The sequence below is a fragment of the Mustelus asterias genome, chromosome 3, assembly GCF_964213995.1.
Source record: "Mustelus asterias chromosome 3, sMusAst1.hap1.1, whole genome shotgun sequence".
NCBI classification, from domain to species: Eukaryota; Metazoa; Chordata; class Chondrichthyes; order Carcharhiniformes; family Triakidae; genus Mustelus; species Mustelus asterias.
In genome coordinates, this window is record NC_135803.1 from 148,528,113 (window position 1) to 148,650,008 (window position 121,896).

Sequence of the window (121,896 nt, forward strand, 5' to 3'; positions counted from 1 at the left end):
CTTTTCTTTGGTAACAGGGATGATAGTTGTCTTCCTGAAGTAGATAGGGACGTCAGATTGATATAAAGAGTTGTTGCACATTCCACATTACCCTCAGAGGGGTTTGCCATTTCAAAGGGCATTTAAGAGTCAACCACATTGCTGTGAGCCTGGATTCCTATCTAGGTGATTCATTTATCTGAAGGACATCAGTGAAGTAGCTGGGTTAATGACAATCAAACAGTTTATTTGATTATCATTATACTAAATGCCAGAGCGTGTTCCCCCAGATTTGTTTATTCACAGAATTGATACATTTCCCAGGTGGATTCGTCTCTGGACCGATCAGTCCACACTTTTGGATTACCAGTCCAGCAAGGTAACCGCTATCCTGCCCTTATCTTATTACTTTGCCCATTTTTATTTTATTAGGTGACCTAACTCAAGCCCTAAATTGGTCTATCAGAGAGCCCAAAACGTGTGGGCAATTATGAGAAAGGGGGCCGAACATTCACAAGAAAATTCCCTTGAAACTACCCCCAATTTGGAAGCAGTGTCTGCGATATCCTCTGCACTGATTTCTGGCGGGATGTTTAAGTCAACTTATAAAACTGGCTACGCAAACAATCGCTGTGACAATTTCCCTTGACGTACCTTTGCCACTAAAACAATCAGTATATGTTAGAGTATACCGTACATTTGGTGTACATCAGGACCGTGGGGCTTTCTTTGTGATTGAATACATTTGCCCCCGGAACAGTCACAGTCTGAGGCACCGGGGTTAAGGGAAGGTCGCTGCCCAGGAAGATGGCTGGCTGTGACAAGAGATTTTATGGGTTTTCCGCCAAGCTTCTCAATGGCGAGACCCTCAACTTCTCCAGGCTTAAGGGGAAGGTGGTGCTGATCGTGAACGTCGCGTCTCTCTGAAACGCGACCAGCAGGGATTACCACCACCTCAACGAGCTCCAGAAAGGCTTTGGCAATCAGGGGTTCACGGTGATTGGCTTTCCCTGCAACCAGTTTGGTTACCAAGTGAGTGTGCCGTTTCTCTTTCATGTCTTTTTACCGGGATATTCCGCACTCTTCCCATATTAACTGAATTACGTTGTCTTGAAACCTCAAACTACTTTTTTTCTTTTTTAAAAAGCGAATAACTTAAAAAGTTATTAATTTGGCTATCGCAACACTTGTGAGTTTAATTTCCTGGTGTATCTAAATCATTAGATACATTTGTTTTGCATTTCAGCAATCTAATTTGGTATTTTCTCTAGTTTGGCTGTTGTCTCATTTCCAAGAGTTTATCTTCATTCCTTTCGTCATGTTTAACTCTACATAAATACTGGGTCTTGTTTGGGCATCGTTACATTTATCGTTGTATATTTGTTTTGAAGTTCAGACCAGATTTCTCATTTTAATCCCAAGTGCGTAATGGCATCTAGTTCCCTCGCTGCTGTTCACACAGGCCTTGGACGACACGGTGGCACAGTGGGTAGCACTGCTGCCTCACAGCGCCAGGGACCGGGTTTGATTCCGGTCTTGGATCACTGTGTGGAGTCTGCACGTTCTCCCCATATCTGCATGGGTTTCCTCGGGGTGCTCCAGTTTCCTCCCACGCTCCAAAAGATATGCTGGTTAGGTGCGTCGTCCATGCTAAATTCTCCCTCAGTGTACCCAAACAGGCCGAAGTGTGGCGAATAGAGGATTTTCACAGTAACTTCATTGCAGTGTTAATGTAAGCCTACTTGTGACTAATAAAAAAAGACTTAATCTGTTGCCAATGTTTTGCAAGGAGTCGATCAAGATCCTCGGAACGATTTGTTTGTTTACATTGCTTTGTTGCGTGTCTCAGAAGCTGCTCTGTACAATTAGTTACATTAGTGACTTGCAAATTATCTAACTCGGGGAGAGTGATGGTAGTGTCACATTCTCAGAATGGTTATTGGTTTCTAGAGCTCCAGATTTGTGAGTTTTAGGGGTTTGCTGGGCTTTCGACAAACTTCCAAGTTCTCGGAGGCACAGTTGTCCACCAACAAACCATTATTCCAAAAGGATAGGAATTATCCGGTGAAAATGATGCAACAGAACTTGCCAAAAATGGAAATGTAGCTGTTTGTCAAAATGTTGCAGATCAGGAACATAGGGACATAGGAGTAGGCCATTCAGCCCATATAGCCTGTTCTGCCTTTCAATTAGAATGGTACTGGTTGATCACCTACCTCAACGCCACTTTCCTGCACTATCCCTTAATGTCATTAGTCTCCAGAAATCAATTGATTTCTGTTTTGATCATGCTCAGTGATTGAGTTTCCCCTTGGGATAGTGAGTTCCAATATTCACCACCCTCCGAGTGAAGAAATTCTTTCCCACCTCAGTCTTAAATGGCCTATCCCTTACTCTGAGACTATATCTCCTGATTCCAGACTCATCAACCAGGTGAACCGTCCGTCCTATCTACATCTTCTTTGTGGCACCCTGTAAGAATTTTGTGAGTTTCAATGAGATCACTTCTCATTCTTGGAAACTCTAGAGAATATAGGCCAGTTTCCTCAATCCCTCCTCCGTAAGACCAGCCACACAACTTGCCAACTGTTTAAAGAAATAGATGAATGAGGCTGATGTGCCAAATAATTTTGTTTTTGACATTGTTTTACCAATGGTTTTATAGGAGAACAATGAAAATGGTGAGATTCTCAATGCTTTGAAGTATGTCCGTCCAGGCAATGGCTTTGAGCCGAATTTCTTCATGACTGAAAAGACCCTGGTGAATGGTGCAAATGCGAATCCACTCTTCACTTTCCTGAAAGAGAGATTACCTGAACCTCACGACGAACCACACATCTTAATAGGTGATCCCAAGTTCATCGTTTGGAGTCCAGTCCTTCGGAATGATATCTCCTGGAACTTTGAGAAATTTCTCATTGGGGCAGATGGAGAGCCATACAAGCGCTACAGTAAACGTTTCATCACCACTGACATTTCAGAAGACATCAGAACTCTTCAGCAAAAGGTCCAATAGTAATGAACTTTAAAACTGTAAAGAAAATTATCTATACATTGTTGAATTGTGGTGGTATGTTAATATAAGGCATTTTGCTGCAATGATTATACAGGTTTAGTCCAGAGTGTGTACCTGTAAAGTGCAGAATCATAATGCTAGACAATTCTCATACATGGGCAGAATTTTGAAGAGTTGGCCAGGTACACAATCCCACCAAACAGGACAGCTCCACTTCCATTTAATGTCCTGTATAATCTAATTGGCCAACAGCTCTGTAGACCTAGCAGTGGCCAGTACTGGGTCTACAAGCAATCCCCAGATTCTCAGAACCTGAATCCATGACCAAGTAAGTGTGAGAACTCTCATGGCGGGGAAGAGAGGTGAGGTCTTGATGAAGAGTTTGGGGTGGGGAGAGGGGAGAAAAGCATTGATGGGAGGCAGATCCTTAGGGGAGGCGCAGCATAATGGTATTGTCACTGGATTAGTAATCTATAGAGCCAGGGTAATGCTCTGGGGACCCGGATTTGAATCAGCAGTTGGTGAAATTTGAATTCAGTTAAAATCTGGAATGATAACCAGGAAATCATTGTCGATTTTTGTAAAAACCTATTTGGTTCACTAATGCCCTTCAGGGATGGAAATTTGCCATCCTTACCTGGTCTGTTCTACATGTGAATTCAGGTACAGAGCAGTGTGGTTGATTCTTAAATTAGCCAGCAAGCCACTGGCCCATCCAGCGACACCTGATGTGGAAAAGCAGCCCTTGGGGGGAGTTGCCCTACTTCTGTCCCCCCACAGTCACCTTAAACACATTCATCATTGCACACCCCCAAACCCTGAACATCCCATCAGCCTCAGAATTGAGGCCAGATGGGAAGAGGCTCTTGGCTACTTAAGGGCCTCAATAATGGTAAAGGAGGTGGGCCAGTCCAGGCCCCACCCACAAACCTGCCAGTTATGGGCTGTAAAATTCTGCTTATTAGATCCTCTGGATTGTTTCTTGTGCTAATCTAATAGGTCTGTTCCTTATTTTAGAAATGCACTGCTGGCAAACGGAAAAGACGCAGATGTTCTCCATTTGACTAAAAGGTCCCTTGCTGATCCTGATGAGCCAATTTTGCTGTTGGACATTTTACTAAATGATGGTGCTTTTTGAAAGGTTAACCGAAGAGCACTTGATGCATCTTGTAAAAAGCTAACATTACAACAACACAACAGAAAGGACGCTCTTTAAATAAACCTGCTTTGATTTTAAAAACTATCGCTGATTCTTATTTACTTATTCAAAGTTAAGCTGTATATAACTTGCAGAAGGTTTTTCTTGTGTTTGTTTAAGGTCTTCGTATCTCAATTGAACATGTGCGCTTTCAGACTGTGCTGAGGAAATAATGTCATAAGATCCTACATATTTAACCAACACTGTTTATTCCATAAAACTATTCATTCAGCATATGCAACTGTTTTACATGTTTGCAGTATTACATGACCTTTTATTTATTGTACATTTAATACAGTTTTTTAAATATAGGGGAGTATCTATTGTCATACTGAGCTTGGATTACTTATGTTGAAAATTACACCTTCTTGCTTACCTCATGGAGCTGGATAACATACTAAGTTTAAAAGTAAGGAACTTCTGAATGATTTGAGACAGTCCCTAGTTTTCCTTCCAGAATCATGTACATCATCAATGTACGTTGACAATGACCTTCTGTTTATAAGACAAAAGATCAAAGTTCTCACTTCATAAAGGGACTGGAACCAAGTGTATGTATTCTTTTTCATCCTGAATGCCAAACACAGAATGGAATTGCGACTGTCCTTAGGTTTTTTTGATTTGCTGTTTCCAAACAGAGCATTAGTCAAGGACAGAATGATAATTGTTTTTAATTCCTCACTCTAGCATTGACCAGGCCAGTTGTCTAAAAAAATAATTTTAAAAAAGTAATTGCTTCTGCAATTTACTTGGCATTTTCAGTTGATGTTTGTACTCCTGTAAAAGGCTGAGAAAGAATTTCAGCTGGAAGACAATTTTAAATAGTCTGTCCTTTTAACTTTCAGACCCGACAGATACAGTATCAGGGTATGCTTAGCATTTGGTGTTCCTTTCAACCAGTCACTTTATATATTTATATCTAACGATCTATAACTTTTTCAACAAGTTATAATCCTCCTCCATGTCCAAGACAATATTAATCAGGTTGTCATCATCTGAGACTCTGTATTTCCCAATGTGTGGTTCTTTCTTTATTGGGCTATAGGGTGGATCCGCAAAGAATAGGGCCAGAGTGTCCTCTGCAGATATTGACCCGGCAGATTGAGAGGGAGATAGACAAGATTCGCTTAAAGGTTCCAGCTTTCCTGCCAAAGCTTCAAGCGTTCGAATACTGGTGCTTTCTTAAAATATAAGGTGTTAGTTAAATATGGTGGAGCAATTGTAAAACAAGTCATCAAAGCTGTCTATTTAAACATCTGTACACCAATAAATATTTTGAAGATGGTGCAAAACTATATGTTGTACCTGAAAACAGTCTTTTCATTAAAACATGTCCTTCCAAAGGTAAAGTAAAAATCCAAAGTTTTTATTGTTTGATTTATTAATACAGGTTAGTATGGATAAGACAATTGGATGTAAGCTCAAGTGATTATTAGAAACTTAGGGAAGGCTGGAAGTAGAGTTTTAATGGAACAGAGGTAGGGTGGATGTATTGTTCCAAGACTAAACTTTGAAGCTTTAAAAATTAAACATTAAGTTAATTTATTCCGATTCAGTTTACAGGACTTGGTCTAATAAACAAATAGAAACATGGCGGGTCACCTTAGTCCATGCAACACACATCCTGTTTCATGTGAAAAATCCAGGATGCTTCTCATGTCCTGGACAACCTCTTGTTGAGGAAGCGTCATTCACTTCGTTGAGGAGCTTAAGTGAAGAGTTTCAGAGCTTGAGCAGCAGCAGCTGGGGTCATTGCAGTGATTCCACAAGGCTGAGAACTATGGACAGCATGTTTTTGGATGTCGTCACCTTGCTGCTTCAGGCTATGCAAGCAGAGAGAGAATGAGTGACTGCCAGGCAATGTGGAGCAAGGCATATAGGAGTCCCAAGAATGCATCTCGCTCTCCAAATTGTATTCATGGTGAGAGTGATGATTCATCTGGGGAATGCAGCCAGTGTCAAGTCCATAGCACCACAGGTATCTCAGGTATCTCAATTAATTGTACAGGAGCAACAGGAAGGTTGGGAAATGGATAGAATTAGGAAATTCTATTGCTAGAGAAAAAAGTGTTTCTACTGCTACAAATGTGAATGAAGGATACTTCCCTGCTACCAGATTAAGCAGCTGCATAGCACTCTGAGAGAGGAGGGTAAACAGTTAATGGTTGTGGTCCATCATGGTACCAACAACATAGGTAGAAAGATGGGTGATGTCCTGCAGAGGCAAAATTTTGGGAACTATGGAAGGAGACTAGAAAGCATTCTATGGATTCTATGGACTAGAAAACAGGACCTGAAAGGTAGTAATCTCCAGATTACCCCCAGTGTTACACAGCAGTGATCACAGAATTAGGTGGGATAGAAGATGATTGCATAGCTGGGGAAATGGTGCAGGAGTTAGAGCTTTAGATTCCTGGGACATTGGAACCACTTCTTGGGAGGTGGAGCCAATATAAATCATACAGATTGTACTTCAACAGAGCTGGGAACAATGTTCTTGCAGATTGGTTGCTAGTACTGTGGAGGCTTTAAACTAACTTGTCAGGAGGGATGAAAAACAGGATGTAACATTAGAAAGACAAAACAAGGTGTGCAAAAGATTAAGAGAGACAGATAGTGCCAGAGTAAAAAACAGTGTTATTAGGTGGGATTAATAAAAAGAGGGAATGCACTAAAGCCTAAATTAGGTTTACAGTGCATATGTAAATGCACAGTGTGGCTAATTAAGGTAGGTTGGGCTGCAAGTGTAGATAACCACATGGGAATATGATGTTGTCGTTAACATCAGAGATTTGGCACCAAAATAGGGCAGGACTCAGTTCTAAATAATCATGAATACCAAATGCTCAGGCAAGATGGGGGAGGAATGAAAGGAGGAGAGGGTGGCGGTACTGATTAAGTAGAATATTTCAATATTGGAGAGAACAAATATCTTGGAAAGGTCATGGACAGAGTCTGTTCTGTGAGAGTTCACAAACTATAAAAGTGCTATACGCTACTGGGTGTATTCTATGGGCCACCAATTAGTGGGAAAGATAGAGGAACAAATTTGCAGGGACATTACAGAGAGGTGCATAAAATATAGAGTAGTGATAATGGGGGTGCCTCCAAATATCTTACACAAACTAGGATAATAATAGTATAAATACCACAAAGGAGTAAAAGATTTTGAAGTGTATTTCAGCAGAATTTTCTTGATTGGTATGTTTTTAGCCCAGTGAGGAAGAAGGCATGGTTAGATCTGATTGTGGGGAATAAAGCAGATCAGGTGTCATTAGGGGAATATTCAGGGCACAGTGGCCATAATATTTAGATTTAGGTTAGCTTTGGAAAAGGGCAAGGAACAATCCTAAGTAAAAACACTTGAGGGAAGCCAATTTCAGTGGTATGCGAACAGGCCAAGCCCAGGTAATCTGGAATCAAAGATTGACATTCAAAACTGTAGTGGAACAAAAGGAAATGGTTAGGGCACAGTCGAGGTACATTCTAAAGGGGAAAAGGTCAGGCAAGCAAAGCCAGAGCCCCCTGGCTGACGAAAGTTTGACAAAGCAGAACGAAAAGTTGGATATGACAGATACAAGAGCAAGATTTAGCAGGTACATAATTTTGTCACCAGTGAGGAAGTTCCAACATTGGGATGCAAAGTGGTTGGCATGCCTGCATGAATGGAAGATGAAAGGGAATTTCATTGGGGCCATCCAGTTAATGACTGGAATGTGTGGGACCCCGCCAATAATGTGGAGTGGTTGGGGGAAGTTCCAAGTCCTGAGAAGTAGGCACTATATTTAAAGGGGAGGCAGTAGTCTATTGTAGCAAAAGCAGAGGAGGCTAAAAGGGAGGCCAGACAAGGGTGGTGATAGTGCAATGTCAAATGTTAGAACATTGGCAGTCTCCAAGTTCAGTGATGTATCTCTGGAGGTTCTCATCCAAGTGACAAGGGCATGAAGGGAGGTCCTCTTTTTTACATGATGGTTGAAGGAGGCCAGACCAAATGGGCAGGGCTGGAGGTCACAGAGGAGGTTAGCATAAATGTGATTCCATTGTTGAAAGTGAATCAATGACCTGATGTGGTGTGGCAAAGTGAGTGGAAATCATAACACTATACTGGCAGCCTTGAATGTTCAAAAGGTGCATCTGGAATTTGAGAAGACCGTGCCCATCCAGGTATTGGTAATGGCCAGGCAACAACATTCACTGTCAGATGAATAGCAACTCTCAGTGGAAAACCCTAGTCTCTCAGAGATTTCCACTACATGACCGATACTGGATGACCGAATGCAGCAGGCAACCTTATGGTACAGTGATGGACATTGAGGCTGCCATCAACATGGATGAGTGGCAAGGCCAGGAGGGATAAGTGATAATATGAATTTCTATGATTGCAGAAGAGAGCACACAGCACCAGAGAAAGGCAACAAATTGGAAGAGGTGTGCCATTTCTCACTGTACTGATTCTGACAGAAGCAGAGATATTGGAAGCAGACAGCTAGGAAGCAGGGCAGGTCTGGCCCCAAAATAGTGAGTAACCTAATGGAAGAGGCCATTAAACCTTCTGGTGAGCAATAACTATTGCACCTATGCCCATCACTGAACACAGGAAGTTCCAGTTGAAGGTTGAAGGGCAATCAGAAGGTTGGAATGACTGTGCCCTCACATTGCTCCTCTCTCTCACAGGTCAATTAGAAGATAATGCAGCAGCTATGCTGGTGAAAGCGTTTGGCACCGTAGAGGAGGAGGAAACATCTGAGGAGGCAGCATTACATCATCCGAGTGCACTCTCCTTCAGTGGAGATATTCTCATGTTGATGAGTATTGGAGCAGGCTCAGGAATGGAGGCAACATCTGGTTAGCACAGAACAGACATGCCTGAACAGCTGATAGAGGCAGTAACAGTTGTAGCCACTCCCACTCACAGGACTGTGGAAGGACACAGCTTTAGGCTTGCCTCTGGATTCATGATGTGTGATGTGTCTGCATCTCTGCAAATAAAAATGTTCAAACATATCTTTAAGGACTGCTGCTTTGATTACCCAAGGATTTAAAGAAACTAATTGCAGCATGATTACAAATGAATATTACAAAGAGGTCTCTAAACAGACAATAGCTTCCTACTTGCAGAGGCATGAGATGAAGATGCATATATAGGAACTTTTACAAACAGGGTGGCTGGCAAGCTTGTAATATAGGATGTGATGCTTATCATATTGGATCTGTAAGTGCACATTTTATATAAGATGGGCAGAGGTAATTCTTTTTTTAGGCCTGGTTTAGCTTTTTTCCTGTAGTTACTTTTCCAAACAAAGTGCAATTCTCTAAACATGGTATTAGTCACAAAAATTCAATATAACCCATTCTCAAGTTTGTATGTGTGTACTACAAAACATGGAAGTCAGACATTTTACTTTGCATCACTTCAAATATGGTAATATGGATGGTCAATACACTTTCCCAGTCTCATCAAAGGAGCGTAAAAAATTTGTGAAGTCTGCACAAGGCACCCCAGGTTCACAATCATGGTTTACATTGTCAAAATGTATTAACTGTTTGGGACTGTTGCAATGTACTCTCACCAATTTTTTCTCCTCTTAAGCTTTGAAATGGGATTCTTCTTGATAGATTTGTATTAAATGCTTTGGTTTGATATTTTAACAGCTGCTAACCCATTTATTAATGCCTCAATTAAATAGTGTAAGGACTTTCATAGGAACAGTTTTTGTACACCAATATTTAAATAATCTAATTTCAATGCATGTTACTTAAATAATGGAGCAGTTCTGCAATAAACAAACATTACCTATAACTTCCAGAAGATTCTTTGTCAGCTCTTCACATGAATTGCTTGGAGAACTATTTTCCTGTGCTTCTAGACAGGCGTAATTGCCAGTTTCTTGTGAAGGACTTTTGAAAAAAGGGAAATGCATTTTTTTTTAATTTGAAAGAAATTATAAGTAAAATAATAATTTTAGTTTCTCAAATCTGGTTTTTGCCCTGCCCACATGTCCAAGACTGCACTAATTAACATCTCAAAAAGCAGACTGAATTTTCCCAGCTCTTTGGAGACAGGCTGTGAGGTGGACAGCAAGATAGCAGTGCGAAGGCTTTAGGAGGAGGCCTGATGTCTTCCTTCTATCATAGCATATTACCAATGGTGGGAATATTAGTGGCATTGCTGCTACTGGACTGTCATTTAAGTGTTCAATTAAGAACCACTTCCCATCACCATAGGGATATAGCCTGCATTGGGAGGGCCCACTGCCTATATGGAAAGATTTCCAGGTAAACGTCCTGCAGGCTCCTAGGTGGTATCCAGGGGCAGGGGCGTACCTTCCTCGATTAATACTCCTTGATCCATGGGTTGGCTGCCCCCATGTCTGAGTTGTCACTGTTGCAATAAGTATCCCAAGCTCAGGGATACTTGTCTGGCTCTGGTTTGGACAGATAGTTGGTTTATTAAAAAATGATCATAGCAGAAGTGTTGAATTGTGATGACATTACAGATAAAACAAGTAATCATAACATAGTTATACATGCTGCACCAAAGACTGCTGCATAAAATAAAGGTGCACGGTGTTACGGGTAATGTATTAGCATGGATAGAGGATTGGTTAACCAACAGAAAGCAAAGAGTGGGGGTAAATGAGTGTTTTTATGGTTGGCGATCAGTGAATAGTGGTGTACCTCAGGGATCAGTGTTGGGACCGCAAATTGTATATGATTTACATAGATGATTTGGAGTTGGGGACCAAGTGTGGTGTGTCAAAATTCGCAGATGACATTAAGATGAGTGGCAGAACAAAGTGTGCAGAGGACATTGAAAGTCTGCGAAGGGATATAGATAGTCTAAGTGAGTGGGCGAGGGTCTGGCAGATGGAGTACAATGTTGGTAAATGTGAGGTCATCCATTTTGGTAGGAATAACAGCAAAATGGACTGTTATTTAAATGGTAAAAAATTGCAGCATGCTGCTGTGCAGAGGGACCTGGGTGTCCTTGTGCAAGATTCACAAGGAGCTGGTTTGCAGGTGCAGCAGGTAATTAAGAAGGCAAATGGAATTTTGTCCTTCATTGCTAGAGGGATGGAGTTTAAAAACAGCGAGGTTATGTTGCAGCTGTATAAGGTGCTGGTGAGGCCACACCTGGAGTACTGTGTACAGTTTTGGTCTCCTTACTTGAGAAAGGATATACTGGCACTGGAGGGGATGCAGAGGAGATTCACACAGGTTGATTCCGGAGTTGAGAGGATTGGCTTATGAGGAGAGACTGAGTAGACGAGGGCTATACTCATTGGAATTCAGAAGAATGAGGGGCGATCTTATAGAAACATATAAGATTATGAAGGGAATAGATAAGATAGAAGCAGGGAAGTTGTTTCCACTGGTGGGTGAAACTAGAACTAGGGGGCATGGCCTCAAAATAAGGGGGAGCTGATTTAGGACTGAGTTGAGGAGGAACTTCTTCACACAAAGGGTTGTGAATCTGTGGAATTCCCTGCCCAGTGAAACAGTTGAGGCTACCTCATTGAATGTTTTTAAGGCAAGGATAGATACATTTTTGAACAGTAAAGAAATTAAGGGTTATGGTGAGCGGGCGGGTAAGTGGAGCTGAGTCCACGAAAAGATCAGCCATGATCTTATTGAATGGCGGAGCAGGCTCGAGGGGCCAGATGGCCTACTCCTCCTCATAGTTCTTGTGTTCTTATGTTCTTATTAAAATAAGAATAAAGTATAAAATAATAAAAGGGTTTCACAGTTATGATCATTTCAGCATAAAATAATTATAATGCATTGCAAAATGGAAGTCTCCTTAATTTACAGAATAAAAGTTAAAGGTCTACTGCATTCTGCATTTTGTTTTAAAGTCCATTGCACATATGTTTCCATTCTCAGGAAACTTTACAGGTCTTTGAGGCATGGAGGTGCTCTCATTCTTGTTCTATAGGCTTAACAGTGGCCATCACTAGCTGCACTGCTGCCAAGGCTGCTGAGTTGCCAATCCTCTGGTTGGGCAGCAGGTCCAAGGGAGAGGAGGGATCATCATCCTCAATTTGATGATGACTCTGACAGAGTGCTGCTCACAGGGTCCTATCACTTATTAGAGTAGGGTCAGCACTGTTTTCAGCCTGGCAGTAGGACTTATTCAGAAAGGGGCATGTGGGCACCAGATTATGCCTGAGTGAGGAGTTGGAAATTTGGTTCAGGTGGGAATTTGGTGCACAGGGGGAAAGATGCACTCCCTTTTCTACTTTTCTTTCAACCTCCAGTGATTGGTGAGTTTCCTTCCTTGTCTCCAAGGCAGGTAAGTGGAACTTTCTATTACTTGTGTAAATTATTAACTAATTGACTATTAAATAAACGAGGTTGGACAGAAATGTCAGGGCTGCTGGTGTGCTGTGATTGCAGCATGTGGAAATCTGTGACATGCACTATAATCCCAGACAACCATATCTGCAGAAGTGTCTACAGCTTAGGCAACTTTGGCTCTGAATTACTGAGCTGGAGTCTGAGTTCTGGACATTGCGGGGCATCAGGGAAAGGGAGAGTTACCTAGACACTTTGTTCCAGAAGGCTTAAGTTAAGCAGAACTTTAGAGGTGGTCGGGACAGAAGGATATGACTCTGAGTCAGGCAGGTAAGGAGAACCAGCATTTAGTGATGCAGGAGACTTAGCCCCATACTTTGTCCAACAGGTATGAGGTGCTTGATACCTGTGTGGATGAAGAGAAGGACTGCAAGGTGAATGAACGGACTGACCATGACATCATGGGGAAGGATGCCATTCAGGTTGGGGGCGCAAAGAGAAATGTGATAGTGATAGGAAACAGTACAGTCATGGGGATAGGTATTATTCACTGCAGCCAAGAGCGTGAGTCCAGATGGTGCCAGGGTCCGGGATATCTGTTCAAGACTGGAGAGGAACTTGCAGTGGGAGGGGAAGAATACAGTGGTTGTGATCCATGTAGATACCAATGACATAGATAAGACTAGAAAAGAGGTCCTGCAAAGAGAATATGAGGATCTAGGCACTCAATTAAAAAGCAGAACTTCAAGGGTAATAATCTCAGGATTATTACCTTGAACTATGTGCAAATTGGCATAGGATAAATAAAATTAGAAAGATGAATGTGTGCCTTAAAGATTTGTGTGGGATAAACTGGTTTTGATTCATGGGGCATTGGTACCAACATTGGGGAAAGTGGGAGCTGGACCATTTGGACAGACTACACTTGAAACATGCTGGGGCCAGTGTCCTAGTGAAATGGAGAGGGCTTTAAACTAACTAAAAAGGGGGAGAGGGGATGATATATTGTAGGGGATGATTGAGTAAATTAAAAAGAAATGACAAGACCAAGGCAGCAATAAAGGTAATGATAATCAGAATGTTAGTAGGGAGGGACAGTAATCTTAAGAATGTGCCAGCAGATAGGGCCAGAGTTTGCAAACACAGAAAAAAAAAGGCTCTCTATCTGAATGCCTGCAGCATTAGCAATAAAACAGATGAATTGACAGCTCAAATACAAAACCATATGTATGATCTGATAGCCATTACAGAGACATGACTACAAGGAAACAAAAGCTGAGACCTGGGTATGTGATATTCAGGAAAGACAGGAAGGTGGGAAAGGTGGTGGGGTTGCTCTGTTAAAGGGTACTGCAGTGAGAGATTATCTTGGTTCCAAAGATCAACATGTAGAATCAATTTGGGTGTAACTAAGAAACAGCAAGGGGCATAAAGTATTGGTGGGAGTTGTTTATAGGCCACTGAAAAGCAGTGGTAATGTAAATCATAGTATAAATCAGGAAATTAGAGGTGTGTATAATGACAGTACTGTAATGCAATAATCATGGTGATTTCAATCTACTGATAGACTGGGTAAATGAAAATTAATACTAAAGTTCTGGAGGATGTGGAGGATGCATGCAATATGGTTTTCTAGAGCAGTACATCGAGGGACCAATTATGGAACTATTTTAGATCTACTGGTGTGCAGCGGAAAAGGGTTAACTAATAATTTTGTTGTAAAGGAGTCTTTAGGAAAAACTGACCATAATATGATAGAATTTTGCATGAAGTTTGAAAGGAAAGTATGAAGGTATGAGAAACAAATTGGCTATAGTATATTGGGAAACTATGTAAAAAGGTATGACAATAGGCAGGCATTGTTTAACATTTAAATAATTAATACATAATCAACAACATTAATATATCCTTTAGACTCAAAAACCCAGTAAGGAGTGTTCCAACCATGGCTAATGGAAGAAATCAATGAGTGCATTAGATCAAAGGAAGTGATATGTAAAGTTACCAAAAATTGCAAGCCTAAGAGTTGAGAGCATTTTAAAATTCTGCAAAGGAGAACCAAGAAAAAAATTAAGAAAGAGAAAGTAGGATATAAAAATAAACTAGTGAGAAACATGAAAACAGAGTGTAAAAGCTTCTATAGGTATGTCAAAAGGAAAAGATTAGAAAAAAAAAGGTGGGTCCATTACAGGTGGAGTCAGGAGAATTTATAATTGGAAGTAAGGAAGTGAAAGACAAACAGAGCTCTGACGAAGAGTCATCCACACTTGAAATGTTAGCTCTGTTCTTTCTCCACAGATGCTGTCAGACCTTCAGAGATTTTCTAGCATTTTCTGTTTTTGTTGTAAATATATAGAGCCTTGATGAGACTGCACCTTGATTAGTGTGTGCAGTTTTGGTCTCCTTACCAAAGTCTCATTTGCCATAGAGGAAGTGCAACAAAGGTTCTCGAAATTAATTCCTGGAATGACGGACTTTTGCTGTAAGGATTAATTGGATGATGCCTTTATTCCCTGGAGTTTAGAAAAATGAGAGGTGATCTCATTCAAATGTACAAAGTTCTTACAGAGCTGATCAGGGTAGATGCAGGAAGGGCGTTTTACTTGACAGGGTGTTCTGGAATCAAGGGACACAGACTCAGAAAAAAGGGCAGGCCAATTTGAATTGAAATAAAGAGGAATTTCTTACTCAGGGGTAGTGAATCTTCAGATTTGTCTGCCCCAGGGAATGTTCAAGACTGAGAGTGACGGATTTCTACATATTAAAAACATCAAGGAACATGGGATAGTACAGGACAATTCTGTTGAAGTAGAAGAACAGCCATTATTTCATTAAATGATCGAGCAGGCTGAAGTAGCTAAATGGCTTACTCCTGCTCCGATTTCTTATGTTCCTAAATTCAGAACTGAAAAAATACAGTCCAACATCTTGTGTGATAAAGATCTCTGCATGACTTTTCTTTATCCACTTGAAACTCTGCTGCCTTTCACACCATTGGCCAGTCCATCATCTTTGACTGCTCTCCTCAGTCTACCACCAAGACACTGCTCTTTTTTAGTTACATCCTTATTTAACATGGGTTCTACATTATTGCCAATAACTTTGCCTCCCTTTCTAGCAGTGACCACTGCTGCACTCTAGAGTTCTTTCCTCTCTCTTTACTATCCACAAGCTATCCTTCAGAGATACCATTTGGAAATATGGATGCAGCTTTTTCATGTAAGCTGATGACTCCAAGTTCTACTTTGCTTTCTCCTCCAAAGACCTAAAAGTTATTGCCATACTTCCAAACTGTCTGCCGATATCAGAACTTGCATGATCCAAAACCTTTTCTTGCTGAATGTCAACATAATCAACATCATCCTATTTGTCATTTGACACCACATCTGTGCTTCTTGTCCTTGACTCAATCAACCTATCTATTTACCATTTCAACCTTTTACTTTCACAAGGTGTGGAACCTTGGTTTTGTGCTTGATGCCATACTCGCCTCCCTTCAATCATTTGTTACTTTATGAAGGGTGATTTATTCTATCTCCATGAGATTGCCCACATCTTCTTCTTCCATTGCTGAAAACCTAGTTCACACCTCCATCACTTCAAGGTTTGTTTTACTAGCTCACTTCCCATTTCAATTTTTTGAGAAGCTGAACAACTACATAGCATTACACCCTGTGTTCTTATAGACAGAAAAGTCCAACAGAATCTCTGTACTTTCAAAGCTCTATAAGAGTCCTCATGTCTCAGCATGTTAATTTCAAAATTACTTGTTTCCAATCTCTTCATGGCACCACCCCATCTAACTCTTACAATCTCCTCTTGGTCCTTTATACAGGACTTTTAATTTCTTGTCTCTTTAGTCTATCCTGGGCAACCACATATTTACTACAAACGTACCTACTAGAACTCTTTACCCTAGTTCCTTCCACATTGTTGTCCTCCTTGTTTTCAAAAACCTTGTAGTAGTACCTTCCATTTCCTATCCCAGCCACTCTTTTGCTGCCCTTTCCCCATTTTATTCCTTTCTTCTGTATCGTAAAGTGCTTTGAGACATCTTCCTGCATCTGAGGACTATTAAAAGGGAAGATGTATAATCAATGTTGGAAACTTACACAATTCCAAGCTTAGCTATTCAGTACCTTATGTATTCCTGTGTAAAGTTATCTGTGTTTTCAGAACCATTCTCAAAGGGGCCATCAGGCACTGGAACATTAGCATTTACAACAAAGCTTTCCGCATTTCCAAAAACAAACCGCTTTACTTTAAATGAAATATTATTGCAATCCATCAAGGCAAGTTCTGCAGGCACACAGTAATATGGTCCTCTCTCAGAGAAAACTTGCAGAACTGGCTGTGTGAGATGTGGCGAATTGAAAGATGGATACATTCTAGCAATTGGATGGTTAATGAATGCACCAGTGTTTGGTTGCAGTAACCTTCCTGACTCAAGCCACTCGGGGTCTGAAGAGAACACAGGAGATACAATGTTGTCCTCCAGAGCTCGGTCCAGAGCTGCTGCTAGGTCTTCCCTGCACTGTTTCAGTTTCTCAGACATTTTATTTCACTGCATGGAAAAGCATAACACAAAATCTAGTTTACTACTTAGCATTAGAAACACATACAAGAGTAATGTGAAGCTACAGGGAAATAGTAACAAAATTTATATGATTAGTAATATTTTAACTGGTGTAAAGAAAAACTATCAAATTGAATGTTCTATAAGAACTGTTGTAATTTCTGATACTTTCACAACTTCACTGTGTCGCATAAACTTAAATTGTTCTGCATTAGAGTTGTGGTTTTCAAATCAAAAGGATCACAGATAACAAAAACCAATAATAATCTCTAAAACTGAAACAGTGATTCTCATGAGTCACAATTACATTTACCTCCTCTCTTGTTATTCCTTTTCCCCATAGAAACACTGTCTCTTCCACAAAATACAGAAGGAATAGGAATAATATAACATGGTCACAACTATAAGTTATCTTTGTTATAGCACACATATTTGAAGTGATAAGAAATATGAATGAGGAGCCAAAATGTTCATGGAGCTAGCAAGCATGGTGCTTTATACTGTCCTTGAACACAAGTATAATACAGTACTGCGTTTGCTTTACAATGCTGAATCAACTTTGATAGTAGTAGTATAATAAATTGAACAAATCTGCTCCCTCTTGAGAGTTCAATACTGATTTAAAAGGACAATTACTATGAGCATCTCTCCGGCAGGGCTGACAAAATGACAATGTAAGAATTATAACCAGAAGCAAAAAGGCCCTAAAAATTCACAGGATCATTTACATTAGTCCTGGGTCACAGAAGAGCAATTCCATCCACTGATTGCTTGCAGTGCTGATCCTGCCAGAGAGCATAAGGTCAGCTAGTTTAAATACCCATTGGCATTCCAGTAGTGCAGCTCCTGTGTAACATTTAAGCACTCTGCTAGGATGCGTAAAATTTGCTTGGCATGCCTTTAAGATAGCTAGAAATGATTAAATTGTCTGGGGTGCAGCCATAAATATCCAAAATATTAAAAGATTGAAGAAACAGTCAGGTATATACCATAGATAGCTCACTTAAGATTTTATTGCACTTTTAAATGAGACACTGGAAGAGACTTCCAAAGATGCAAATAGGGCATGCAAAAGCAAGAGTGACTCAGTATCACCACCACTGATCTATCTGTCTGAGTCCTTATGAACATACCTGCTAGAATGTGTCCGAGAGAACTAACAAGAGGAAAAACCTACATGACCTTGTTCTCACTAATCTACCTGTCGCACATTTATCTGTCCAAGACAGTATCAATAGGAGTGACCACTGCACTGCCCTTGTGGAAGCTAAGTCTTATTTTCACATTGATGATGCTCTCCATCATTTTGTGTGGCACTACCAATGTACTAAATGGAATAGATTTTGACAGATCTAGCAATTCAAAACTGGGTATCCATGAGGTGCTGTGAGGCAGCAGAATAGCATACAACTACAATCTCTAACCTCATGGCCTGGTGTGTGCCCCACTCTACCATTACCAACAAGCCAGGATACCAACCTGGTTTCAATGAAGAGTGTAGAAAGGCATCCCAGGATCACAAATGGACATACCTAAAAATGAGCTGGGTACCTGATGAAGCTACAACACAGGGCTACTTGCATGCCAAAGAGCAGAAGCAGCATGCAATATATAGAGGTAAGTGATCCTACAACCAACAGATCAGAACTAAGCTCTGCAGTCCTACTACATCCTGCCATGATTGGCGATGGGCAATTAAACAGCTAACTGGAGGAGGAGGCTCCACAAATATCCCCATTTTCAATGATGGGGGAACCCAGCAAATTGGTGTAAAAGTGAAGGCTGAAGCATATGCAACCATCTTCAGTCAGAAGTGTCAAGTGGATGAGCCATCTCAAGCTCCTTTTCAGATCCCCAGCATCAAATACGCAAGTGTTCAGCCACTTTGATTCACTCCACATGATATCAAGAAACAGCAAAAGGCACTGGACACTGCAAAGGCTATGGGCCCCGACAACAGTCTGGGAATAATAATGAATACACCTTCTAGAACTAGTCAGACCCCTGGACAAGCTGTTCCAGTTCGTCTAGAACATGGGCATCTACCTGGCAATGTAGCAAATTGCCAAGGTATGTCCTGTCCATAAAAAGCAGAATTAAACCAATCTGTCCAATTATCCCATCAGTCTAGTCTCGATCATCAGCAAAGTGACAAAAGCTGTTGAAAATGCTTTCAAGCAGCACTTAGCGACAATCTGCTCATTGATGCTCGGTTTGAGTTCTACTGGGCCACTCAGCTCCTGACCTCATTACAGCCTTGGTCTGCACATTGACAAAAGAGCTGAACCCAAGGGGTCAGGTGAGAGTAACTGCCATTGACATCAAGACAGCATTGACTGAGTATGGCATCAAAGAGCCCTAGTAAAACTGGAATCAATGGGAATCAGGGGAAAGCTCTTTGGTTGAGTCAAACCGAGCACAAAGGAAGATAGTTGTGGTTGTTGGAGGTATATCATCTCAGTCCCCATCACTGTGGGTGTTCCTCAGGTTAGTGTCGGAGACCCAACCATTTTCATCAATGACCTTCCCTCCATCATAAGGTCAGAAGTGGGGGTGTTCGTTGATTGCACAATTTTCAGCACTATTTGCAACTTCTCAGATACAGTGACAGTCTGTGTCCATATGCAGCAAGACTTGGACAATGTTCAAGCTTGGGCTGATAAGTGATAAATAACATTGGCTTCATACAAATGTCAGGCTCCATCTCCATCTCCACCATCTCCAGCAAGAGAGAATCCAACCATCTCCGCTTGACTTTCAATGGCATTACTATAATTTAATCCCCTGTAGCTACAAGAGCTGGTCTGATGCTGGGAATTCTGCAGTGAATAACTCAGCTCCTGACTCACCAAAGTCTGTCCACCGTCAAGAAGGCACAAGTCAGGAGTGTGATGGAATACTCTCCACTTGCCTAGATGAGTGCAGCTCCAACAATACTCAAGAAGTGTGATACCATCCAGGACAAAGCAGGAAACTTGATTGGCACCATATTCACCGCCTGCAGAATTCACTCCCTCCACCACTGACTTACAGTGGCAGCGATGTATACAAGATGCAATAACTCACCAAGGCTCCTTGATAGTACCTAAAAAGACAAGAGCAGCAGATACATGGAGACACCACCAACTGCAACTTCCTTTCCAAGCCTGACTTGGAATTATATTGTCTTCACTGTCACTGGGTCAGAATCCTGGAATTCCCTTCTTAATAGCATAGTGGGTGTGTCTACTTCACATGGACCGCAGCAATTCAAGAAGGTGGCTTACCACCACCTTCTCAAGGGCAATTAGGGATGGGCAATAAATGATGGCCGAACCAGTAATGCCTGCATTCTGTGAAAGACAAAAAAAAACCACAATGTTACAGACCTGGTTAAATCTAAACTGTACTAATTGCAGCAAAAGATAGATTGCTGGGTGTTCTGGGGGGATGCCTTAGAAAAGAGTCTTCAGTGCCATATGAACATTTGGCAATGACACTGAATGATACCTCTCACCTCCTACTGCAGACCAGTACTGGTAAACGTTCAACAACCGATGAAGGTAAATAAAGTAACATATTGGTTGCTGTTCTTTCTTCCATTAGGACTGTGGCCAACATCACACTGCTGACATTCTGAAATTAGTTGCACACATCATCCTTTTTCCCACAGTGGAAAGGCTCATGCGCTTATTATCTTTTAATACGTGTTATCTCTCCTCACGGCAATTACTTGTACAGTATGTAGAACCTGAAAACTCCTGCCACTCCTTTAACATGATAACCAGATACATAACATATCTCTGATGTCACCTGGCTGCTATTTCTCAAATACTAGCCAAAAGCTATTGTACTTAAGAATACTACAAGAAACCTGTGCATAATACTCAAAAAAAGATGACGGACAACAAGGAGGTTCCTGGATATCAGAGGGTTCATCCCTTAGTCGGTGTAAATATGGAAATGCTGGTGCAGAAGTCTCCTCCAGCAGTGACTGATGGTGAAACCGGTGAGACAGTGTTGGGGGGCGGGGGGGGGGGGGGGGGAGGGGGGTGCTGGTATCATTTTAATAGAGCAGTAGCACAGGAGCTTCCATGCCCTTCTTTATCTCCCAAGTCCAAATGATTGATCCTTTCCTATTCTTAGCTCACTCTTGTTCTGCAGAATCATTTCAACAATGGGTAACCAAGAAGAAGAGAAAGAAGATAGTGAGGAGGAAGAAAGGGAGGGCAAAAATTTCTTCATCAATCATAACGATGAAAGTAATTATGGAATGATGATAAAGAGAATTAGAATCATGTGGATTAGGCTACAGAGGGGTACCATCTTGTTCTATGTCCCTCTGCCTGAACATCCTTGAGGTCCTTCTGAGTTCCTTGTTTTCTCATTCCCATGCACTAGCTCACATCTAATTAGATCATGTTAGTGAGGATGTGACATTGGATAATTCAGAGTATTTGAGAGCAAGAGGAGTGGGTGAAGAAGTCCTAACTTTCCAGTGGAGGTTTTTGATAAAACTATCCAGTTTCCAGATTCATAGTTCTTGTATACTCAACTGAAAACAAAATGTTCAAAGAACAACATGCCTGTATCAGTCTGCAAGAATATGTGATGACTGATAGCTGCAACTCTAGATTTCACAACCCTTGTTTGTGGCAACATCATGGAAGACTTTATTTTCTTTAGGATTCAACACAGCAATTTACAAGATCTCCTCACCTAGGAAGTGACCAGGAACCAACTAATGATGTAGCAAATTGAAAAGCCAGCACTTTAAAACATCTATATAATGGATGTTCCTGGATATCCAAGTAGAGTGCATCCACTGGTCCTGTTTTTCAGGACCTCAAAGTTGTCTTTCGAGCAAGACAGTCCACTAATCAGTGGACAGCCAGGTTCCAGCACTCAGGAGAATGCTGAATGTTGCGGACAATATGAATGAGATTGCTGTGTCTCATGGAAGTGAACTGTGCAGGCATCTTGCCTTACCAGATGCAAAGACACATAAGAATAAGGAGCCATTCAGCTCCTCAAATTGCTCCATCATTAAATAAGATCGTGACTGATCTGATAATAACCTCAAATCTGCATCCCACCTAGCCCCAATAACCTATGCCTTGCTTATCAATAAACTATTCACCTCTGTCTTAAAAATATTCAAAGACTCTGCTTCCGTAACCTTCCAATGACCTATGACCCTCCGAGAGAGAAAAAAATTGTCTCATCTCCATTTTAAGCACTGACCCCTAGTTCTAGATTTTCTCACAAAAAGAAACATCCTCTCCACATCCACTTTGTCCAGACTCCTCACGATCTTGTATGTTTCAGTCAAGTCACCTCTTACTCTTCTAAACTCCAGAGGATACAAGGCTAGCCTGTCCAACCTTTCCGCATAAGACAAATCGTCTATTCCAGGTATTAGCCTGGGAAACCTTTTCTGATGCTATTAATAATTCAAAACCAAGATGCAAAGAGAAGGATGTAAGTTGATCATCATGGGTCAGGAAGAACAAACCTTGAACAGTCAATTGTATTTACATCCTTCTTTAAATAAGGTGATCAGTACTGTACACACTATTCCAGATGTGGTTGCACGAGTATTCTGTGTAACTGAAGCATAACCTTCTTTCTTTTGTATTCAATTCCCTTGCAATATGTTATAACATTCAATTAGCTCTCCTAATTACTTGCTGTGTTAGCATACTAGCCTTTTGTGATTCAAGCACTAAGACACCCAGATCCCTCTGTATCTCAGAGCTCTGCAATCTCTCACCATTCAGATAATATGTTTCTCTTTTATTCTTCATGCCAAAATGGGCAATTTCACATTTTTCCACATTATACTCAATTTGCCAGGTCTTTTCCCAATCACTTAATCTATGCTCCTTTTTGCCTCCTTATCTCCTCTTGACAACTTACTTTCTTTCCTACATATCTTTGTATTTAAAGTGAAGGTGGATAAATAAATATTTGATAGATCAAGGAATAGAGAGCTATGGGGAAATGGCACAGAAGAGGAGCTGAGGTTGGCATAGATTAGCCATGACCATACTGAATGGTGGGGTAGGCTTGAAGGGCCTGGTAGCTTACTCCTGTTTCTATGTCTTGTGTTTTTGTGTTCTTTGTGTCTTCAGCAAATCTGGCAACCATCCCTTCATTCAAGCCACTTATATAAATTGTAAACCATTCAGGTCCAGGCACATATCCCTGTGGCAACCATTCGTTACATCTTGCCAACCTGAAAACTACCCATTTATCTCTACTCTCCTCCTCCTGTTAGTCAACCAATCTTCTTTCCAGGCCAATATATTACCCCAATATCATGAGATTTTATTTTCTGCAATAACTTTTGATGTGGCACCTTATCAAATGCCTTCTGGCAATCCAAGTAGAGTGCATCCACTGGTTGGTTCTCCGTTATCCATAGCACATGATACTTCCTCAAAGGAATCCAGTAAGTTGGTTAAAGATGATTTCCTTTTCACAAACACTTTGATTTGATTTATTATTGTCACATGTATTGATATATAGTGAAAAGTATTGTTTCTTGCATGCTCTACAGACAAAACATACCATTCAAAGAGTACATAGGGGAGAAGGAAAGGAGAGAGTGCAGAATATAGTGTTGTAGTTACAGATAGGTTGTAGAGAAAGATCAGCTTAATATATGGTAGATCCATTCAAAAGTCTGATGGCAGCAAGGAAGAAGCTGTTCTTGAGTCGGTTGGTACAAGATCTTAGACTTTTGTAACTTTTTCCTGACAGTGGAAGGTGGAAGAGAATAAGTCTGGGGTGCGTGGGGTCCTTGATTATGCTGGCTTTTTTCTGAGGCAGGGGGAAATGTAGGTGGAATCAATGGATGGGAGGTTGGTTTGCATGATGGAGTGGGCTACGTTCACAACCTTTTGTAGTTTCTTGTGGTCTTGGTCAGAGCAGAAGCCATACCAAGCTGTGATACATCCGAAAAGACTGCTTTCTATAGTGTAAAACTTGGTGAGAGTTGTAGAGGACACGTTGAATTTCCTTAGCCACCTGAGAACGCAGAAGTGTTGGTGGGTTTTCTTAACTATTGTGTCTGCTTGGAGGGACCAGGACAGGTTGTTGGTGATCTGGACACCTAGAAAATTGAAGCTCTCGATCATTTCCACTCCATCACCGTTGATGTAGACAGGGGCATGTCCTCCACTACGCTTCCTGAAGTTGATGACCATCTCCCTCGTTTTACTGACATTGAGGGAGAGATTATTGTTGGCACACCATTTCACCAGGTTCTCTATCTCTTTCCTGTACTCCGTCTCATCATTCTTTGAGATCTGACCCACTATGGTGGTGTCATCAGCAAACTTGAAAATGGAGTTGGAGCAGAATTTGGCTACAGAGTTGTAAGTATACAACCAGTTATAACTTTGACGTGAAATAAAACAAAGCTGCCCAGTAGATGTTCCAGCGTAGGAGCCAACAATGCCTCCTTTGCAGGAGCAAGCTGATATCCTCGTCCCGTGAACCTTTTTGAACCAGGAGTAGGAAATCACCTCTCATGACACTGGCCCTCAGACTGTACCTAAGAGAAGCACTATAACAGGAGAAAACAAGACACGTTTTGACATCCAGGTTAAATGAACCATGATGAAGGAGTAGAACAGTTCATGTTCACTTTTGAATTCCTTTTAAGAAAAAAATGTGTACCTGTTTTGGACTCATTGACTTAAACTTGCATTGCCATTTTGGGCCAAAGGGATTGTTGTGATGTTCTTGGATGAGTACTGGGTTGAAAGAGATGTAACTTTTGTGAAAGTTGGGCGGGAAGCAGTAATGGTAATGATGAAAAGGCTAGACCTTGTTTAAACAGATGAGTCTGTTTCACTGGTAAATTGAGTTCAAGTTCTTCTTGCTGTCACTGAGGAGTCCTCTGAATTACATTTCTCTGTACATTCTGTTCCATGCTGCTCTGTTTCTGAAATAGCTAGAACTATTTTCCCCATGTTCTCAATATCCACACATTTTTGGATGGCAAAGCTATATATACCATATCTAGTGGATGTATGATTTGCTCCATCTCACATATTAATGCAGGAAAAGCACCTTTTAAGACCAGATAGTCTTCTCAAAGATGACTCTGTTAGACACATGTGACAAGTTATAATGCTCCAGAGCTGCTGTTATTGCATATTTTCAAGGGAGTATAAGCAAAGTTAGCAGGATAATGCTTTGTTATCCATAAACCATTCTCTCATTTTACTATGTTCCTTTAAGAGTTCATGGAGAACAGAATTCCTGAGGATGAATGCATCATGACAACTTTCACAAATGTGCCACTCACATGAAAGTTTCTTTGAATCTGGGCATTGATCAAATTATGCTCACTTGTTGAAGAAACGTGAAGGGGACAATGGTAGGAACGTGCAATGATATGTGGGTGCCCTATCTTACACCTTGCAATTTGGCTTATCTAATAGCACGATGAACCAAATGGTCCCACCACCTTGCTCTCATGTCAATCTGGATCGATTTCCTAACTCTCTTAAAAAGAAGGCCAATTAGAAGACTTCATGCACCATGGGTGTTATTGCAGTTGCCCTGTGGCTGCCTGAAATGAGCCACTGGCAGAGAATTTCCCCAGCAGATTCATGCCCTTCTCCTTGTTGGGGATAAATTATGTCTTCTCATGTGTCCTGCCTGTCATGAGCACCCTGCACAAGTTTCTCCTGCAACAGGGTTAAATGAATTAAGTAAAGGCTAACATGAGAATAACCCTCCAGATGACATCAGGCAGATAGAATGAGATCTAGTGGTATCATCCTGTTGATGTGAAAGAGGTTTTAAGGCTCTGCATGCAAGTAATTGCTGGTTAGTGAAATGGCAAATGCAGTGCGAAGCTTTAACTGTACAATTCAGTGAAGAATGTGCTGGCTCTCAAGGAAGAAAAGGGAGAGTGGCCAATATGTTGCCATGCATCGCATAGAATCATATAGCACATGAGGCCATAAGACATATTAATCCCACTTGCGTGATCTTTTGCCAGAGCCCAGTGGAATTTTTTTCTTTGACAGCCATATAATCCAAATCCTTTTTGAAAGAAACTGTTTCCATCACCATTTCAAGCAGCATATTCCTGATCAGAACAAATAGGCGTGTTAAAAACATTCTTCCCATTGGTTCAGCTGTTTTAAATTGGGGTAAATGAAAACTGTCTCCCATCCTAGCATCCCCACCCCACCAGCCCCCACCCCTGGTTTAATAATGCTAGGGAAACATAATTTCACTTTTTCTGTTGTTAATCTCTAATCTGCAGCTATGGAGTTGAGAATTGACAATCAATGCCAGTACCAGCTCTCTCCATGTGACACAAAATACATTTTTCTTTTATAGGTTCTTCCCATGGAGACTTGACAGTCTTTCTTTGCTGAATCCCTCGTCAGGAAGGGAGTGATAGTGGCTCCTGTTCAAATTGCATGCTTTTCTTTTCCAGTATTCTCATTCCTTCTTTGATTTGCTCGACCTTCCAGTAAAAGGCATCCTTGAAGAGTGAGTCAAAAATCACAGGAACCATCTGGTGTAGTTGCCTGATAATGAACTCAGTGACTCAAACACTTACCAGTTCATCTGTTGATCTCCCCCCAACCCATCTGTTGCTGAAATCTTGAGCCAGACTTGACATTCAAATGGCTGCTCCCTAATTTCCAAATGCAATATTAATACCAACTTGCCTTGAAAATGGCAGGGTGCTACCAATGAATAGATGAATGAGTCGACCTTGTAAATTATTACTGATTCAGCATTGGTGAAGTCACGGCCCAATTGGCCATGTGGAACTTTTTTGGGGTCGGCATATATAGGCTTTTGAGCCATCAAACCACCTTCAAACCATTCATACTTAAGAGCTGTGGTTGATTAAAACATTACCACTGACGTGGGGGGCAGCACGGTGGCACAGTGGTTCGCACCGCTGCCTCACAGCGCCAGGGAACCAGGTTCGATTCCTCCCCCCGGCTTGGGTCACTGTCTGTGCGGAGTCTGCATGTTCCCCCCGTGTCTGCGTGGGTTTCCTCCGGGTGCTCCGGTTTCCTCCCACAGTCCGAAAGACGTGCTGGTTAGGTGCATTGGCCATGCTAAATTCTCCCTCAGTGTACCCAAACAGGCGCCGGAGTGTGGCGACTAGAGGATTTTCACAGTAACTTCAGTGCAGTAAGCCTACTTGTGACTAATAAATAAATTTTAAAGAACACTTGCATTTATGTACGTAGCACCCTTTGCGACCTCAGGGCGTCTCAAAGCGCTCTACAGCCAATGAAGTACTTTCGAAGTGCAGTCACTGTTGCAATGTGGGACACAGAGCAACCAATTTGCGGACAGCAAGCTCCCAAAAAGGTGACAAGACCAAGTCATCTGCTGAGGGATGAATATTATCCAGTGAACTGGCACCAGAAGGTGTGAAATCTGGGCTTTCCGAAAAGGTGAGAAGAAATATTTAGTAGCAACACCATTTATATAAAAACAAAAATGGAGATGGGAGGGTGAGGGTGGTGATATGTTTTTTTTTGCACTGCCTCGGGTTAGGAGACCAGTTACTCACCGGCCCCTTGGCTGCTGGCGAGTTCGCTCGAGCGTTTGAAGCTCGCGGGGGGAGGGGCGGGAAGGGTAACGGTCACCGGCTCGCGGGGAGGAGGGGGAGGGGTAACGGTCACCGGCTCGCGGGGGGTGGGGGAGGGGTAACGGTCACCGGCTCGAGCGGACGGGAGAGCTATCGCCATTGGAGAGTGAAGATCCCCCCTCCCCATTGCCCAGTTTAACGGTTAAACGGGGGAGCCACATTCACATAGTGGTCCATCGGTATTGGGGAAGTAAATTGAAAGGATGGGTGAGTGCCTTTCTCATTTTTAGGGGGGGTGGGGGGAGAGAATAAATAAACTTCTTGGGAGACAGTAGGTCAAAGCCCAATACACCCCAAACAAGTCTGAAGAGATCTCCATGCTCATCTCTCTTCTCAGATGCTTCTTAAATATTTCCAACCTCTTCCCCCCCAACCTCATTCGTACAGAGAGCTGAGGAAAATATATCATAGATCTCCATGCTTGTTGGGTTGAGACATTAATTGTCTCTTCACAGGTGCTTCCTGAACATTCCCAACCCATATTCCCCCCATATTCCTATAGAGTTGAGGAAAATATATCATAGATCTCGATCTTTTTTGAGCTGAGACATTAATTCTCTCTTCACAGGTTCTTTCTGAACATTTCCAATCCTTTTTCCCCCATATATTCCAAAGAGCTGAGGAGAATATATCATAAAGGACAATGGTCATTGGGTTGAGACATTAATTCTCTCTTCACAGGTGTTTCCTGAACATTCCCAACTCTCCTTCCTCCCCCCGCCCCCCATTTTCCTAGAGTTGAGGGAGAATATATCATAAAAATCAATGGTCATTGGGTTGAGACATTAAGTCTCTCTTCACAGGTTCTTCCTGAACATTTCCAATCCCCCCCCCCCTAATATTCCTACAGAGTTGAGGAGAATAAATCATAGAAGTCAATGGTCATTGGGCTGAAATATTAATTCTCTCCTCTCAGATGCTTCTTAAATACTTCCAACACTTTCTTTTTCCATATTCCTACACGGCTGAGGAGAATATATCATAGAGGTCATTGGGCTGAAAGATAAATTCTCTCTTCTCAGATGCTTCTTGAACATTTCCAACCCTTTTTCCTCCACATATTCCTACAGAGCTGAGGGAAATATATCATAAGAGTCAATGGTCCTTGGGCTGAAACATTAATTTCTCTTCACAGGTGTTTCCTGAACATTTCCAACCCTTTTTTCCCATATTCCTTCAGAGCTGAGGAGAATATATCATAAAAGTCAGTTGTCATTGGGCTGAAACATTAATTCGTTCTTCTCAGATGTTGCCTGTATGTTCCAATACGTTCTGGGTTTTTTTACATACCAGTCTACCAGTTGCAACTGAAAATCTGTAGATTGAGAGTGATAGGGAAGTCTAAAGAGGGCTTAGTGCCTGAGGAGAGGAGAGTTAGGAGACCGCTGCAAATTGCATTTCAACACCAAAGGGACCTTGTAGCATCTATAGGAACTTAGAAGGACTATGAGAGGAAAGTTTGTAATAGCATCAATAAAATAGAGAAGAACATCAAGGCTAGCACGATGAAAGAGACACCTAATCCAAGAAAGAAAAATCAAAGAAACTGCAGTCATGAAAACCTGAAGCAAACTGGAATGATGGAACTCAGCATTTTGTGGAGACAGCTGAAGAAGTCTCACCTCCTGACATATTTATCAGTTCTCATTCACATGTGCAAACTTATCTTCTGAGAGTTTACAGAGTTTATATTTTTAGTGGAAGAGAAAATTGGTAAGTAGAGCTGCGAAATGGAGCATTAGTCAGAGTACAAGTATATTTCTATACCCTGTCCTGCAGGAGAAGAGACTTAGTATTTGTGAAATTCTTGGAGATAGCTTTAGCAATGATTTTGATTTGATTTATTATTGTCACACGTATTAGCATACAGTGAAAAGTATTGTTTCTTGCGCACTATACAGACAAAGCATACCGTACATAGAGAAGGAGAGAGTGGAGAATGTAGTGTCACAGTCAGACCTAGGGTGTAGAGAAAGATCAACTTAATGCTTGGTAGGTCCATTCAAAAGTCTGATGGCAGCAGGGAAGAAACTGTTTTTGAGTTGGTTGGTACGTGATCTCCGACTTTTGTACCTTTTTCCCAAGGGAAGAAAGTGGAAGAGAGTATGTCCGAGGTGCGTGGAGTCCTTGATTATGCTGGCTGCTTTTCCAAGGCAGCGGGAAGTGTAGACAGAGTCAATGGATGGGAGGCTGGTTTGTGTGATGGACTGGGCTTCATTCACAAGCTTTTGTAGTTTCTTGCAGTCTTGAACAGACCAGGAGCCATACAAAGCTGTGACACAACCAAAAAGAATGCTTTCTATGGCACATCTGTAGAAGTTCGTGAGAGTTGTAGCAGGCATGCCAAATTTCCTTAGTCTCCTGAGAAAGTAGAAGCATTGGTGAACTTTCTTAACTATAGTATCTGTATGGAGGGACCATGACAGGTTTTTGGTAACCTGGAAAACTTGAAGCTCTTGACCATTTCTACTTCGTCCCCATTGATGCAGACAGGGGCATGCCCTCCACTATGCTTCCTGAAGTCGATGACTATCTCCTTCATTTTTTGACACTAAGGGAGACATTATTGTCGTCTCACCAGCTCATTAGATTCTCTATCTCTTTCCTGTACTGTTTCTCATCATTGTTTGAGATCTGACCTCCAACGGTGGTGTCATCAGCAAACTTAAAAATCGAGTTGGAGGGGAATTTGGCCATATAGTCAAAGGTATCAAGAGTATAGTAAGGGGCTGAGGACACAGCCTTGTGGAACACCGGTGTTGAGGATGATCGTGGAGGAGGTGTTGTTGCCTATCTTTACTGACTACGGTCTGTGGGTTAGGAAGTTTAGGATCCAGTTGCAGAGGGAGGAGCTGAGCCCCAGGCCACGAAGTTTGGAGATGAGTCTCGTAGGAATATTGGTGTTAAAGGCTGAGCTATAGTCTATGAATAGGAGTCTGGAGGGGCTGTGGAAGTTTCATTTAAGTCAAAGAAACAGTGTGGTCAAGAAATTCATCAGAGGTGATAGCACACTGATTAACAATTTGGAGCAATGACCTTGGGAGCCCTCAACAATGACTTTGGATCACATGAAATCTCATGGCATCAGGTCAAACAGAAGTAAGGGACTCTGCTGATTACCATCTCTCACCCTCCCTCAGCTGATGAAACAGTACTCTTGGGAGAAGCATTGAAGTTAGCAAGGACTGGTGGCATCAATGTTCATCACCGAGATTGGCTCGGTAACACTAAAATTGACCAAGCTGTCTGATTGCTGAAGGACAAATCTGCCATATATATGGTGAGAGAACCAGCACAAGGAAAAGACCTTGACCTGTCCTCACCAGTCTACCTGTTGTAGATTCATCTTTCCATGACATTAATCCCTGTGGAGATGAAGTCTCTTCTCAGTTCAGACCAATCAGCTCAGCTCCAGGACATGGCTTCAGGGGTTCTGCAGGGCAGTCTCCTAAGTCCAACCATCTTCAACTTTCCACCAATGACTTACCCTTCAAGAAAAAGGTCAGAAGTGGAGATGTTCACTGATAATTGAACATTGTTCAGTACTATTCACAGCTCCTCAGATACAGAAGCAGTCTGTGTCTGTATGCAATATGGACAAAATTCAAACTCGGCTGAAACATGATAAGTATCATTTATGCCACACAAGTATCAGGCACACAAGTACCAGGCAATGAACATCTCCAATAAGAGAGAATTTAGCCATCTATCCATGGCATTCAGTGGCATTACCATTGCTGAATCCTCTACTATCAACATCATTGATCAGAGATTTAACTGGACCAGCCAGATACAAACCATGGCTACAAGAGCGTGTCAGAGGCAAGGAATTCTACTGTGCAATAACTTCCTGCTGTTATCCCATCTGGGATGCCAGCTTGTTATATTTTGACAGGCCATGAGAACGAATGATTTGATGTTGACCCGTATTGATGGCTATGATTAAACATTATTTAGCACAGGCAAAACCTGATACATTACAGTATCTAAGCAGTGGTTTTCATTGAGAGATACATTTACTTCATTTATACCCTGGTTAGAAGCAGTGATTATATGTATCCGCACCCTCTGGCTCGGCCCTGGTTTGTCCTCCGAATGTCTCTTGAGTTTCCTCTGTGTGGTACAGTGGTGAGCACTGCTGCCTCACAGCGCCAGGGACCCGGGTTCGATTCCCGGCTTGGGTCACTGTCTGTGCAGAGTCTGCACGTTCTCCCTGTGTCTGTGGGTTTCCTCCGGGTGCTTCAGTTTCTTCCCACAGTCCGAAAGACATGCAAGTTTTGCTAAATTCTCCCTCAGTGTACCCGAACAGGCGCTGGAGTGTGGCGACTAGGGGATTTTCACAGTGACTTTGTTGCAATGTTAATGTAAGCTTCCTTGTGACACTAATAAACTTCTGTTTTCTATATCTGTAGCCCATTTGTACCCCCTTCTACCTGTTTCTATAATTTAAAATCCCAGAATTTTACTAGACCAATTATTGGCTTATGTCCATCATGTTATTCTGCAATTAAGGGATGACATGTCTGCAAAACCCCCACTTGCTCAGATTCCAGCCTTGTGACCCTCTTAAGTCACTTATTTTGACTGTCCAGGATGTTATGTGGTGCAGCTGTGGCACTGCAAAGGGACTTATTTTTATACTGCAGATACTTATTCTTGATGGTTAATAGGCCTATAAAGCATTCGTTATCACACCATTTAGCTGAGATACTGATCCTCCTTTCTTTCAATAGAGTTCTGCTGAGATTATGGCTTACCATAGTTCCCATAAACAGCTAACCCTGCTCTATCTCATTTCTTGCTGGTGACTAATATCCAATTTTCACTCAACTATTCACCATTGACTGTTAACCATGCCAGTTCTCTCTCCCTCTTAGTTTGTCTATACTGGACTCTGAAATTCTTTAAAAAAAGGGTTGTGAAGTCACATAAAATGTGATTAATATTACCAGTTGCATTAGTATTGTGTACATTTACATACATGATAGCATTTTAATAACATTACAGCTAACCAAATGCTCAGGCACTTGGGTATATCACACTATGCAGTATTACAGGTACCAAACAGGCATTCAATTTGTCAGGCAGCATGAGTTCATCTTTGGAAAGCCATGCTGATCTGTAATCATGATGCAGAGCCATGGTAGAAAGCACAATAGTGTGCATACACATCTTTGATAACAAAGGGAAACCAACAACAATGATGAGGTCATTTCATGTTGAAGTGCATCACCCACCAAATGGGTAAAGGAAGAAAATGTGACATTCAAGCCCATGCCTAAAACAAAAGCTAGGTCCTTTGCATATGCAGAGGGATCTTGATTTCTGAAACTGCAGTAAATTATGTTTATGTAATTTTCCTGTGGGTTCTGTGAATTTTTCACCAAAGTTACCTGCAGAAAATCACCTTCAGTATCTTCAAGACTCCTTTTAGACACTTGATGATTCACATTATTTAATTCACCTTCACATTACTGATTATCTTGAATATTGCTGAGAAGAGAGACATGTTGCTGATTCATCTTGCGTTCATCAGAACAAATGCAAGAATGCTGAATTTCAAACAATCACGACAATTTATACTGCAGGAGAAAAGGGTGCTGATTGGTTGACAAGTTGACCTTCATAGGCGAGGGTGCTTGAGGAGTCTGTAAGTTCCTGTTGCTTTTTCCATTGCATCATTCATCTTGGTTAATTTTCCCCAGTAGCCTCTTTTCTTCCTAGCCTCTTCCCCAGCAGCCTCTTTCATTGCTGCCGCTCTGGTGCTCGGGCTGAAGGGCTGCCACTTACCTTTCCACTGCTACTCCTGTGAGCCTATTATTTGCTGCCTATACCACTGACTCACATTGGAGCAGTGTGTATCATATACAAATGCACTGGAACAGCTCACTAAGGTTTCTTCAATAGCACCTTCCAAACTTGTGGGCGGCACAGTGGTTAGCACTGCTGCCTCACAGCACCAGGGACCCAGGTTTGATTCCCGGCTTGGGTCTGCGTGGAGTTTGCATGTTCTTCCCGTGTCTGAGTGGGTTTCCTCCAGGTCCTCGGTTTCCTCCCACAATGTGAAAGACGTGCTGATTAGATGCATTGACCTGAACAGGTGCCAGAGTGTGGCGACTAGGGGAATTTCACAGTAACTTCATTGCAGTGTTAATGTAAGCCTTGTGACTAATAAATAAATTTTAAGCTTTACTTTACAAACCCACAACCTCTACCACCTAGAAGAATGAAGGCGGCATAAACAGCATGGAAAGCCACCATCTGCACGTTCCTCTCCAAGTCACACACCATCCTTATGTGGCGTTGTATCACCAGTCCTTCACCATTGTTGAGTCAAAATCCTGGAACTCCCTTTCTAACAGCTAAATTATTGAAAGGATAAACAAAGAACTTGTTGACTAGGTCAACAGTGACATCAACACTAGGGCAGAGGGTGGGCCACTATTTGTTATATAGTTTTTGTGTTCATGCTATAGTCAGGATGATGATATATTCAAATTTTTTACTCTGAATTGTGCTGCTTAGTCTACCACAGGAGTTTCAAATACCATCTGTTTCCTCAGAGAGAGATCAAAGCTACATTTGCCAGTTCCGTTTTTCAAATATTATCCATTTTCCTTTTAAACTATGATATAATCTAGCCTCCATAACCTTCCTCTTTTTTTGCTCAAAGCCATGAGTCTCTGGAACTCTCTTCCACAAAAAACAGTTGAAGCAGATTTTTTGAATATTTTTAAGGCACAGCTGGATAGATTCTTTATTAACAAGGTGGTGAAAAGTTATCAGGGGTAGACAGGAATTAAGGGTTCAAGTTACAATATCTGCCATGATCTTATTAAATGGCAGAGCAGGCTTGAGTGCCCTATTCCTGTTCCTAATTTGTATGTACATATGCCACATGTTCATATGTATATATTCTGTATTTATGCCTCCCTGTTACCAATTTACTGAAAATATAGTGGAAAACATGTATTTGATCTCCCCTGGAGAAATAAGATGGTCCTGGGAATTAGTCACAAATGGCATATTGAGTAAGACAACTCATGGGAAAAGATCATAGAAACCCTACAGTACAGAAAGAGGCCATTCGGCCCATTAAGTCTGCACCGACCACAATCCCACCTAGGCCCTACCCCCATATCCCTACAGATTTACCCAGTAATCCCTCTAACCTACGCATCTCAGGACACTAAGGGCAATTTTTAGCATGGCCAATCAACCTAACCTGCACATCTTTGGACTGTGGGAGGAAACCGGAGCACCCGGAGGAAACCCATGCAGACACAAGGAGAATGTGCAAACTCCACACAGACAGTGACCCAAGCCGGGAATTGAACCCAGGTCCCTGGAGCTGTGAAGCAGCAGTGCTAACCACTGTGCTACGGTGCTGGGGAGATCTGAGTATATTTCCAATTTGCTAAGCAGTGAAATTGTTCTAATTGAGTCATTATCAGATGGGTGAAATAAACATGCTATGGATGAATACTGTACAAAACAGTAGAAGATATGAGGACAGATCTAGTTCTGGAAATTGAACCTGTTGGCTGACAGAAATAGGAACAGTCTGGATGTGAACTGTAACTTGACTTTTGCAATCAGTTTAATTCATTGTTCAATTAAGAATTTATTGGTTAGTCTTTCAAATGTTTCAACAGAGGCAGCATTCTCCATGTTAAGTGCAATCTCTTCTAACTATAAGAAGTGACACGTCAACCTATACTTGTTTAATTATTTCCCCAATCTATAATCAAATTATCTTGATTTAGTTCCAATCTGGTCATTTAGTTCCTTTTTATTCTAATCTCTTGTCAAATTAGGATATGATCATATTTAAAACATAACCTTTCAAACAAGTTCTAGATTTAAGCTCCTTCTTTGTATGTAATCTAAGCTCATGGATCAGATGATGGTTGGAAACCAATAGATTTGTTTCTGTGGTTTAGTGAATTATATGGATATGTTTTAAGTTATTTTCTTGTAACAACTTAAAGTTACATGTATATCTGCTTCAGTTAAAGTAACAAAGTAACTTTGGGGACTGGTGGCTGGTGTCAACAAAGAATACGCAAAGGAATTTAAAATTTTGCATATCCAGAACTAATTTTAAAAATTGAGATTTATAATCAATTCTGAAAAATTAAATTACACTTGAGCCACAGATATAAAATTCACCACATTGGTAATATCTGAGATGTGAAAATACCTCTTTGCATTGCGATCACTATTGGTGAAATCGTATGACTTGTACTTTTGCTTGGTATTTTATTTTCATTTTGTGAAACATGTTTTGATGTCTTCCTCCCACCTTTGCTTCCTATTCCTGGATATGTTGATGACTTGTAAGTACCAAATTTGAATATCGCTGAAAAGAGAGACATATTGCTGAAGCTTTTTGTCCTGCACTCATCAGGACAAATGCAAGAAAGCCAAATTTCAAATGATCACAATTTATTCCACGGAAGTAAAGGGTGGTGATTGAACAACAGGTTAAGCAAGCCATTTCATGCTATTACTATTCCGTGGCAATGTGAGTGATATTTTTCTCTAACAGGATGCTACCATCAGTTCATAAATGTTCTGCCTCCCACACAATTGAGCAACCTTGTGTACAAATTTAAATGCTGTTGCAATGCCAGGCGAAGTACATAGGCTGTACATCTCAACAACTGGCTGATCAAATCAAACAGCATGTTTCTTTGGCTATAATAGGCAGAGTGCAGATTGTATTCAACCAGCCCTTGCTTGCACAACTCAAAACAAAATATTAACTGTGAGATGTAATCCTGTGATTGGGCAGCAATTGCTGAACAATCCTGAGTGCGATAATAGCTATATTAGCAACCAATTTAGGATAATCAGTTGAGTTTGTAATGTGGCTTATTACACTTGCTTGAAGTGACATACATTCATATGCAAAGACCTGTTCTCTGCGTACAAAAGGAATGTTTAAGCCTTGCACTTTTTTGAACCACCTAAGAACTTGGCAAATCTATAGTTCACTGTTGCTTTCCACATGGCAAGCCCTGACCAATCAGAGTCGACTTGCCTAATGATCAGAACTCTCTTGTCCTGTAGTATAAATTGTTGTGATCATTTGAAATTTGGCATTTTTGCATTTATTCTGATGAGTGCAAGATGAAAAGCTCCAGTGATGTGTCTCTCTTTTAAGCAACATACATTCATTATTTTCTTGACAAAGGAGCTACACTTCCCCAAGTATCAATGCACTTTACTATATCATCTAATCTGTCATTATTCATGTGCGAGTATTGACAATGAATGATGGCAAGCCATTTCTTTGTGGGAGGAAATTATAGCCAAGCTGCATTTTGTCCTCATCAGACATCAAAACAATTGCAATTCCAGCAGAGGTAACTGGATAACAACCAAGAGTGAGAATCTTGGCTAATTTTACCATGCTGAATCCTTGGGTTCTGAAACATTGAAGCCCTAACTTTAACATAACCAACCTGTTGGAACAAGGCCAGGTTGAATGTCTGTTTATATCCTGCTAAATTTTACTCTGTTGTTTTAAATAGCGAGTAAAGTCATATGAGGATATAAAATGGATGTCATATCTGATTCAACTTTATTGCTTCCAGGTGAGTTTATTTATAATTGAGGCAAGAAGGCAGATCTTGAAATGAACAAACTAAGCACAGCTTTGGAACTGCCACAAAGTTTTTTTTGTATATTTTGTTTTAGTTAAACTTGCTAGAAAAATACATTTATTTTCAAATAACAGAGGTATTCTGTGGCATTTCACATGGGGAGTTGTGTAGTCTTTAGGTGAAGTGAGGGATTAGATAGCATAGGACAATAGACGAAGAATAGTAGACATAATTCAATCAATTTTAAAGTCATGGGGAGAGTCTTTAAATTGTTTGTTGTTTACCTTTTACCTTTTCTCAAAAATGGGCGATCAGCAGTTGTGAAACTTGTATACACATTTCCTCACACAATACACATTTTCTCATTTGAATCAACTTTTAGGCAGGCCTTCAAAAGATTGCCTAATATTGTAGCAAATAGGATCTTACACTTGTTGTAAGGCCTTAATTGCAAAGTCCAAGAAGAAATGGGCAAAGCAGCATAGCACATACCAGTGCTACTTTCTCCAACCATTGAGTGGTCCATCCAGCTGTCCTTAAAGTAGCTATTGAGTTGCCGGAGCAAGGGGATTCGGTGCAATCTGGCTGTCGAGCCGGTATACCAATGCACTTTAATATATCATCTATTGAGATGGTAGATGATATATCTAATTGGGATAGTATAGCATCACTTCTGACAAAAAGAGATCATTAATCACAGCATGGCAAGTTTACTTAGGCAGATTCCATTTTAAATATCTCAATAGGTGTTTATAATGGGAAAAAAATGAAAAAAGTGTGATTTAGGGTGGCACAGTAGTTATTAGCACTGTTGTCTCACAGCACCAGGGACCCAGGTTCAATTCCCAGCTTGAGTCACTATGTGGAATTTGCACATTTTCCCCATGTCTGCATGGGTTTCCTCTGGATGCTCTGGTTTCTTCCCACAGTCCAAAAGACGCGCTGGTTAGGTGCATTAGCCATACTAAATTCTCCCTCAGTGTACTCGAATGGGCGCCGGAGTGTGACAACGAGGGGATTTTCACAGTAACTTCATTGCAGTGTTAATGTAAGCCTACTTATGACACAAATGAAAAAAAGCACAATAGGATGCATGCAGATGTAAGATTGTAAATTCCTAGAATTTTAATTCATATGTAACTTATGCTCTCCATATTTTATCTAGAACCGTGATGCTTTGTTGTTACTTTCCTTTGATCAGAGTAACACAAATTTCAGTCGAAGAATTGTTACTGATCTGATACCTTGGGCAAGTGTTTCCACTTATTCAACAGTTGACACATCTGTATATAAGTGTGGAGCTGTAGGCAACAGTGCAGAAAACTAGCAAGGAAGATGGCGAATACTGGAATGAAATTTTATGAATTGTCTGCAGAACTTCTCAATGGTGAAATCTTCAGCTTCTCCAACCTCATAGGAAAGGTGGTGTTGATTGAAAACGTTGCATCTTTATGAGGCACAACTATCAGGGATTACCACCAGATGAATGAGCTCCAGAGTCGCTATGGCCAACAGGGGCTTGTGATTCTGGGTTTTCCCTGCAACCAGTTTGGTTATCAGGTAAAACCTAATATTTTTCATTTAAAAAAATGTCTTTTTCAACAGAACATGCGACCATTTATTTTAATTGACAAAAGTTCTTTTCTGGAAAGCTTAAAATGTTGTAAATTAATTAGCGCCTTAAGTTATAGCAGCCCTAACTAATTTACTACGTTTAATAATATTTTGACATTTTCAAATTTCAGTAAGTTAATAAACTTATGATAAAATGAATCATTAAAATATCATCATAGTTTATATAGCAATTTTAATGCATACATTTTTGAGTTCTGTATTTGATTTTCAGATTTTTAGGGCAACATTTTAAGGAGCTTCTCTTCCAGTCTCCTTATTAGATTATCTTGTATTTTGGAATAACAATTATTAACCTTAGATAAATTCAGAGTTTAGTTATCATTTGAGTACAAAAAGGCAATGTAATAATATGACATCTCTGCTTATTTTAATCTCAGTGGTGTTGTGCAACTAGTTAAGCTTAAACACAAACAATGACCAGTTGGGAGTGAGTTACAATAGTGTGATGAATCCAACATTTGATACTTCGAAAGAAGTAACTTACATGTAACATCTTACCACGTCTCTCAGAAACATTTCAAAGTACTAAAAGAGTATTTAAATTTAAAAAGTAATTTGCATCCTGCAGGTCAATCAGCATCTGTGAAGAGAATAGGCTATGGGGGTTTCAGGTTAGTCCTCTTTTAGTTGTGAAAAAGGGTGGCTTGCTGTGTCCCATAAAGTGCGCCTATGCCATTTCCCAAAATAGCTGCAAATCAATAATTCAGGGACTTGATCTCTCTTTATATTGATTTTGTAGGAAAATATCTACAATGAGGAGATTCTTTATTCATTGAAATATGTCCGTCCAGGCAATGGCTTTGAACCAAATTTCTCTTTGTCGAAAAAGATTGATGTGAATGGAGAAGACGAGAATCCAGTTTTCACTTTTCTGAAGCAGAAGTTGCCTGAGGCGTATGATGATCCTGATATCTTAATGGGTGATCCCAAGTTCATAGACTGGAAGCCAGTCCGTCGGTCTGATATTGGCTGGAATTTCGAAAAATTCCTTATTGGGCCAAATGGTGAGCCATATAGGCGATACAGCAAAAACTTCCTCACCATTGAGCTTGAAGAGGACATCAAAACTCTTCTTCCAAAGGATGAATGACTTGGTGATGCTACAGATATATAAGTTAAAATTTAGTATCTTAAATGTAGAATAGTAGGTGTTATATTATAGATGGTGCTTTTTTAAAGTTTAGACAAGAGTATGTGAGGAGCTGGAAAATTTTAAGGAAATGCAGAAACCACCATATGTATGCATAATTAAATTCACTACATTATAGTGACATTCTAATAGGCTTTTGGCTCTGTTTCAAATTTCTTTTGTTGTAAATGTAAATTGCACAGAAACATGTTCTTGTCCCAAAATACATTTTCTCAGTCAGTGAGATCCCAGTTTCTCTGCTGAGTGAGTCAAAACTAGTTTTTGATGTTAGGCATTTTACTATATGATGGTACTTCTTTAAAGGTATACTGAAAAGTACTTAATGTAACCTGTAAAAGTCTAACTGGACACAGGAACTAACTTGTTATGATCTAATATAAAGGAGGCTCTTCTAATAAATGTATTTTGATGGAAAATTGTGTTTCATTCCACTTTATTATAGGAACTTAAACCATGTGTAACTGACAAGTAGTTTTTCATGAGATTTGCCACCAAATTTCATCTCTTGCATCGTATTTCTGCTATGACATAGTGCATGATGTAATCTGTCTGGTTAAAAGGTATTAAAGAAATAACTCCACAAAAATGCTCACATCTTCAGCTAACTCCTTTCTATCAGGAAAGCAATTCTCAGAATTCTCTAATATCGAGCTCATGGTTTATAATTCTGTACTATATGAATGGATCTCATGGCCTGCAAGATAAGGAACATGAGTATATTAATTTCTGTTTTAAAGCAGGACATATGCTATCATTACTTAAATTTTAAATTGCATTTTCTTGGGTCAGCTCATCATACAATATTTAATATTAATGGACTGCAGTATAGCATGAAACTGTCTGAGGACACCCAGTGGGAGTTGACATTGGTCACTATAAAATTGGAAGTGAAAGTTCATATTTAGTAATTGTTAAAAATATGGTTTGGAGTTCTTTGCTAATTAACAGATATGTTTCTTGGTGGTGAATCAGTAAAAACTAATGTTCTCCCATATTTGAGAAAAAACCCTGAGACTTCCCTATATTTTATCAGATTAGGAGATGTCTGCCCATTCTATACATAATTTATTCAAATTTATTGATGCATGTGTTGTGCTGACCACAGATGTGATGTGGCATTTCTCTGGACATGGTTTTTCAGCAGAAAATAAAAGTTGCTGAAAAGAGACATGTTACTGAAGCTTTCATCAGGAGAAATTCAAGAATGCCAAATTTCAATCACAACAATTTATACAACAGGAGAAAAGGGTTGGCAATTGTTGGGAACTCAATTCTGATGGGTTAAGGCATTGTCATTGAGAAAGCAATGTGGGAATTATAGGTTCCCCAAGTTCTCCCTGGTGATCTGGCCAATACTTTCCCCAAATATCATCCAAAACAGATTATTTGATCATTATCATGAATTGGAGTTTGCTATGTGGCCTGTGTTAAAACCATGACTACATGTCAAAAATATTTAATTAACTCTGAGACATCACTGTGGTGATGGAAGGGATGATATAAATTGTCTTTCTAACTGTATAGCTCTATCAAAGAGATGTGGATGGCTTTCTTCTGTGCTTTGTGGCAGAGTGGGTTCAATACTTGGGGTGAACTTGCTTGAACATTCAAAGCTCAGTATCATAGGCTTATTGAGCTCCAAACTTGGAAGAGCAGTCTTGCACAAGAATAATGCTAAGAGGCTGCGCGAGTCTAATCTCGCCAAAAACATGTGGGATTTTATGGTCTCGCTTGTCCCAAAACCATAAAATGCCAATCAAGGTCAATGCACCTTCCCCTGCTCTGCCCCTGGCATTCCTCTTGTGGGCTGGGTGGTAAAATTCCGGCCAGCGGCTCTCACTCAAGCATGGAACGCTAACTGATGCGAGCAAGTAGGGAAAGGCATCCCATAATGGACATTGAACAGGTGAATAAAAAGATGAAGGCTAATCTTCCCCATATGCTCATGCATCAAGTTTACACAGTCATCAGTTGGATAAGAGAGGAAACTGAAGAGATGGGTAAATTTATCATTTTTAAAACTGTTCAGAGACAGAGGTCAAAGTTCAATTTCATCGCAAGGCTAAAAAGAATGAGAACCACATCAATGCTGACTTTTAGAAGCCTCCAATGACCAATGACTTTGGTGTAGATCAGAAAGAACCAAGGTCTTGGATGCAAACACTGACAGCATATGTTACACAGCTAGTAACATCAGCTAACTTCCTGTTGCTTGTCCAGTTCAAACTGCTTCATTCTTTGGGGCATTAGGTCCCTGAATTAATTGCAGTTGATTGCAAACCATGTCAGGTATTTCCTAATGCCTCGTAGAACCTTTACCTATCACTGTTATATACTGCACTTGTTGGATAAAAGAACATGAAGTCATAGCATGTGGGGTTGAGTGAAAACAATGAAACAGGTCTATTGATTAGCTATTGACTCCACAAAGGCTTGATCTAGACTAGGCAAAAAACCCGCAAAGCAGCTGATGACGTCACAAACTATACACATGATTAGAATCTTAAAAGTGACAGCTCATCAACCCAACAGCCCTGAACATATAACATCTCCTCCCTTCTACTTGTAAGGTCCCACTACAACAGATAACCACTGTATTTTACATTGTCATCAAAACATATATACAAGGGCAGGCAACGCATCATTACACGGTAATAATAGTTAATAGGAAAGACAATTAGGTGGGTGTCTATTCTACACTGGTTGCCTGCGCACTTCAAGGATTTGGTTTCTTGACCTTAGAGGTGCTTCTGATTCTTCAGAAGATGTCTTTACCCTTGGAAGTCAAAACAGTTTCTTTTGCAGAAGGAAGACTAGTAGCAGCAAGATTCTTCAGCAATCTTGGTTTCTGCTGATTGACCTGAGGTCGCTGTCGCAGTATCTGATGGTATGGATGGACGGCGGTTCATTCAGAGGGAGTTCTGGCATACATATACTGGTACATTGATGCTAGTAGCTTTCAGCTGATCTGCATGTCACCACACTAGTTCATCGCAGTTGTATTGTATAGGAGATGGGGCCAGTTTGAGCCAATACAGCTGCAGGAACCCACTTTCGACGAGTGGTATAGCTGCATCAAAACTTGCTCTCCTTATCGAAACAAGTATCTTTTGGAATTACCTTCTCTTTAAGATTTGTGACAGCTGTTCTCCTTTCTTGGATGTCTTCTGCGGTAACAGTAGATCAAACGTAGTTCTCAGCTTCCTCTTCAGTAGTAGTAAAGCTGGGGAACTTTGAGTGGTTGCACATTGGTGTTGCGATAAGTTGCCAAGAAACTGCTTAGACAGCGATTTAATGAACCTTGGTCCTTAAAGATTTAAAGTGAATACTTCAAGAACTTGGCAAATCTTTCGGCTAATCAATTTGTTAATGGATGGTAAAGTGCTATTTTATGTGTTGCATACCAGATAATCTTCAAACTCAAGCCATGAATTATGGTCTGTTATCACATGATTTGTTCTGGTTTTCCAAATCTGGCAAAAATCACCGAGCTTTTTGATGGTTTGTCCCGCAGTTGTTGACTTCGTTAGCACAACTTCTGGCCATTTGGAATATGACAACTATAAACATATACACCTCATATGGACCTGTGAAGTCAATGTGTAGATGTTGCCAAAGCATTTTAGGCCATTCCCATGGATGCAATGGGGATAATGGCTGTGCATTCCTTACCTGTGCACATTACTTAGTCACGCTTTTTCCTAAATTTGGGCACCTAGTCCAGGCCAGCAGAAGTAGCTCCTCGCAGGTTCTTTCATTCGAACAATGCCTGGGTGCCCTTCATGTAAATGTTCCAATATTCCTGGTTGCAAGTTTGGAGGAACTACTACACACATTCCCCACTACAAACATCCACTCAACTCGAGTTTACTGGAAACATGTGGCTTTAATTCAGGATGTGTTCCCACTGTCAACCCTTTCAACACCATTTCCAGCATTTTCCCCTCACGGGATCATTTGTGGTCTATTGATGGACTTGAGCTGCAGTCACTGGGATGTTTTCAATCTGTGAAAAATGGAAGACGTTGGAATCGCTACTGGGTGGTTCTTGACCAGTAGTCAAAGGCAATCCTGGCAATGCATCAGCATTGGCATTGCTCTCGGACTGATGGTACTTTATTTTGTAAGAATGTGTGGATATTAAAGACTGTCATTGATGTCAGCTTGCAACAAGCAATGGAATGCCTTTATGTGGCCCAAAAATAGTTAAGGGATGGTGAGCCGTCAGCAATGTGCTGTGTCTTCATTGATCTATTTATTTTCCTCCTCCACATTGTAAATCCTCTCAGTAAATTTTCTTTTTTTTTCTTTTTCCTTTTTGGAGTGTCCTGTTTCATTCTTTGGACATTCTATTCTGGTGAAACTGGTTTCTCCAGGATGTTGGATTTATGTCACATTATCAGTAACCCCCACAGCTTGCCTCCTGGGCTTGTAGAATCTCACTAGCTGTTCTGTCTGGAGACAATACACATTTCTTTAACCTGTGTTTAATGTTCCCTCCACCCACATTGTCTGTACCTTTAAGACCTGGCTGGTTGTAGGATTCGCATTCTAATCAGTATTCTGCAACTTGATTTTGTCTGTTTGCACTGTTTGAGAGCACATTTCCACTCCATCTGACGAAGGAGCAGTGCTCCGAAATCTTATGGTATTTGCTACCAAATAAACCTGTTGGACTTTAACCTGGTGTTGTGAGACTTCAAACTGGTTTCTGCCAGCATGCTCCTATGTGACCAATTTTGCCACAATTTGTGCATTGGCTGTCTTTGCTTCAGCACAGCCTGTGAATGGCCTGTTTTTGCACAGTGATGACACGCCTGTTGCTGGGTATACTTTCTCTGGGAGGGAGGGTAGGGGGTGGGGAATTCTATGGATTCTCCTGCCAGCTCTGGGCCTCTGAGAAGCCTCCTTTGCAGCAAACTCCATTGTAACGGCTATCGCCAAAACTGTTTTCAGACCCAAATGTCATTTAGTTAGTAATTTCCGCTGTAAAGCCTCACCTCATTCCTCAGTCCACAAACCAGACCGTCTCTGATCATATCATCCAGAGACTCAGCAAATTCACAATACTCTGCAAGGCACTTTAGGGTCGAGTGGTGCTGTATTTTCTCCTTCTAGCTGATTTATCTTACGGAACCCAAAACAATCCACAATAATTAATGGTTTGGGTGAATAATAGTCCTCCAATATCTTGGTTAATTCTTGATACATTTTGCTACCGGCTTTCTCAGGCTGGACCAGACTCCAGAGTAAATTAAGTTTTATTGCCAATGGTTCTAAGAAAAACAGGGACTGCTATATCCGCAGGAATATTTGCTTGCTGGGACATAATACTGAAACCTTTCTGCATGGGACGTCCAATTCTCAGATTCTTCCCCAAAGAGCCCAAAGGTGCCACATTTTCCTGCCATTTTATAGGGACCTGGGTGTGCAAGTCCACAGATCTTTGAAGGTGACGTCACAGGTGGAGAAGGTGGTGAAGAAGGCATATGGCATGCTTGCCTTTATAGGACGGGGCATAGAGTATAAAAGTTGGGGTCTGATGTTGCAGATGTATAGAACGTTGGTTCGGCCGCATTTGGAATACTGCGTCCAGTTCTGGTCGCCGCACTACCAGAAGGACGTGGAGGCTTTGGAGAGAGTACAGAGGAGGTTTACCAGGATGTTGCCTGGTATGGAGGGGCTTGGTTATGAGGAGAGATTGGGGAAACTGGGGTTGTTCTCCTTGGAAAGACGGAGGATGAGGGGAGACTTAATAGAGGTGTATAAAATTATGAAAGGCATAGATAGGGTGAACGGTGGGAAGCTTTTCCCCGGGTCGGTGGTGACGTTCATGAGGGGTCATAGGTTCAAGGTGAAGGGGGGGAGGTTTAACACAGATATCAGAAGGACATATTTTACACAGAGGGTCGTGGGGGCCTGGAATGTGTTGCCGGGCAAGGTGGTGGAGGCGGACACACTGGGAACGTTTAAGACTTATCTAGACAGCTATATGAACGGAGTGGGAATGGAGGGATACAAAAGAGTGGTCTAGTTTGGACCAGGGAGCGGCGCGGGTTAATTGTTCTTTGTTTCTCGTTTCAAGGCTTCATTCTATGATCATCTTGCTGGTGCCAGTACAGAGCGAGACTGCGGATAGTTGGGAACCTGTCTCGGGGGCAGGGAATTCAGATGGTGTTCGTAAAGCAGAAGTGGAAATGAATAGGGTTGGGAAGCATTTTCTGATCAGGGCCAGTGTGATCTCCTGGACTTGTTTCGATCGCCTCAGGGGGTCGGAGAGGAATTTCCCAGATTTTTTTCCCCCATATTGGCCCTGGGGTTTTCACTCTGGGTTTTCGCCTCTCCCTGGAGATCACATGGTCTGGAATGGGGGGGTGGGGGTGAGTTAATAGGTTGTGATGAACAAAGCATCGTAGCTGTGAGGGACAGCTCGGTGGATAGGATATTAGGATGTAGATAGGCTGGAAAATTGGGCGGGGATCCTGGATTCAGGATTCAATCCTGGACCGGGGAGCGGCGCGGGCTTGGAGGGCCGAAGGGCCTGTTCCTGTGCTGTATTGTTCTTTGTTCTCTTTGTTTATACCAAGACCTGCTCAGTAAAGTTCCCTTAATCTCAACAATCTAGCTTATTCTGCAAATTGTAATGTGAGCCAATTTGTAGAAGCTTTTCTTATATTTAATACACAAAATCACTCTCCTGTTTCACTCTACCTTTGTGCCTCAATCCAACCACACCCATGGTGAGTTCTGCAGCTTGAACTTGTTGGGGTGCTGGTTTTAATTTTTGGTATGGGCTGGTTTCTCTTTTCCTGCCCAATGACCTTACTGGTCTGATGCCAGGTGCAATCAGCTATCCCAATGTCAAAAGAATTGAAGTTTCCAGTTGCTAAGTACAGCTCTGAGTTTCTCTTCCTTCTTCTAATCAAAAAGGATTTTAACCGCTCATCACCAGTCTTTTTATCCTGTCATATACTGCATTTGTTGGATAAAAGGTGAAGTGATAGAACATGGGGTTAGGTGAAAGCAACAATAGATTTATTGATCAGCTGTTGTCTCTACAGAGGCTTGATCTAGACAGAGGCTTGATCTAGACAGAGGCTTGATCTAGACAGAGGCAAAAGCCCACGAAGAAGCCGATGACGCCATAAACTATACACCTGATTAGATTCCTAAAGTGACAGCGCAACACAACAGTCCCAAATATACAACAACCACCTATGTCAGTAAACATCTACATTTCCTCAGCTTTATCAACCACTTGACCTTCATAACTTCCTGTTTTGTTTGTAGTTCACACTTTATCTGGGCATATACAGCTTTTTGTTGTTGTTGATGACTTGTTTTTCAATCATGGTTGTTGAAGTGTCTTTCTCACAGAAACAATTCAGCAACCTTCACGTACAAATCTTTGAGGTTTGCTGTTGATCCTCAGATTTTACTGGCTGCAACATACAAGCCATTTCGCTGTGCCAGATGCTGAGTTGACAGTGACAAGATTCAGTCCTGCTGTTTTAAATTTGGCAACATTTATCCTTGCAGTTTCACAGAATCATAGTGCAGAAGAGGCCCTTCGGCCCATCAAATCTGCACTGACATGTGAGAAATACCTGACCTCCCACCGAATCCCATTTACCAGCACTTGGTCCATAGCCTTGAATGGTATGATGTGCCAAGTGCCCATCCAGGAACTTTTTAAAGGATGTGAGGCAACTCACCTCTATCACCCTCCTGGGCAGTGCATTCCAGACTGTCACCACCCTCTGGGTAAATAAGTATTTCCTCACATTCCCCCTGAACCTCCTGCCCTCTACACCTGGAACGTGTGTCTTCTCGTGATTAACCCTTCAACTGTGAAAGGCTGCTCATTATCCACTCTGTCCATGACCCTCAATCTTGCGCACCTTGATCAGGTTGCCCCTCAGTCTTCTCTGCTCCAACAAAAACAACCCAAAGCCTATCCAACCTCTCTTCATAACTTAAATATTCCATCCCAGGCAGCATCCTGGTGACTCTCCTCTGCACCCCCTCCAGTGCAATCACATCCTTCCTATAATGTGGCGACCAGAACTGCACAGTACTCTTGCTGTGGCCTCACCAATGTTCTATACAACTCCAACATAACTTCCCTGCCTCGGTTGATAAAGGCAAATGTCCCATATGCTTTTTTCACCACTCTACTAACATGCCCTTCCGTCTTCAGACTTCTGTGGACAAACACGCCAAGGTCCCTTTGTTCCACAGAACTTCCTAGGATCGTGCTGTTTCAGTGAATTGCTTGTCAAATCACGCCTTCTGAAGTGTATCACCTCACACTTTTCAGGATTAAATTCCATCTGCCACTTGTCTGCCCATCCTGTCTATATCTTCTTGTAGCCCAAGACAGTCAACTTCCCTGTTAACCACCCGGCCAATCTGTGTCCATTGGGGTTTCACCTTATGGATCAAAAATAAAGGGTGCTTCTTGAGACTGAAATTTTAATTGGATGAGCCTGTGGTCCACCCAACACTAGGCTACCCCCACAGCTTGTGATCTCAACGTTTGACATCCTTTAGTCAGTTAGGTGGGGTTAGCATCAAAGTGCCTTCGTAGTTTTGCATGTGTCTGAAAGCCTCATGAAAATCTTGGTAAGGAAAGTATCCTAATGGCATTATTTCATCATTGCTGGATTTCCCTCTGCCATGTTTAACCTTTATCAAGACATAAGTGGTTAGCACTACTACCTCTCAGCACCAGGGACTTGGGTTCAATTCTGGCTTCAGGTCACTGTGTGCGCAGTTTACAGCTTTCTCCCCGTGTCTGCGTGGGTTTCCTCCGGGTGCTTCGGTTTCCTTCCACAGTCCAAAGATGTGCAGGTTAGGTTGATTGGCTATGCCAAATTGACCCTAGTGTCAGGGGATTAGCAGGGTAAATATGTGGGGTTATGGGAATAGCGCCTGTGTGGGATGGTGGTTGGTGCAGACTCAATGGGCTGAATGGCCTCCTTCCACACTATAGGATTTTGAGATTCTATAACCTAGTGTTTATTTATGACTATCGTGGAGATTTTTGGGGGTGATTGGAGGTGGGGTGGCAGTAGAAAAGGTATAATTACAAGAACCAGGACTGTCTGTTTCGATCCCTGAAGTCATGAACCAACTTTGAATGATGATATTGGTTACTTGACTTTAAAACCAGGTAGCACCAAATTTCTGATACAAACATACGAATTTGGAATAGGCCTCAAAATCTACAATTTATGTTCCATTTGAAATGTTTCAGAGGTCAAAATACTGTGAATTTAAAATAGACTTTGTTTAGCAGTGTTTTACAAGAATGCTAATACTGCAAAATAATGCAGAAAGGCCACATACATCACAGTATAACACAAGGATGCAAGTAAACTGATGTTCCTGATTCATTCACAGGCTAGGCCCACATTTATTGCCCACCCCTAATTGTCCTCGAGAAGGAGAAAAAGATGCTGGTCTTTTTATGGGGACTTCATTTCAGTGTGGAAACAATTTGGGAACAGTTCAAATGGCAGCATCTTCAGGAAAGGATTTTAGCATTGTTAGTATCTCGTCTGCTGTGACGTCAAGCAATTGTAGCTGGCAGAAAACAAGGGGCCTGGAGAATTATCTTGTATTAATTCTAATACAGCCATCTAGAAAGGTAAAAGCTCACTCAGGGAAAGATTATTATTCAGATACAAATCAAAGTATTTCATGCCCTTCCCTATGCCAGTTTATTTCAGGATAATTATAATACTCAATATAAAGTGGTGGATTTTCCAGTAACTTGAAGGTGAGTGTTCAGCAAGGAGACCAACTGTTCATTGTCCAGAGCACTGTTGTCTCAAACTTGATCTGCAGGTCCAATTGCAAATATTACACACGTTATTCACTGCTCGCGGGGTGGGGAAAAGCACTAGCTTTGCTGCATGCTCAGTTGTCCTATTGGGACCTGATTCTCTTCTCCCGAAATGTTGAGACTTATATCTGTCCAAGATTATTTTCCCCTGCTACCCCCACAGGATTAAACAGCATGATGAAGGGGTGAGGGGAAAGAGAAAGGAAGTGACAGTTCTATGTTAGATAGATATAAACCAAGAACAAAATCACAAATTTAATCTAAAATACGCTGTTTTCTACACTCACCAGGGAACTGGATAGATCTTTACATTTTATAAATACTAGTCAACATCTGTGGTTTTGCACACCAAGAGGTGTAACAGAGCAGGGTTAGCAGTGAAGGGAAGAGTGGTAAAAGAACAGATGTGTTTGTGAGGAACGGCAGCAGGACACTGCTGTTTAATTCCAGTGACTGATAGGATGAATGGAGTGAATGTTGATTTTGTTCACCTCAGGCTAAAGGGACGATCCTTTAAAACAGAGATGAGCAGGAATTTCTTCAACCAGACAGTGGCGAATCTGTGGAACTCTGCTGCAGCAGGCTGTGAAGGCCAAGTCATGGAGTGTCTTTAAGACAGAGATAGATAGGTTCTTGATTAATAAGGGGCTCAGAGGTTATGGGGAAAAGGCAGGAGAATGGGCATAAGAAAAATATCAGCCATGATTGAATGGCGGAGCAAACTCAATAGGCCGAGTGGCCTAATTCTGCTCTTATGTGTTATGATGAAATGGACAAACAGATCTGGACTGGCTGAGGGAGGGTGAAAATCAGCTGTCACATTCCAGGAGCGTTTCAGCTCCAAACCTGATGACATGGAAGTGCTTCTAAGTGAAGGAAGAGGATGGTTCTGTGTCTAGAGGTTACACTGTAACTGACATTGACAGATCAGAATAAATGTGGCTCAGCCGAGTGCACCAACGTGTACAAGAGGCCAAAGACAATGGGTGCAAAAAGTAATTACAGCATTTTCTACAGGCAAGTGCTGACATTCATAACAATTTTGCCAGAGACAATGGCCGTTAAGTGTTTTAAGTGCATTTTGAAATTGAATATTAGGACAGTAATTTTAATATATAATAAATTTGTAGGCGGAGGACAGTAGAAACTTGGTGAACTTCAGGAAAATGGAGTAATTTTTCAATATGGTGTAATAGATGTCACAAATGACTGTAAAACCAAAGTTTTCTTTCGAGGTTCTTGCTTGAAGGGGTAGCAGTTTATTACATTACTTTCCACCTGCTTCCCATTTCTTTTAAGTTGGAAACCGAAAGGAAATCATAAAATGTAAGTTATAATGGCTCTAATTCATTTTGATCAGAACCTGGCGTTTGAAAAATATGAAATTGCTTCCACTAGAGTTACACAGTGAGCCCACATGGCGGACAAGTCATAGCTCAATCAGCAGTCTTTATTTATGTAGAGATATGTATTAAAACCAGCCACTTACAAAGTGCCAGTTTGGGCAAAAAGACTAGAAGAAACTGATGCGAAATTTACATTACAATACATACCAGCAAGCTTATGCTGGTTTGGATCAGTATCTCACCTGGGAACTGGAAACCTCGGTTCCTGTGCTGCCTATAATACAATATAATATTACAAATTTTATTATCCAAGTCACAGTAGCCAAACCACAAATAAACCAGTGCTCTGCTACAAATTTATAATGCAAGATTTCCAGGTTAAGATGCAAGGTGTCATTCATGCAAAGAAATATTATACCAAGAGGAAACAATACAAGCAATACAAGTTTGTGACATAACTTAAAAATCCAAATTGGGCAGAAAATTAATCTGGGAAGGAACGGAGTGGAAACTGCAACCCTTTTCAAAACTAAACCAAACCAAAAAACCCTGATCTCAAATAGCTGATGAGAAAAAAAACCTCACTTAAAAATTTCCAAAGCAGTTTATTTTACAGTACAGTGACGTTCATTAATTGTCATCAGAAATCAGTAGATTCTGAAACAGAGCATGACTGAACAAAGGTTAAGCAACTGTTATTTTTGTTCACCCAGTCATCCAGATCTGACCAATTTTGTTTTTAAAAAAAGTTGCTGTTATCAAGAGGGCTTTTGTCCCCTACCCTGAAGGCAGCTGGTGCTGATGATAGAGAGCAGCATAGTCCAAAAACAGTTGATCTAATTTCTTGTTGGCAAATCATGCACTTTCATCTTAGTTGGTATCCATTTTGTCTTCTTCATGTTTTCTATTCTCACCATTCTCTTCAGCAGGAGTACTCAAGGAAGCAGATGAACTGTTGCAATGGCTATTTGGGTCTCTACGTTGGTAGAAAAGAACATATGCTGCTTTTGTCTAGGAAAAGTAGAAATCACAGTTAGTGTCATGTTTAGATGGTGAGGCAATCCAACATCATGAAACAATATTGCATTGGATGCTTCTTCCTCGAGGTCCCTCCCTAATCCATTTATTGACTTGACTCAAGTCATGCACAGTTATAGAGTGGGCAGCAAGGTGGCAGAAGAGGTATAATGTGGGCAAGTATTCAGTTACTCACTTTGGCAGTATGAACAGAAAAAAGCGTGAAACCTCTAAACGCTGATGTTCAAACAGACTTGGGTGTACTCAAGGTTAGCACGTAGGTACAGAACAGAACACCAGAAAATAAAAATAAAAGCACTTTCAAAAGAGAAACTTGGGAGGGGTGGAGAAAAATAAACCATCCTCTTTGCATTTTTAAAAATCCTGGACCTGTGAGTGCCGCTTTATTAGTGCTAGAAATGCGCTCACTCAATGCCAGACTTTTCCTTTGAGTGAAACATCTTTCATTCAGTTGATTGGGTGGAAGTTCAATGTTGAGAGCTATTATTTTGAACTCAGGCACTACCCTCTGAATATTAGTGCATTGCACTTCTTACATATTTTGCAAGGAACATACGCTCGGAAGCTGACCCTGTGCTTACATGTGTATGTGAGGAATGGGAAAGTAGAGGGTGGAACCTTGAGATGACCATGCTTCAATGGGAGTGGAAGCCATGCAGGCACCTGGTGAAATTGAATTATTAACAGACAGTGACCAAAGGCTGATGATGGAGGGCTGGCCGTAGAGGAGCATAGAACGGTTGTTCAAAACAAAGGCCAATTTAATGCAGTGACAATCGCCAATATATCAGTGACTTTTACTGGGGCCGTCTGGATGATGTGGTTGAGACGCAGAAGCTGGGCTGACGGGAAGCAAACAGGAAATTACGCTAGAAATATAAGATTAAAAGTAAAAAAATACGAAGACTCAAGTGTTCACCAAATGAGATCAGCAAACAGCTCGGATTTTAATTTATTCTTGCTTATTCTTAGGAGTGACACGCTTTGAAGTGAAATTGTCACTTTGCTGCAGATAGCACCATTCATGGAGCTGTTTTGCAGGACACACTGGCATCAACAGTGACAAAGTTATATTGTTTGCAATACATCAGCTCGTGATGGACAATAAATGTGACCTTGCCAACGTCACCCATGCAGCAAGAATGAGGTATTTACAGATCCTGGTCAGGAGGAGGAGGACGAGGGCTAAGGCATTGATCGGTATTCTGAATATGGGGAAATATATATCAACATACAGGAATTTAGGAAAGAAATGCCAAAAGTATATGATAACCCCATTTGCAAAACTCAAACTCTTCACATCTGCCAAATTGGTTTGTCCCCAGATTGTGGAACGGGCCATATGACTATTTTACACAAGCAAATACTCAAATTTATTAAATGAGAAATTCCCAAATGAACCATAATATTTTCTGTACTATAGTTAGTATAACTTACTACAATCTGATCTTCTGATGCTCCTGATACACTACTGTCATCAAAGTAATACCATTGTCCATCAATTTTATTTTTAGCATATGCAGTATCTGTTGGCAAAAAAGACATAGCAAGTTATACTTTTATATCCACAAAGGTGTTAATGTCCTTAAGTTTTCAGGAAATAAATGTAAAGACATGTTACTTACAATGGCCTCCGCCCATTCCTCCATAGTGGTTAGTTATTGCAACAAGGTCATAGATGCAAGGGCCAGCTTTGGGATTGTAGACAAACTCAGACATGTTCAGATCCCTACAAACCCAATAAAAGAAAAACTATTCAACAATAATGTTTCAGAGAATATCGAAAATGCAGTTACGAAGTCTCACCAAAGCATATCGCTGGACCCATGCAATTGCTACAACTATATTACATTACCAACTCCCTTTTGCAGAATAGAGATCTTGAAGCAAGCTAACTATTTACTCATTCCACAACAGCCACATTTTATTTCAGTGTGGTAAGGGATCTGGCAAAAATTAAATAGGCAGGGAAGTTAGCAAACAGGATAACAGATCAGCAGTGAGAACTTTGAAACAACATGACAATGCAAGCCAAGTCAAAACTCGTACAATCTTGAACTTTTATTTCTATGTTCCCCAAGGATTTAATGACAATTCACCCGAAAACAGAAGCTGCCACTAAAATAACATGGATATTGAGAATTAACCGAATTACCTGAAGAATTTAAATTACAAACTGGTTTTGTTTTACAAAGAACAGTACAGCACAGGAACGGGTCCTTTGGTCCTCCGGCCCTCCAAGCCTGAGCCGATCATGTTGTCCTATCTAGACCAATCGCCTGTATCCCTCTATATCCTGTCTGCTCACGTGTCTATCCAGATTAAGTCTTAAACGTCGCTAATGTATCCGCCTCAACCACCTCACTTGGCAGTGCATTCCAGGCCTCCACCACCCTGTGTAAAAAATCGTCCCCTGCACATCTCTACTGAACCTTTCCCCTCCACTTTCTACCCAGGGAAAAGCTTCCAACTGTTCACCCTATCCATGCCCCTCATAATTTTATATAATTTTATATCAGGTCACCCCTCAGCCTCCGTCTTTCCAGGGAGGACAATCCCACTTTATTCAATCTCTCCTCGTAGCTAATACCCTCCATACCAGGCAACATCCTTTCTGTACTCCCTCCAAAGCCTCCACGTCCTTCTGGTAGTGTGGCAACCAGAATTGGACACAGTATTCCAAATGTGGACACAGTATTCCAAATGTGGCCTAACCAACATTTTATATAACTAACAATTTGCCAACTTTTGTACTGATGAAGGCAAGCGTGCCATATGCTTTCTTCACCACCTTTTCCACTTTTAAGGATCTGTGGACCTGTACTCTCAGATGTGTGTGTCTATGCTCCTGATGGTCCTGCCATTTATTTTACAGCACTCCCCTGAATTGGATCTACCAAAATGCATCACTTCGCATTTGTCCGGATTAAATTCCATCTGCCATTTCTCCGCCCAATTTTCCAGCCTATCTATATCCTGCTGTACTCTCTGGCAATCTTCATCACTATCCGCAACTCCAGCAATCTGCAAACTTGCTAATCAGATCAGCTACGTTTTCTTCCAAGTCATTTATATACATTACAAACAACACTATATCCACAGTAGGAAAATTCAACCTTAATCTAGTGAAAGGAACAAATACCACTGTGACCCAATGAATCGAGAGTAGTAGATACCATGAAAATCAGGTGATTTAGAGAGAGGACACCAAAAATGAAGAGTTGTCCATTAACAAATTAATAACGTTAATTTGAGTGTTGGCACAGCGACAAATTTACAAAAGGAATGGATGAACAAGCATACCAAATAATTAAAAGGGATGAAGTGGGCAGCAGAAGATCAAGACCATAAAATAATGGGGTAGCAGACACAATGAATCAACAAATCCATAGAACAATGGGTGGACAAACAAAGGAATTAGAGGGTACTAGGGAAGTAATAAATTCAAGAGAGATGGGCTTTAACTTAAAGAAGAGTCTTTTAGCTTACGATCAGTTACTAAACTGTTAATATTATTTATTTATATAGTGTAATGAGATCATATCGTCCTGAGCAGTCCTATACTTCAAAAATGTATCACTGGCTAAGTCATTACAAAGACACATTATTATGAGGAAAGTAACCAAGGAAGTGGTGAGGGGTGCAGAAGAATAGGGAAACTGCAAAAGGTAATGGGGGCTAGTACAAGGCCTGAGGTGGTAAACCGGTAAAGTAACACCACCAGGGGGAGCAGGGTTTTGGTAGGGGATGACAGGGGAGAAGCCTGCAAAATAAGAGGAAGCCATGGGTACTTTTGTTTAAACTGAATCAAAATATACACATAGACACACATATATAAATTGGAATTAGGCCACCTAAAAAAAATCAAAGCAAGCAAACGACAACCTGTTTCAGAAGCTTTCCAAAAATAGGATACCATGGTGCCATTGACTAGTGTGCTCAACTACAGATGACATAGGAAAACAGAATGAGAAGGATGACAATTTCCAACAGTAAACATCGACACAAAGGCACAACCAAAAATCACAATGCAGTAAGGCTTGTGCGAAGGAAGGTGTTTATTATCTTAATCAATTTCCCCAGACATTTCACAAGGGGATTCAAGACAGTGTGTAACATTGTGATTAAGAGAGATTAGAGAACATTAAATAATTAGATCAGGACACTCAGAACTAATTCAGTTCCAAGTCATACATTCTGTCCTCATTTAATGTTGTATAAACATGTAAATGATCTGGATTTGAACATCAAAAACTGCGCTGATGATACAAGAGTAGAGTTCAGCTGTACAGCAACTGGAAGAGTAACTTCAGAAAGACAGGGATGCTAGCAGAATAAACAGGCAAATAATACACACAATATGGCAAAGTTTGGGTCATGCATTTTGGGAAGAATGAGATTATACACAGTGCTCAAGCATGCAAATAAACAGACCTAGGGGTTGAAATACATAAAAATATCAAAAAGGCCAACATCCTTTTGGGTTCACAAACAAGGATGGAAAATAAGTGCAAAGAGGTAATATTACACTTGCATGAGAATACTGTGTCTTGTGAATAGGGAAAGATCATTTCCATTGGTTGGTGAGCTGTTGAAACTCTCCAATATGAAAAAAGTGAAAACTCTACAACTAATTAACTCCATAATCAGCAGCTGACATGTGTGCGCGCAATTTGAATATCAAATCAGCCTTCCACACATAACCAACTATGGAATCGCACAGAGATTAGACCTCGCACCCGCCCTCTTCAACGTATATATACACAAGTGACTTCCCTCCCACATTGTACCCTGGGTCTCTGGATTAGTCGTCCACCGACAATACCACTGCACCACCGCCTCCCCCTGGCTTTTCAATCTGAAGAACATCAGGGCATTAACTCACTGAAGATCTATGTTCTCTGGAAGCCTGCTGTAGAAAATGGAGATTTCGACCAACAGTGCCAAGACTTTTGTTTCAGCCTTCACATGAAGTTGAAGGCCAGGGAAGAACTTCACATCCAGTTCTGTGGCTGATAACTCACCCACAACCCAACGCCAAAATATCTTGGTGTTACTCCTGACCGTACATTGACCCACCAGCAACACCTCCAGAACACCCGAGTTAAGATCAAGACAAGAGTGAATCTCATTTGGAAATTGGTGGGTACCACCTAGGGCAGCAGAGCCAACAAACTACTTCACGTGCCCTGGTTTATCCAACAGCAGAGTACTGTTGCTCACTGTGTCTCAGGAACCACCACACAAACGTGGTAACTATCCATCCCCAGGAAGCACCGAGAATTATTTCTAGAATGTTGAGACCAGCACAACTTGAGTGGCTTCCTATGTGACCTTGAAGGTTCAAGACCATAAGCAAACAGTGGAATTGTCTTTTTAATATCAAAACAATTGGCATAGACTATAAACTGAATGGGCTTTTTCAAAACCATAGCCTTGATTTTCTCCATTCAAAAAGAAATGGACAATGAATTTGAATAGAGGAACTGGGACTGAGAACTTGACCTTTACCATGAAGTTTATTTTTCTGATCCTTTGAACGCACAGCATTTAACCCACTCAACATGTATTCGGGTTCAATCAATAAACGTTACAAGAGGTACAAAATTAAACTGAAGACAAAAGATCCTAATTTTCGATTTTTGCCAATAGTAACTACGCAGGAATAATTTGAACAACACTTTTCAGGTGTATAGCATGTATAACATTTAAAAAAGTGCCTCATCACTTCACACAGCTAATCAGACAAAAATGAATGGTGAGCCAAAAGGAGATATTAGAAGGTGACATCAAAAATAGATTAGAATAATTTTACAGATAATTAATAAAAAAAAGATGAAATTGAAGGATTTACGTGAAAGAATTCCAGAACTTGGTGCTTTGACAGCTGAGGGCACAGATGTCAAGACAGCAGAGAATACAGAACAGGTTAGAAGTGGAGAAATTACAGGGTTGATGTGGAAAATGCAATTTTTTTCCCTTTCCACTGGTCAAATTTAATTGCATTGCAATGTGTTGCAAAATACTGATCCAGGCTAACTGGGACTATCTGTCCTTTTCAAATTAGTATTCAAGTTTCAGATAGTGTTTACTTTGCAAAACTACATCAAGAGGTTGTAAATGTAATGCAATCTGTTCTGTTCCTGCAAGACTTTTTGCAATGCCCAATGATGAACTGGTGCGTGCACAGGTCAGGAAATAGGGAACTGCATTAGTGGCCTGCTCAAGGCTAAAACAATGGCTATAAAAAACATTTTGCTGCTGCGGCGAGATCAGCTAAGTTTCAGGCAGCAGCCTTGAAGCATTTACCTTTAATGAGGTTATTCCAGTAAATAGAAGGCTCTCCAAAAATCAGTTTCTTCCTGTCAATCATTTTTAATTTAATACCATTTCATATAAATAGACCAGGAAGCAAACAGAATTGTTAAGAATAAGTGAGAACCCACAACCTGATAGTCCTGTGCATATTGTGTGGAGAACGTGGCCCAGGTTTTCGGAACAGCAATTTTAATAATTTTTGTGGTAAAAACGCAGTAATTTAAAATAAATGCTCCGATACACGATAAAAAAAGTGAATGTCTCACCTTATAGGAAATTCCACCAAAGTGTCAAGTTTATCTCTCCAATATCTATTATATGAGAAACGCTTCAGATGTACCACGAGAATCTTTGGTAGTGACCACAAGTCAAACTTCTTCGTGGCCTGCTGGTGCTTTTTACAGGTGGGACAATACCTGTGGAGACAAGTAGAGTAAGATATTAACATTTCATTTTCTGAAAGATGCATTTAATTTTAAATAGAAATGGATTACTAGACATTAAGTTTATCAATCTTTTTACCTCCTCCTGCCTATTTTGTTCCTCATTCAGTACTCAGCTCCTGGTAATGCTGCCTCCTTGCTGACTTAGTTCCATTATTGTACAAAGTAAAGATTCTGGCTGTATATGTTTATCAGGTTTCTATCTGATCCTCGGAGACACTGCATCCAAGCCCAATCCAGTACTCACCCAAAATCTTCACAAATGCCCTTCTACCAAGAATCACTGGGTAGTGATCTGGAATATGAATGCAGAGCAATTTGACCTTATTTACCCATGGAACTGCTAATTGTTCCTCTTAACACTGTCCTGATTGCAACTCAGCACTAACTAGGATACACAACGCCTGGTGCTTGGACTAGCCAATCCATTGCAAGAGCTTGCTTGTGGTTTGATTACTTCAATATGGTAAAATGTTTTCACTCCCCTACCCCCAAACTCCTCGTGCCAAACAGTAGTTTTTTTGCTACCATTAATTTCAATCCTATATTTACCGACTGAAGTGCAGACAGGCGACTGACTTCAATTTTCTCCAACCAAGGCTACATTAATTTACATCTTTGATTTACTTTTGTGAGGAAGGGTTTGTTTCAAACTAATACATAAGGATTTTTTCTTGGGAAACTATATGCCCATATATTCATTTATTTCCAGTGAGAATACATTTTGATTTTTGACAATCTCTGAAGCTGGCATGGAAAGTTGGACATTTAGAATTTCCACCCCTTGGGGAGACAAAAACAATTTCCATTGAAAATTCAATAACCTGGATAAGTAATGAAACTCGTTTGAGGTGAACAAGACCAGCTTTCAATAATTGCACACATTAATAGTTGTGGAAATGAAATCCTTTGAGTATTGACTATCTCAGGCACACTGTAGAGCATTTCTCATTGGTAGCTGTAGAGAACAAGCTTGCAAATGATGATGGAATGACTGTTGCAAGCAGGGAATCCACCAATCAATCATACTCGAAATATATGACCTGCTAACATCCAAAAGCAGTCTAGAATCTCACTGTCCTGAAACGTGTATTAGTATTTCCACAACAGATATCTCGACTGGCTTGATAAAGTTGCTGTCTATGATCAAGACATCATAGCAGGCTGTCAACAATTAATGTCTGTTTAAAATAAACACTAGAATACACCGCTAACAGCTTTCTTTCAGTTTAATCAAGCTCACCTGTTTATCAAATTAACCATCTCAAATGCCAACCAAAATCAGGTTTTGAACTTTCAACACTTTGAATAAGAAAACACTTTCCAACGAATCCTCCAATTTCAAAATTGCATTTATAAAAACTTGTTTATGAAAGTACTGTATTTACAATGTAGTCTCTATATTTCCAAAATGGTTGTGCTAAAGCTGAATACATGAAATGCTGCCAAAACATTACTTTTGAAAGTTTCCATTTGTACTATTTAAAAGTTCAGTTTCTTCTGCGTTTAACAAACAAAAACAGGATAAAAAAAACAAGTATTTAAAGACTCAGAAAACAGATGTTTAAAATTAAAACACAAGAAAACCGATTGGCACACTGGCTTTTCATCTCTGGGACCGGGAGTCCAATTGAGTCCAGTTTGATAGGATGGAAGTCTTCTTTGTCTACTGGTTGTTAAACTCCTTCCTTATATGAAGTTTCAGCAGTCTTGACCAAGTTCCTAATTGGTAACCTTGGTCGAGGACTACTGTGTGGGTAGCAAATTAAACAAAAGAAAGTCACAATGATGTAGGAGCGGGTGCTTTTCAGAGACTGGGGTTGAGACATGGTGGGTCGAAACAGAATAAACTTCTCACACAACCTATACTAGAGGACGTAGGACATTTGCTGGCGGGGATGGGAATTATACCATTCCCTTGCACCGATATCTCTAACCTTGAAGAACAGAAAAATGAAAACAGCAAAAGGCTAATAAAATCAAGTAATTAAAACTGACTTTAATTATTTAAAGGTGAAAAACAACAAACCTTCCCTAAGATGCATTCATGCAGCAAAACTCAGAATACTGTAAACTTGCATCCACATGACAGCTTGATATAAAATTATGATAGTATTGTAGACCTTGATGGTCCACAGGCTGATTGGCTAAAGTGGCTCTGCTGTAATTATATGAAATTGCCTTTCTGCCAAGCTACAAATTCTTATTCCCTCAGCTGATTACAAGCTGCACTTCAACTCAGATCTGAGCCACCCCATTATAATAGCAGCAAGATCACAGCATTCAAGTACAAAGACAGTGGGAAAACATCCGAATTTTAAAAAGTGGGGAAATCGGCTGCATTGTGCACTAACCAAAGATCATGCTCCCCCAAGGTTTCCATCGTCGTAAATAAGTCTATACACTCTCTCAGTGCAACTGAGCTTCTCTTCTTCTGAGGCTGTGACATACTTTCATGCTTTTCATATGCCTGTAAAAGTGACAAGTGGTAAATTATTCTCATTTCATTTTCCAACGATGCTATCCTTATAAAATTCTTTAGCCCAAATTTATTTCCCAGGTGACCACTAACAATATTAAAGAAATTAATCATATTAAATTATCAAAGTAAATCTTGAATGATTAACAGCAATCTAATTGATTAGATTACACCCACTTATTTTTATCTCTACTTATTTTGAAGTTGCCCCAACTACCTCTCTCAGGAATCATTCCAGCTGATAGCTGTAGATTGTCAATCTCATTATATTGCCAATTCAACCAGTAATTATCCTTCATTTCAGACTAGCCTGACCTTCACTACGTACCCATTTTTTCAAAATTAAGATCCCATGATGAAAGGCTGAGGCCCATACTAGAGGTCACCACAAATATTGACGGTCTTAGGAGAGAAGACAAAGGAATCAGTCCTTCTTTGTTCCCTAATACCTTAAACATTTAGGTCACTTACACTCTGGCTCTCAAGTTTTCATCATGTTTTGTTTTAAATTAAAGATAAAAGTTATTAGGTGATGCAAAATTTGGATTTGAAGCCTTAAAATCGCACCTTGCTGTGTGCAAATTAGCTGCCATATTTGACTACAAACCGTATCCCACCAACAAATCAATGGGTCTAAAATACTTTAGGACACCGCAAGGTGTGAAAGATATGACAGTAACTTTGTGTTAACTAGCACGCTACCAACTGGAATTTTCTACTAACTAGAGGGCGGCACGGTGGCACAGTGGTTAGCACTGCTGCCTCACAGCGCCAGGTTCAATTCCGGCTTTGGGTTACTGTCTGTGTGGAGTTTGCACGTTCTCCCCGTGTCTGTGTGGGTTTTCTCCGGGTGCTCCGGTTTCCTCCCACAATCCAAAGATGTGCAGGTTAGGTTGACTGACCATGCTAAATTGACCCTAGTGTCAAGGAGATTAGCAGGGTAGATATGTGGGGTTATGGGAATAGGGCCTGGGTGGGATTGTGGTCGTTGCAGACTCAACCATAAAGGGTGTAGATACGCAGAGGGACCTGGGTGTGCAAGTCCACAGATCCTTGAAGGTGACGTCACAGGTGGAGAAGGTGGTGAAGAAGGCATATGGCATGCTTGCCTTTATAGGACGGGGCATAGAGTATAAAAGTTGGGGTCTGATGTTGCAGATGTATAGAACATTAGTTCGGCCGCATTTGGAATACTGCGTCCAGTTCTGGTCGCCACACTCCCAGAAGGACGTGGAGGCTTTGGAGAGAGTACAGAGGAGGTTTACCAGGATGTTGCCTGGTATGGAGGGGCTTAGTTATGAGGAGAGATTGGGTAAACTGGGGTTGTTCTCCCTGGAAAGACGGAGGATGAGGGGAGACTTAATAGAGGTGTATAAAATTATGAAAGGCATAGATAGGGTGAACGGTGGGAAGCTTTTCCCCAGGTCGGTGGTGACGTTCACGAGGGGTCATAGGTTCAAGGTGAAGGGGGGGAGGTTTAACACAGATATCAGAAGGACATATTTTACACAGAGGGTGGTGGGGGCCTGGAATGCGCTGCCGGGCAAGGTGGTGGAGGCGGACACACTGGGAACGTTTAAGACTTATCTAGACAGCCATATGAACGGAGTGGGAATGGAGGGATACAAAAGAATGGTCTAGTTTGGACCAGGGAGCGGCACGGGCTTGGAGGGCCGAAGGGCCTGTTCCTGTGCTGTATTGTTCTTTGTTCAACGGGCTGAGTGGTCTCCTTCTGCACTCCAGGGATTCTATGATTCTATGAGCTAGAATTTCTGATGTTCCCCGACTACAAATTGTCACTTTACCAACTGGAAGCAATTATGAAATTATCCAGAACCCGCACCTGTATTATTTTACACTTTGTTTCAATTTACTGCTGAAGATTAATTGCATTCTGGTTCATGCCAGATGTATTGAGCTGCATCAATTGGGAAATGAAATTCTACTTTATCCAGCATTTTTGTTTAACCGGCACCCTGTGCATGCTGGACAATGATTTTACTGTGTATAAAAAAACTGGTTTGTCATTTATTTTCACAGTACCATAGGATATTTTTTAATATCACTGCATGTGGTTTTCTGTTAATCAAATATATATCCAAAATAATGTGCTTATTCATTTTAGATTACGTACAAATTGACATTTAAAGACTAATAATCTATTACCAAAAAAAATCTATAATAAAGGATGCGATACATGGACAGTTGGATAATCATGATTTGATTGGGCATAGTTAACATGAATGGGAAATAATGTTTCACAAACCTGTTGGAGGGAGGATGTTATGGATAGAATTGATAGAATTGAGGTGGTGAATACTTGGATTTTGATAAAGACCCCCACAGGAGGTTGGTTAGCAAAATTAAAGCACGTGGGATAGGATGTAATATAATGGCTTGGGTTAAGAATTGGTTAACAAGCAGAAAACAGAGTAGGAACAAACACATCATCCTCGCGTTGGCAGACTGTCATCAATACTCGGGTCTCAGCTGATAATATATCAATGATTTGGATCTGGGGACCAAATATAATATTTTCAAGTTTGCAGACGACACAAAGCTAGGTAGGAATGTGTGTTGAGGAAGATGTAAAGCGGCTTCAGGAGAATTCGGACAGACTTAGTGTGTCAGCTAGAACACGGCAGATTGAACATAATGTGGGAAAATGTGAGGCTATCCACTTTGGTAGGAGAAGCAAATGGGTGGAATATTTCTTAAATGGCAAGAGATTATTTAGAAAGTGCAGCTGTAGAACTACATCAGTCGGTTTGAGTGCAAAATATTTCTTGCTGATCGGTAAAGGAAATTAACGTTTCTTCCCTTAATTTCTTAGCTTGCAGATTTTTTACAGGGAAGCAAGCTTTTATTTCACTGCTGTTATCAGTTGGCTATTCAAAAAAACTGATTGGTAGCCTTTCCCTTCCTGTCACTGAGGAGCAGCAGCAGATTCTGATCCTGTACTGAGGGGAAAATAGGAGGAGTATGCCATTCAATATGATCATGGTTGATCATCCAGTCAATAAGTCACTGAAGGATAACATGCAGATACAGCAGGCAATTAGGTTAGTTAATGGTTTGTTGGCCTTCACAAGAGGGTTTGAGTACAGAGTAGTGATATTTTGCTTCAATTGTATAGATCTTTGGTTAGACCGCACCTGGAGTCGTGTGCGCAGTATAGATTTCCTTACCTTAGGAAGGATGTTATTGCCATAGAGGGAGTGTAATTAAGGTACACCAGACTTGTTTCTGGGATGGCGGGAGTGTCCTATGAAGAGAGATTGGGGAAACTGGGCCTGTATTCCCTAGAATTTTAAAGAATGACAGGTGATCGTATTGAAACCTACAAAATACTTAAAGGGATAGACAGGGTATCCAGATATTTCCCCTGGCTGGAGAGTCTAGAATGTAATTCCAAATTAAAAGGGGCGGGAGAGTCACTTAGGACCGATAGAAGAAACCTTTTTTCCCCCCTTAGAAGGTTGCGAATCTTTGGAATTCTCTACCTCAGGGGGCTATGGAAGCTATGTCATCGAGTGTGTTTCAAGTCGAGGTTAGCAGATTTCTAAATGCCAATGGCATAAAGGGATAGTGTGGGGAAAAAGGCACTGAAGTGGATGATCAACCATGATCATATTGAATGGCATACTCCTTCTCCTATTTTCCTCACAGTACAGGATCAGAATCTGCTGCTGCTCCTCAGTGACAGGAAGGGAAAGGCTACCAATCAGTTTTTTTGAATAGCCAACTAATAACAGCAGTGAAATAAAAGCTTTCTTCCCTGTAAAAAATCTGCAAGCTAAGAAATTAAGGGAAGAAATGTTAATTTCCTTTACCGATCAGCAAGAAATATTTTGCACTCAAACAGACTGGAGTACCACAAATGCTTCTGATGTTTTAAGGTTCACTGGATATTCCTTTGCAACTGAAAAAATTCTTTTGATTTTTGATATTGCAACAGTTGACAATAGATCTTGATAATTGCCCAACAAATGGCCTAGAGTGTTTTGGCTCATAAACATTCAGAATGTTAGATAATGTGAATTAGTAACAAGTGATTCAGTGTTTTCACTGTAAATCAAGATAAAATCAGCAGGTGGTGATGTCAAGTTATACAAGCCATGAGCTCGTTTTCAAATGTAAACACCATTAATTTTGTGACCTGCATGGCGGTGATTGCAGGCTCTATTATTCCACTGATTAATTTTGATCTAATCCACTGGTGCTCTTGCTTATTAGAATGTTTACTACAACACAATTGAAATAATTATTTGAGTTTGATGCTGCTCAATTTAGTCAGGTCACAATATTGTTCACAAAATGATTTAGAATTTTTAAGTACAAAGTACTTTCATTAAACCTTTACATAGGAATGCTTAAAGTAAAATGGGGGAGATGCATTTGCTAATGCTATACTAATACATGTGTTGATTATCACTTAAAATTGCATTGTAGGGCTACACTTATTTTAGTCACTATGTCCCTATCCTCTAAATTCTTTACCAATAGAATCCCTACAGGGCAGGAGGCGGCCATTTGGCCCATCGAGTCTGCACCGACCACAATTCCACCCAGGCCCTATCCCCATAATGTAATAGCGCTGCTTGGCTAGCTCACTCTACTCTTTCAGGAGTCTTAGTTTCTTAAAAAAGACCATCATTTACTGTATCTTCAGTTTATTTTGTCCACACAAACCTTTTCCCCTCATTTACTCTCCCCTCTTGCAGTGAGCTACATTACGTGCGATATGCTGCAATGGTGGTTAAAAAGTTAAAGAAAATCCTACCTCAGCTTCTTGATGATCATAATACATCTTTTTGATCTCAGGATCCCAGTCTATAGCAACTGTGGAATGTGCTGGAAAAAAAAATATTGCCGTATGAATTATAGAGTGAAAAAAATCAGCGAAATTAATTGAAGTATCAGGCCAGTTTGACTAGCCTAGTGTTTATACCACATTTAAAAATAAAATACTGTAAGTCACACTTATCACCTGTTTCCTGCAACTTGAATGGCAGGTTGCAATTCCTAAATGTGCAATTTAGGCCCAAAACTTTTATGTAACTAAGTATGGGCAAATTGAGTCAGAAGTTTATAAAATGGAAATTATAATCAAAATCAAATAACTCATTTTAAATGCACCAAATTTTCCCACAATCATGTTGTGCCTACATTAGCTACTTGAATTAAAGGCCAAATTTACATCCCTGATTTTTTTAAAAACACCAGAAGGGGATTGGGATTATGGGGGAGGGAGTGTGAAACAAAGGGAACTTGAATTCTTATTTCCAAGTCAGGATGGTGAGTGACTTGGAGAGGAAATTCCAGGTGGTGGTGTTACCAGGTATCAGATAGACAAAAGTAAAATGCTATTCTGGACAATTCTAGCGAATATCTTTTGATGTGGTAGGTAATGAGATTACTAAACAAGATCTATCCAATGGATGTAATTTAATTGGATTTTCAGAAGCCTCTGTCTGATATTTTAAGTCATGTCTTAACGGATTAAATTTAGGTGCATCTCCTTCGCGATATTAATGAGTTTGGGAAAGTTGTGAGGAGAAATTGTGTATGATCCGTGGGAAGAAGAGGCTTAAACAGTCTTTTTTTTGTTCCACAGATTTCATATCTTTGGTTCAGCACTGTCTTAAACTTTGAGTGGCTTACAGTTTAACTTGAGGAACGCCCCATCTTCTGTAAGAGAGCTGAAATCTGAGGTGCCATAGGCATTCACCATACTGAAGCTGAAGAGTTTCTTTTTACAGTTCTGCTTATTGCCTTTGGTGGTGCGTTTGGTGGGCCCATTTTCCATCTTCTCATTCTCATCAGCTGCAGAACCGTCAGACTGACTGTTTTCAGGTTCAGAGCTATTTTCCTCATTATCTCCCGTGACGTTTTGAAGATCCATCTCCTCCTCAGCTAAAGAATGCAAAATACAAAAATTAACAGATGGAAGTCTTAAAAGAAACAAATTCATAAAATTCAGTTGCTAACTGAAGTTTCAGCACATCGCTGTATCACTTAAAAACATTTGTCCTTTAAAGCTTTCATTCTCAATCAAATGCTTAATCAAAGAATCATTAGCTTTTAGTCTCAGAGGCAGGCAAAACTGTAACGGAAAAGTCTTTTAAAGAGATAATTCTTATGGGGGAGAAAGATATGTCAACAAAGCCAGAGTTCTCGAAGGAATGTTAAGATAAAGCAAAAAAAAGTGTGCATGACAACGGTCAGGTTTATTACAGAACCAGGCCAAATAAAGAGAGCTTGGGGGATGGTGGGGCAAATAGTGAAAAAGGTAAGTGAAAAGTATGAGAAGAAGCTGGCAGAAAATGAATCCAAAAGTCCTCTATAGGCATGTAAATAGTAAAAGAGTAGCAAGAGGAAGAGAGGGTTGATAAGGGACCAAGGGAGATTTATTTATGCAACGAGTTAAAAGGCATGGATAAGATACTAAATTTGTACTTTGCATCTGCCTTTACTGAAGAAGATGCTGCCATAATGAAACAGGAGGTAGTTAAGATGTTGGATGGGCTAAAACTTGATAAAGGAGGATTAGAAAGGCGGCAGTACACAAAGTTGAAAATCCACTGGGACCAGATAAGATGCATCTGAAGATGCTGCGGGAAACAAGGGAGGAAATTGAAGAGGCATTGGCCATAGTCTTCTAATCCTCCTTTACATTCAGGGTGATGCCAGAGAATTGCCAGTATTATACTCTTGTTCAAAAAAATAGGTGCACGAAAGAATAGGTGCATGCAATAGAGACCAGTCAGCTTAATTTTGGTTGGGAAAGCATTTAGAAACAATAGTTCAGGACAAAATCAATTGGACAAACTTGGATTAATTAAGGAATGCCAACACGGATTTGTTAAAGGCTTTTAAAAATTTTGTTTAGTTTTTAAAATGACATAACAGACAGATTTAATGGGGATTATGCAGTTTAATGGTATCCATGGACAAGAACAAGAGGTCACAGGTATAGGTTGAGAGACGGTAGATTTAAAACTGAGATGAGGAGGAACTACTTCTCGCAGAGGGTGGTGAATTTGTGGAACTCGCTGTCCCATAGCGCGGTGGAGTCTGAATCCATGAATGGTTTCAAGACGGAGATAGACATATTTCTAATTTTTAAAAAAAGGAAACAGGGATATGGGGAACAGTTGGGGAGGTGGATTTGAGACCAGGGAGAGATCATCCATGATCTGATTGAATGGCAGAGCAGGTTCAAAGGGCTGAATTTGCCTCCTCCTGCTCCGAAATCCTCAGTTCCTATGACATCCAAAAGGTATTTGCTTAAATGCAATGTAACAGGCCTTTTGACAAAGTTAAAGCCAATGGAATAAATCTGACAGTGGTAGCATGGATGCAAAGTTGGCTAAGTGATAGGAAACAGCAGAAGTGAATGGCTGTTTTGCAGATGGATGGAAGGCATACAGAACAAATTTCAAGTCAACTGGACAATGATGTGCAAGACATTATGCAAGAATGAGAACCAGGTTTTGCAACAAACCTTTGTAGAAAGTCAGACTTGCATTTATATAACTCCTTGTTTCCCAACCATCCATTTGCTGAATAAAATTTCTCACAATATAAAGTGTGAAACATTTAAGGAAAATGTTTAGGATTAAAGTATTCTGCACACTGGTAGAATGTTCTTCACCAGGGTATCTAATTTCACCTGTGCTAGGAAAGAATAGCAGGATGGGATAAGGACATGCAGGAATTACAGTTTCCCAATCAATGGATACTATCACAGGAAGAAACAGTAATCTATGAAAACAGATTTCACTATGCCAGCTCCACAAATTATATATCTGCTGATATTTCCTGCTTGTTACAAAATATATCTAGTTTAATATATAGTGCAACTGTACCTTCATCATTAATACCATTTAGCTCACTGGACAGGCCATTGTCTGTGCTCTGACTTCCAGAGCCATGACTTTCATACAATTCTTTGCACAGTTTCACATAACGGCTGAAACGAAAAATGGAATTAATGATAAGTTCACCGTATAAAAATGCTTTCATTTGATTCCCATTTAAAATCTGAATCAAAAACCAATCTCAATTTGAGCATGTTTACCTTCTGGACACTCGAGGCTTAACTTCATTGCAAATCACAGACGAGGTGCATCCACGTGAAAGCAATGTTTTATTTACTGAACGAAAACTTCCATATTTATAGCTCTCAAAATCAGTTTAACGGCGATTTAAAAGTAACAGCATAGAGCAGGCAAGCCCAAAGTCTTGGTGATAAGTCACAAGAGCACAAGAAATAGAAATAGACCATACGACCTGTGGAGCCTGCTCCACCATTCAATACGATCATGGCTCATCTTGGACCACTTTCCCACCCACTCCCATCTTAATTGATTCACTGAGACACCAAAAGTCCACCTATCCCAGTCTAGCTAACAATAGATCATCCACAACTCTCGGAGCAGAAAAGTCCAAAGGTTCACAACCCTTTGAGTGAAGAACTTTCTCATCTCTGTGCTAAATGATTGTCCTCTTATTCTGAGACTGCGTCCCAGTTTTCTAGATTACCTAGCCAGGGGAAACATCTACTCTGTCAAGCACCTTTAGAATCTTGTATATTTATTTCAATGATATTCTTAGCCAGCAAGCAGTTTTGCCAGTCTTAAACTGGATTAGTATATTAACAAATAAACAAGGGCAAAATATGTGGTCTGTTTTCTATTTCCAGATGTTAAACTTTAAAGAAGCACCAAGAGAGTTGAATGGCTACCATAACCCTCATTTGTAGTTTCTTCTTTGATTGAGGAAGGGGATTGATTTCTTTTAAAAAGAAATCCACTTGAACACTTCGCAATTTGGATCACAAAATTAATTGTAATTTTAAAAAAGTTTGATGAGACCTATGGCTTCATTGTAGTAATTAGAGACATGCGTATCCAATCGTAGTGATGCAGTAGATCATGGAAGTAAGCTAGTGACAAAGTAGCATTGCCACTAAGCTATGGGAGCCTGCCCAGTAGAGTTGCATTTGTTAATCTAATATTTGTCCCAAATTGTTCCGCCATTATCACTGACAGATCTCGAACCACCAACATGTTTCCCTAGTGTTATACAGGTAAATTCTCAGGATAAGGGGCCAATCTTTTAGGACTGAGATGAGAAGAAATTTCATCACCCAAAGGGCTGTGAATCTTTTAAAATTTTCTACCTCAGAGAATTGTGGATATTTCATTTTTGAATATACTTGAAGTTGAAGTAGGCAGATGTTTGGTCTTGCAGGGAATCAAGCAGTACGGGGAATGGGTGGGAAAGCGAAGTTTAAGCCAAAGATCAGCCACTGAATGGTAGCGTAGACTTGACAAGCCATATGGGCTATTCTTGCTCTTATTCTTATATACTTAATTTTGCTTTGTGAATGCTACATAGATGTGGACTAATGGTCACAAGCTGCACCTGTCATGGTGTCATAGGTTGAAACCCTTAAGATCAAGGACAAAGCATTGAATAAATAACAAATCATTTAGGTCACCAAATCCCTCCTTCCCTTCCTTGTGCACTCAACCCTCACTCTAACAATGCTTTATTTAGCCTGACCTTAGAATATCTGGACCTTTAGACCAGATATTAAGTGATGGCCCACTGTACATGCTTCACTAGCTCAAGTCAGCATTAAAAATTACTGAAGTAAAGAGGAACAAGGAGGTCCTGGCCTTCCTCAGCCAGTACAACCAAACAGATTATGCAGTCATTCATGTCATTGCAGTTGATAGGATCCTGCATAACAGTAGCTGCTGTTCAAAGTAATTAATTGCATGCATAGTGAGTGATCAAAATATTAAATGCATATTTCTTTCAAAATAGTCAAACATAGTCAGCTCTTCATCATTCAAACCTGGCCAAGATGTTTTCCAAGTGATATCTCTGTGGACTCAGCACTACACAAATCATTTTGATCCTCGGTATTTGATCAAGTAAATTTTCATAATGGCCTGACCCAGTTGTGATAGAAATGTTTGGAGGCTAGATGGCAAATTACACTCAATGTCTACTTAAAGAAATTTCAAGGATGTACCCAAGTTATATGAGCCCATGAAAATACCTTAGAGTTAATTATGTCCCAGTAATTTGCTTGTTAAAAATGGTAAATTTGAAATTCTCACAAATGTACACACAAGTAGAACCTTGGTTTCCGGCAACTCAATCAGTCAAATCCTGATTTTAATAAATGGGTTTATGGAAACCTTGCTGGTTTAAGGATAACACTCTGCATTTGCATTCAATTTTCTGTGAAATCTGAGAACTAGCAGTCTTACTCTTGACTAATCAAGTCCTCATTTGTGTCAGATATTTGGTTACTGTGGTGTTGTGATTACAGCCCAGTATGGAACTTGCAACGCAGAGGTGAAACAATTATAGCAATCTGCGAAACTGAGATCAGCAACTGGTGTTTTGTGGGCTAGCATCAGAAAAATGACCACGAAACGAGTTGGCTTGTTTTAAAAATAAAATGGTTCACTACAGAGAAAAGAACCTGCACCCCATCCCCCCGATCTGGTACACCAGATACACCAGTGACTGACTCTGAACAAACCATACAATCGACAGGGCTCAAACTGACGATAACAGCATTATCCACATACCTGGAACAATCTTTCAAGTAATAACTTATTTCACATTGTTTATTATGTAAATACCGTTGACTATTTCATTTTCCATGGCTGAGCGAACATGCAATTAATTGAACCCTTAAATGCCTGGACAACTTAACATTTTGGAAGGACGTGGAACTGCAATTTACCATGATAAAGAGGACAACAACAGGAACTGGAAACTTACCCATTTCTGATTCATTTGTGAATGTGTAAGACACCAGACACTTAGACAATTGTGAAGAGAGCTGTAACAATGGTCAGTTATTTTAAAAGGTGGCCATTACAAAGAGCTTTTAACAAGACAACCACAAATTTGGCAGCAAAAGTAAGACACTGCTGTTCAAGTAAGTGTGTAAAAACAAACTTTGCTGAAATAAGCACTTGAAATTCTTTTTCCTCCCAATAAGATGAAAGTGGTAAACTTACGAAATTCGTGCAAGGACTAGTTCGTACAGGTTATCCAGAGTAACATTATCCCTGGGAACAGAGATCAATAGAGGTTGACCAAATAGAATAGTGCCAGGAGGTGTACTCGAGGAACGCATCCTTTTCTCGCGGAAGTAAACTGGTAGATTGATGCATTTGGAACTGTCAGAGTCTTCCTCTCTAAGACCTGGGACCTCATAACTGTAAAACAAAGGAGTTGGTCAGCAGCTGCATAAAAATAAACTTTATGTAGAAATTTTTAAAATGTTAACTGTTCCAGAACATCATTTTGAGGCAGAATTGGCAAGATTGAGGCTTGATTCTTCCCTCACCCCCTCAATTCAGTATGTTGAGGTATTACAGCAAGAGGTTGTCTGTAGGCTACTCAAATTTGCTAATCTGCTGTGGGAGCAGACTGTCCATTCTCTCATACTTTGGGGGATGCCTTATAAACAGGAGGAGTGGGGGGAAGCATTGAACATTAGACTCTCTCCCATTGGATCCATAAAAAGGCCCTGCCCAAAAGTCTCAATTCACAATAATTTGATTTGATTTATTATTGTCACATGTATTAACAGTGAAAAGTATTGTTTCTTGCACGCTATACAGACTATCACTGGTCGCATGTCACCTAAATAATCACATCTGTGCTCAAATGACACTACTCAATTAAGGGCACTAGGTAGCAATCAGGAACAACCAACCCGTGATTATTTTGCTTCCAGCTGAAATGGCCAACTGAGCACTGATTTTTCCTCAAATTTCAAGTTCACTGATTCGCATGGCTCAATATCACATTAAATTCACTAGGTAACCTACCAATGAATTTAGCAAATATCCTTCACAAAATAATTTTAAAACAATTATGTTTTTACCAATTAAAATGAATGAACTTTCTTTTGTGACTTGAATTTTAAAGCATTTTCCACAAAGATCCAGGCCAATGTTTCCTCTAGGCTGCACGGCCCACAGCAATAAACAGGCTGTGCACAAAGAAAAATTAGAAGGAAACTGAAGTCATAGTCATGGAGTCCGAGATTTACAGCACAGAAAGAGTCCATTCAACCCATTGTGCCTGCTCCAGGATCAAACACCTGTCCGTTCTAATCCCTTTTCCAGCACTTTGTCCATGTTTGTGCATGTTATGGCATTTCAAGTGCTCTTCTAAATGCTTCTCAACTGTTGTGAGGGTTCCTGCCTCTACCACCCTTACAGGCAGAGAGGTCCAGATTACTACCACCTGCTGGGTGAAAAAACTTGTCCTTAATCCCTTCCAAATCTCCTGTTCCCTACCCTAAATCAAATCCTGGTTACTGACATTTCTATCTATATCCCACATAATTTTGTACATCTCAATGAGATCCCCCCTCAGTCTTCTCTGGTCCAAGGAAAATAACCCCAGCCTATCCTGCCTCTATTCATAGCTGAAATGATCTAGCGACATCTTGGGTGAATCTCCTCTGCATCCTTTCTAGTGTAATCACATCCTTCTTTTCATGTGATCAGAACTGTACACAGTACTCCCGCTGAGGCCTAACCAGCATTTTACACAGCTCCATCATAACCTCCCTGCTCTTATATTCTATGCCTCGGTTAATAAAGGCAAATTTCCCATTTGCCTTCCTAACCACCTGAACTACCTGTTCTGCTGCCTTCAATGATCTTTGGATATGCAGCCCAAGGTTCCTCTGGTCCTCTGTATTTCCTAGCATCTTACCGTTCATTGTGTATTCCCTTGCCTTGTTAGTCCTCCCAAAATGCATCACCTCACACTCTTCAACATTAAATTCAATATGCCACTGTCCTGCCCATCTGACCAGCCTGTCTATATCATCCTGTAGTCCAAGGCTTTCCTTCTTGCTATTTAGCACACCACCAATTTTGGTGTCATCTATGAACTTCCTGACCATATACCCACATTCATGTCTAGATCATTAATGTACATCAAAAACAGCAAGGGACCCAGCACCAAACCCAGTGGTACACCACTGGACAAAGGCTTCCAGTCACAAAAAACAACCTTTGACCATTACCTCTGCCACTAAACCAAATTGCATCCAATTTGCCAAATGGCTCTGGATCCCATGGGCTCTGACCTTCTTGATCAGTCTCCCATGTGGGATCTTATCAAAAGCCTTACTGAAGTCCAAGACTACATTAATTGCACTATCTTCATTTACAAACCTAGTCACCTCCTCAAAAAATCCAATCAAATTTGTTAAGATATGATCTCTCCCTGACAAAGCTGTGTTGACTATCCCTGATTAATCCTTGCCTTTCCAAGTGAAGATTAATTCTGTCCAATAACTTCCCTACCACCGGTGTTAGGCTCACTGGCCTGCACTTACCTGTTCTTTCCCCCCTACTTCCCTTCTTGAATAATGGCACCACATTAGCTGTCCTCCAGTCCTCTGGCATCTTTCCTGTGATGTGGAGATGCCGGCATTGGGCTGGGGTAAACACAGTAAGAAGTTTAACACCACCAGGTTAAAGTCCAACAGGTTTATTTGGTAGCAAAAGCAACACAAGCTTTCGGAGCCTTAAGCCCCTTCTTCTTCTTCTCACCTGAAGGGGCTTAAGGCTCCGAAAGCTTGTGTGGCTTTTGCTACCAAATAAACCTGTTGGACTTTAACCTGGTGTTGTTGGACTTTAACCTGGTGTTGTTAAACTTCTTACTGTATCTCTCCTGTGCCCAGAGAGGATTTGAAAATTAGCATCAGAGCCCCCGCAAAGTTCTCCCTTGCCTCACACAGCAGCTTAGGATATATCTCATCTAGGCCTGGGGGTTTATCCACTTCTAAAACAACTAAATCTGCTAACACCTCCTCCCTCTCAGTGCTAATCTGTTCAATTATATGACAGTCCCCCTCCCTTTCTATACCTACATATCCTTCTCCATAGTGAACACAAATGCAAAACACTCATTTAATACCTCATCTATGTCTTTATCTCCACACACCGGTTGCCACTAATGGACCTTACTCTTTCTCCGATTACCCTCTTGTCCTTAATATAAAAACCTTGGGATTTTCCTTTAAACACTGGCGGGCAAAATATTCATGCCCTCACTCCACTCTCCTAATTTCTTTAAGTCCCCCCCTGCACTTTCTATACTCCTCTAACGCATCCACTGTTTCGAGCCCCTGATTCTGACATAAGCCTCCCTTTTATTCCATATCAAATCCTGCGTATCCCTTGACATCGAGGGTTCTCTGGACTTGTTGGACCCACCTTTTACCTTTGCAGGAAATGTTGGCATTGTACTCTTATTACCTTTTTGAATGACTCTCACTGCACTGATGTGGATTTTCATACAAGTCGCTGCTCTCAGTCCTCTTTGGGCAGATCAAGTCTTATCCTATTAAAATCGGCCTTCCCCCAAATACAGAAACCTTATTTCTGGTCAATCTTTGTCCTTTTCCATAACTCCCTAAAATATTACTGACTTATGGTCACTATCACCAAAATGCTCCCACTGACACCTGTACTGCCTACCTGGCTTCATTCCTTAAAATTTGATCAAGTACTGGCACCTCTCTTGTAGGACTTTCTACATGCTGGCATAAAGAGCTCTCCTGGATGCACTTTCAAAAACTCTGCCCGCTCTAAGCCTTTCATACTTTGCCTATCCCAATTAATATTGGGGAAGTTGAAAACCCCTACTATTCCCTACCCTATAATTTTTATACTTTTCTAAGATTTGTCTACATATCTGCTCTTAGTCCCAGCAAAGTGAATGCCCCCTTTTTGTTTTTAGGTTCCACCCATATGGCCTCAATTGAGGAGCCTGCCAAGATATCATCACTCCTTACTGCAGTAATTGACTCCATGATCAAGACGGCAACATCACCTCCTCTTCTGCAACCACCACCAACCTGTCTCACCTGAAAATTCCATACCCCGGAATAGTGAGCTGCCAGTCCTGCCCCTCCTTCAACCATGTCTCTTTGATAGCAAACAAGCACCATTAAAAATAGAAGATTGAGAATGGAAGCAGATGGCTTTTATACTCACACAAAAATATCGTCCCTATCCATAATGTGGTTCAAGGCTTCATCTTGCCGGTAGGTTTTGTGGAACCGATGATTATAAACATCAGCTACTAGCATCTGAAAGAAATATAAAGTAATTACACATTATTTCACAGCTTCAAAACAATTGCCTTATGAAATTTCATACATCTCCACTGAGACAATGGGAATTGACGCAAGTGATGAGTCTCAAGTTTATTTTTATTCATCCGTGGGACATGGGCACCGCTGGCTGACCAGCATTTGTTACTCATCCCTAGTTGCCCTTGAGAAGGTGGTGGTAAGCTGGCTTCTTGAATTGCTGCAGTCCACATGCTGTGGGTTGACCCACAATGCCATTAGGGAGGGAATTCAGGATTTTGATCCAGCGACTGTGAAGGAACGGCGATATATTTCCACGTCTTGGAGTGCGCTGATTTTAGTACTTGGAGAATGCCGATTTTTAATATTGCAGATGTTTGGATAAATGTTAGCACGGGTGAGTAACACATTCAGTTAGTTTTGATTCCCTTTAACTGCCAACTGAGATGGATTACTTGCTGGAACATTCTTCCCCTCAAATTAATTTTCTGGTTCCAATGAAGGCAGTGAGGCAACAATCCTTGATGGGTTGCAATCCACAGCACCAGCAATACTCCTCCAATTAGTGACTTCATGCAAGAATCCAAGTGTTGAATGTCACCAACTATCTGTAGGGGCCATCACAACTATGTCCAACCCACTATTCACCCCAATGATTGCACAAGCACAATTATTTGTTAAACAAGCACAGCATTTAGTAATCATAAGTGAGAGACCCGACAGCCTCCGCCACAACCATCTGCCCACCCCAAAACACTTTTGTATAGAATAGAATTTCCAGGTCTGAGGCATTCAAGTCAGGCGATCTTGACCTATACAAGAAATCCAGATACGATCTAGAGATCTATCAAAGATGCTAAAGGGCAGTACCAGACCAAGCTAGAGTCCCAGACTAACCACATGGACTCCCATCGACTATGGCAATGTCTGCAAGACATAACAGGCTAGAAGATGAAGGCGTGCTGAATCGCTGGCACCAATGCACCCGCCCCCGATGAGCTCAACGCATTCTATGCCCGTTTTGAGCAAGAGGCCAGCGAGAACACGCCTTCCACCTGGAAGCCTCAGCTGAACTGGTATGAGGGGTCATCATCATCAGATCAGCCTTCTCGAAAGTCAGCCCACGGAAAGTGACTGGCCTGGATGGCATATCCGGCCGAGTACTCAGATCCTGCGCGGACCAGGGGTATTCGCAGACATCTTTAACCTCTCTTTACACCAATCTGAAGTCCCTTTCTGCTTCAAGATGACGATCATCATCCCTGTATCAAAGACAAGCCAGGCAGTGTACCTTAATGACAATCGCATGGTGGCCCTGACACCCATCATTATAAGAACATAAGAATTAGGAGCAGGAGTAGGCCATCTGGCCCCTCGAGCCTGCTCCGCCATTCAGTAAGATCATGGCTGATCTTTTCGTGGACTCAGCTCCATTTATCCACCCGCTCACCATAACCATTATGGTTATAGTCACCATTATGAAGTGCTATGAAAGGTTAGTCATGGCACATATCAATTCCGGCTTCCCAGACTGCCTGGATCCACGACAGGTCGCCAATCGCCACAACAGGCCCACGTCAGACGCCATCTCCCTGGCTCTACACTCAACCATGGAACACCTGGATAACAAACATACTTATGCCAGCCTCCTATTTATTGACTACAGCTCAGCCTTCAAAACCATTATTCCTATGAAACCCATCTCCAAACTCCGTGGCCTGGAGCTCGGCTCCTCCTTCTGCAACTGGATCCTAGGCTTCCTAACCCACAGACCGCAATTAGTAAGGATAGACAACACCTCCTCCACAATCATCCTCAACCCACAAGGCTGTGTCTCAGCCCCTTACTATATTCCTTATGCACCTATGACTGTGGCCAAATTTCCCTCCAACTCGATTTTCAAGTTTGCTGATGACACGGATAAGTGTGTAGTGATCCATTTTGGCAGATCCAATGGGATGGAGCAGCAGTATAAAATGAAGGGTACCATTCTTAGCAGTGTAGAGGATCAGAAGGACCTTGGGGTCCGGGTCCATAGGACTCTTAAATCGGCCTCGCAGGTGGAGGATGCGGTCAAGAAGGAGTATGGCGTACTAGCCTTCATTAATCGAGGGATTGAGTTTAGGAGTCGGGAGATAATGCTGCAGCTTTATAGGACCCTGGTTAGACCCCACTTGGAGTACTGCGCGCAGTTCTGGTCACCTCATTACAGGAAAGATGTTGAAGCCATTGAAAGGGTGCAGAGGAGATTTACAAGGATGTTGCCTGGATTGGGGGGCATGCCTTATGAGGATAGGTTGAGGGAGCTTGGTCTCTTCTCCCTGGAGAGACGAAGGATGAGAGGTGACCTGATAGAGGTTTACAAGATGTTGAGGGGTCTGGATAGGGTGGACTCTCAGAGGCTATTTCCAAGGGCTGAAATGGTTGCTACGAGAGGACACAGGTTTAAGGTGCTGGGGGGTAGGTACAGGGGGGATGTCAGGGGTAAGTTTTTCACTCAGAGGGTGGTGGGTGAGTGGAATCGGCTGACGTCGGTGGTGGTGGAGGCAAACTCGTTGGGGTCTTTTAAGAGACTTCTGGATGAGTACATGGGATTTAATGGGATTGAGGGCTATAGATAGGCCTAGAGGTGGGGATGTGATCGGCGCAACTTGTGGGCCGAAGGGCCTGTTTGTGCTGTGACTTTCTATGTTCTATGTTCTACACCATCGTAGTAAGTTGGCTCTTAAACAATGAAGAGAAGGGAGTACAGGATAGAGAATAGAGAACCTGGTCAACTGGTGCATTGACAATAATCTCTCCTTCAATGTCAGCAAAGCGAAAGAGAAAGTCATCGACTTCAGTAAGCATAGTGGAGGACATGCCCCTGTCGACATCAACGGGAATGAAGTGGAAATGGTCTTACTTCTTGAATGATGTTTAGGATTCATAAAAGATCTCAAATTTTACAGCTACCAAAAAAAGTTGTGCTGACAGGTTAAAAAAGCTTCAAATATCTTTTTATCGAGCTTTGAAAATGGGCTATTTTATATCGGCCAGTCTGATGTAACACTACACACGAAAACACATCAACACATTGAAATTGAATTGGAAATTCTTAGAAATCTAAGGATTCTGTTTTTCCTGTTTTGTTTTTTCCTATTTCTGTTTTTTCCATTCATACCTCCATGGGCCACATTTCACTTATCCAGAAAGCTTAGATGCAGGTTGGCCAAGTCAAGATTTAAGGAACCCCAGGAGTACATTTACTATTATCATTGAACAATTGACAAGAGAAGCTCGAGATTTCACCAAATGGACAGTTAAGTACTAGGGATCTGATTAAGAGCATGGAAAGCAGAACATTCCAACACAACAGATCTTGAATATTCCTAGTTCACTCTCAAACTTCAGCAAATTGAAAATATGCTGCAGTCTAACTTTTTTGACTGTTTAGTTAGAAAAGTAGATGCTAATTCCAGAAGCACGCTTGCTTAAGCTACATAAAGAAAAACAATGCCAAATCTGCAGCTTTCAACTTGTGTAGCATTATTTTCTGCAGCTTTGCATCCAAATTTACAAAGTCAAGGTTACAACAGTGGAACCCCATCCCGAAAATCTTTGAGTTCAGGATTTTGACCCAGCAACAGTGAAGGAACAGAGATATAGTTCCAACTCAGGATGGTGTGTGACTTTGTCCTTTGAGGTGGCAGCAGCCTTGAGTTTAGAAGGAAGAAACAGTTTTAATGTTTTAAGGACATTTCTTCAGTCAACTCAGTTTCTCTCTCCATGGATGCTGTAGGCTGAACATTTCTGTTTTTATTTCAGATTTGCAGCATCTACAGCACTGTGATTTTATTTTATTTCATGGATGTTGGCAATTCTCTCATCTTTAAGTCACAATTCCTTCTGCAGATGGATGCAAGTAGTGAGTGTTAACAGGTCATTTAATGCAAGTCCTCATCATCATCATCACAAAACTCAATCATGTGAGGCCGACTGAGACATAATTTCAAGGTGGCATCACTAAAAGGTAAGGTGGAACAGGAACAGAGTCCTAAATACTTTCCTGTTATTGAAATATCAGTTATAGAAGCAAAACCATCACAAACAGGAAATATCCCAAGTGTTCAGACTGCGATTCTAGCTCCAGGTCAGATCAGTCAGGTATTATGAGAACTCAGTGACAGAATGCACCAGCATGCACATAAACGCAGAAAAACACTCATTCGAAAATGAATACACAAATTCTAATGTTAAATTTCAGTCATGACTGGAATGATTTACCTTTTCTGCAGCAACTCCTGAGATTTGATAAAGGGCTGTACACAGGTCAGAGATTGCACCCATCTTTGGAACCACAATTCTATACTGTAAAATAAGGTCATTATTAATAGGTCACAGAAGAATTTGCTAAAAATAAAATCATTTATTTAGAGAGAGCAGGAAATGGCATTTTTTCAGCAACATACCTTGTCTGTGTGACCAGTAAGCATAGAAGTGGGTTGCAAATAACTTATATAAATAAGCAATAATAAATAAATAACTTGCTTAAATAAGCAGTTCCCTTACTTTGTGTTCAAAGTTTAAACAGAATTACTCCCCAACCACACGAATTGTTCAAATTAATATTGTTAGCAACTTTCAAAAATTAATAGTTCTGTTAGCGACTTTCAAAGGACCAATATTGATGACAACACTGATCCACCTGGTACATAGCGGCACTTAGAATTGGAAATTTACACCCCCCAGGGCAATGAATAAATTAAAAAAAGGAGGGGGGGGGGGCAGGGAGGAGTGAATTTGGCTTGTCATGTTTGTGCTGGAACACTGCTAAAGTAACCCAAAATTAACTCCACTGTCCAGGACTCTATTTGCCCATTTTACAAAATCTTTCATGGGATGTGGGCACCACTGGCGAGGTGAGCATTTCTTATTGCCCATTCTTAATTGCCTTTGAGAAGATAGTGGTAAAGCCACCTTCTTGAACTGCTGCAGTGCAGTGTAGGTACACTCCCAGTGCTGTTAAGAAGGGAATTACAGGATTTTGATCCAATGACAGTGAAGCAACATGATAGAGTTCCAAGTTAGTATCGAGTGTGGGGCTTGGAAGTGCTTACTTCTTCCCCTGCTTCGGATCTTTCTAATTTTCTCTTGAAAGATGCCACGGTTTCTGTTTCAAGGATTCATACGCCAATAAAAGATTTCTTCTGACCAGTTGCTTTCACAAATTTAAAATCTATCATTCCTCATCACTGAATCTTCGATTCAAGGAATTGGTCTTTCACATTCAAAACCAGTCATGATTTTTAAAACGTCCAAACTTGTCTTCGCCTTGTTTGCTTCGGTGGAAATATTCTCAGTATTTCAAAAATCTCCTCCTAACCATTATTTCTTATCCCTACTGTGATCACCATGCATTTGTTTATTGCAGAGAACCTGATCTTACCTGGGTTGGCCTAGACGAGTCTGCCCGTACAAGAAAGATTTCCATTGTGCGGTCTTTCTTCATAGGTAATGGAAGAGTTAAGTAACAGAAAGGGTCAAATGTCACAGAAATTTTTGAACATTCGGGACAAACCAGGGTGGATTTAAAAAGCCCATGGAAGATGTCCACAATGATGGAGTTGTTTCTTAACCTGTGGTTTTCCCATGCTTCTTTAGCCACTACCTACAACAAGAAACAAGATGAAGAACCCACATTATTACAGGCCTTATTACATGTTAAGGATGTCCCAAAGCACTTCACAACCAATAATTACTGATTGCTACGTCAGCAAATCAATAGCCAATTTGAACACTATGTCTCACAAACAGATGAAAGCAAATCCAGTTCTGGTGGTGATACCTTAATTGACCAGGGCAGTACAACCTCCTGCTCTTTTTCGAATAGCTATCTGAACAGCCAGGCAGTAACTCAGTTTAACCCCACAACTGAACGATTGCACTTCAGACAGCATAGCATTGTGAGAAAGTGCCAGCCTCAATAATGTACTCAATCGGGGCTTTGAATCTTTATCCTTTTGAGCCAGAGGTGAGAACACCAATCCAGTTATATTATAGATGAACATGCAAGAACATCTTTTTTGCTACAACCCAGTCAAGAGTGCTGACAACAGACCTACTCCCAGCAATTTTTGAACCAACCAGTGTAAGAGAATGGAACAAGCATTCTGTTGCTTTATTTTTTAAAATCATAGAATGATGGAGCTTTTAGTGATAGTATGCATAAGATCAAACTAGTTTGCAAATTATCACGAGATGTAAGGGGACATGTCAAATGTAACTAAACTGTTGATAAAAACATGCAAAGAAAACAGTTGGACAACAGAGGTATGAATTAGTAAAATAGATGTCACTTAGTCAAGTGATTGTATTTTCCATAAGGCTTTCATGGATTAATTTTAATAATTAAGCACAGGAGCCAAAGAAAAGAAACATCTCAGCTTGTATGGACGGATGCAATGCTGGCTGGAGTCTAAAACTCGCTCAGTAAAGAAGGTGAAAAAGAGCAAGTAGACAATGCCTGCTAAGCTGGCCAGGTGAAACGATCAGTTTAGAATTGTAAATTATTGCCTAGACATCGTCATGTTAATTTCTGCTGCATGCCAAAAGGTTTTGCTGCAACTAATTGGTGATCAAGTTTTAATCCTTGAAAATATGATATCAGGGAGTACTTCAGTGCGTATGACATTTACTGTCCAGGTATTCCTCCCACCTGCTTGAAAGATCATGTTTAATGGATCATAGTCAATATATTTCCAAACAATGATCATGAGGGGAAAATTGAATATTCATTCTACAAAAGTAATTCAACGGATGTGAAATGTTTTGGAACAGCTCAAGGACGTGAAAGGTACAAGTAACAAAATATGCTTTACTCAGAATGTTCACGATGCAAGGAGATTTGAATTATTTAAAGCAGCCATACCCACCTCATCTTCCCTACCATTGGCATCTTTAAGTTCCAAGTAGGGCTTTTTCTTCACGCGATTTAAATCTTCATGTAGACCATCTAAAAGAAATGCAAGCAGCTCTTGAGAATCCTGTTGCTGGTATCCTGAAAACTGGGGAGCAAAACACCCAACCTGCGTCTGGAGAAATAAAAAAATTCATACTTAACTGAATTATGTAGTTTTAAACTTGAACTTTATTTAAAAACGCTTATAATCAAACATTTTATAAGTAATTTCAATTATTCCAGTAAGAACTCCCTAAAGTTACAGCAAGCATTTCACCAGAAACTCTTTTGTTCCGGACAGCTCAAAAACTTAAAATATTCACAGGAAACAAGGACAAAATTGGTTAATTAATACCTAATTCCAAATCATACAACTCAACTCTGAAAATGATAAAGCAGATTTGAGAGAGGACAAAGAATGCAAAATATAGTATAAGACCCTAATTTACACTCCCGCATTTTAGTTAGTTTAGTATCATAGCAACATCTTAAAGCCCATCATTGCTTTTCTTGAGTTCTTTTGAGGTCAGATGGATGGTTAGTTTGGAGGCTCTTGTGGGAGAAACAAGATAACGCAGCATAACACTGAGGACAGACGTACTTCTTCAGAAAACACAAAATAAGATTTATGTATTTTTGGTGGTGAATTATGAGCTGCAAAAAGTATCTTGGGGCAAAGAGATAAATGAATGCTGTCTCAACTCTTATCTGGTGTTTGCTCTTGTATTACTAGAGTAATATCTCAACGACAGAATTTTCCCATCCCGTCCGCCACGGGAATTGTAGTGGGTGGGACATGGACCATGCAGAAGTATGCTGACCTTGGGTGGGATTTTCCGGCCTTTGGGCAAGTGAGGCTGGAAATACCACCCTACATTTTTTTTTAAAGCTAGAAAGTTCTGAAATGTCACCACTGGATCGAAATATTAGTGGTTCATTGGAGATTTAATCAGTTCCACCAGTGCTGAGGCTTTGAATAACTTTTGCATCTGATACTATTGCTTTGCTTGACAACAGAAGTTAAGGATGCCTTTCTTCCTCTTCTCAGTCTGCAGATTTAGTTTTTTTGCATCAGCACTTTCTTCCTTGCTGAAGGATACAGATTACATCCAACTTGTTTGTCCTGTCAATCCTGCTCTTGCTCTGACCTTCAAGCTGAAGGTGAGTTTCAAAAGGAAGACTGATGATTTGAAAATAGGGTGAATCAGAAATACACAGCAATTTCTTCTTGTAAGGTAGCTATCATTATAATGCTGCCCTTATAAACCAGATTACATTTTAAAAAGGTTTAATTCTGACATGCTGTGCTGCTTGTTTCCTTTCATTAATAGTAGCCTCTAACCTGAGATCAGATGCCTTTTCATTTAACTTCACATTTATTTTCCTGGAAGAACTGACTTCTCCCATTACAAAGCCTTTGTCAACAAGTCCATCTGACTGACAAATTATATTTCGGTTGGCACAATCATATTCCAATGGTATACGATTGAATCATGAGCATAGATTCTTTGCATTCAAAAACAAAGCATTGGTTAATTTGCTACAGCCTCCTCAATCAGAAAGTTGTGCAATAAATTTGACTATGTGAAAGAGGAAATAGAAATCCATATGCTGGGTTTAACACTCATGATGTTAAAAGTAGGAATCAAGGCAATTAAAAAGCTCTTCCAAAAGCTACTGGCCTGCATGGAATGCCTTTCTACGAGTTTGGTATGGCATGGAAACAGGTGGAAACAACACAACACAACAAGCCTGCCTTCTGTTAGATGGACAGATACACAATCAGAAGCCACTCTTATTGTGGGCAATTATAAGGCAATTGTTTTTGTTATATGGAAATTACAGTTTAGCATCTGCTGCAACGTTTTACAAATATATTGATGAATAAATTTGTTGCCGGCTTTATTTACAAAGACTCTGTTTGAATGAAATCAGATACAGCATCGCACAGACATTAAATCCAGTAAACAGATTACAGCCAGGGTGCAAATCCACTTTAAACTGTGGAAGGGCAAAATATATGGGGACAAAAACCTTGCTGACATAAAACATTGAGAGAGAAGATGGCACTTAAATTGTAGATTTTAAACTCATCCCATCTTTGAGATACTGTGCTGTCCTTAAGACTAGTGTTAAAATACAAACTACAATGATCATTAGAAGCTAAGTAAATCAAAAGAATCTAACAGGACTTACTTTGAACATCCGTGGTGCCACATAAGAGCTTCTGCCCGACCACATCTGTTTGATAAGCTCAGCATAGGCTTCAGCAATTTCTCCCCTCATTCCCAAAGGATTCTCCCGATTTAGCTCTTCTTCATACTTTCCTTGTAGGAAGTAATCAGTCAATGGACCAGTATTACTCAAACACTGAGAAAGAGATCAAAATGGAGAATGTTCTTAAACGGTGTTCAAATCTGTCCCTATGAAACTACTACCACAAGATTGTTAGAGCAAGAACACAATTTATGGTCCAACAATTCATGTATTTAAGTAGGATGAAAACATTGATAATTTGTGGAGCCTTACCTGCAATGCTGAGTTCATGAAGCATGTATTACCAAGGTTACTTAGGCCACAAAGACCTGCTTGGCTTGGCGCATGAGATTCCCTATAATAAGAACTGTTTATTGAAGATCCATACCCACTTGTTCTGAAAAAACAAACACAACATCAACTAAGTTCTTGGGAATTGGAAATAAGTTTATATCTTTTACCTACAACATACGAAATGTGTAAATTTAAGAAAATGTCTCAACCAGGCACTGACAACATTAAAAAACAAATCAAACCGTAGTCATATAAAAATGTGAGCAAAGTTGAGTGCTATTTAGGACAACCATACATATAGCACCATTACAAAATTACAGTGCACCACAATGGCAGCAAATAAAAAACGGAACAGCAACTCAAAGTGCTAAACAAGTCAACCAGTATTCCCCATCATGAGACACTTAAATTGTACAAGTTTTCACTACAAATTCAGAACAGTAAAAAGATATTGTGTCCAAGCTTTTCATCTTGCGCTCATCAGGACAATATCAGGGGAAATAACAACTTTAAACAGTATGAGGAGTGTGTGCAGATTGGTTGGCAAATGGGATTCTGATTGATGGAGGCATTGCATTGGAGAATGCACCATTAATATTGAATGACAATTAACTGAAAAGCATGATTTGAAAATGTAAAACCTGATTAGTCATGGCATTGCCCTGAGGAATGAACCAACGAATGGCTATCACTGATTTTGTTTAGCTGCATGTACATGTTCTGTCCGCAAAGAACAGGACCTTTTGTATTAATAAATGTAGCTACCAACATTAGATGCGATTCCACGATTGGACAACATTTGCTAAATAACCCGCAGTGTGCTAAACATTATGCAAGACAACCAATTTAAGATTGAATGTCGAGTTTGCAGTATGGCGTATTTGCATGTACTGGAAGCTACATATCTTAATACGCAGGGCCCTGTTCTTTGCAAACAAACAGAACATGTACACACATTATGATAAAGCCAAATTACTGCGGATGCTGGAATCTGAAACCAAAAGAAAAAACGCTGGAAAATCTCAGCAGGTCTGGCAGCATCTGTAAGGAGAGAAAAGAGCTGATGTTTCAAGTCCAGATGACCCTTTGTCACACATTATTCTTGTTTCAGCTAAACAAAATAAGTGATAGCCATTTGTTGGTTTATTCCTCAAGGCAATGCCTTGACCACAGTCAAGCTGCCTGGTTTAAATTTTCAAACAATGCTTGACAGTTAACTATCTGCCACCATTAACTGGTGAATTCTCCATGGCAATGCCTCTATCAGAGTCTACTTGCCAACCAATTAGAACTTTCTTTTCATACAGTATAAAGTTGTTGTTTTCCCTGGCATTGTTATTCTTGTGATTGTCCCGACTGCAAGATCAAAAGCTTTGACAAAATACCATTTTACAAGCAATAATCAAGTTCAGTATTAATAAATAACAATTTGACCACTGTAAAAGTTAGCTGAGCATATCTAGTTTAAGGAAATCAGTCAAAACAACAAGGCCATGCAATGGAGTTTCACAGTACTACTTTTAACAAGCTCAAAATGAATGGTACAATAAATATCTAAAAACATTAGTTGAGATTTGTTGAGACAGTGGACATACACTAAAGATTCTTTATTACAGCATGCACACAACTTTTATTTCAAAAATGTTAAAATACAAAGCCCATATCATTTTTTTTCACAACACGAGTTGGGGCAAGAAACAACAGTTTTACAAAACTAGTAAACTTCCAGGAGATGGATCAAGATTATAGTGGAATGACAGAAGGATATCTTCATTTGTCCTTACACTACAGCAGCAATTGGTTAACTGTGCTTCAGATATAAAGAGATGATGCTATAAAGAAACCAAAATCTCTCAATGTTTACATCAAGGAATTTATTAAATTTCAGGAAACTTTCATAATTGCTTTTGATGGGGAAGGAAAACAACAATTATTTCAAAATATAATAAACGTACATATTTATTTCACAACTATTTAAGATTTAACTTTACATCAGTCAACTCAGCAGACACAACAGGGGACTCAATCTAAGGTCAGACTGGATCCTTATACAGCCAAGGCCCTTATGTGAAATTGTGAATGGAAGATGAATAGGATAAACAAACAGAAAAGGAAAAAATATAGGTTTAGGTGTGAGTGAAGGAAGACTGAAATTAAAGCCACCGGTCACATTTTTTAGTTTGAATTAAAAACGGATTGCGAGTCATTTAAGGCAATGTCTTTCCACCATGCAGGCACACTCACCCCCTGGTGGAGCTGGAGCTGTTTAATATGTAGCTGGAGCTGCTGGAGTTGTTGCTCTCACCATTAGAGACTGTAGATGGGGAGGACAAGGACGAGTAGGAGTTGCAGCTAGTCGAGGATTTTGGAGAGGTAGATAAATTTCTGCTGGTGGCAGTGCTGGATCTGTCATAAAAACAAAGGCACGAACACTGATTTACAAATCATATTGCCAGATGCAAGGCAACACTGTCAAGACAATGCTTTTAAGAGCAGTCTTGCATGCCTAGCAATACAATTACTCAAAAAGCTAAGCAAGGGGGATTATAAATGTCACTCTGTCAGAAGTTAATTGATCACTACAGAATGGTAACTGGAACAGAGTTTGTATGTATATCTATCATAAGGACCCCTCATTGCCTCCGGTGATTTCAGAAAAGCAAAATGGAAGAAATAATAAACAATGGAGGGAAAGAGATAAAAAGGGACAGAATATAATGTTTGGTCATTGTGTTGTGGGGTACTGGGAGAATGCTAGAAACCTCGGTAGGTTTTCCACAGTTCTACCTTGTGACAAAGGGAAATGATGACCCATGTCCCATTACAAATACACAGATGCAATCCTGTTATTGTTCAGCTCTATCCCCTCTGGATAAAGAGTGAAACTAGGGCAATATTAACTCCTGTGAATTATAAAGCAGTGGTCCAGATGCAAGGTCCAGGACTGTCATTTGAAGCAGACAGTACCAACGCCATTGTTAAAATCCAGTTTTTAAAATTTAATACTTTTATCGTTGCACAACAACATACAAGATGAAGCTATATTTTAAGACAGAGAATTAATGTAATCAAGTTTCTTCGCTCATTCCTTTTTCTCTACCAATATTATCTCTAATCCTTCATTCCTAAAGGCATCGAGTCCTTTGAGGTATGGTTCCATGAGAGCGGGCACCATCAATTTCACAGGAGCTTTTGGGTTGTTCCTTCCATTAATATCTGAGCTGGATCTTGTTTTTATGCAATATCTATTCAAATAAGCTTCTATTACCGACCATTGGATTGAAATCAGAAGCAGGTAAAAATCAGACTGTCCCTTTGACCTGTGGACTCTGAGGCAAACTGCAACAACTTTACCACCTGGTTGAGGTCAGCTAATTCCAACACGGATTAGAAATCAAACCAGGGGCCTTTGTGATTTGTATGGCTCAACTACCCACCAGGTAAACCAGCTAAGCAATCAGGAAACCTATCAGGTCTCATCTGAAAATAAAAAGTAATCACAGCAAAATCCACTCAGTGTGTGTCCAGAGATCAATATTTCCATATTGAAATGCCAGTGAAATCTGTGTTATTCATTACAGTTTTAAAAGTGTTTTCGATGCATATGTACCACTCCCTTGGGCTATTATAACTAATTTTTAAACCCATATATACAAGCACAGCAAATGTACTTTTCATAATTACAATACACGATAGTCCAGAAAATAAACAACAGGAGGATTTAATATGCAAAGGATGGATTTCAAAGACTGACTCAGTAGAATTTTTCTCCTCTAACTGAAAGGACCAGCAAAGGTAGATTCTCCACATGCTTAATATTTGAGAAGGCAACATTTCCTTCCAACCTTAACTGCTTGGTACACATCTTTTTGACCATAAAAATCTAAATAAGGACATTGAATAGATACCGAATATATGGCAAATGTTTGGATGGTAGGAGAGTCCTGGCAACTGAAAACATTTGCTATTATTTTGCTATTTGCTATTGTGACTATTAAAACATTAATATGAAATAAAACAAAATACAGATAATTGCTCTCAAAACAGCTACACAAATCTTTTTGGCTCAATTAACCATCAGATAGTTCAAAAATGAAATCAAGTGAATGATTTCGTGCAATTCCAGGCATAAATAATCACACTCAAATGTCCATCTCATGGTAAATGACACAATCAATAGTGAAAACAGGACATTTTAACATCCACATTCCATTAAATATTGTTTTAGATCAATTAAACATTTTATTAGATTTGCCTTTCAAAATTTAATGGAGGGTTAGAGTTCTGAGTCTGATGCAGACAATATGAAAGTGCTGAAATATTTGTACTCTCAAAAACAAATTTTCACTATCCGTTTTCAGCCACTTTTCACATGTTACTAGTATCCACCATCTGCATAAAATGGCAGGAAGGTAGAAAAATGCAAATGATAATTTCGCTATTTGTTTTTATAAATACTAACACAAGAAAAAATATTCAAAATAATTTTATAAACAAACAAAATTGAAAATATAATTCTCAAGACACTTGGGCTTAAAAATTGAAGCCAATAATAAATACACAATTCCCCTGTCTTTAGATGTAGATAAAAAGTTTTTTTTAAAAAAGTTTATTAGTCACAAGTAGATGTAAATATAAACTGTCCAGTATGTGGCAGATCCACTCTTTGGCAGATCTAATGAGTTAAAGTTAAAGTTTATTTATTAGTCACAAGTAAGGCTTACATTAACACTGCAATGAAGTGCAGCGCTTGGTTCGGTCAATGCACCTAACCAACACGTCTTTAGACTGTGGGAGGAAACCCACGCAGACACAGGGAGAACGTGCAAACTCCACACAGACAGTGACCCAAGCCGGGAATCGAACCAGAGTCCCTGGCGCTGCGAGGCAGCAGTGCTAACCACTGCGCCACCGTGCATAAGAAGTGCCAATGAGATGCACTTCTGCACGTACTTGGAAATTGGTGACAGGTGGAAAGGCAACTTGTTGCAGACAAGCCACAGCAATCACAGTGTAAAAGCACCACTATTTTCTTCCCTACTTCCTCTGATAACATACCCTCTATATCCCAAGTAATCAAATTTCAGACTCCACCAACAGTAATAATTTTAATAGGAAAACACAAGGCAGCTTGAGCCACCTGGCCTCCCCCAAGTACCTCAACAATAGAACGGCTGACAGTGAAAGTTCAGCAAGTGCCAAATCAAACCTCAAATCAAATTGCAAGTCAACTTCAGGTATCCACACTTGTTCCTCGAGCATGATAGGAACATAAAACCTTGTATTTATGTTTTGCATCAAATTTCAAAGCACTTGAAACAATTACTTAAGGCTGCAATAAATTATATGAACAAAAACTCGGTATGTATATCGTGCATTTTAAGCACTCTCAAACAATCTAAAACAAACTTTGATCACAAAGGCACAGAAATATTAAGGCAGAATAAGAAATATTTGGCCAAAGAGCTAAGTTTTAAAGGAATGTCTTAAAGGAGGAGAGGTGGAGAGATTTGAGAGAATTCCAGAACAAGGCCGAGATAGCTGAAAGCATGGCTGCCAATAGTGGAGCGATGGAAACTGGGGATTTGCAAGAGCCCAGAATTGAACGAACGTACAGTTGCAGGGCAGGAAGGGATTACTTAGATATGCAGGAGGAAGACTGCGGAGGGATTTGAAAGCAAGGATGAGGCTTTCAAAATTGAAATGTTGCCAGACGGGGAGCTAATATTCAATCAGCAAATTTGTGCACAATCTCACAAACAGCAATACGATGGCTAAGTAGTTGATATATTTATGGGTTTATTGGAGAAGTATTGGGTAAAACAACACCCTGGTATTTGAATTGTGTCACGGGATTAAGGTATACTCAAACAACGAGAAAGTAGATCTTGTGCAACATAATCCAAAAGGCTGGCACCTCAGTACAGTACAGCATGGGCTTGTTGGCATGATTCTCATCTCCAAGTTACAAAGTTCAAACCCAACTCAGAAAATTGAGATTACATGTTAATTTCCAGGAATTGGGTTTCAATTTTGAGACGTAGTGGATGATGATAGTACCAACTAAAATCAAACTTATACTGCAAAAAAAAAGACTTAATTGATTATAAAATGTTTCACAACATCCAGAGGTTGTGAAAGGTCTTAGAAAAATTGCTTTCTTTCAAATTGAATCCACACAGCGAAAATGTTGAATAGCCATTGTTACAAAGTCAATGGACAGGATTTTACAGCCTTGCTCATCCCAAAACCATAAAATCCCACCCGAGGTCAATGGACATTTCCATTGTCCACCCCTCACCCGCTCAGATTCTATGGCAGGCGGGGCAATAAAATTTGGTGAATATCACAAACAGAAATTAGAATTCCAATAGCTCTTTTGTTCTTCCATTTACAGTATTGGAATGTAGTAAACATTTTTGGAGTATATTGATTTGCCGGATAAAGTGAATCCTGAAAAAGGACCATCTTAAAAAAAGGTCAACTGCCTATTGATTTGTAATACATATTGCAAATCCAAATATTTGAAGTGCTCAAGAATATAATGCATTCAAATTTTGAAAGCCAACTCATTGCATCTGCAGCATTTTCTTCATTTTGATATTTTCAGAACTACAGATGACTACTCTCATCTGGATAAGATTGTGAAGCAAGTACTTTGAATGAGCTAAGTAGGTCGCAGCAGCTCTGATAGGTAGAACTTCAAAATGAACTGGCACGATAACCATGTAAAACTTAAAGACACCCTTCCCCTTAAAAAGTTTTGAGTCAGCCAATCGGAGGCAATTTATTTGAGTAGGATCTCATCTCTAAACTGGGACAAATGAAGGGTGGCACGAACATATCAAAGAAAAAAAGTCAAATACTGGAAGAACATTTTAAAAATATTAAATAATTTCAAAACAGGAAAAAAAAAGACGTAGTGGATGATGATAGTACCAAGACATGGGGAACAAGAAGGAACACAAGCCGAGCACAAGTACTTATAATGCTCCCTCCCCAACAATCTGTTAGGTGCCTGAAACTATTACTGTAATGAGGGATTGATTCAGAGTTGCTAGCCCTATTCTTAGCTTCAAGCACTTAAATTTTCTTCTTTCCCCTTCTCTCAAAGGCATCGACTCCCATGGATGGTAGTTATTCCCTAATACCCGAAAGTAGCATCACTCTCACCTAAGCTTCAACGGTGAGTACAAGCAGATGGCTAGACTGCCTGGGAAAATGCATACACAAGCGCATGTTCTGTTATCAATAGACATCCACAGACGTTCCAGTGGAAACAGAGAAATATTTGAGTGTGAAACTCGGTGTATTTCCACTTTCCTAATGGAGGGCATTGGGATCTTCTAAAGAGATCAAAATTGAATACCCACTGGGACAGACTGCTCTGAAACCATTTTTAAAGACAATGCTGAGATTTATTTAGTTTATTTATTAGCGTCACAAGTAGGCTTGCATTAACACTGCAATGAAGTTACTGTGAAAATCCCCTAGTCGCCACACTCTGGCACCTGTTTGGGTACACAGAGGGAGAATTTAGCATGGCCAATGCACCTAACCAGCACGTCTTTCAGGCTGTGGGAGAAAACTGGAGCACACGGAGGAAACTCAAATTACAAAATATGCTGAGAAAATGTGGACACTCAAAACGTACACCTACTGATCACACAGAGAAACAATTCAAATGCTAATCTCAAGACCTTATACCAGAAGAAAACAGGATACAGAAATGCTCATGTTTCCGCTAGAGTTTTAATGTTAAATGCACATGACCACTGCCTTAAGTATTTACGGTATATCTCATTATCATAACTTACTTTGCTTGAGATGTCTGTCTTGGCCATGTTCCATCATCATTCTTCTGCTCTATTACTAAAACCTGGAAAAGAAAGTATTATACTCAGTTAACACCAAATCAGTGTTTTACAGCAGAGCCAGGCTGTCTGCATTGAGACTTAGTTTTAAAGAGGAGACATCTTTCACTGTTTTTAAAAAAAAAACATTTACTGATCCAAGGCAACAGACACACAGCCTGCTCTCATTTCTGTTTCATGCCACAAGATATTCAATGTGCCCCTGGAGGGAAGTGCTTAGCCTCTGCCTTGTCCCTTCTAACGTTTTAATAGGGAAGTTGTTTATGGTCACAGGACAGAGACTATTTAAAAGGGAATTGGTTTAGTAACAGAAGAGGAGCAATTTGGAAGAATATGGTCAAGAGGAGTGAAAGATTAGGACAGATGGTTCCAATTGGCTATAAACTTATTTCAGTAGCAAGTAATGAAATCAACACAAAACTTCAACTCACTAAAAATAAAATCTACCTGTGCACTGCACCAGGTGTCACTGATGTGAAATCAAGAATCCTCTTAATTGCAAACAGCAGGTCATTATCTACAACCATCAATCTGTCATAACTGGTATTTTACAGCAGTTGCAAAACTGAAATCTGCTGTGCAACTGTCAGCTTTAACCTCAGTACATGCCTATCCACTATGTCACAAAATAAAAGCTCATCATACTTCAGTTAGTCAAACTTCATTTGATGTAAAAGCAGTCACAGCTTCTGCGCTTCCCATTTCCCTTTCCTTTCTTGCTATTTTATTTTGCAACTACTGTACATAAAGGCACAGTACCACTACAGATCAATGCACAAGATCTTCCCACGACCAGCATCTGAGGTGCCTCTAAATCGCTGGTCTTAGAAAAAGATGTATGAACAGAAGCGTCAGAGTCCATTTGCCATGTAAGATTTAACAAAACCTGATCAGTACTGCATCTTCAGCAGTTGTTCATCTGGACCTCTGCCTCATCTTTCGACTTTTACACTTTGCATACGCTTCTTCCGCCTCTTCTCTCTCACGTCAACAAGGATCTCAAAACCTCAGAACCAAAAAACTCCTTTCTTGCTATTCCATCACACCAAACTTCAGACTATATGTCTCTTTGTCACCTGTTATCAATCACAATTCTTGGCTGTTCTTAACAACAGCATGAGCCGGGGGAACCCTCGAATACAAGTACCATACATGAACAAATAAATCTACTTTAGAACTACTTGTCTGCTCCTTACCAGTAGCTCATAAGGACACATCTGGAGCTAATGATTTAGAAACTGTCCCCTCCTATGCTGGATGACTTCAACACCTTTTAGCAAGCATATTACATAGCACAAAGTTAAATGCTGGTTTATTTTTAGATAAACAAAAGCACTGTTTACCTGAAATATAAACAGCAATGTCCCATTAGCTGCTTATGGGGTGGATGTGGTGCAGAGACAGAAGGTGCGTGATTAAGAAAGCCATTTAGACTGATTCAGTGTGATTGTAATAGAATTGCTTAGACTGTATTAAGGTGAAGAAGGTTAAAAGACAGAAAAAAGTTGTGCCTGCCAGGATGCTTCCCCTGACCATTATCCAGCCATGTGTCAGGGAGAGAAAAGGTTGGTTTGTTGTGCCCCTATACATTCCAGTAGCCTAATGACTCATGGCCGTGGCTCAATGAAGGATGACCATTTGTGTGACTGGGAAGTCTGGTCTGTACTAATTCAAGGTTGTCATATGCACTTCATGAAACCTTAAAATAAAAGCAAAATACTGCTGATGCTGGAGATTGGAAATAAAAACAGAGTATTGGAAAAACTCATCTGTACACAGAGAAACAGAATTAACGGGCGCGATCTTACCAGCCGTTCGCGCCACACTCCCGCTGCAACGAGGTCGGAGAATTTGGCAGTCAGCCAAATCTCCGTTCACTGCAGCGGGATGGAAAACTCCCGCCGGCGTGAACAATGGTAAGATTCTGGCCAAAGTTGAGAGTCTTCTTTGGGCAGTTTTTTCAGCACTTTGTTTTTATTATTTATGGAATCTAGACAGACTCTCTCCATCTAGTGCCCATGCTGCCATCCTGGACCCAAAACCCTCATCTCAAACTGGATTGCAGAGCCTTGATGTTTCTACCGGATCATCAAATCAATGAACAAAATGACAGCCACTAGGGTGGAATCAACACAGTACATGATGTACATTTTAAAATAAAAATCAAGTACTTTTCAGTTTTGAAACAGGACACCTTAGGAGGGGAACTGTAATAATTAAGGTTCACATGCAGCATGAAGTTATCTGAACTTATCTGGACTCTGAATATAAAAAAAAGCAAATACAATCTTTAGTGGCACAAGTCTACATTGTTGAAATTTAGTACTTTCTAATCATAAATCATAGAAACCCTACAGTGCAGAAGGAGGCCATTCGGCCCATCGAGTCTGCACCGACCACAATCCCACCCAGGCCCTACCCCCACATATTTTACCCGCTAATCCCTCTAACCTACACATCCCAGGACTCTAAGGGGCAATTTTCTTTTTATAACCTGGCCAATCAACCTAGCCCGCACATCTTTGGACTGTGGGAGGAAACCGGAGCACCCGGAGGAAACCCACGCAGACACGAGGAGAATGTGCAAACTCCACACAGACAGTGACCCGAGCCGGGAATCGAACCCGGGACCCTGGAGCTGTGAAGCAGCAGTGCTAACCACTGTGCTACCGTGCCGCCCATTCTAGTCCTTTCATAAAACAAGCATAAAATGAACCAATCTTTCAAGGAAACGTTCTGAGACGTTCTAAAGCAATATTTTCTGTTATTCACAATTCAAAGCCCTACATTCATGCCACTTATCGTCAAAAGAAACAGTATTAAAAAAATCAGTGACCAAAGAAAAGCAGAATTCATTTCTTGTGGAAAATTATCACACCATATTAAAATATATTGGTAAATTACAACATATTAATCTAATCCAGATGGATTAAACTGAATTACAGAAATTGCCTTATAAAAACTTCATAGTTTTAGCTTCCTTTGAGTTCTAGAAAGATGTGTTTTTATTCCCAGGCTGCGGCAATTCATCGGATTCTTCAAAACTATCTTGCGTACTGTGTGAAAACTATACCAGAAGCCTATATACAAAGAATTGCATCCGAGCCCTAACATTTGAGAATATTTTATAACATTATTGGTTTCATATTGTGATGTCACAATTCCCAGCCAGAATGGAGATAACGGGGTAACTTCCCTGACAATCATGGTTGGCGACCACACTCCTGTAAGTGACTTGGACTGATTTTATACACAAATTTTCCATTATGTAACTACCCTTCACCTGCTAAATTTTGTTGGAGTAATCACCTGCTTTATTGGGAGAAACTACTGCAGTTTTGGTCACGAGTCCGGTTTATTATAATTCATTGCAACTCTCTGAAATATACTCTAAATATTTTGTTAGCTTTGCTGAATAAATTGATATTGCTGCAAAATACTGTTTGCTGCAGGTCCCAACCCGCCTACAATGTCGTGGCTGACAGTGGTACCACAACAGGCATTTCCAATACTACCATAGGCCAACCCTGCCTGATTCAACAAGTAGCTTCAAAGTCATGTTGCGAAATGAAGGCTTCCTGTAATTTTCCAAATAAATGCCATGTCATTCATCATTTCAGGGTGCTGTTGATAATGAAGTTCCTGGTCTTGCACAATCCCAGACCTGTAATCCACTTCTCATTTCAACATTACTGACTGAGCATAAGGCATCACCCCAAATTTCACAATCTGCCTGTTGTAAGATTTTATAAAGTTTTACAAGTCTCCAAAAAAACCTTGAGATTAATTAGACAAGTCTATGGTTGGCATGTCTACACTGGTTTGACCTTACGTATTTTGCAAAGACCCACTTCACTGTAGCTAGGATATCACAAGAGACATGTTCAAAAAAAAGTTTCCATGCTTGAATTTTCATGATTCCATATACTAAGATTTGCAATAAGTTAAAACAACAAAAAAAAAGTTACTTAATGGACACTCTTAACACCTTCTCAGCCTTCTGTATCCTCATTTACATTCCCTTTGTCCAATTCCACATCCCCACCCCCACCCCAATAGTATAAATCTCTGCTGATCCTCTTTGCTCTCAGCTCTGACGAAGGGTCATCTAGACTCGAAACGTTGGCTCTATTCTCTCCCCATAGATGCGGTCAGACCTGCTGAGATTTTCCAGCATTTCCTGTTTTTGTTTCAGATTCCAGAATCTGCAGTATGTTGATTGTTAAGCAATACAATTAACAACCCATTAAAAGGGTGCAAATATAAAATTTAAGTGCTTGAAAATTGTGCCCCTATTTTTCAAACCCCTACACTTGATATTGCATTTCCATAGAAACACAATACATAATAGATCAAAATACGAAACTACTAATTCACATAAGAATACATGGCTTAGAAACAGACCACTCAGCAATCAGACAATGCCAGTGTTTGTATTCAACTCACGCCTTCTCCCATCTTTTCCCAAAATGCGTTCCAAAACTTGTCCTGCCCTCATTGCCAGCCCCACTGTCTCCATACAGAACAGTAGAATGTAATACCCACCTGTCCCTGATACAGACCAGCATCTTGAACAGTGCTATCTGGCTTGTTAAGCTGCTCGTATGTATTTGTCATGTACCTATTCCACAACCTCGTCTCCTTTCCAACTGAAATATTGAATAGTTTTCGCATCTCCTTTTCTATTGTATCTGTCAAAAGTAACAAAACAATTGTAAATATTAAACATTCAAATTTATTAGAAATATTGGTTTTCAAATGCAACAATCCTGACTGGGTAACTGACCCACAGAAAACAAGATTATTTTGGAAACATCTACAATAATTACACAATTATTTATTATAGTTCCGATGCTAATCTGGAGACAACTTCGAGTATGAAAGCACGATGTGTACCATATCATTACTGCAGTGTGTGGACAACTCAGGACAAATTTATATACAAATTGGGAGTAGGCTATTCGGTCCTATGAGCCTGCCTCACCATTCAGTAAGGTCGTGGCTGATCTGAATGTGTCCTCAACTCCACATTCGACCCACTCCCGAATATGTTTGATTCCCTTGTTAGTCAAGAATCTATTTACCCTTTAGTAAAAATATTCAATGACCCAGCCTCCACTGCTCTCCAGAGAAGACAGTTCCAAAGAATCATGACCCTCAGAGAAAGCATTTTCCCATATATCCATCTTTTTAAACTGTGCCCCTTAGTTCCAGTCTATCCCACCAAGGGGAAACAGCCTTTCAACGTCCACCCTGTCAAGTTCCCTCAGGAACATATGTGTCTCAATAAAATCAGGTCTCAGTCTTCTAAACTTCAATGGAGTTTCTGCAGAGACTTTATTTTACTGTGGCAAAAATCAGGTGAGAAATTATTTTAAACTGAGGCACCAAAACCAATAAAAATGGGTAATGATGGTAGAAATTGCAAAAAATAATAAAATTTCACAATCATAAGTCTATAGCTGGTGGCATCCAAGATATGGCCACCTCCCAGGGATTGAAGCACGGTTTGACTTCTTGAGGAAGGGGGTAGGTAAACCGAAGACAAATGTCAAAGTTTTCAGATTATTCAATGGGAACAAAAAAGGTAGATAGAAACTATTTCTGCTAGTTGGGGAGTCTAGGAATGGAGTTCAAAAATTAGAGCCTAACTTTCCAGGAGTGAAATTGGGAATCACCTCTACGCGCTAAGAGTGATAGAAGTTTGGAGCTCTCTTCTGCAAACTGCAACTGATGCTAAATAAATTGTTAACTTTAAATCTGCCTGTGATAGATTTTTGTTCACCAAAGATATGAAGGAATGATATTAAAAGTAAGTATAGGAGTTAGGGCACAGATCAGCCACAAGCACATTGAATGGTGGAAGATTCTCAAAGGGCTAAATGCTCCTGAATGAAAAACAAGGATTCCTAATCTAGAGTAAGTAGGGTAGAAGCTTGGCTCCAAGTTATGAGACAGTCTGGCAAGTAGAGATAATGATTTAAATGATGGTTGAGAAATCTTTTCCTGTCCCTACACTTAAATACATGTAAAACAAAATAGCATGGATTTCAGGACTGACACTTATTTAGTAAAACAAATTACTTTAATTTGTAGATTATGTACCAAAACTCAAATAACTTTTGTCAAACTGATTAATTGGCCATGCTTAAATGTTCAGAATAAAGCAAGTAACCCATTAACCTGCAATAGCAAACATCTGCTTTTGAAAACCACTAATGTTAATTAATTGCCTCACAGCAGGTGAAGGTTACAACATCAATTCCAAAAATCTAAAAACCATCTTGCACCACTTCTCCAACCACACATTCACATGGATTATCTTCCGCATGTGCTCACTAGCGGGAAATCCAGAGATTGCCACCTTTGAGGTCCCATTCTTTCATCTTTTCCCTAACTCTTGAAACCTTGCCTGTAGGACTACAACACGTCTCCTGTTAGCCATAGATTTCAACATGGATTATCACTTCTGGCTGTTAATTTCCTTCTTGCCGAGTGCCCCATCTGTTCAGTGATATTCTATTCTCTTTCTACATTGTTCACTTTTCCTAAGTAACTAATTTTCTCCACCCATTGCTGAGAGTTAGATTACTTTATAAATCTGATAGATAGCCGAAAGTCATCCAAGCAACCTATACCCTACTAAATTAGAAGCAGGTAAGGAAGCAATCAGAGGGAACATGCATTCAGTGCTCGATTCAATGGAAATCTGAAACAACTGCGAAGCTTAAATACTTTCGTGGAGTTTCTGCTATCCAAGAAATTATTTTTTCTTTTACGAACAGCAAATCCAAAATGTTGAATTAAAAAGCAATTATTTGCACCACATTTCAATTTGTTACAGTATGACCACCAAGATGTCATATGTTTCACGGATCATAAGGTTTGGAGCTAATTGACAACTTAATTAACACTCCTTATCCAGAACCAGTCAGAAGCAATTAAGAGTTCTACCTCAGTCTCCAGTCATAATTTTTATTCAAGTCTGAATAAACTGGCTATTCCAATGTTGCTTTTATTTGCGATAAGTAGGGCAAGATTGAAATTATTCAAGTTCAACATCAGAAATAAGCCAATAAGAGAGCTAGGTTTGCTGTATGAAAAGGTGGTAAATCTAACCCCAGGGTTTGCTGAACTGAGTGCAGAACTGTGGATGGCTATGCATGACTGATCAGTTCCATGTGGGAATCTGAAGGAGCGCTATACACAGTTCAAAGCGAGATTTTACATTTGTCTCATCCAGACTGCTACAGTGCTGCCACCTGTTGCATCTGCCTTCGACAGCTGCCATCTCATGGAGCAGGAATTATAATAGAAACAGCACGTGGTTTATTTAGTAGGGAGCAATAACCCACAATCTGCACACCCGAAAAACTGTTGTTTCTGTAGCTCAGCAGTTCAAAATCTAAATCAGTCGCTTTCTTGGCTGCAATGCAATGTCCTCATGTATTATGTGACATCTTGCATAATGTCAAAGCTCTCAAGGCATTCAGTTATCCACAAATCTACAGCCATGAGTGCGTAGAAAATATTCCCTGCTATAAAACAGCAACGAGTTAAACAGGAAAGGCTGCAAGAGGAGATTCAAGAATCAGGAGCCCAAGACACACAATAAGTGAGTGTCTGTATTTACAGTAAATTTATTAATGAAGATCTCACTCAGATTTGACATTAACCAAGAAATGTATTGTAAAGAGGGAACAATACAGCTTGTACTTTTCCATCTCTCTGCTGTTACCAGCTCTCCTTGATTCGCCATTGCTTCTGCCAATTATGCCATCTCTCTTATACCCACACCTTTGGAATCTGAACCCTTTCCTTCTGTTGGATGGGAAAGTGGTGCTTGTTGGGTAGCAATGGTGGGCCAGTTGCTCCAGTCTCCATTTCTGGTACTGGTGCTGGCTTGTCTGCTGCCGTTGCTATCTTAGTGACTGCCCTCCTTGCTAGTTATCTTCTAATCAGGTACTCTAAGTAGTTATAATGCATGCATCTAAACTTGACTTTTTTTTTAAAATATGAAAAATGTTATTGTTACACAAGATAAACGCATGCACATAATTTGGTAATGTGCTGCATAACCTACATCACCTTGTCACAAAATATAGTTGGAATTGCTGCAGGAATTGATATCAACATTAGGAACATAGAAAAGTCAGTCATTTAGTCCCTCTGAACTTGCCATTCAATTAGAGCACGGCTATTTTCCCGCAATTATCCCCTTATTCTTGGATGACTTTAATATCTAGAAATCAACTGATCGGTCTTGAACTTTCTCACTGACTGAGCTTCCACAGTCTTGTGGTTGAGAATTTCAAAGCATCACCAAGAAATTCCTCCTCATCTCAGTCCCAAATGGTTTTGAAAAAACTGCTTTTAATAAGACCTCGGAGCCTAAATCTATCCTTACATGTGTTCGGAACAATTAGTAGGGGAGGCATGGCGGCACAGTGGTTCGCACTGCTGCCTCACAGCGCCAGGGAACTGGGTTCAATTCCCGGCTCGGGTCACTGCCCGTGCGGAGTCTGCATGTTCTCCATGTCTACGTGGGTTTCCTCCGGGTGCTCTGGTTTCCTCCCATTGTCTGAAAGGCGTGCTGGTTAGGTGCATTGCTGAATTCTCCCTCAGTGTACCCAAACAGGCACTGGAGTATGGCGACTAGGGGATTTCCACAGTAACTTCATTACAGCGTTAATGTAAGCCTACTTGTAACACTAATAAATAAACTTTAACCCAAGTATCCCACCTATATTTCCTGTATTTGTGAGCATTGCGGTTTGGAGATTTGTCTTCAAAAGGAATTGTGCTCAGCGAAACAAGATATACCTCCAATGTTGGGACTGCAATGTTTGTACTTTAGCTGTTGATTCACCGAATGTTGTGTTTTCACATTACTGGTTAAAGCAGCCAGGAGATTGTATGACAAATTTTCACTGTACAAACTTTGTGAATTTCCACTAACCACAGCCCACCTTATCCTGGCTGCCTTGCAACGGTTTCAAAAGAATAGTAAAAACAGAAGTCAGAAGAAAGCTTGAAGACACACCCTTTAGGATTACTATGTTCAGTGGAAACATTTACAGTTCATTTTAACTGAACTAACTCACAACACAGACATGCATTTGTATTTCTACACTACTTAGTTCAAAGTCAAGGTGAATAGCCGAATAATGTAATGCCCAGGATCGAAGCCTGTATTTTTTTTAAAAATCACACGATCGCATTTAACACCAGGACAATGTTTCAGAAGTAACAAAGAAAGGGTTTTACCTATGGTATCTGCTTTGCTGAAATGGCGAGTCACCACATTGTCCATGTTGTTGTTCTCACACAATTTCAATTCTAGGAGGTAAACCTCTACTTTACAGTGCTTTACAAACATTCCATGCTCAACCACCTGTGAACAGAATGCATCATTACAGTAAAAAAAACAAAGCTAACAGATTACGGAAATACATACAAAGAAACAAGGTTATGTTTTTGCATGAAATACACAACTTTTCCTCTCAAAATTCACCCATTTTTTGCCTTTCAAATATAATGCCTTTCCAAAATCCTTGAACCAATGCTCCCAGATCTCTGCTAATTGGACTCAAACTGGTAGGAGGTTCCCTCTATGGTACATAGCCCTGTATGTACACCCCTTCTCAAATCAACTGACAAGTCTACATTACCAGGTCAAGTAATCTAAAAAGCCAACTCAAAAGAATTATTGCACTGCTAGAATATTGATAATAGAACTGCTGTTGTGTTGGATGAGCTCATTTCATGTTTTCACGTGATTTATTCATTTACTGCACTGAACACAAATACTTCATAATCAGCAGAGATTAAAAACACAACAAATCATCCAGCTGCATTTTACTCATCAGTTCAAGTCTAAAGCAGCATGGTGTAATACATATAGCATATCAAATACTTTTCAAATAACTATGATGAATAGGTGATCAAAAAAGTTAGGAAATGGAGAATATTCTGCAAACATCACATGGATGCATCACAGCACAGACCGCACACATTTAACAGCCAAATTCAGATAAAACTGAATTTTTAAAACTAATTTCAATTGTCTACAAAGTTACAGTTGGACTATGTGTGATAATTTACACCATAAACTAGCAACTTTAGTTTCCCAATGTTACTCCTACCAGTCTTTTACAGGCATTGCCAGTACATCACAATGGAATACAAAAACATGTAACATTTTGACTGTGCCTGGGTAGTGGTACCTGCAACATTAAAGCGTCGTACTCTCAACTAAAAAAGGTTTGGATCTCTTCCTCAGTGAATATGAGAAGTGTGATCATGCAGCTATTCATAACAAAATGCCCACAGATTTCACCATGTACCTTGCACTGTATAGATCGGGGTGGGAGGTTGTGGCCTGAAGGTGGTGGTGCAGATGTACACCAGTTTACAAAAATAAGGCAAAGTAGATTGCAGACGGGGTTATTTTGCCTCATGGATTCAAATTCAGCCCAAAATGTGTATTAACTGTCTATGAAGCAAGTCTATGTAGTCTAAATTCAGTTCCCAACGAACATGGGCTTGCAACATAAAACCAAACCTAACTGAACACCAAACAACTTCAAGCTAACCAACCTGATCTAATCTATGCTGCTAATACTGGGTAACCAAAAAATGTAAAGGCTTCACTTGGTGTAAACTTCCTTCACAGCAGTTTAAAAAATGGCAAACAGTTGAAGTTGAAAATTTGTTTCTCATTAACAAGCAAGTTACGTGAATGACTAATAAAGACATTAACAGTTCATCTAAATACAAGTCATAAAGGTACACATGGCCAAGTTCTACTATTCTACTTAAAGCAGCATAAAATGTTAGACCTTCGATAAACAACTCCAAACATTTTATCCTCAGGAAACATGCTACTGTCTCCTCTTTCATCATACTAAATTACGATGAACACGTAACAAGCACAACATCTGGGGTTTTGAGTTCAGACACCACTTGTATAAATCCTGACATATAACACTCGGGCATATGCAAGAGTGTCTGGCACATACTTGCATTGTACGATGCCAAAGAATTTAAAGATGGAGCTCTGGAATTCAGATGCTTGAGTTTGTTTTTCACACTTGACAAAAACAAAAGCAGCTGCCAAAATATAGCATGGTAAATGCTACTAACCCTTTGGCTTGCGTCTGAGTGAGCAAACCTCAGTTGTAAAATACAGAGCAAACAGAGCTTAAATTAACCAGACTAATGTCTTAGCAACATTTTCTCAACTCAGTTGGCCCACCAACATCTACGTTCCATATTAAAACCTTTGAAAATGTACTATTTTTGCAGAACGTGTAGCAGAAATTCGCCTGGTGGTAAGCCACGTAGAGATTTACCTCCTAGAACTGAGTGACATGGATTTTGATCAATAAATCAATGCACTATTCATACAGACCAATGTTCTTGATTTCACTGAGGTTGCAAGGCCACTCAGAATTGAAGAGCAGAAAACTTAATGTCACTGAATTTCAGTGGTCATATCACATCCCTTGAAGGGTTGCCGTCCAGCTACCATTAAACAATTCAATTTTATTCTACTGACCTTTATTGAGTGTCATTGGACAAGGAACATATTATGGGAAACTCTTATTTTAAGACCTGTATTAAGATAGCCAATAAAATTTAAGGCAATGTCCAAACTATGTATAAGGTGTTATCTTCAGAAGCTCCGCTCCAGGGCAACACGGTGGCACAGTGGTTAGCACTGCTGCCTCACAGCGCCAGGGACCCAGGTTCGATTCCTGGCTTGGGTCACTGTCTTGTGTGGAGTTTGCATGTTCTTCCCATGTCTGCATGCGTTTCCTCTGGGTGCTCCGGTCTCCTCCCACAGTCCAAAGGTGTGCTTTAGGTAGATTGGCCATGCTAAATTGCGCCTGTCAGGGGGACTAGCTAGGGTAAATGCATCAGGTTATGGGAATAGGGCCTACATAGGATTGTAGTCAGTGCAGACTCAATGGCCTCCTTCTGCACCGTAGGGATTATATGATTCTACTGATGATGGGTCCTGTGTGTCCTTGCAAGGCTGATGAGCCCAATCCTGGAGCCACATCTTCAACCGCACACTTAGCAGGTGTTTCCAGGAAGTAGGTTCGGTCCTTGGACTCGAAATCACTGGGATTCCTTTCCCAGGCTCCTCGAAGAATTGTGTCCCAATCAGGAGGTTCCTCCAAGTAGGTCTCTTCTGAGCAAGGGTCTCCCAGGCATTGACATCCATGTTGCATTTCTTGAGGTAAGCCTTCAGCATGTCTTTGAAGCACTTCCTTTGCCCTCCTCTTGTTCAGAAGCCTTCCTTGAGCTGGGCGCAGATGGTTTGCTTTGGCAGTTGAGACTCTGATATCCTAAGCACATGGTCGACCCACGGGGATTGGTTCTGGATGATCATGGCCTCTATGCTGGTGCTCTTGGATCCTTCAAGTCCAAAGATATGCGGGTTAGGTTGATTGGCCATGCTAAATTGACCCTAGTGTCAGGGGGATTAGCAGGGTAAATGTGTAGGATTACAGGAGTAGGGCCTAGCTGGGATGTGGTCGGTACAAAGTCGATGAGCTAAATGCCCTACATCTGCACTGTAGGGATTCTATGATTCAAGGACTCTGATGTTAGTACACCTATCCTCCCAGCTGATCAGGAGAATCCGTCTCAAACAGCATTGATGATACTTCTCCAGGGCCTTGAGGTGATGTTAGTATGTACTCCAACTTTGAGTCATAGAAGAACTGGGAGGACGAGAATGTACATGAAAATCTTGCTGTCAGCGCAAATGTCACGTTTGTTGAAGACTTTCACCCTCCGGCATCAGAAGGCAGCCCTCGTAGATTGGATACAATGTTGGATCTCTGCATCGATGTCAGCCTTAGATAAGAGGTGGCTCCCCAGGTAAGGAAAATGTTTCATGTTTAGGAGGGTTTCTCCCTTGATCTTGAGGGAGGGACTGGACTGCCCCATTTCTTCTTTGTACCTCTGACTTTGCTGACTGGTGAACTCTCCTCTTTGCCTTGCTGGTTATGTGGAGAGTGTTTCCTCCTCTTGTTGATGAGATGTTGGGTAGTATGGCCGTCCTCGTCAAACCAGTCTTGGGTTTCCTGGCCTTGTAGGCCATGGTTTCTTCACAGCTTGCAATGATAACCGCCTTCAATTCTTTCCAGTTCGTCTCCACTCAGGTTAGAATGAACACTTTGGAGAAGACATTGCTGGAAGTTTCCTAGCACGCATGGGCTTTTGAAGCTGCTCAATGTTGATCTTTTTTCTGGGCTGTTTCTTCATCCTCCGCTGCTTCTGGTGGAATTTTATGGACACAGAGGAACGGATGAGCTGGTGGCCTGTGTAGCAGCCATCTGCACTAGTCATTGCCTTGGTGATGAAGACATCCTTTTGTCTGGGATCGGATGAAGAAGAATCTTTTCCTTGGATTGTCACCTTGCTGCAGTGGAGAGGCTTGAACATTCTGTTGATCCTGAAAGCAATGCTGTATGGAGTCCTAAACTCTTGGTAGGGTCACCCATGGTGGTGAAGTCAGAGTGAAGTAACCAGACAAAGTGCAATCCAAAACAAAACATATAGCGTAGTGGTTAATGGTTCGGTGCATTGACCTGAACAGGTGCCAGACTGTGGCGACTAGAGGAATTTCACAGCAACTTCATTGCAGTGTTAATGTAAGCCTTACTTGTGAGTAATAAATAAACTTTAAAATTTTTTAGTGGACTGACAACCCATGATAAATAGTGGATTTCAAGTTCAATCAACTTGGTAATTTGTGAGCTGGTACCATGAAAGTTGCAGCACATTTTACGATTTCCTACATGTGATCCCAGTCCCACACTATATTAGTTTACTCCTAATGCCCACTACAATAATTTTTTTTTAAATTCAATTTTTCCTCACATTATTAGTCTGGCAGAGTTGTGTTGCAAGGCTTTAAGCTCACTGGCTCAATTCTACTTTTCAATATACACTGGAAACAATTCCAGTCAGCTTCAGTACAATTTTAAGCTCATTACCAAAATAAATATTTACAAAAGGCAGTAATTAAACTGAAAGTCAGTTGCGAATAAACCCCATATCAATTCCTTGCATTTAACATTGCCTTACCTTTCGGACAATGGGTTCCTGACCCACAACACATGCATACCAATTGACCAACTTGTTCCAAGCTTCAGCGGGAACCAAGACATAATCCAGCTCATCGATCAAGTGTTCCTTCAGGACCTGCGATTCTACCTCTATAAAAAAAAACAGTAACAGATTATAAGTTTAGATGCTGTAATATTAATAACTTCTCACCCTTTCCCAAACATTTTTAGCTGAGTTTGGAGAGGAGGAATGACTTAAGTCCAAAATATATAAACTGTGATAATATGACTAACACTCAAGTGTGGTTTAGATGTTACCGTAGAAGATAAATATTTTCCCAAAAATAATTTAAATCTTTGAGAACATCTTTGAGATGAATAGACAAGTGGCACACATGTAGCTCATGGTGAAGTAAACAATATAAGCTGCTTTATCACAATGTACAATACTGCAGGCAACTTGTATGTAGTGACTATGGTAAATTGGACTTTCAGCTAAAATTGTGTAGAATCCATAAATCACTGTCTTTGACTAATATATGTTGAACTATTAGCTCATTTTGGCTCATCCCAAATATTTCTTTTGAAAGGTCCAAAATGAAAGTAATGAGAGGGAATTCGCAGGTATTGTATAGAGCAGCATTGAGATAAAGACACTGTGGGAAGGTTGTAGCTGTAATATATCATAAGACAGCAGTGTGAAGGGGGTTGATGGCACCACTACTGACGTCACTCAGGAACTAGAGGCATCTTTAGTTGACAGTAGCGAGGGCAAATCAGAGTATTAGTAAAGATATTCTTGGGCATCGAAAACCAAAGGAAGGCGATTTTGAGAAGTCAGGGAATACCCAACAGAGAGGGTTTTCTTTCACAATTTTTCAACAGTGGCAACAGTGGGGGAGGTGGTGGCGTAGTGGTATTGTCACTGGACTAGTAATCCAAAGACCAAGGGTACTACTCTGACGACCCAGGCCTGAATCCCACCATGGCAGATGGTGAAATTTGAATTCAATAAAAATCTAGAATTACAAGTTTAATGAAACCAATGTTGCTTGTGGTAAAGACCCATCTGGTTCACTAATGTCCTTTAGGGGAGGAATTCTGCTGTCCTTACCTGGTCTGGACTACATGTGGTTGACTCCTAAAATGCCACTCAGTTCGAGGGCAATCAGGGATCGGCAACAAATGCTGGCCTTGCCAGCGACACCCACATCCCATGAAAGAATAAAGAAAATGGGGTTTTAGTATTCTTAAAAGTTTAGCCCCACTTTTTAATGTGCTCAAAACACTTAACCAATTTAAAAACTGGTTCACAGCCTTGGGGTTATGAAGTCCAAGTTGACACAAATTTCAGTAGTTCTCAGTTTGCTACACCCACGATGGAGACACAAATCAACAAACTGAAGGGTCTCAAAAGTATATACATGTAGTTTTTGTGTGTGATATGAGAAAAATAATTAAAGAGTTGTTAAACAAATGAACACATACAACACACAATTAAAGCCTTGTGGACAATTTTACTATAATTTGTATCTGTAATACAACAAATTTAGAACTTTTCAGTAAATCTGTTTACACTGTGTAAGTACAGCTAACCAATTTTACAGGCGTCTTGCCAAATGCCTTTTACCTGGAATAAAAAAAATACCAGATGGTACCATTAATCTAACCTCTGATCACGTACTGTGCTTTCCTCAAGAGACAGGTTTACTGGTCTCTGATTATTAGATAAAATTACCATTTCGAATCAGTTCCTTTAGAAAGATACCACAGAGATTTATGAGCATCTTTGATTACATGACAATCACCAGTTGGCAGATATCTCACACAAAACAAGCTGGATTTCATGGGTAGCAACTGCATCTATTCTGAACCACTCAGATAACTACCAACAGAAGCCAAGGATGTCAGACAGTCACCGCGCATTAATCTGACCTCTGGATGCTCCAGGAGCATTTCAGCCAAGAAGCCTGTTTCAGCAGTTCTATTTTAGAAAGGACACTCAACATGAACTGACAAAAATGAAGGAACATTGTTTCGGACTGCAAGGAGATAAAGCTATTTCGCAGGCAGACTGATCATAGCTCGTCTGACTAATTTATATCTGGAAAGCAAGTTGCCTATATCAGACACAATTCAAGCCCACAACAAGCATAAATACCAACATCTATAAAGCCCCTAAAAAAAAATCTTATTTTAATAAGTCACAACTGACGTGGCCAGCAGATCAAAATAAGCAGTGTCATTTGGAAGAGTAGAATCATAAACATTACATTCTGAACTCTCTCGTTTCCTTCTCTATGAACAGTATGCTTTGCCTGTATAGCGCGCAAGAGACAATACTTTTCACTGTATACCAACATATGAGACAATAATAAATCAAATCAATATTTATCTCACTGAAAAACAAAAATAATTCCCCCCCCCCCCGGCAACCCCCCACTGGCAAAAGATGCCATAATGAAAATTTCAGAAAAATTAATCATGTGGGCCATGCACAACCTGCAACTAGAATGGGACTGACCTACTTTCATGTCACTGCCTTTGTTGCCATGAAATAATCGACAGGAGGTACCTAAGAGCAATCAAGGAGCAACTTTCCGTCCCCATGTCAGCACAGCTCAGTTTAGCGAACTTTACAATGTGGTTGTTTTTTAAAAAAAATCACAGCCACATGACTATGGTAAGTTTAAATCTAGGTAAACAGCTCCGCAGAACTATAGTTACCAAACAAAGCATTATTTTAAATAGTTACAAATCACAATTTAAACTTTTGAAGTTTTTTCAGACTATCCAAGAGACCTTTAGAGTTTATCGCCATTGTGAAAAATCTTTTTTCTTTCAAATTAGGCATCTCTTTCTCACCTGTAAGCGCCTATCAAAGTAAAATTACACATGCAAAGCCTAATTATTCTCTAAGTGTAGTCAGAGTTCAACTAGATATTGGTACAGAACTATAAGCCTAATCCTAAAAAGAGTGTCAATATTGTTTGGGTAATAAACATTCAACCCTAGGAGTCTGTTCAACCATTTTATTGATGTCGGATACTTGAGGTCTCAACACCAATTGCCTGCATTTAATCTTCAATACCCTTACCGAGCAAAAATCTGCTGATTTCACTTTTGAAAATATGTAGATTAGATAACCTGCAAACTTCTAAATTCAAGGAAATACAAATCAATTTTATGCAACCTTTCCCCATAATTTAGTCCTTTAAGCTCCAGTATCTTGTTTTGAATCAGCTCCATATTTTCTCCAATTCTGATATTATCTTGCCTGAGGTGCCCATAACTGAACATAATACTCCAGATGGACCATAATCAAGGTCACATTCTCCCTTTTGCATTGAAATCATTGAAATACAGTACAGAAAGAGGCCATTCGGCCCATCGAGTCTGCACCAACCACAATCCCACCCAGGCCCTACCCCCATATCCCTACATATTTTACCCGCTAATCCCTTTAATCTACACATCCCAGGACACTAAGGGGCAATTTTAGCATGGCCAATCAACCTAACCCGCACATCTTTGGACTGTGGGAGGAAACCAGAGCACCCGGAGGAAGCCCACACAGACACGAGGAGAATGTGCAAACTCCACACAGACAGTGACCCAAGCTGGGAATCGAACTGAGGTCCCTGGAGCTGTGAAGCAGCAGTGCTAACCACTGTGCTACCGTGCAGTCCCATTGAGATAAAGACCAACATTTCATTAGGCTTTTTGGTTACTTTTTGTATGCATGCACTAGTTTTTAAACTTTTGTACCTGGACACCCGGATCTCATTCCACCTCCACAGCTCCTGGTCCTTAGCATTAAGAAAATGTTCCGATTGATGTTTCCGGAATTCAAGGTGAACAATCTCTCACTTCCCTGCTTTGAACTTCCATCTTTGTAATTTTTGTCTACTCATTTAATTTGTTGAATCCTTTCTGTAATTTGCCACTCCCACCTACACAATTTACTTTCCCCTTAAGTGTCCATCTTCAAACTTGGATGTACAAGTCTATTCCTTCCATTAACTGTTAATGCTACAAGACAGGCAGAACGACATCAACGCAGGATGATGGGCTCCTTCTGTGCTGGAAACTTTGATTTATTACAGTATAGATTTTAAAAGAAATTGATCAAAGTCAGGCAGCACATACAATGCATTATAGATTCGGATATTAAATCCAGTTACTCTTACTCAGCTTCACAGGCAAGAAATATCTGACCAGATTACAATAAAACAATTTTTTTTAAAAAAATGACTGCCCAAAGATCATGCATTAACTGAAACACACAAAAGGTGTCTCGTGTTCAACGAAATAAGTTTTCCCTACAAAATGAAGAATCCACATTTAAACAAAAGATTAGTCTACTTGCGAAATTTTCAACAACTAGAAAAATCTAACGAGAGCACACATAAAACAAATGTTCAAATATATCAAAGTTTTTCAATACCTGCAAAGAGCCCAGAATTATCAATGGGGCCTGGAAACATTCCACGTTCTCCCACGTTGTACATGTCCCAGCTGTCAAAACCCACATATTTCTTCCATTGTTTAAACCACCTACTGTCTATTAGGAACCTAAAAATCAAAACATCCAAGTTATTTTGAGGGCATTAAATCACTACTTTCCTCTTATCCATTCTACTAAACCACACACCTCCAACAATCTGCAGGGCTGACAGATCTATTTCCAAAGCCTCTGCCAATGTGCTTACAGCTGCGCCAAAAAGTACAACTCTGATATCATCTATCTCCATAGAGAGACACCAAGAGACCAAGGATTTTAAAACCTTGAGTGTGTCACTAAGCAAACCCAACATTTACTGCTCTTCCCCGATTACTTTGAAATTGAATGGCTTATCAGACCGTTTCAGAGGGCAGTTAAGAGTCAACTACATTTGCTGTGGGTTGAGTGTTACATGCAAGCCAGATCAGAGGACAGCAGACTGCCTCCCCTCAAGGACCTCAGATGGATTTTTAAGACAATCCAGTAATTTCATGATTATTGAGACAAGTTTTTTTAAATTCCAGATTTATTCATTAATTGAATTAATGGCCATGGTGGGATTTGAATTGTCTCTGAAACATTAGTCCAGGCCTCCAGATTTCTGATCCAGTAACATTACCACTAAGTTAGGAAGATACAACAAGGCATAACTTGCATGTAACTCTTTGCTCTCAAGGTACTAACTTTTGTTTGCTTCTTGGTGTTGGCCTTTTAGAACTCATGCAAATTGTAACTATCCCAGTGAAAGTTTATACCATAACTGCCAGCAACATCACCCCAATCTTTTAATTATTTACCCAAAACTCAGTTTTCATCAGGAGTTAATGAATTCTAAAAGGAGCACGGTTTTAGCAGATTTTTCCTTTTACATAGCTTACAAGCAGAAGTAAAACGTTATCATACGTGGCTGAACTTGGGACCTTCCCACCATGCATGACTCAGTACCACACTGATCGATATGTTTATTAACAGGTTGTTGAAAAGAGCATTTAATGTTTGGAAACTGGAGATTAGCATATGTTATCACAATGGAATTATCACAATACTGGGGCACAAGTGTTAATAATAGATTTTATAAATTCTTTCACAGGATATGGGTGTTACTGGCTATACCAGCACTTGGTGCACATCTCTAATTGTCCTCGAGAAGGTGGTGGTGAGAAACCACTGCAGTCCATGTGGTGTTGGTACATTCGCAAGCTATTAGGGTGGCAGTTTCAGGATGTTGACTCAGCGACAGTGAAGGAACAGCAATATAGTTCCGTCAAGGTGGTGTACAGCTTGTGTGTGTGTGTGTGTGTGTGTGTGGGGGGGGGCTTACCATAGAAAGGTTACAGCACAGAAGGAGGCCATTCGACCCATCTTGCCAGTGCCAGCCTGAGGGCACCCAGACGCCCTTTCCAATCCCACCTTCCTGCATTCAGCCCATAGCCCTGTAGCTTACAGCACTTAAGGTGCAAGTCCAGGTACTTTTTAAAAGAGTTTAGGGTCTCTGCCTCCACCACCAACTTGGGCAGCAAATTCCAGACAGATGGTGGTGTTCACGTGAGTATGCTGCTCTTGTCCTTCTAGGTGAGGGGGGTTTGGAAGGCGCTTCAAGAGGAACTTTGGTGAGTTGCTGTATGTACAGACTGCTGTCACTGAGCTGGTGGTGGAAGGGGTGAATGTTTTAAGGTGATGGATGGGTGCCAATCAAGTAGGCTGCTTTTTCCTAGATGATGTTGAGCTTTTTGAGTGTTGTTGGAGCCGCAAGTGAAGGGTACTTGATTTATTATTGTCACACGTATTAGCATACAATGAAAAGTATTGTTTCTTGGGTGCTATACAGGCAAAGCACGCCGTTCAAAGAGAAGGAAACGAGAGAGTTTAGAATGTGGTGTTACAGTCATAGCTATGGTGTAGAGAAAGATCAACTTAATGTGAGGTTGGTCCATTCAAAAGTCTGATGGCAGCAGGGAAGAAGCTGTTTTTGTGTCGGTTGGTACGTGACCTCAGACTTTTGTATCTTTTTCCAGACGGAAGAAGGTGGAAGAGAGAATGTCCGGGGTGTGTGTGTATTCGATCATACTCATGACTTGTGCCTTCTAGATGGTGGACAGGAGTTAGGCGTTGAGTTACTTGCTGCAAATTCTCAGCCTCTGATCTGTTCCTGTAGCCACAGTATTTATATGACTGATCCAGTTCAGTTTCTGGTCATTGGCAACCTGCAGAATAATCTCACCTCCAAGTCAGAAGACTGAGAGTAGAAACTCCATTCTGGAATGTCAGTACATCTTCAGAAGCAGGTGTAGACATGCTTCCACTTGAGGAATAGTTCAAAATTAGGGGTCATAAATATGACATAATCATCAATAAATCCAATAAGGGGCTCAGGAGAAACTTCTACATACAAAGAATGGTTCGAAAATGGAACTTGCTATCACAGGGAGTAGTTGAAACAAATAGTATAAATTCAATTAAAAGTCAGTCAATTATGAGGAAGAATGAATGTTGACAGGGTTGGATGGTCCAAATAAACCTGTTGGACTTTAACCTGGTGTTGTTAGACTTCTTACAGGGTTGGGTGATGGCAGGGGTGTGAGGAGAGAGGGAGCATAAACAATGGCTGTTTTTATTATGTAAATTCTATGTAATTCATCGTTTGCATAACCTTGTTGCAAGAAAGATCGACTACTGCATTAGTGGGTAAACTTCATAAAAGTAATTAATTGGATATCAAGCATTTTGGAACAGGAAATGAAAGACGCCATATCAATGTTTTACTTTATCTGAGCAAAGTGCCTCATCTGTGAGGTTTTCACAATTAGAGCTCATTGTTACAGGTTAAAGACCAGATCATTTTGCTAGCATTCTCCAGGATTGATTTTTCTAAGCTTCCAAAGCATCATTTTCCCTTGGAGCTTGCAGCTATAAACCCAGACATCGGAATCTGATCAATTTCTGTCTGCCAGCATTGTGGGCTCCAAGGTCACGACCAGTAACATTCATTTACTATATTAACAAATCTAATTTTCACCTTTTCTAATACTACACAAGCTCTTGAAACTCAAAAATCTCTCAAAATAGCAAACTATTTAATTAATTTAACAATTCTTCACTAGTTTTGAAGGCATTTTATGCTAAAAATTATGTGCTTATGCAGAAATTCATAACCCGTAGAGATAAAATTTTCCCAAAAAGGGGAAAATATGAATACATAAATTCAAACTGAGACTGAAATTGCTCAAATTTCAAAGACCAAAGATTTAATGATTCAGGATTTCAGTCACTTGCATTATATCCTGCCTGTCCTGTTGTATATTTGCAGCATTTTCTATAGCTAAGACATTTACCTCCCTCCACTCACATTGTCTGTATCTTTAAGACTTGATTAGCTGTAAAGATTCACATTCTAATCAGTATTCTGTAACTTGAGTTTGTGTCTCTGTGTGCCTTATTTGTGAGCAGATATCCACTCCATCTGATGAAGGAGCAGCGCTCCGAAAGCTAATGGTATTTGCTACCAAATAAACCTGTTGGATTTTAACCTGGTGTTGTCAAAACTCTTACTAAGACATTTACCAGCAGTATTTATTCACATCTACCTGGGTTTGTCACATACATGAAGTGCAAGTGAGGTCTTCTCTCTCCCATTGCTTCTGCAGCCTTTCCCATTGTGAACTAGGCAGATGTTTTAGATTTACATGGATAAAAATAGGAATGCACAGATATGCAGATCAGGAAAGGATAAGCAGACTGGGTTTCTTTTCTCTTGAAAAAGAAAACCCTGTAGAGTGACCCATTAGAAGTCTTGAAAGCAATGGAAGTTTTTTATAGAGTGGATACAGAGAAAATGTTTCCACTTGTGGGGAAGAGCAGATAATAGAGGCCATCAATGTAAAATAAGAAATCCAACAGGGAATTCAGAAGTAATGACTTTATTCAAAGGGGTTTTGAGAATGTGGAACTTGCTACCACACAGTGTGGTTTAAGTGAATAGCATAAATACATTTAGGAGAAGTTTGAAAAGCATATGACAAGCAAATAGGAGGTTATGATGAGGAAAGATGGGAAGAGGCTTGAGTGGAGCGTAAATGGTGAATGGCTTATTTCAGCGCAGTATATCCTATGCAAACTAAACATACAAAAGCAAATATTACTGGAGAAGCAACGTGCTAGATTAGTAGTTTTTAAATAAAAAATGTTTAACTCAAAGAAGTGGGCACCAAGAGCGAAGGATTAGTTGAGGTGGGTGGGAAAGAGACAAATGTCCAGGGGATGGGAAAGAGAATGATCGATCTACTGGATGCACTGCAGGTCATTAAACATGATCAGTAGCATTTCCCAAACCAGTTAACATCTAAAAGAACAAAGGCAATAAGTGCATCAAAATTCCCAAGCTCTCCAAATCATACCATTCTGGCTTGGGCACCAATCATCCTGGATCAAAATTATGGAACTCAATACCCAATAAGCACTCTGGGATGACCTTCACCATATGTACTGCAGTAGCTAATGGCAACACAATCTTCCAAAGAACAATCAAGGATGGGCAGTAAGGGTTGCCCTTGCCAGTGACACCCACATCCTGAAAATGACATTTTTAATAAAGTACTGTGCAACAATCAGCATGTTCTCGATGAGCTCTACTCAACTGTATTCAACACCAGTGCTTCCAAATTTATTTTTGGGAATAAACTGTATTAAAATAATGATGCTAACGAACACTCATATGAATCCCAATAAATGTAGAAATGTTGACTTAGAAATTGTACACTTTCGATAAGAATTATTCTCTCTCTGTTCCCCTAAGTATTTGATCGAGTCTACTGGCGTGGTCTTAATTTCACTGCAATTTTCTTCTGCCTGTCTGGATTCGAACCATTGGCTCTTTAACTTTCCTTAGATTTTCTTCCACTTCAACATTTTTTGTAAAGCAATGGGGTGAAGTAAGTACTTCTTCATATCTATTTTCAGTTTCTTTTTCACTTAATACTGTGAAAATCCCCGAGTCACCACGCTGAGTTGTAACATTATGCAGTAATACAATGTTCTGCTGTTCCTGACTCAAGACAACCTTCTGGGACCAATAAAACTTTTAACTTTTGTCCACAGAAATGAATTGGAAGAGTTTGGTTGAAGTTGAGGTGCCTCTGGACTGTGCAACTAGTTTTGTCAGCATTTGTAGTGCAACTGTATTCAGAATTAAATTCATATCCTTATTCCAATGATTTGCAAACATCCTGTCAAGCTTATGTGGACACAGTGCTAATATGTCCCTTGAGAAATTTCAAATGTGCTGCAAGCTGTTAAGAGTGAGGACAAAAAGTTGCTGTCAATAAATATGTAACTGAATTTCATAACAACATTGTTCTACAAAAGAAGAGACTGAATGTACGAGGCGTATCAAAAAAGACCTTGAGGGGTTAGAGTGTACAGGAACAAAGTTGAACAGAACATGGTCACATATTATAGAAAATGTTTGAATTGGGAAAAAGGCATCATAGAAACTGTTACACAAAAAAGAGAATCAGAGTAGATATGATGCACATGGAGATGGAATGAAACAGCAGTGTGTATTTGCAACAAGCAGTTACGATAGTGTGTGACTCTGACATAATTTTGAGGTGATGGGAATTTTGGTGCAACTATTGCCCTTGTTCTTCCAGATGGAAAATGTTATTGGTTTGGGAAATGCTACTGATTATGTCTTAGTGACTAACTGCAGTGCATGCAATAGATCGATCAGTCTTCCTCCTATTCCAGGGCACTCCCCTCCACCACCCTGATATTTCCTTCTTGAAATTTTAACTTTAAAAAGAGTCCTACAATATTTCAAATGCTTAGCAATCGAAAGCATGAGAGTCGACAAAATCATGAATTTAAAAAACCAACATTTCTGCAGTTTTTAAATCCAGACACAAACAGCAAAACCAAGGTGCTAAGATGAGGCTGCTAAATGGCTTAAAGGTTTTGTCACGGTTGGTTTGAACTGAGGGAAGAGGATGCACAGAAGACCAAAGGCACAGAGGCATGATACATACCAAAGTTCCATTACAGCAATAAAATAAAGGATCAGATAATCTGATCAAATTATGTCAAATGAGGGATGAATGTTGTCCAGGACAACAGGAGAGCTCACCTGCTCTTTCTGGAATAGTGCCATGGGATCCTTTATATCCACCCAAGACTTTATAGACTGTTTACTGTCTTATCCAAAAGATGGCACCTCTGACAATGCAGCACTTCCACAGTACCACACTCAAGTATCAATTAGATTTAGTGCTTAAATCTCTGACCTGCGGTTTGAATCCACAACTTTCTGACTCCAAAGTTGCCAGAGTTATGGCTGGCTAGCATCCACAGGTCAACAACGTAAATTACTATCATAAAAATCTGTCTCTCAGGTGCAAATTGAAATCAATTTCCTTTCTTTCTTCTTATGCAAAAATAAGTTAATCAGTACTGGGAAGCTCACTCCTTGTAAAGTTTTGATATTCAGTTTGTCTTGATAGTTTTGCCCCTTTTCCTGAAGTGTTACATATCTTTAGCACAAAAGCTACCTATAATTTGGCAGAAACTGGCACCTGGCAATGAACGACTGATGCTCTAACATGAGAAGTGTTCTTCCAATCTAGATTTAAGCTGTATTTTGGGGCACATGGTTGGATCGGCATCAAATTGTGCCTTGGGAGTTGGTGCCTTGATAATGGATGACGGAACTGGAAAACATTCCACTCCCCAGTGTTGATCTCCTCACCTTGATGAACACAAGTGACAACTATCAAATGCAGAAGTGTAGCCCAGGGCAATGATTCCCCTTTTTTAAAGTTTATTTATTAGTCACAAGGCTTACATTAACACTGCAATAAAGTTACTGCGAAATTCCCCTAGTCGCCACACTCCAGCGCCTGCTTAGGTCAATGCACCTAACCAGCACGTCTTTCAGAAGGTGGGGGGAAACCGAAGCACCCAGAGGAAACCCACGCAGACACGGAGAACATGCAAACTCCACACAGACAGTAACCCAAGCTGGGAATCGAACCCGGGTCTCTGGCGCCGTGAGGCAGCAGTGCTAACCACTGTGTCGCCCACTTCTCTAAGCACCTTCTGCAACAGTAACAAGATGTTGCCAGAGTTTATGGACATGTTGCTGCTTTGGTATTCAACATTAAGGTCTTTTTATGGAATAAATATATATTCTCACTTTGAAACTGCTTTAAAACACTTGATAAACTGAGTGAACCCAATCACCGCAATGAAACAGCTGAGTCAGCAAGGGGCCAGTGCTTAAATTCTTGAAAAATTCGTAAAGGCATCTGGGATTTAAAGCCAGCTAAAGACTTTCTCCTCCCCTACTCTGAACTGAATAAACTCATTTCTGAAGTGCCCCAGTACTTTCACAAGTACACAGGGCCACATTCTTAAATTATTGAGCACTGAAAGTAAAATCGCTTGCAAATAGACAGCTAAAATCAATTTGCTGCATCGCCAAAGAAAGGAGTTTCTTTTAAATAACAAAGATGCGGGATATCAAGACAGTCTCAGAAAAAAAATAAAGGAAATTTAAAATGGGGCAAGCGAGAAACAGGGTGGTTTGGGAGCCACCCACTATCAGGACTGGACAGTAGTTTTGCGTGAAAAACACAGGTGGCACAGTGGTTAGCACTGCTGTGTCACAGTGCCAGGGACCTGGATTGGATTCTTGGCCTGGGTCACTGTGTGGAATCTGCACGTTCTCCCCGTGTCTGCGTGGGTTTCCTCCGGGTGCTCCGGTTTCCTCCCACAGTCCAAAAGATGTGCGGGTTAGATGCATTAGCCATGCTAAATTCTCCCTCGGTGTACCCAGACAGGTGCCGGAGCGTGGTGACTCGGGGATTTTCACAGCAACTTCATTGCAGTGTTAATGAAGTCTAACTTGTGACACCAATAAAAAAAAACTAAACTTTAGGTCTAAATCGCTGGATTATTCACAGCAAAATGTTATTCCAAGTGTGCCTGTTGCGGGTGGCTGGAGTCAAGTCTCAACATAAACACAGTTAGTTGGATCAGGGACCTTCATGTCCCACTTTAGTGTCGGAAGGAAAGCTTTTTGAAAAAGGGGGATCTCCCGCTTGGGAGTTTTAATGTTTGAAGTTTTCGAATAGAAAAGGTGGCCAGGATTGGGGCCACCGACACGGCGCGGGGGGGGTTGTGCCGAGGGTCGCAGCTTCCCCTGGGTTAGATTTACGACCGGAATCCCGAGGCTTGTAGGCCAATGACATGGCAAACCGGCTGTTGGCCCGCCGGCCGAGGCCCCGGGGTGGGATTTGGCCTTCACTCCCCCGGCCCCCTTTCACTCTCCGTGACTCCGGCCTGTGAGGGAGGGAGAGGGGCAGCGAGGAAGAGGGGGGAGGGAATGAGGGTCTCACCCGCGGCCTGCACCCCGTGGCACCTAATTACCGTCACCAACCGAACCCCTCCCTCCTCCCTCCCGCACACGGCCCTCTCCCTCCCTTACCACGAATCTCCTTTCTTGAGCGGCGTTTTCAACAAGTTCCCGATCTCGTTCTTCTGGCTCTCCAGGTCGGGGACGCCGCCTTCCGCCATTACTCTCACCGACACACACAGAGAGAGGGGGGGGAGAGAGAGAGGAGACAGGGAGCGCGAGCCCATCCAGCACCACGCGCACGCGCGCCGCCGGCACCGCACGCACCCGCCGTCGCGCCCCAGCCCCCCCAACAACCGCGGCCCGACTGCGCAGCCGCCTTGCCGTCGCTCTCCCCCGCGGGCCCGACTGCGCAGCCGCTTTTGCCGTCGTTCTCCCCCCGCGGGCCCGACTGCGCAGCCGCTTTTGCCGTCGCTCTCCCCCCGCGGGCCCGACTGCGCAGCTGCTTTTGCCGTCGCTCTCCCCCGCGGGCCCGACTGCGCAGCCGCTTTTGCCGTCGCTCTCCCCCGCGGGCCCGACTGCGCAGCCGCTTTTGCCATCTCACCTCCCCGCCCCCATCCGATTCGGCGAACGTACGTCTCCACTTCGACGCGTCATCTCAGGCGACGGGCGATGGGGGGGAGCGGTGTCAGGTTGCTTAGCAATGGCCAGCTCCCTATGACGTGTGGCTGGCCACCAAAGCCCACCCCAAAGTTTTGTTTTAATATTTTTAAAAAATAGTTATTTATTTAGTGAATGGTCTGGTCTCGAATTAGTATTTTTGGAATGAAAGAAGCAAGAGAGAGAGAGGTCAGTTAGGTG

The 121,896-nt window shown here is 40.6% G+C and overlaps 1 protein-coding gene and 2 pseudogenes across 8 annotated transcripts; 2 read left to right on the plus strand and 1 right to left on the minus strand.

Annotated features, from left to right (window-relative positions):
* The first annotated feature begins 786 nt into the window (after positions 1–786).
* On the plus strand, positions 787–5,656 carry LOC144485154 (glutathione peroxidase 1-like; annotated as a pseudogene). Its single transcript, XR_013496148.1, has 3 exons — positions 787–1,011; positions 2,645–2,986; positions 4,013–5,656. The product of XR_013496148.1 is annotated as a glutathione peroxidase 1-like (transcript).
* A 32,953-nt stretch (positions 5,657–38,609) lies between these two features.
* Positions 38,610–40,030, plus strand: LOC144491700 (glutathione peroxidase 2-like; annotated as a pseudogene).
* On the minus strand, positions 39,094–121,605 carry usp4 (ubiquitin specific peptidase 4 (proto-oncogene)). Of its 7 annotated transcripts, none has more exons than XR_013497485.1 (24): positions 121,168–121,605; positions 112,632–112,759; positions 108,204–108,334; positions 103,365–103,491; positions 98,643–98,788; positions 94,041–94,102; positions 88,468–88,629; positions 86,203–86,326; positions 85,870–86,043; positions 83,648–83,806; positions 82,162–82,383; positions 81,000–81,083; positions 76,636–76,730; positions 72,622–72,822; positions 69,436–69,539; positions 67,229–67,480; positions 66,348–66,418; positions 61,440–61,555; positions 58,909–59,058; positions 53,950–54,053; positions 53,762–53,850; positions 52,068–52,297; positions 51,529–51,560; positions 39,094–40,040 (listed from the first exon to the last, which is right to left on the minus strand). XR_013497485.1 is itself a non-coding variant. In XM_078209890.1 (24 exons), the coding sequence occupies exons 1-24, from the start codon at positions 121,320–121,322 to the stop codon at positions 40,002–40,004; spliced, it is 3,024 nt and encodes a 1,007-aa protein (XP_078066016.1). In that variant the 5' UTR covers positions 121,323–121,605; the 3' UTR covers positions 39,095–40,001. The 7 variants fall into 7 exon arrangements, 3 of the variants coding, with proteins under 3 accessions (XP_078066016.1, XP_078066015.1, XP_078066018.1); XM_078209890.1 differs by having other exon boundaries at positions 39,095–40,040; positions 52,201–52,297; XM_078209889.1 differs by lacking the exon at positions 39,094–40,040 and adding an exon at positions 49,301–49,936 and having other exon boundaries at positions 52,201–52,297.
* Between the last annotated feature and the right edge of the window lie 291 nt (positions 121,606–121,896).

What these genes read in the sequence shown, in the direction of transcription:
- usp4 (XM_078209889.1), bottom strand. Translation starts at nt 121,322, where the DNA reads ATGGGCTCGCGCTCCCTGTCTCCTCTCTCTCTCCCCCCCCTCTCTCTG. An exon ending in CAGGAGTTGCTGCAGAAAAG is followed by an intron (nt 76,731 to 80,999) that starts GTAAATCATTCC and finishes TATTTCTTTCAG; the next exon opens with ATGCTAGTAGCTGATGTTTA. An exon ending in CCGAGGTTTCCAGTTCCCAG is followed by an intron (nt 49,937 to 51,528) that starts GTGAGATACTGA and finishes TTGGACCTGCAG; the next exon opens with ATCAAGTTTGAGACAACAGT.